The 144,179-nt window shown below is 40.9% G+C and overlaps 3 protein-coding genes, 1 long non-coding RNA gene, 1 other non-coding gene and 2 pseudogenes across 5 annotated transcripts; 5 read left to right on the top strand and 2 right to left on the bottom strand.

The window, feature by feature from the left end:
* Nucleotides 1-46,637: 46,637 nt before the first annotated feature.
* Nucleotides 46,638-125,377, bottom strand: LOC103351785 (uncharacterized). Its single transcript, XR_016228243.1, has 6 exons — nucleotides 124,891-125,377; nucleotides 119,975-120,048; nucleotides 96,122-97,596; nucleotides 75,711-75,872; nucleotides 48,678-48,801; nucleotides 46,638-47,210 (listed from the first exon to the last, which is right to left on the bottom strand). It is a non-coding gene; the product is annotated as an uncharacterized LOC103351785 (long non-coding RNA).
* On the top strand, nucleotides 55,824-59,827 carry LOC100358462 (protein FAM47E). The gene has a single exon (XM_008272631.5). It carries the CDS (start codon nucleotides 56,296-56,298, stop codon nucleotides 57,556-57,558), a length of 1,263 nt encoding a protein of 420 aa, XP_008270853.2. The 5' UTR covers nucleotides 55,824-56,295; the 3' UTR covers nucleotides 57,559-59,827.
* Nucleotides 69,618-69,727, bottom strand: LOC127485003 (U6 spliceosomal RNA). Its single transcript, XR_007912211.1, has one exon. It is a non-coding gene; the product is annotated as a U6 spliceosomal RNA (small nuclear RNA).
* LOC100358983 (ferritin heavy chain) lies at nucleotides 84,915-85,820 on the top strand. The gene has a single exon (XM_051827008.3). The coding sequence runs from the start codon at nucleotides 85,126-85,128 to the stop codon at nucleotides 85,672-85,674; it is 549 nt and encodes a 182-aa protein (XP_051682968.1). The 5' UTR covers nucleotides 84,915-85,125; the 3' UTR covers nucleotides 85,675-85,820.
* Nucleotides 85,987-88,053, top strand: LOC149119574 (ral guanine nucleotide dissociation stimulator pseudogene; annotated as a pseudogene).
* Nucleotides 88,284-89,258, top strand: LOC100358199 (ral guanine nucleotide dissociation stimulator pseudogene; annotated as a pseudogene).
* LOC100357939 (ferritin heavy chain) lies at nucleotides 89,729-91,193 on the top strand. Its single transcript, XM_051827006.3, has one exon. It carries the CDS (start codon nucleotides 90,511-90,513, stop codon nucleotides 91,066-91,068), a length of 558 nt encoding a protein of 185 aa, XP_051682966.3. The 5' UTR covers nucleotides 89,729-90,510; the 3' UTR covers nucleotides 91,069-91,193.
* Nucleotides 125,378-144,179: the final 18,802 nt, after the last annotated feature.

The raw sequence follows: 144,179 nt of genomic DNA, 5'->3' as shown, positions 1-144,179 counted from the left end.
ATGGCTAACACTTAGATCGAAAACCTGCAGTAATCCTGGCCTGAAGACTTAGAGGACAGAGTCCAAAGGAACTGCAAGAGTGGAACATAAGGAGTGACACTGAAAAGGAGTGTGAAATTTCTAGCAAGAATTCCTTCAATTCTGTGGTTGCTCCCTAACACACAGATTGCCAGGTTGGCTCAAATTAGCACACCTAATTCTAAAAGAAGTAAAACTTGAAATATTACCACCTCAGAATATTCACACTGTTCAGTTGGAGATCTAGCAACCGATTGACCTGGCTAACCAACAAGGAAACAACACTCAAAACTCAAAATGGACTCTTTTAGAAAACATAAAAGAATCCCGAGTCCCCACAACATAATGAATTCTCTTTTACAATATTCAGGTTAAAATAGAAAATTCCTCAAGAACATAGGAAAATATGGGCCTCTCTTGAGGTAAAAACACAATCAACAGAGATCAGCCCTAAGATGATACAATTGCCTACATTATTAAGCAGAGTTATTGAAGGAGCTATTTTGTCTAAGCTCAGGGGAGTAAATAAAACTGCCCTCACAATGAGTATAAGGAGAGGGAATCTCAGTGAAGAAATGGGGACTATACAAAAGAAACAATGGAAATTCCAGCATTGAAAATACAGTGTAGTAGACTACCTTTCAACTTTTAATTAAAAAGTAAAATATCATGATGTAGCTACATAATTTCTACTTTAATGAAAGATTGTATTGTTGGGGGATATACTTGTTAGACTTACAATAAAAATGGAAAATACAACACATTCCCTTGGAATTGAGTGAAGGTATTGTTATAAATTAATGTTAGCTGTCGCAAAACACAGCGAACACCGGAGTAAGGGAAAGGGTTTATTGGGGAACACCCAACAGACCGGAGTGAAGGGGCGGCGAAGGGAAAGAGAGAGAAAGAGAATATAAGAGAGAAACAGAGAGGAGAGGAGCTAGTGAGGAGAGAAGATAGAGCAGAGAAGAGAGGAGGAGAGGAGAGGAGAGCAGAGAGCAGGAGGGGAGAGCTAAGAAAGCCAAGAGAGAAGAACCAAGGGAGAAGGGCCAAGAGAGCACCTGTGCAGGGACAGGCCCTTTTAAAACTTTGCCTGAGGGCAGGCAGGGAAGCAGGAGCAGCGAATCCCTTTAGGATGGGGGTGGAGCCTAGCTCAGGTAGCTGGGCCATGCAGCCACCTGGCTAAAACTGCCCCAGTTTCCTAACAGGTACTTTTATAACATTTCAAATTATTAGAAGAATCTCAGGTTATACAAAAAAAGTAAAAGTAAGGAGTGATTGATTCAGTTATCTTCCCTAAAGAAGTTAAAGTTTTAGAATGAATTTTGTGGTACCAAACCCACCCATTTTTATTATGAGGAGTGAAGCAGAAAAGAAAATATCTGTGTTATAAGTGATTTATATATTCTAAAGGGACTGAGAATATAAGAAAAAATCATTTTATGACAATGCTAAAATTATTTGGTACACATAATTATCCACTAGATAACTTTTGCTCTAATGAAATATTTTGGTGAGCTTACCATTACAATTACAGTAACATTATGCTAGTGGTAAAAATCTATAGTCCTTAAACCATTCATTCTTCTCAGTATTTTTCTTCTTTGAATCCTATCTTCTTGCAACATTCTTTCAAAACCCAGTACCCCTTAAGGTCAATCTTTTCTATTTAGAACCATTTCGCTTGTAGGGAAAAAAATTAAGATTAAGAGGCAGGTGTTTGGTGCAAAGATTGATACAGCCTTGAATGCCCACATCATATTTATCTACGTGCCAGAGTTTGAGCCCTAAGTCTGCTACAGACTCCAGCTTCCTGCTAATGGATACTCAGGCAGCAGATGATGGCTCAGATACTTGAGTTCCAGTCAGCCACTTGGGAGACCTGGATGGAGTTCCTGGCTTCTGGTGAGGAGATTAATTAGAGCCTGTCTCAGCCCTAGATGTTGAGAGATCCGGGGAGTGAATCAGTGGATGGGAGATCCCTGTCTTTCTGCTTTTCAAATAAGTAAATAAATAGATACCCAATTTAAAAGAAAAAATAAGGGTAATTATAAAAGAGTGGGTGGTAAATGGAAAGATAAGGGTGACATATGCCAAGGATGCACAAATGCCATGGGAATCTTAGAGAATTTGGAGCAATACTCTCAATCAAATCCCTTTCTTAAAAGTCACTACTAATTTTTTGGAAACACTCTGAAACTACATGAAATGTGTTCAAGAGTGTTACAGCTTTGCATTTTATTCATTATAAAAATAAGTTTGCTTTAAAATGATGAGAAAAAATTGCAATGATGTTTAGAATGATGTACATGATGTTACTGTATTCCAAAACATATTGTGTTACAATAGCTGCTGGTGACATATTTATTATGGAACTGACATTTTAATTCAGTCTGATGGCAGGGATAATTCCTTTTAAGGTGATGATCTCTATAAATAACCTACTTTTTTCTTTTCTGTTGTTTTCAATTCCATTTCAAAACACATGGTGTGAATGTTTTTCCTTCCATTGTCCACAAATATTCAATAGCTCTCCAGCAGCTAAAAATAAGAGCAGACAGAATACACACTGACATGGTAGCAAAGGTAATGTTTTTGTAAGTTTGGAATATGGCATTCATTAATTACAAGGTCCCTCAGTAGCTATGCTCACGTCTTTCCTCAGCTGATATTTTTCAAAGTCCACAGGAGAGCTTTGCACAGCGTTTTAGCATTTTCCCCCTCACAATTCTCATAACAAAGAATAATTGTGCCCTGAGGCTAAAGCAACAATGACACTTGTGCTTATTTTTCTTTAAAAGTGCACTATTGTTTCTGCTGTGTGCATTCACTGCATTCCTGATTTCCTTCCAGAGTTTCTCACTGTGTAAATTGTTTGCTGCAAACTAATGTACTGAAATCACAGGTTGCAAATTTATTTCGAGTTTTATTTATCTTACCAGTACAGGTGCGTCAAGTGTGAACTTGGCCAACTTTCTAATGAAACACAATTAAATCTGCACTGCTTTTTAAATTGAAGTCTGCGGAAGAACTATGCCTAAGGAAAGTGACTTGTTGAGAGTCTCCAGGCCCTCCCCCACATTCAGAGATTCAGGAGGACTCATGGGACATATGGCTAAGATTTATTACAGAGATGTAGTAAGTACAAACAGCCAGATCACAAGGGGGAAAAGACACAGGTAGACTAGAGGAATGCATGTGTAGGTCTCCTTATACGAACTTCCTCCCCTGTGAAGTCATACAGAATGTACTCAAATTGCAGCAACATGTGTGAGGTGTTTCTGCCCATGGAAGCCCATTGGAGACTAAGTACACAAGGTTTTTGTTTGGGGGGCGGGTTACGGGGGAGGTAGGGGGAGGCTGCTCATGTAGGAATCTTCTGCCTACCAAGTACCAAAATTCCATACTCCCAGAAGGAAAACAGGAATTCAACCTAAACCACATGTACATGACAGTTTAGGCACCTTGAGTCACTTCAATCTGTTCTGGGAATGGTAGGAACCTTCCTGAAATCCAATTTCCCAGGCAGCTTTCAGAATAACACTTTCGGGCTTGGTATCTTAACTCTTCTACACAGTGGCTGGCTAACCAAGATTTTGCAAATATAAAGTTCTTGAATGCTCACAGTTTACCTACAAATAAATGACTTTTATACTGTAGGCTACCTACTTCAACAAATTTATTGTGACAACAATTTCTCCTTCTGGTTATGCACATCAATTTTCCCTTGTAATTTATCAGCCTTTCTTTATAAAGTTAACATAACTGAAAGGCCATTGATCTTACATTCCACTGTTAATGGTCTCATCAGCCAGCTTGTCATGGTATTCAATTAACAAGATGTTAGAATTATTTGGAGTTAAAATGTAATTATTCTCTGACTGTAGTGAAAACTAAAAGCTTATTTTGATACTTTGGCTACTGTAAATATTATGACAGGCTCAGAAGTTCACTTTTTAATAGTGGAATTAAAGCTTCTAAATAATCTTTGTTGCTCACCTCTATTTTTAGCAAAGAATCCTTTGATACACATAGTAGTTTAACTTGATTATTCTTTTTCATATTTCTAATTTAACATTAACGATTCAGGGGCTGAAAGGGTATTGAATCTTACAAATACTTTCTCTGCATTTATTGAGATTTCCATTTTTTGTTCTTCATTCTATTGATGTGACTTATGACTTTAATTGATTTGCAAGTGTTAAACCATCCGTGCATTTCTGGAAGAAATCCCACTTGATTGTGATGTATGATTTTTGATGTGGTTTTAGATTTGATTTGCTAGTATTTTGTTGAGAATCTTTGCATCTATGTTCATTAAGGATATAGGTTTGTAAGTTTTTTTTCTTTTTCTTTTTCATGTGTGCCTTTGCTTTTGGTATCAAAGAAATGCTAGCCTCATAAAAAGAGTTTGGCAGAATTTCATCCTGTTCACTATTTTGGAATAGTTTGCAGAATATTGGAGTTAATTCCTCTTTGAATGTTTTGTAGAATTCAGTAGTAAAGCCATCAAGTCCTGGACTTCTACTTGATGGAAGACCTTGGATTACTACTTCAATCGCATTGCTTATTATTTGTCTGTTTAGGTTATCTATACCTTCTGAGTTAATCTCGGTATGCTATATGAATCCAGGAATTTATCCATTTCTTTGAGGTTTTCCAGTTTATTAGCACATAGATCTTCAGAGTAGTTTCTTAGGATTCTTTGTATTTCAGTGGTGTCAGTTGTAATGTCTCCTGGACGGTAAAGAACTTCAATAGACAGTTCTCAAAAGAAGAAATACAAATGGCCAACAAATATATGAAAAAATCACTAGCCATCAGGGATATGCAAATGAAAACCACAATGAGATATCACCTCAACTCTGACAGAATGGCTAAAAAATCCAAACCACAGAGAGTAACAAATTCTGGCGAGGATGTGGACAAAAGGGAATGCTTCTACATTGTTGGTGGGAATATAAATTACTGCAGCCACTATGGAAAATAGTGTAGGGATTTCTTTAAAAAAAACTAGAAATAGACTTGTCATATGATCCAGCAATCCCATTACTGGCTGTATACCCAAAAGACTTGAACATAATGTGTCAAAGAGATATCTTCACCACCATGTTCATAGCAGCACTGTTCATGATAGTCAAAATTTGGAATCAATCAAAGTGTACATCATAAGATGAATGAATGAAGAAAATGTGCCACACACACACACACACACACAAATGGAATATTATTCAGCTATATAAAAGACTGAAATTTACCATTTACATCAAAATGGATGCAACTGGAGGACATCAGTTTGAGAGAAATAAGGCGGACCCAGAAAGATGAATACTGTATGTTCTCCCTTATATGTGGGAGCTAAAATTTAAAACAAAACTGTCGCTCCCCCTCTTCATGGAGGAACGACACTAAACCCTGCCTAGGCTTCATATCCGAGTCACGGCACCATTATGTCGCTCCCCCTCTTCGTGGAGGAGCAACACTGAACCCTGCGCTGTTCTTTCGTCTGCTCGGCCCTCCCCGGGTTTGCTGCTGGTTCTTCCCGGGTTGGCTACTATCCCTTCCACCTCCGTGGAAGGGCAGTTCCCCCTGGCCACATTCCCCACTTCCGCAGGGGAGCGGCACACCGCCGGCCGGCTCGTCTCGGGGGCTGCACAGGTGTTCCTTCAGCTAGATGTTCCCCTTAGATGTTCCTGGTGCATGCCGTCTCTCTCCTCCTTTATAGTCCTCCTCCGCCAATCCTAACTCGGCTGCCCACACGCCGAGTACGCTGCTCTCCAATCAGGAGCAAGTCCTACAGTTTATTGGTTGAACTGGAGGCAGCTGGGTAGAAGCTGTTTTCTCCTCTCCCAGCGCCATATTGTGGGAGAGCAGATGCATAGAATAAGTCTTAATTCCAGTAACTTAGTCTAGTCCGAGCTGCTCCCCACAAAAACTGCAAAAAAGAAAAAAGAAAGAAATGTCTGTGTGTATCAGTATTGAAGCAAATATAGTTCTATAAAACGTTGCTTTGGGGCCAGCGCTGTGGTGTAGCAGGTAAAGCCACCATCTGCAGTGCCAGCATCCCGTATGGGTGCCGGTTCGAGTCCCGGCTGTTCTACTTGTGATCCAGCTCCTTGCTAATGCGCCTGGGAAAGCAGCAGATGACGGCCCAACTGCTTGGGCCCCTGCATCCACATGGGAGACTCAGAGTTGTTCCTGGCTCCTGACTTTGGATTGGCACAGCTGCAGCCATTGTGGCCATCTGGGGAGTGAACCAGCAGATGAAAGAATGCTCTCTCTCTCTGCCTCTGCCTCTCTGTAGCTCTGCCTTTCAAATAAATAAATAAATCTTAAAAAAAAACCAACAAACAAAAAACCTTTGCTTTATAATTCTTTCAGATCAATGGTCAAGAGTATTATACTACTATTGTTTTAATGATGTGTGATTACCTTAAAATTTACTGTATGTGGGTGAAATGGCTATCTTTTCATTTAATTAGTATTTATAGCTGTTGTTTATATTCCCACTAAGTTAGGGTCTTTTTGCTTTTTATTTGTTAAATTTCTTATTTGGTGGAGTATTAAGCCTTTTTATTGTAATGTAATTTTAAAATATGATGGGGCTGGCACTGTGGCATAGCAGATAAAGCCACTGTCTGGGGCATCGGCATCCCATATGGGTGCCAGTTCATGTCCTGGCTGCTCCATTTCTGCTCCAGCTCCCTAATAACGTGCCTTGGGAAACAGCAGAGGATGAGCTAGTGCTTGGGCACATGCACCCATGTGGGAAATCTGAAAAGAAGCTCCTGGTTCCTGGCTTTGGACTGGCCCATCTCTGACTGTCACAGCCATTTGGGGTGTGAACCAGTGGATGGAAGATTCTCTCTCTCTAGCTCAAACAAAAAAGTAAATAAATCTTAAAAAAATTAAAATATCTCAAAAACTAACGAAAATACAAAAGGTAGAAGGAAGCAGGATGGGAGGGAGAGAGAAGGATGGAGGGAGGGGGAGAGGAGGGGAATATCATTATGTTCTTAGAATAGTATCTACAAAGTACATTGACTCCATTAAAAACTAATTGAAAGTAAAAAATTTTAAAGTGCTAGAGGATTGCCACAAAAATAAAAATTACACACAAACACAGACACACACAAAAATAATTCAGCTACTTATAAGATATATAAAAGTGTGGTGAAATAATTGAAATGAAGAAATGAAACTGTATTTGTAGATAATGATTATTTTATTTATTTGGACTATCTAAGAGAAATATATGGGCAAGTTCTTAAAATTTAGTTTTTTGAGGCTAACATCACCTTAATTCCAAAACCAGGGAAAGACACAACAAAGAATGAGAACTATAGACCAATATCCCTGATGAAAATGGATGCAAAATTTCTCAAGAAAATACTAGGTAATTGAGTGGAACAATACATCAAAAAGGTAATTCACTTTGACCAAGAGGGATTCATCCCAGGGATGTAGGGTTGGTTCAATATGTGCAGATCAACAAATGTGATACATCACATTAACAAATTGAAGAATAAAAGCCATATGATTATCTCAATAGATGCAGAGACAGCATTTGTTAAAATACAACATCTTTTAATGACAAACCCTTAAGCAAAATGGTTATAGAAGGAACGTACTTCAATACAATCAAGGCAACATATGACAACCCTACAGCAGCATCATATTGAATGAGAAAAAGCTAGATGCATCCCACTAAACAGAACCAGACAAGGATCCTATTCTCACCATTACTATTCAGTACAGTTCTGAAACTTTAAACCCAAGGCATTAGGCAAGAAAAAGAAATTGAAGGGATATAGATTGGAAAAGAGGAAGTCAAATTATACCTGTTTGAAGATGACATGATCCTATATATAAGCAAACCAAAACTCTCCACTAAGAGACTACTGGAATCCACAAGAGAGTTTGGCAAAGTGGCAGGATATAAAATTACTATACAAGAATCAATAGCATTTGTATACATGTACAATGCCACAGCTGAGGAAGCACCTGTAAGACCAGTCCCATTCACAATAGCTACAAAAAATTCAAGTACCTTAGGATAAATTTAACCAAGGACATGAAAGTTTCTCTACAATGAAAATTTAAAAATATTAAAGAAAAAAAGAAGTCACCAAAAAACAAAAAATGGAAAAGGCTATTATGTTCATGGATTGAGAAGAATTAATATCAAAATGTGCATTTTATCCAAAATAATTTACAGATTCAATGCAATCTCAATGAATATACATGGAGAGTCTTCCCAGATCTAGAAAAAATGACCCAAAATTTCATATGGAAACACAAGAGACCATAAATAGCTAAAGCAATCTTAAGCAATAAAAACAAAGTTGGAGGCATCACAATACCAGATATTACAGGGCATTTATAATCAAAACAGCCTGGTATTGGCACAAAAATAGACATGTAGAACAAAGGAACAGATTAGAAACCCTCAAAATTAATCCATGCATCTACAACCAACTAATCTTTGATAAACAATTTAAAAATTACTCCCTGGAGAAAGAACAGTCTTTTCAACAATCTGTGTTGGGAAAATTGGATCTCTGCATGCAGACATATGAAACAAGACCCCTACCTGACACTCCATACAAAAATCAACTTACAAGGGATCAAGGATCTAAACCTATGACCTGAAGCTATTCAGTTACTAGATGAAAACATGGGAAAACACTACAAGATATTGTCCGAGGCAATGATTTCTTGGATAAGATCCCAGGAACTCAGGCAAAAAAAAGCAAAAACAGACAAATGGGATTACATCAAGCTAAGAAGATTCTGCACAGCAAAGGAGACACTCAACAAAGTGAAGAGGAAATCAATAGAATGTGAGAACATATGAAAAACTGCTCAGGATCACTATCTGTCAGAGAAATGCACATCAAACCCACAATGAGGTTTTACCTCATTCCTGTTAGAGTGGTTATCATCCAAAAATCAAAACATAACAAATGCTGGTGAAGATGTGGAGAAAGGTACCCCACCACACTGTTGGTGGAAATGTAAACTGGTACAATCAATATGGAAGGCAGTATGGAGACACCTCAGAAATCTGAAACTAGATATACCATATGACTCAGCCATACCACTCCTGGGAATTTACCCAAAGGAAATGAAACCATCATATGAAAAAGTATCTATACCCTCCATGTTTACAGCAGCTCAATTCACAACAGCTAAGATACAGAATCAACCCAGATGTCATCACCTGATGACTGGATAATGAAAATGTGGTACAGATACACAATGGAAAATTACTCAGCCATAAAAAGAATGAAATCCTTTTTCTTTTGCAACAAAATGGAGGCAACTGGAGACCATTATGCTTACTGAAATAAGCCAGTCCTCAAAATAAATATAATCTGTTTTCTTTGATTTGTAGCTAATACATAGAGTACAAAAAAGGTAACATATGAGTGAAATTGACATTTTGATATTTGATTATTGTTTGCAGCCCCTGTCTATATTCCTGTGGAACAGTGTTCTTTCTACCTTCGATTTGTTGAATTCTGTATTTAGTGGAAAATTAAGCCTATGATGATTATAAAGTAAATTGAGGGCCGGCGCCGCAGCTCACTAGTCTAATCCTCCGCCTGTGGCGGCAGCACCCCGGGTTCTAGTCCCAGTTGGGGCATCAGATTCTGTCCTGGTTACCCCTCTTCCAGTCCAGCTCTCTGCTGTGGCCCCAGAAGGTAGTGAAGGATGACCCAAGTGCTTGGGCCCTGCACCCGCATGGGAGACCAGGAGGAAGCACCTGGCTCCTGGCTTCGGATCGGTGCAGTGTGTCAGCCACAGCGGCCATTTGGGGGGTGAACCAATGGAAAAAGGAAGACCTTTCTCTCTGTCTCTCTCTCTCACTGTCTAACTCTGCCTGTCAAAAAAAAAAAGTAAATTGAAAGTATGTTAAAAAAATTAAAAGGAAAAAAAGAAAGAAAGGAGGGGAGGAGGAAGGAGGGAGAGTGGATGGAAGTATAGTTATGGGCTTAAAATTATATAAATCCAATACATGAAATCTGTTATTTATATAAATAAATATATAAAATTGTTTAAAAGTTGCTAGTATCAAATCAACTTTTAAAAGGTAATGTATTTTGATTCCCCATAAAAAATCCAATATAAGAGAGGAAAAATAAGGATTCCATACATAGTTACATCTAGGAATATATCTGTGCAGAAAAGAATTAATACAGTAGGCCCGAGTCTACTATTCTTAGTGAGAATTATATCTGGTAACTTGGCTGGTTGCCTACATTGGTATAAAACTTTCCACAAATGATAAGAGTGGCTTTACTATACTTAAAAGCTTTGCACAAATGGTATTTTTGCTGAATACCTACTTCTGGGAATCTGGAACTGTGGTACGTGACAGGTGGAGGGTGTCTATATGACCAACCCCAACAGTAACCTTGGATACTGAGTTACTAATGAGTTTTCCTAGTAGAACGCTTGAGTTGTCACAATTTGTTGCTGAATGACTCTTCGATGCCTGTATCTAATTTCCTTTGAACTTTGCCCCATGAGCCTTTTTCCTTTACTAATTTTGCATCCCATCCTTTTGCTCTAGTAAATGTTAACTGCTAGTAAAAAAAAAAAAATTAAAAAAACTAAGCAATTTATCTTTAAACACAGCCATTCCTCATTCTTTTAAACTATGAAAGCCTGTTACTCACTACTTAAATGCTGTCAGTGAAGTTATTTAAAGTATTCCTCTTGGGGGCTGGTGCTATGGCCAAGTGGGTAAAGCTGTCGGCTGCAGTGCTGGCATCCCATGTGGGCGCCAGTTTGAGTTCCAGCTGCTCCACTTCTGAGCCAGCTCTCTGCTGTGGCCTGGGAAAGTAGTGGAGGATGGCCCAAGTCCTTGGGCCCCTGCACCCACATGGGAGACCCAGAAGAAGCTCCTGGCTTCGGATTGGCCCAGCTCTGGCCGTTGCAGACATCTGGGGAGTGAACAATCAGATGGAAGACCTCTCTCGCTCTCTCTCTCTCTCTGCTTCTCTGTAACTCTCCCTTTCAAATAAATAAATAAATAAATTTTTTTTTTTTTTTTTTTTGACAGGCAGAGTGGACAGTGAGAGAGAGAGACAGAGAGAAAGGTCTTCCTTTGCCGTTGGTTCACCCTCCAATGGCTGCCGCGGCTGGCGCGCTGCGGCCGGCGCACCGCGCTGATCCAATGGCAGGAGCCAGGAGCCAGGTGCTTTTCCTGGTCTCCCATGGGGTGCAGGGCCCAAGCACCTGGGCCATCCTCCACTGCACTCCCGGGCCACAGCAGAGAGCTGGCCTGGAAGAGGGGCAACCGGGACAGAATCCGGCACCCCAACCAGGACTAGAACCCGGTGTGCCGGCGCCGCTAGGCGGAGGATTAGCCTAGTGAGCCGCGGCGCCGGCTAAATCTTTTTTCTTTTTTTTAAAGTATTGCTCTTTCTCCTACCTCTCTAATAGCTGAACATAAAGAAATCAAGACCCTTATTAGAGGAGGAAAATGCTACAACCAAGGAGTCAAAATGAATCTGGACAGGCCTCATTCTACTAGTGAGTAAATGATAAGTGACCCTTTTAGGCAAGTTATACCTACTCTTACTTCATTGGGATGTATTTTTACGGCCCTAAGTAGCCCTCCTTCGTTTCATTTATTTAAGGTTTCCATGTGGATGAGTTCAGTTGGATAAGGAAAATTGTCCTATTTCACCCTGTGGGGCTTGATCAGAGACTGGGCACATTGTAGTATCAGGAAGCACATATCTTGGTGCCAGGGAAACTGAGTGCTCCCCAAGCCTCTTTGTACCTGTCACCCTGGATGTCAGTTAACCCATTCTCAACCTCCAAGTATGTAAAATGAAGGGAAACAGTAGCTCTCCCTTCTGAACATTGCAAGCATTATGAAATTAGATAAAGTGCACAGTGCAGCCTCTGCACGGTGAATTTGAGGTAATATTACTTTAATGATCATTTTTTATGAAGAACTCATGTTACAGCTCATGACACAAACAAGTGTTTACATTTTGTCTTTTACTAGACTCTAGTAAATTTACTAAATCCAAGTGCCTTTTTTTAAAAAAGATGTATTTATTTATTTGAAAATCAGAGTTACACAGAGAGAGGAGAGACAGAGAGAGAGAGAGAGAGAGAGAGAGAGAAAGAGAGAGAGAGAGTCTTCCATCCGCTGGTTCACTCCCCAATTGGCTGCAATGGCCAGAGCTGGACCAATCCAAAGCCAGGAGCCAGGAGCTTCTTTCAAGTCTCCCACATGGGTGCAGGGACCCAAGGACTTGGGCCATCTTCTACTGCTTTCCCAGGCCATAGCAGAGAGCTGGATGGGAAGTGGAGCAGCCGGGTCTCGAACCAGTGCCCATATGGGATGCCAGTGCTTCAGGCCAGTGCGTTAACCCACTGTACTATAGCGCCAGCCCCTGGTCATTGTTTTTTCATATGAACGTACACGATTCAGAGTTGGCTTTAAATGCAAACATTGTATTGTTTAGCTGGTATTGGTGATGTTAATTTTTTTAAAAAAACCTATAGTTTACAACCTAGTAATCTTGATATGCTTTCTCAAAAATAGTCTTTCTAGTGAAAGTACATTTCTGAGTAGTTATTTTTGATTAAAGCAATATTGCACACATTGAACACCAGAGACAAAGACATTATAGAAAAATATACTTTAGGAAGTATGTGTTTATGAATTTAAGATAACACAAATAACTCAGAACAAAATTCTCTTTATCTTTCTAATGTCCGAAAGAGGGAACGAGCTAGATCTTTTTATGCAGCTCTCTCTTAGACAACTGAAATATCTAAGTATTAGATCATTCTCTTGTGATTATGGTTTTGGTAAACTATATTAGTCATAAATAATAAAGACTGAAAAATGTGAAGTTATATAATACATAAAGTGGAACTCCCCCCCCCCCCCGCCCCCCGTAACAGTAGGCCATAAGAAATTGAGACCCTTATTCCAAAGGGGTTTTGTCTCATAGGCTGGAGAAAAATGCTACAACAAAGGAAGCAAGAAGATTCTGAATCAACAGGCCGTGCTGGATTTTCCCCCAGTCTGCTATTAGATCATACAGTTTTTGTCCAATTGTATTTCCACATGGCTGTCCCTGCTTCATTAAACCTAAATATAAAAATAGATATTGCATCCTGAATGTTTGTGCCTTCAATACTGTGTCAAGTAAAACCATATCAGATAAATCTGTCACACTTTTCTCTTTATGTAGCTTTCATTACAAGGGGGTCAGCAGTGATCTTTTGTGATGGGCAGGAAAGTGATATTTCCCTTTTCTGCCTGTGCAACAGGCACACTGTAGTTTAATCATATCTAATTTATGAATTGCTTTTTTCCAAAATATAAATTAAGTAGACTATAGATAGCATTAATATTTTTCACTGGATTTCTTTTAAAAGCAAACTTATTGGCCAGCGCCGCGGCTCAATAGGCTAATCCTCCACCTGGGGCACCAGCACACTGGGTTCTAGTCCCAGTCAGGGCGCCGGTTCTGTCCGGTTGCTCCTCTTCCTGTCCAGCTCTCTGCTGTGGCCCAGGAATGCAGTGGAGGATGGCCCAAGTGCTTGGGCCCTGCACCCGCATGGGAGACCAGGAGAAGCACCTGTCTCCTGGCTTCAGATCAGCGCAGTGCGAGGGCCATGACGCGCCGGCCATAGCAGCTACTTGGGGGGGTGAACCAACGGCAAAGGAAGACCTTTCTCTCTGTCTCTCTCACTGTCTACTCTGCCTGTCAATAAATAGATAAATAAATAAAAAAGCCAACTTATTAAATGAAAATATCATTTGCATTTACAAAAAAATTGGTACATAAAGTAAATGTGAGAAGATTGGTGTTGCTTTCCATTTTGTCCCCACAGTAGGGCCCAGGCTGAATGTATAATATTGAGATAAAAGGACACTGCATAATCAAGAACTTAATTTTCACCATGAATATTTTCTTGTCTTTTTAAAAAAATTCATTTATTTACTTGAGAAGCAGAGTTACAGACAGAGAGAGGGAAAGACAGAAAAAGGTCTTCCAGCCACTGGTTCACTCCCCAAATGGCCGCAACAGCCCAAACTGGGCCAATCCGAAGCCAGGAGTCAGGAGCCAGGAGCCAAGAGCTTCTTCTGGGTCTCCAAAGTGAGTGCAGGGGCCCAAGCACTTGGGCCATATTCTACTGCTTTCCCAGGCCATAAGCAGAGAGCTGGACATAAGAGGTGCAGCCAGGACATGAACTGGTGCTCATATGGGATGCCAGCACCTCAGGCAGAGGCCTACAGTACCATTCCCACCACAAATATTTTCTACCACCAAAACACAAAATTAAGTTAGGATAACATAGCACTGATGTAATTTACTTATCTTAATTATTTCAACTTGCAACAGTTTTAATTAAAGGCATGAAACAAAGTTTACTAACTATATAGGCAAGAATACTGGGATGTTTTTACACAGAAAAAGGCCATTTTCAAGGCTTAAGGAGGGGCTGGCATTGTGGCATGGAGGGTAAAGCTGCTGCCTGTGATGCAAGCATCCCATGTGGATGCTGGTTTGAGTCCCAGCTGCTCCAATTCCAATCCAGCTCCCTGATAGTGGCCTGGGAAAAGCAGCAGAAGATGGCCCATGTGTTTGGGCCACTGCCACCCATGTGGGAGACCCAGAGCTCCTGGCTCTTGGCTCCTGGCTTCGGCTTGATCATTGTGGCCATCTGGGGAGTGAACCAGCAGATGGAGGATCCTCTTTCTCTGTCTCTCCCTCTCTCTCTATAACCTTGCCTTCCCAAATAAATAAACATATCTTTAACTTAAAAAAAGATATAAGGAAATATTTTTCTTCTGGATTTAAGATGTAAAAAAAAATGCCCTCCCCCTCTATATTTCCATCAACTAGTTCACTCCGCAAATGGCCACAATAGCCAGGGCTAGGCCAGGCCAAAGCCAGGAGCCTGGAATTCCATCTGGGTCTCCAGCTGTTCAATCACTTGGGCCATCATCCAATGCCTTTAGCCAGGGAGCTGTGTTGGAAGTGGAGCAGCCGGGACTCGAACTGGCACTCATCTTGGCTTTTGCTGTGCTGTGTCTCTGATCTCTTCTCAGTTTTCCTCTGTTCATGAACTTGCAGGCAATAAAAAAGGCCTCAAAGTCATATGATAAAAGAATTTAATCTCACCATGAGCAAATTGTCCATAGCACAATTAACAGAAATTGTGGCGATAATTGCATGACTCTAAAGGACAAGGATGCATGAAATTATCCAAACCTTATAGTTATTTCCTTGTGAGTACTGACCATTAATATCAAGAACACACTCAATAGCACATAACAAACACACAGTAGTGACAAGCACTGCACAAATGAAGAAAGATCAACTGTCGCTCCCCGTCTTCGTGGAGGAACGACACAGGATTCTGCGTTGTTCTTTCGTCTGCTCGGCCCTCCCCGGGTTTGCTGCTGGTTCTTCCCGGGTTGGCTACCGTCCCTTCCACCTCCGTGGAAGGGCGGTTCCCCCTGCCACTTTCCCCACTTCCGCGGGGGAGCGGCACACCGCCGGTCGGCTCTCTCGGGGGCTGCCCAGGTGTTCCTCTTAGATGTTCCTGGTGCATGTTGTCTCTCTCCTCCTTTATAGTCCTCTTCCACCAATCCCAATTCTGCTACCCACACGCTGAGTACGCTGCTCTCCTCCAATCAGGAGCAGGTCCTGCTGCTTATTGGTTGAACTGGAGGCAGCTGTGTAGAAGCTGTTTCCTCCTCTCCCAGCGCCATATTGTGGGAGAGCAGATGCATAGAATAAGTCTTAATTCCAGTAACTTAGTCTAGTCCGAGTTGCTCCCCACAATCAACTAAGAAATTTTAAAGCTAGATGTCATTGAGTCACTTCTCTATTCGTGACAGTAGGTGTTTGCCCACTGGTGGTACCTTTCCCTGCCAGAATACAAACAGGAGTAATATAAATCCATCCATGTAGTTGTTAGAATAGTTTATAAATATTCCAGTGCTTTATGTCTTTCTTTTCAATATGAATACTTTTATTTCTCTTAATTGCCATATTGCACTGATTCGCATTTGCAGCATAACATTGAATAAAACCGGTGAGAGAGGATATTCTTGCTTTGTTCTTAAACTTAGGAGGGAAGCATTTAGACTTTCATCCTTAAGTATGATATTGGCTTTAGGTTTTTCAAAGATGCCTTTTATCATATTGAGAAATTTTCCATTTGTTCATAGTTTTCTGAGAGTTGCTATTATGAATGGTCATTGTATATTGTCAAATAATTTTGTTTGTCTATATTGAGATAATATTTGTGGTTTTCCATTTGCTCTTTGTTTCGTTAATTTGTTTTTAAGCTTTTTTTTAAAATCTTACAATGCTTAATCGAAAATACAAATTGCATATAAGGAAGGAAAGCAAGGAAGCTCAGTGGCTGGTGTTGTAGTGCAGCAGGTTGGGCTGCCACCTATGACATCAGCATCATGTATGGGTACTGCTTTAAGTTCCGGCTGGCCCACTTCTGATCTAGTTCCATGCTGATGCACCTAGGAGAGCAGTAGAAGATAGCTTCAGGGCTTGGGCTCCTGCCACCCGCATGGGAGACCCGATTGGAATTCCTGGACCCTAGCTTTGGCCTGGTCCAGTCCTGACTGGACTGTTGTGGCCACTTGGGGAGTATACCAGTAGATGGAAGATCTCTTTCTCTCTCTCTCTTCCTCTCTCGGTAACTCTGCTTTTAAATAAGTAAATACGTATTTTTAAAAAAGACAGACGTTCTTTTTATTAAATGCTGTTACAATGCTGGGCATATTACTGCACAAGAATTTTCCCATTTTGACTGATACCATCTGTACCTTATTTTGCAATGACTTAAAATATGTTTTTGTTAGTTTTTACCATTTGTGTTTCTAAATGAGACCAAGGGAAAATTTCCAGATCAGTAAAGTAACTTTTAAGATGCCTTCACTTTCCTACAATTTCATTAATGAGCTTATGGTGTGCAAGAGAAGACAGGAGGTGATGTGCATGCAGACGGGGTGCAGCATTCCGAGGCATCTCAGGATTTATTTCACCATCAATCAAAAGCCTCTGCATTCTCCTCTGGTCAAGCTTCACCAGGCATGTGGTATGTATGGGTGAGGGGTGGAAAATGTAGCAAGTGGAAGATCCAGGCAAGGAAAACAATCACAACAGCAACACTAATTTCTTTTTTAATTTTATAGGCCTATACTATACAGAGCAAGGTTCTAAGAGCTTGACATTAGTGAACTAATTTAATCCTTAAGATAACCCTGTGAGGTAAGAACTACTATATTTACATTTTCAGATGAGGAACTGAGATGTTAAGTGACTTATCGAAGCTTACAGAGCTTGGAAATGGCAGAGTTTGGGTGCTAGCAGCTCTCAAAGAGTTGCTACTTCAGCAAATCAAAAGTTACATGTAAAAACATGAAGGAAAGCCAATTCATGCGGTCTTAGAACTTCCAGACTAACTTAAAAAAAAAAAAACCCAAACCCTTAGCCCCCTATAAACAAACATAAAAACCCACAAAAGCATAGTCTCAGTGAAAAAGGAATGGATCGTTATTTAACAAGTAAGGGTGAAGAGAACAAAACCTCAATTCCTTCAGACATGTTACATTCGTCTTTTTAGAGGCCTGGCTGACATATGAGTTGACCCCTTTTACTCCTTCTGTTTGCTGCACTCACAATAAATCCGTTCACTCTCTGATGGGCTGGAGGGCAGCTTGCCAGCCTCACATCCAAATTTAGTCAAAGGAGAAGTTCACTGTTTCGAGGAACAGGGTTCGCTGTTGCTCTTTGGAGCCTCAATTTGATTATGCATTTGTCATTTAGCACCCAAACACTGACGAATCTGAAGGGCTTCAGTTAAATGTTTTAGGGATACATTCAAATCAATTTGGAAGTTTGGGTGCAATGCTGAAGTTAACATTTGTTCCTCAGTGGCATTCAGCAAGGTAATAGAAATGATGAAATCAATCAGAACGTCTTCAGAGATATTTTTCAAGATATAAATACTCCTGCCTAAGGGCACTAAGTATAAACCTAAATTGTTGTAGTTTAAAAATGTCCCCAGAGATTCCAGGCTGTAAGATTTTCTATTCTAGGAGAAATGGTCAAATTTAGTGTTGGGGAACTGTGTCTCTTTTTTTTCCTTCTTTTTATTGTTTTTACTGTGTCTTTAAAATTCTGTGCTCAGCTCTTAGAAAATCATTAACATGGTGTTACAGATTCAGAATCTACACCATTCCCTCATTCAGATACAGTGTCTCTTTTAGTTTATTGTGTAATGTGGTGGCCTAACAGAGGGTACCCCACCAGAGATCAAACTTGTGTTTCCTTTCTCTTCACTATCTTGAGGGTAGCTTTTTTTAAAAAGGGAAATTACTTTGAATTCACTTTTTGTATCCCTTTAGCCTGCATTAGACTCATCTAGAGGGCAGATAAAATGCACACTGTATGGCAGGGGTGGGGGTGGGGTTATCCCCGGGGTTTCTCATTCAACAGGTCTGGGATAGTGCCTTAGAAGTTCTAACAAGTTCCCAGGTGATGCTGGTAATGGTGGTTCAGCCACCACAGTTGGAGAACCAGAACTGCTGCCTTTGACCTAGCCTAGCTCCAGGCAAGAGTTACTGTACCAGTTTCAGCATCATCACCCATATGTATCTTGTTGTAGTTCACATTCATTAGGTCTGTTTTTTAGAATCTTCCCACTTCCATTTCCAAGGTACACCATTTTGATATTATGCTCTTGCCTGGGATTTCCTGAGTATGGTGTGTATCTTCATATGTATCCACCCTGCCTTGGAAATAAGAAACTTGGACATTTATTTTTACTTGTATGATTTTACTGTTTACTAATATCCTGCTAATAGGAAGGAATGATGGAAGTGATAACCAGCCAAAAGCTGGGAACTCTCACACCTCAGTTCTATCATATGGATCTTACTGGTTCTTTTTATTCTTTAGTTGTAACTCAAGATTCTCTCCATCCATTTTACCACCTTTGCAGGCATAATCTGAGAGCTACAAGCAGGGAAGCCTGCATACTCACAAGCAAAGAAATTTCAAGTGGCTAATAATAAACATTCTGAAAATCATATACTTTCAAAACCAGGGTAAGTGTGGTACACAGAATTTCGAATGTTTCCTCCTCTGCAGATCCCTTTTTCTGATTATTCAATCAAACACGAATCAAGGTAACTTTAAAATAGGGAGCATATTCTGGATTAACTGTGTGGGTTCCAGGTAATTAAATGCACCTGGAAAAGCCAAAGAGGCGGCAGAAAATTAAAGAAATGCAGTAGAAAGGGAGAGCTGAGGAGAGATGTGACAGAAGAGGGCCCGGGAGAGTCAAAACCTTAGGAGGTACATGACTCCTTGTTGCCGGTTTGAAGACGAAGGGGGTCAGGAGCCCAGGAATGTGGGCAGTTACTTGAAGCTGGGAGCCAGTCCCTGAGAACAGGACCCTCAGTCCTACAACAACACGGAACTGAATTCTGCTGACAGGCTGAATGACCCAGCAGGAGAATAAATCCCAGAGCCTCCAGGTAAGCATCCAAACTGCCAATACCTTGATTTCAGCCTTCTGGGACCCAGAGCAGAAAAATAGGCTTATCCAAGCCATACTTAAAAAAAAAAAAAAAGATCTATTGATTTGTTTGAAAGGCAAAGCAACGGAGAAGAGAGGGAGAAAGGAGACAGGGGAGCCGGCGTTGTGGTGCAGCAGGTTAAAGCCCTGGCCTGCAACGCTGGCATCCCACATGGGTGCTAGCTCCACTTCTGATCCCGCACTCTGCTAATGCACCTGGGAAAACAGCAGAGAATGGCCCAAGTGCTTGAGACCCTGCACCCGTGTGGGAGACTCAGAAGAAGCTCCTGGCTCCTGGCTTCAGATCGGCTCGGCTCCGGCTGTTGCAGTCATCTGGAGAGTGAACCAGCAGATGGAAGACCGACCTCTCTCTCTACCTCTCTCTGTGAGTCTGTCTTTCAAATAAAAGTAAATACATAAATAGATCTTTTAAAAAGAGAGGGGGAACAGAGGAAGATGGGGGGGGTGCGGAGCGGGGAGAGAGAGAGAGAGAGAGAGAGAGAGAGAGAGAGAGAGAGAGAGAAACTATTCCTTCTGCTGATTCACTCCCCAAATGACCACAAGGCTGAGACTGGGCCAGGCCAAAGCCAGGAACTCCATCTGGGTTTCCTGCTTGAGTGGCAGGGACCAGGCACATCAGCAGGGAGCTGGATCAGAACCCAGAGCTGTCCTCAAACTGGCACTGAAATGGGATGGCAGCATTGCAAGTGGTGGCTTAACCTACTACACCACAGTGTCGGTCTCCAACCCATACTTTTGACTTAAAGAACTGTGAGATGGGGCTGGTGCCGTGGCACAGTAGGTTAATTCTCCTCCTGCGGCGCCGGCATCCCATATGGGCTCTGGGTTCTAGTCCCGGCTGCTCCTCTTCCAGTCCAGCTCTCTGCTGTGGCCTGGGAAAGCAGTAGAAGATGGCCCAAGTGCTTGGGCCCCTGAACCCGCGTGGAAAACCAGGAAGAGGCTCCTGGCTTCCGATGGGTGCAGCTCTGGCAGTATTGGCCATTTGGGGGTGAACAAACGGAAGGAAGACCTTTCTCTCTGTCTCCCCTCTCGCTGTCTGTAACTCTACCTCCCAAGTAAATAAATAAATAAATCTTAAAAAAAAAAAAAGAACTGTGAGATGGCAAATTTGTGTTGTATAAACCTGCCATGTTTGTGGTAATTTGCTAGGTTAGCAGAAGAAAACTGACAGAGGGGTGAACAGAAACCAAAGTAGGGGCTGGTGTTGTGGCGTACGTAGCAGGTTAAACTGCCGCCTGCAGCACTGGCATCCCATATGGGCACCGGTTCGAGACTCTCAGTCACTCTACTTCCAATCCAGCTCCCTGCTAGTGGCATTGGAAAGCAGCAGAGGATAGCCCAAGTGCTTGGGCCCCTGTACCCACATAGCAGACTCAAAAGAAGCTCCTGGCTTTGGCCTGGCCCAGCCCTAGCCATTGTGGCCATCTGGGGAGTCAACCAGCAGATAGAAGGTCTCTCTCTGTGTCTCTCCCTCTCTCTTTCTGTAACTCTGCCTTTCAAGTAAATAAATAAATAAATCTTAAAAAACGTAATATGTGTGAGTGAAATTGACATTTTGAGATGTGATAATTTTCTACAGCCCTTGTCTCTATTGTTGAGGAACAGTGTTTTCTTTTTTCTTATTATTTGTTGAATTCTTTACTTAGTGAAGCGTTAAGCTTATGATTTTAAACTAAACTGAAAGTATATCACTGTAAAAATTAAAAGAAAGAATAAGAAAGGAAGGAGGAGGGGGGATGTGAGCATAGGTGGGAGAGAGGGTAAGATGGAAATTATCACTATGTTCCTAAATCTGTATATATTAAATACATGAAATTTGTTCCCCTTATATAAATAAGAATTATTCAAAAAACTGGGTGTGTATGTTGTGGTTGGGGGACAAGCTAGCAAAACCTGTTTGTTCAGATTTTTTTTTTTTTTTGGCATTCCTATGTGATATTCCTTTCCTCTTAGTATAGGACAAGGCCTCTCTGGAATGAGCCATATGACTTATTTTCTGGGAACAGTCCGCCAGGTCTTATGGCCCAATCCAGAGGACAAGGGCGAAGAAAATTCTTTCAGGTTTTTGTGACCTGCTTCTGCTGTTTCCTCATATGCCAGGGTGATTTACTTTGGGGTGACATATCTTGAACCTCACCAAGAGCCACAATATTTGTTAATAAGAGGATGATTTTGAGTATATAAAGAGTTTGGAGTGTTTGTTCAAGATAATAAAGCACTAAGAATCCCTTTTGTATTGGGCATTTAACTGAACTTGTGATTATCTGTCTGCTGCCCTCTTTAGCCCCAGTTTTATAATTTGGATTTCTGATTTGGATGCTATCTTTATTTCTGCTCTGGGCAACCTTCTAGTTCTCAAGTCTTTTTTAGGAACAGTGTGACTCTACTGTGCTCTTTGTTGAGAATTGGAACTCTGATCCTGAATATTAGAGAGTGATGGACCTTCCAGACATCTACTGCTTTTTCTTACTATCATCTCTTACCTTTGTCTGTTTCATATAGGTGAGTTTTCTGTCTCTGTCCCAGGACTAACTCTTATCTTGACCCATGCTGGAGAAGATTCTACCCCTGAAGGAATAGCTTCTCAAGTTAAAAATATTTGCAGAGCATTCCTTTTGTGTACAGTGTCTATAAATTATCATCCAGCACCGTGGATAGTGAAAGGTGTGCCATTAATAAGCATGCCAGGACAACAGGAATAACTGGAATTGTCCTGGCATACCAGTAAGAGTTCTTACCTTGGCTATATTCTATATTGATAATCCAGGGGCTTGGGTTTGACCAGTGGACAGCACAGATAAGGCAAAAATCAGTGCTCTGCTGGTAGTTACATTCTACTCGGGAAGAAAAGCAATACCCAACTAATGAAAAAAAAAAACAGTATATAATGTTATACAGTTATATAATTATGAAGGGGAAAAAAGAATATAACTATATTTATGAGGGGCTGCAAATCAAAATGTGGTCGTCAGGGGAAGGCTCAGTGAGATGATCACTTTTGAGCAGAGGCTTGTAGAGAATGAGGGGGAACAACCTAAAGAAATCTGGAGGAAGAGAGTTACAGGCTGAGGTAGAGCAAATTCAAAAGACCTGAGGAGGGAATGTGTCTGGTGTGTTATAGGTAAGAGGAAGGTGTGAGTTAGATCAAGGGTGGCTTTGTAGGCCACTGTGAAGGCTTTTTCCTTTGCTCTGAGTGAAATGAGAACCCAAGAGAAGGTGTGAATCAATGGAGTGATAATGTCTGATAATGGTTTCACCAGGATCCCTGTGGCTCTTGTATTGAGACTAGACTGTGGGGGCCAGGGTGGAAGCAGTGAGACCAGTGTCTTGTGCACATGGATAAAACAGAGGTACTAGCCTCACCGGCCCTGACACATGTGTCTCCTCTTTTATCCCATATGTGAAGGTCCCCTGTTGTCCACTGTGCCATGCTGTGAATAGACAGCTAAAGCTCACTGACAATTGTCAAGAGTCAAGATGAAACATGAATCAAAGCTAAAAATAGGTTGGTATTATAAATGAAGAGTAAAATAGCTTACCATGCTGACTCCCACATTCTCGACTACAAGTGATCCTTGCAGGGATTTTGTGATGTTGTGATATAATAAGAAATATATATTTTGTCTGTGTCCCAGTTCCTGGCACAAAGCTCATAAAAACCCTTGTAATTTCCTGACTGAAAAGAGTGATAGGTACATTTTTTTCTTCTGATATTTAGTCTTGGACCCTAGTTCCTAGCCCAGAGGTTCTAATACCTTTGAATTTCCTGGCTTTATTGGAGTATCTTTCATTCTAATAAGGTGACTTTTGGTGGGTTCCTGGATGAGGGCTGGTTACCAGAAATATCAAGTCATAATTAGACACTTGGAATTTTCACCCCAACTTTTGGTCCTCTAGGAAGGGGAGAAGGACTGGAGATTGAGTTCATAATTGATTATGCTGATGGGATGAAGCTTACCACAAATCCCTGAGCTATTAGGTTTGGAGAGCTTCCAGGTTGATGAATACAATGAAGGTGCTAGGAGGGTGATGACGGCATGGCTACTCCATGCCCTGTTCCCAAAACCCGGCTGTATTTACCACTTCATCCGGACGTTCATGTGTGTTCTTTATAATATCCTTTATGATGAACCAGTAAATGTAAATAAAAGTGTTTTCTTGATTTCTGTAAACAAATCTAGCAAATGATTGAACTTGAGACGAGGGTTGTGGGAATAATTTGTAGCCAAGGTAACCTGGCAATTGGTGTGTGAAGTAGAAAGCAAAATTGTGGGATTGAGCCCTTAATCTGTGAGATCTGAATACTATCCAAGTACATAGTGTCAGAATTGAGTTAAAATGTGCTACCCAATACTGTTAGAGAATTGGGTAGTATGGAGGAAAACTAACACATTGGGGGTCTCAGAAATGTTGTCTGTTGAGTACGGTGTCAGTGGTGAAGTGTTCTAGAACTATTAATGTCACTGACTGTGGCCAGCTTGCCTTAGTTCCTTTTTGCCAATGGAGTAATAAATTATAGTTCAGAGAGACAAATGTAGGAATAGTAAGGCCAAAGTTTGTTGAAATATGTCCCAAGGCAGGAATGGGCCAGCGGAGAGAGCACATGGCTCCCTATAAGGATAATAAAACAAAGTTTATTAAAGTATATTCCAATGGAGAGGGGCCGGTAGAGAGCACATGACACCCTTTCTTCCTAGTTTGGGACTTTTATCCCTAAAGTACAAGGGGCATTGACTGGTGACGTGGTATGAGGCTCAAATGTTTATTAAGGTACAGTATGTTCACATTGTGCCTGAATATTTCATTTCAACAAAAAGAAAAACATGACCTCTCAACCAGCCTTTCACATAATGACAGAAGTTGCTTGAAGCACCAGGAAGCCAAGTGAAAGCACAAGAGGCATAGATTTTAACTGTAGCTTACTTTGTTGAAGACAAGGAATAAAACTTTTTCTGAAGTGTGAACATCTGAGACATAAGCCAAATGTCCCTGAGGATCATGATTCTGTCCTTCCCACATAGAGATGGAAATGTAGCCCCTAAGGCTACCATATAACGAAAACATAGAAAATGATCCTCACTCTCAGTCAGGGAAAAAAGAAAAAAATTTTGCTGGTGCCGCGGCTCAACAGGCTAATCCTCCGCCTAGCGGCGCCGGCACACCGGGTTCTAATCCCGGTCGGGGCGCCGGATTCTGTCCTGGTTGCCCTTCTTCCAGGCCAGCTCTCTGCTATGGCCAGGGAGTGCAGTGGAGGATGGCCCAAGTGCTTGGGCGCTGCACCCCATGGGAGACCAGGATAAACACCTGGCTCCTGGATTCGGATCAGCGTGATGCGCCGGCCGCAGTGCACCAGCCGTGGCGGCCATTGGAGGGTGAACCAACGGCAAAGGAAGACCTTTCTCTCTGTCTCTCTCTCACTGTCCACTCTGCCTGTCAAAAAAATTTTTTTTAAAAGTCCAGGCAAGAAAGAAGTTAATAAATAACTATTGCCTGTATCTGGCTGTGTCCAATGCTCATGCATTCAACCTTTTCTGCCGTACTCATTTTCCTCATTGTCCTAAATAATGAGCAGGATTGTAGACCCTGGTTTCTTGAACTAAGAGCTATGCTTATGAGAAGCTTCATTTGAAAGGCAGCTTCTGCCCTTTGTTCTGTAGTCATTCAATTGCACAAGTCGAGCTGCCATTTTTCTGCAGTAGGAATCTGCACCCACTGACCACAGCCAAATAGTACAGTGTTACCCTGGAGCTTTCTCAGTGGAGAGTCACATCTTCATCGCACTGTCAGATTCTTGAGCTTAGATTCTTCATTTGACCATAAATTTATTCAAGGCATAGCAGAGTTCCCTTTAGGGCCTAGAATAGATTGCTTTCACTTTGCTTTAAAAGATATACATATATGTGTATATCTGTCTATAGATAACTATGTGTATATATACATTTATTTATATAATTATGTGTATATATCTACATATATACATTTATATAACTATGTATACATAAATATATGCATGCTATAAATTCATTTATATATAAATATATGCATAATATATATAAGTAAACAAATCAATGATTTCAAAATAAAGACAGCTTCATTCATTTAACAGATATTTCTGGCACACATTCTAGTGGAGGGATAGGTAATAAACTGTAAACACAATAACATGGTTACATATTGACAGCATCTATGAATGTATGTATCTATCTATGGATCAATCTGTCTACCTATTTACCCAAGAATGTGGAAAATGATATAGTAAACAGGAAATTACAGCAGACTACGAAGTTCTAGGAGCATGTATAGAAATCGCATATGTAAAAGGAATGGACAAGGAAGGACTTCTGAGGAAAGTAAATTTTGAAAGAAGTCTTTCTAAATGGGAGGTAGTAAGCCAGATGTATGTCTGAAGAACAAGAGCTCCAAACAGATATACTCACCAGTCCAGAAGCCAGGGTATGCTGAGATTTTCTGAATAAATTCAGGGAGGCCATTGTATTCAGAGCTAAGGGTATGTGTGTGTGGTGGTGCTGGTGGTGCTGGTGGTGCCGGGGTGGGGGTGGAAGGCTTGGACTTGGGCTTGGTGAAGATGTCAGAGTGGAGCCTATTCACGTGTTGTGGGGTCTAATGCTTGTGCAATTTCAGGTCATCTTAATTTTTAAAAATTTGAGAGGTAGGGAGAGAAGGGAGCTCCCATTCAGATAGAGAGACTCCCATTCACTGGTTCACTCCCCAAATTCCTACAATGGCTGAGGCTGGGCTGGGCCAGGGACTCAACCCAGGTCTCCAAAGTGAGTGGCACGGTCCCATTAACTTGACCTATCACTTGTCGCTTCCCATGGTGCACATTAATAGGAAGTTAAAGTTAGGAGCCAGAGCCAGGAATGAAACCCGGGTACTGTGATGTGGGGCATCAGTTTCCTAACTAGCATCAGGCTTCTCTTTAAGGGAAACAATTACAATTTACAATATAAAATTAGGTACAAATTAGAATATATATAAGTATAATGACAAAATAAATGGTAACAAATTGTTCAGGCAACTCGCCACTCAAAAGCTAATATTTGAGAGATAAGAGTTCAATGCAAGGAAATCATCTTTCTTCAACAGGCCAACAATGTGACGGCATGGTGAACTTTCCTGTCACAAAGACCATCCCTGATTCTCAAGTTAACAGGAGGCATTTTTCAAGGAGAAAAAGGGGAGTTGAGGGAGTTTGGGAGGATAATTGGCTTAGCTGACGATGGGCAGATTCCTATCTTGAAACCGGCTGGGTGGTTTCCTGTTTGACTCTGGGCTCGGCTATTTACAGCTGGTGGTCTTAACTTCTGAATCTGAGGTTTCACAATTCCAGCCAGCTTTCCTGATGTCTGTCTCTGGACATTTTTTTTAGAGATTTATTTTATTTACTTGAAAGGCAGAGTGAGAGAGAAAGAAGGAGACAGAGAAAGATCTTTCATCTGCTGATTCACTCCCCTAGATGGCTGCAATGGCCAGGGTTGTGCCAGGCCAAAGCCAGCAGCCTGCAACTCCATCTGGGACCCCCACATGACTGGCAAGGGCCCAAATATTTAGGTCATCTTTCACTGCTTGCCCAGGCATACTATCATAACACTGATCCAGGCAATGGCTTAACCCACTGTGCCACAACGCTGGCCCCAGTCCTTGGAAATCTTAAGCAAGCATAATTTATCTGTTAAGTTAAACATAAGTCTGATTAGTTGCAAAGCTAGTAGTTATCTTTTCTTAAGCAGAAAATGGAATCACTTTAGTGCTGGCTCCAAAAGTACAAACTTTAAGAAACTAACAAATATCATAAAAACCAAAAGCCCTGACATAATGATGCAGCATTTAATTGAATTTGCAATAAGTTCTTGATATGAAAAAACTTCTGTTTAGATAAGCATTTAGGGGGCCGGCACTGTGGCGTAGTGGAAGAGCCACTGCCTGCAGTGCCAGCATCCCATATGGGTGCTGGTTTGAGTCCCAGCTGCTCCACTTCCGATCCAGCTCTCTGCTGTGGCCTGGGAGGGCAGTGGAGGATGACCCAAGTCCTTGGGCCCCTGCACTTGCATGGGAGACCCAGAAGAAGCTCCTGGCTCCTGGCTTCAGATCAGCTCACCTCCGGCCATTGCAGCCATCTAGGGGAATGAACCAGCAGATGGAAGACCTCTCTCTCTCTCTGCCTCTACCTCTTTGTAGCTCTGCCTTTCAAATAATAAATAAATAAATCAAAAAAGCAGACATGGCCTTTGAGTATTAGCTAAGCATTTAGAGAAGAATTTCTTGTGTGTTTTGTTTATTACTAATATACATATGAAAGAATTGCCTATCATTGCATCAAACAATGAAGCTGGACACAGTAGAAAGTGTCAAGTATACTGTATTGCTGAAAGTATTTTCAAAACAGACAGATTTTGGTGTGCCTTACTGATGTTTTTCACAAGATTGTTGTTAAGGTAAAGTGTCTTCTAGTTCATGGTAATGTCACTTACAATATATAATAAGGCTGTTTCTTACATCTGGTGGAATCTTAGATTCACTAACATCTGACACATTTAACAGGATTGCTTTCCTAAGAGGGCAAGGACACAAAAGGGAGGTTATTTAGCATGTGATTCTGGTGATCTAGGTGACTTGGAGTAGGTGGTAACAGTGGAGGTGGTGAGAAATCGTCAGAATGTGGATCTATCTTAAAGCTAAGGACACAGGGTATAAAGAAACATGTAAAGGATTACTTCAAGGCTTTTGCCTTGAATAACTGGAAGAATCACAGTGCCATCAGCTGGGACAGGTGCATAGGACACGGAAGAGGTTTTTGGCAGTAAAATCAGAAGCTGACTTTTAGGCAAGTTATATTTGAATGTTTATTAACAGATGGGAGATAGGCAGAAAATATGGATCCAGGTGGTGGTGGCAGGTGTGTAGATGAGATGGTGCAGCCTGTGACAAAGTCCTCTTAAGATTCCTAAGGTTTTCTCAATGCAATCAGAAGCAAGACACCAGCTGGAAGTAGGGAAGGGGAGGAGGTGTTAGAAGTTTGAAGACTGATGATAAGTAATGAAACAGTCATCCAGGAACTTGCTACTCAAGGGCCAGCAGGATATGCATCATCTGGAAACTTGCTGGAAATGCAGGTTCTCAGGCTGCACAGAAACTGTACTTATCAAGATTCTCAGGTGATTTTCAGCACACTAAAGTTTGAGGTACACTTTCGGGAGAATAAATAGATCAGGGAAGAATAGTCTGATGGGACGGCTGCATAAGGGGCCCATTTGAGTTTACAGCATAAATTTAATGAGAGCTGTATTGGTTGTGGTCTTTTTTCTTAATCAAATACAATAGTAGGGCACAGCTGCACAGTAGACCGAGGGCTGGTTGTCACTAGGGTTCCAGTTATTTTAAGTAATTAATTTTTAAAAGATTTATTTATCTATTTGAAAGGCAGAGTTACAGAGAGAGGGATAGACAGACAGACAGACACACACACACATACACACACACACACACACACAGAGAAATTTTCCATCTGCTGGTTCACTCCTCAAATGGCTGAGATAGTCGAGGCTGGGCCAGGCTGAAGCTAGGAGCCTGGAACTCCATCCTGGTCTCCCACATGGACAGCAGGGGCCCAAGTACTTGGGTCATCTTCTGCTGCCTTCTCAGGCACATTAGCAGGGAGCTGGATCAGAAATGGAGCACCTGAGACTCAAACCAGCGCTCATATGAGATGCCAGCATTGCATGGGGTGCCTTAACCCACTGTATCACAACGCTAGTCCCTTAAGCAATCAATTTTGCATGAGAATGTATCAAGGATGTTGAGGACATATGTAAATAAATGCATTTATGTATACTGTGGATGCACAATAACTTTTCTTTTTTTACTGAGGTTGTACATGACACAAAAAATTTAGAGACCTCTTGTTTGCATATTAGCTAAAATATCACTTCCTCTAGACACATTTGTTTATAACAGGTTATTCTGAAAGTCACTGTATTTCTAAGATGCAGAGGATTCTTTTTTGATGGTTTGGTCTGAGGAGTTCTGGTCAACTGAAACTAAGGAACCTCCTGGCGTCCTCTGAAATCACATCTAAAATTTAACAGGGTCCTTTATTGAGGCACCATATTGATTTTTGACCCATAATCCTTAAAGATTAATCCTGGGGCTAGAAATTTCAAGCATAAATATTACCAGTATAAAATATTTTTGTTTTCAAATCCCCTGTATGAGGAAATGTTAAGAAATGATCCCACAGTGTTTGTGAGTATTCCTGTAGTACCTGATGCAACCTTCAAAATAAAATCCAGAGATGTTAGGCTAAGGTTGCTGTTGTACTACTTTGACTATTCATTCAGAAAGTCTGAACCATAGCACAATGGAAAATGTCTAAATTAATAAGAGCATTTTAAGTGTATTTTAAGTATGAGCTAAGCATTTCTTGATTATACAGAGAATCTACAGATCTTTAGGTTCACCGTCTCATGTGGTCTAGAAATAAACGTTCATTCAGCAATGTGAATACTTTTAGCATTGAAGAATGCATTCCTTCTCAGGTCAGCTAATTCCATAGCAGGGCCATCCAATTTGTTTTTCATATTGACTCTGTATCTATCTCCCTAAAGATGCCATTGTTAGTCCCAAATCTGCCAAATGGAAGAAATAATCAATTCATTTAAAATTTTACAAAACCTCATTTTTAAAATGTTGAGACTTCTTATATTATCAGTTTAGCATCCTGCACTTTTCATTGTATTTTCTTATTTATTCATCTCTGTATTAGAATAAAGACCTTAGGATTACATACATTGGTTCAATTGATATTTGACCATTTCAGAATACTTGGGGAGTTCAAACTCCATTGATCTGGGCATGACACCACCATTAATTTAGAATAAGATTCCATTAGTTTTCCAATGGCTCAGTTAACACTGTTAATTGTTATTGAGCAAAAAAGCCCTGAGGATTTTTCACAAAAATTGCTGTCAAGCTGGTTCTCCTCCATCAAGTACTAGTGATCAATCATTTGGACTTTAAAGCAAGGAGCTTATTTTCCCTTAATAGGTTTCACCTTGTTGGTTTCACCTTCTCATTCTATCCCATCTGGTTCCTTAATAATTCTGATTCCATTTTCTGAGATTTCAGCCACCTGTTCTGTGCAAAAAAAAAAAAAAAAAAAAAAAGAGTTAACACAGCAAGCCTAGATTGCTATCCTTAGAAAGGCCTGCTTTTAAACTTGACCCTTAGTTGGTGTCTGGGAACTTAGATTTAGGGAGGGTTATTAACATTCCTTAATTGGTGAGTGTTCGCTGTACCCAGACTGTTTATACAAACAATGTGTTTATGCTGAGAATTTGCTTTTTTTCATTGAGTCTTGTCAGACAGAGGGTCCCTATTCTACCAACTCTTCAACTACATACATATCAAATGGCTTTCCTGGGGCAGAAACATTGCAAACATGTTGCTGCATTGTTGTTGCTGGGGGAAAAGGATGCTCTATGTGACCCATCATGGAAAGGAGAGAACATGAGGAGGTCTGCACAAGGATTCCTCCTTTGTGTGTTTTTATCTTATGATTTGGCTATGTGCCCTCACTACATGGCTGTAATAAATCTTGGCTCTGAGTACAACTGCATGCTGACTCCCAAGAGTCTTTTCGGCTGAATCATTTAGTGAATCTCTGAAAGATGGCACAGTATTGAGCACCCTAAACATACCTCCTGACAGGAACTACCTGCTGATCTAAATTGCCTGACCTCAACTATCGAGCAAGGGTGGGAGCTGAAGGAGGACTGTGACAGTCCGCACATTGTAAGCTGAAGACTTCGTCTTCACTTGGGTCATGTGACTAATAATGACTTCAAATGTCCAACAATAATTTCCACAAACCATTAAAGCAGTGTTTCACAAATCTGTTCTGAGGGCCCTCATCTCCCAGACTCTCCTTGAAACAAAGGGAGGGCCCCAGGTCAAGTATCTTGAACTCCCAACACACATTCTCAGTATCCCCACAGCAGGGTCCCTAACTGACATACCTCCTGAGCAAAGGAAAGCTAGCTTCTCTTTTCTTTATATGGACTGTTTCAAATATATAAAACAATGTAGAGAATAATATAAAGATCATCCATCTCTCCCCCAGCTGTATTCAATGTTAACATTTTGCCATACTTGCACCCTTGCACCAGTTCACTTTATTTTTTAAAGAAATTAATATTTGTGGGACGAATCTTTTTTTGTATGCCTCCTAAATGACATAATCCAAACCCCTCTTCTCAAGAGATAACTAAAACCTTTGGGTGTATGTAGGTTATGTTTTTTGTTCATATTTTCACATTTTTACCATCCATGTGTGGAGAGTTGTTTTGGTTATGTTTAATCTTTATAGATATGTTATTGTTGTGTTATAATGTGGGAATTTTTTGTACTTTGTCTTTTTGGGAGTATAACATTTTTACATGTAGGCCATGTAGCCTTGACATATTTTTTCACTGATCTATACCATGTAATGTTATAACTATACTAATAACTTATTTAAATGCCTATTCCCAAGATAACTCTATACAAACATACCATTAACTTATTTAAAGTGCCTATTCCTAAGCTAACCTTATATGTAATAAATCAAAATCTCTGGAGTTTGAGATTAGTCATCATTATTTTTTTAAGTCTCCCAGGTGATTCTAGTGTGCTGTGGAGTTGAATAACAGTGTCCAAACCTAGAATTTTCAGTTTATTGAGAATTGCTGTATCTTTCTATATTCATGAGATACTGACCTGTAATTTTTTTCCCTGTGGGATAACGTTTGCCTCAGAAAACAAGCTTGGAAGTATTCCTTTCTCTTCAATGTTTTTAAGCAGAGTTTGAATATTGGCATTAATTCTTCTTTAGATGTTTATTTTTAAAAAATATTTTGAAAATCAGAAAGAGAGAGAGAGAGAGAGAGAGATCTTCCATCTGCTGCTTCACTCCCTAGATGACCACAATAGCAGCCAAGAGCTTCATCTGGGTCTCCCATGTGGGTGGCAGGGGCCCAAGCACTTGGGCCATCTTCTGCTTTTCCCAGGCCTTAGTTGGGACCTGGATCAGAAGTGGAGCAGCCAGGACTTGAATCAGTTCACATATCCTATAATGTGTCATAATTAAGTTATTTTATACTTAATCTCTTTGGGATTATTTGAACTTAATGGATCTGCATGCTCATTTCTGTCTACAAATTTGGAAAGTTTTCTGTCGTCATTTCTTTAAATAAAGTCTCTGCCTTTTCTTGTTCTCTGCTCCTTCTGAAAGTTCCATGTTGCATGTGTTGATTCACTTGATGGTGTTCCATATTTCCCATAAACTTTCTGCACTTCTCTCATTCTATTTTTGCTTTGATACTTTGGGCAATCTCAAATGAGAGCTTACTCTCTTTGAGCTCATTGATTCTTCTCCTGCTTGATCAAGTCCAGTATTGAATCCCTGTATGGAATTTTGCAATATAGCTATTACATTCTTTAGTTCCAGATTTCCTGTTTGGTTCTTTTTTATGTATTCTCTCATTGCTCACTGAGCTTAAGATGATTATTTTGAATTCTTGTCAAGCAGTTCATAATCCTCCAGTTCTTTAGAGTTGGTTGGAGATTTATTTTGTTTCTATGGTGGTGACATATTTCTCTGATTATTCATGATCCTTCTGGCCATGCATTGGTGTCTGTGCATTTGAAAAGGTGGGGATGTTTTCTAGTGTTTACAGGCTGGCGCAGAAGGCGAAGTTCTTCATCAGTCAGCCAGTAAAGTGATACTTAGTAGATTTTCCAGCTGGATTCACGGATGGATTTGCTGTTGGAATCTTCAGATACTGGCTTGGTATCTGGATCTGTAGAAATAAGAAAAGATGCATTGAAGAAGTGGGTGTCTTGACTCCACTGGGGCCAGCCTCCTGAGTTCATGGGACTGGGACTGAATCCTGGGTCCAGGGATACACTAGCCTGGCACCAGGGTATACTAGCGTGGGAGCTGTCTGCCCCTTGGTGTAGGAAATATTAAGGTTCATCACTGTAGACAATTTAAACACAATAAAGCAGAATAAAAATGATCTTTTTATTATCAGTATGTACAACAAAACAATGGAAGTAATAAATCTTCCTACGGAGGTAGACACTCCCACTGCTAGGCTGGCCTGAGGTTTAATACTGCCTTTTTATCCAAAATAACTTAAGGATATTCTGTAAGATTTGGATAGTAAATTGAGCTCACTTTAAAGCTTAGAAATAAGATCTATATTAATTTATTAATATTGACTGAGCATCAAAGATTTTGGTAACTATCAATGGTTTTATCTATTTTTTTAAATTAGTGCTCAAGATTTTTATTTGAAAATATCACAAAGTTCATAGTCAGACATTTGTGTCCATAAAGTTTCATTGAACACAAACACACCCATTTTTTTACGTATCATCTGAGGCTACCACAGATGAGTTTATTAATTGTGACAGAGACCATATGCCCTGTAAAACCTGAAATACTTACTATCTGAACCTTTACAGAAAAAAATTTCCAAACTTTATTCCACAGTAAAATATATATTAAACTAACAATGTTTTTCTTCATTATAAATATTCATATGTAGTATAAATTTTAAAGTAAAAACATTTATTTAGACCTTTTTTTAAATTTATTTGACAGAGTTATAGACAGTGAGAGAGAGACAGAAAGAAAGGTCTTCCTTCCATTGGTTCACTCCCCAAATGGCTGCTATGGCCGGCACTGTGCCGATCCAAAGCCAGGAGCCAGGTGCCTCCTCCTGGTCTCACATGCGGGTGCAGGGCCCAAGCACCTGGGCCATCCTCCACTTCCCTCCCGGGCCACAGCAGAGAGCTGGACTGGAAAAGGGGCAACCGGGGCTAGAACCGGGCGCCCATGTGGGATGCCGGCGCCACAGGGGGAGGATTAACCAAGTGAGCCATGGCACCGGTCCCTTATTTAGACCTTTGACACTCTGATTTTTTTTTCCTGTGTATTAATTCTATGGGCCAAAGACTTCTTGAGACGTACCATTATGTCACTGATTATTGCAGTATCTCCCCATGTGATGATTTGGTAAGTGACAATTTCATTTCTTTACATGAAGTAAAGCAGGCTAAATAAGATAAAGACAAGTAGTTTTCATTCTCATTGAAACAAATTAATGAAATCAAAGGTCCCATAAAAGTGGCTTGGCCAAGAGACATACTTTATTTGTTCTTCACATGTTTTTTGTAATAATATTTTGATTTGAATATCTTTATATTGAGGCACATACCTGCTACTTTGCCATACTCTTCACCACTCCTTATAAATTACTGACCAACTTTATACAATGAAATTACCTTCTTGGCTCATGTGAACCTTTGAGTTTGTAATCATTGAACTAAAAGCAAAGTGTTTTCTTTTTTAAAATTCCCTCCCTCTCCCTTCTTCCTCTCCCTCCTTCTCCCTTTCTTCCCTTTTTTTTAGTTTTTGAGATAATATATTTTAAAATTAAATTACAGTAAAAAGGCTTAATACTTCACCAAATAAGAAGTTTAACAAGTAAAAAGAAAAAATACCCTAGTTTAGTGGGACTATATAATGGCTATAAACAATAATGAAAGGAAAAATGACCATTTCACCCATATACAGTAAATTTTAAAGTAATTATAGATCATTAAAACTATAGTAGTATAACATTTTAACCATTGGTCTCATGAATGTATAAAACAAGGTTTTACAAAACTATATTTACAGCAATACTGATACACAGACATTTTTTTTCTCTTTCCACTGTTTTTGTTTGTTTTTTAATTTTTAGCTCCCACATATAGGGAAGAACATGCAGTATTTGTCTTTCTAGGTCTGGATTATTTCACTCAACATGATGTCCTCCAGTTGTGTCCATTTTGCTGCAAATGGTAGAATTTCATTCTTTTTATTATAGCTGAATAATATTCTATTGTGTATTTATAGAACATTTTCTTTATCCATTCATCTGATGAAGGGCATCTTGGTTGGTTCCAAATTTTGGCTATTGTCAACAGTGCTGCTATGAACACGATGGTGCAGGTATCTCTTTGATTCATTGTGCTCAAATCTTTTGGGTATATACTCAGTAGTAGGATTGCTGGGTCATATGGCAAGTCAATTTTTAGTATTTTAAGAAATCTCCACACTGTTTTCCACCGTGTCTACACATATTTACATTCCCTCCAACAGTTCATTAGTGTTCCCCTTTGTCTACATCCTTGCCAGCATTTGTCACTCTCTGTGTTTTGGATTTTAGCCATTCTGACAGAGGTGAGGTGATATCTCATCATGGCTTTCATTTGCATTTCCCTGATGGCTAGTGATGTTGAGCATTTTTTCATATATTTGTTAGCCATTTGTATTTCTTCTTTTGAGAACTGTCTGTTGAAGTCCTTTGCCCATTTCTCAACTGGATTGGCTTTTTTTTTGTTACTGGATTTTTAAAGTGGGTGATATATTTGGGATATTAATCCTTTCTCAGATAGGTGGTTTGCAAATACTTTTACCCATTGTGTTGGATGTTTCTTCACTCTGTTGACCCTTTTCCTTGATGTGCAAAAGCTTCTGAGTTTGATGTAGTCCCATTTGTTTAGCTGCTTTTGTTGCCTGTGCTTTAGGGGTCCTATCCAGGAAGTCATCATCTACACCAATGTCTTGGAGTGTTTTCCTCAACATTTTCTCCCAGTAACTTCATAATAACAGGTTTTAAATTTAGGTCTTTGATCGATGGATGAGTTGATTTTTGTGTATGGTGAGAGATATGGATATAATTTCATTATTCCACATATATACATACAGTTTTGCCAGCACCATTTGTTGAAGGGATTATCTTTACTTTTAAAATTTTTATTTATTTATTTGAGAGGCAGTGAGAGAGAGAGAGAAAACAAGAGCTCCCATCCATTGATTCATTCCCCAAAACCTGGTAGGAGCCAAGGCTGGGCAAAGCTAAAGCCAGCAGCTGAGAACTCAATCCAGGTCTCCCACATGAGTGGCAGGGACACAATTATTTGAGTCATCACCACTACCTCCCAGATTCTGTATTAGCAGGAATGTGGAGTCAGGAGCCAAACCTATGAATTGAGTCCAGCCACTCTGATGTGGGACATGGGTGTATTTTTTTTAAGATTTACTTATTAGATCTTATTGGAGAATGGGACTAGGAATGGGAGAAGGAGGAGGAGGAGGGGTGGAAGAGTAGGTGGGAGGGTGGGTATGGTGGGAAGAATCACTAGGTTCCTAAAGTTGTACTTATGAAATGCATGAAGTCTGTATTCCTTAATAAAAGGTTTCTTTGGGGGAAAATGAATTTTAAAAAGATTTATTTATTTATTTGAGAGGTTGAGTTACGGGGGAGGGGGAGGTCTTCCATCAACTGGTTCACTCTCCAAATGGTCACAATGGCTAGAGCTGGGCCGATCTGAAGCCAGGAGCCAGGAGCCAGGAGCCAGGAGCCAGGAGCCAGGAGCTTCTTCTGGATCTCCCACATGGGTGCAGGGGTCATTGCTTTCCCAGGTCATTAGCAGAGAGATGGATCAGAAGCGGAGCAACCAGGACACAAACCGGTGCCCATATGGGATGCCGGCACTTCAGGTGGAAGCTTAACTGACTATGCCACAGTGCCAGCCCCATGGAAATGGGTGTCTTTAACCACCAGGCCAAATGCTTGCCCCTGATACTTTTAATACCACACTGTTCTGCTTTATATTGCCCAAGTGGCAGGACTGCTCTTCCTCATCCTTCCTTGATGTATTTTCTGGACTGAGAGGCCTGTGCATTATTTTCAAGCGATTGGGGAGAACTAGTCCTTAAGAGGAGCAATGGGCCACTTCTGCAGGCTTAGAGGGTTTCAAGTGATCAGAAGTTTCAAGGTTTTTGAGTTCATCAACCCAAACTCTTAAGCCTCGGGATTTCACTTCTTCCTAGTTAGGGTGCCGATCTTGATATAGCAGATTTGCCACAGCTGAGAGTGTAAATTGCTCTGGGGTTCTGCTACTCTTCTACTAAATGCACAGCCCAACTTAAAGCTTTCTCTGCCCTTTGGTTGCTAAGGATAAACTGCCAGGGAGGCCTTCTGTTTTTCACACTTGGCCTTCAATTGATGATTAATCTCACTGCATGTGTATGTTTTAAGATTTATCTTATTTATTTGAAAGACATGGCTGGTGCCGTGGCTCAATAGGCTAATCCTCCGCCTTGCTGTGCTGGCACACCGGGTTCTAGTTCTGGTCGGGGCGCCGGATTCTGTCCCGGTTGCCCCTCTTCCAAACCAGCTCTCTGCTGTGGCCCGAGAGTGCAGTGGAGGATGGCCCAAGTCCTTGGGCCCTGCACCCACATGGGAGACCAGGAGAAGCACCTGGCTCCTGGCTTCAGATCAGTGCAATGCGCCGGCCGCAGCGGCCATTGGAGGGTGAACCAACGGCAAAAGGAAAACCTTTCTCTCTGTCTCTTTCACTGTCCATTCTGCCTGTAAAAAAAAAAAAAAAAAAAAGAAAGACAAAGTTACAAAGCAAGAGGGACACGTGTGTGTGCTTGCGCACATGCACACACACAGAGAATCAATTTTCTATTCTCAGATTCACTCTCCAAATGGCTACAATGGCCAGGGCTGGGCCAAGCCAAACCCAGGAGCCAGGAATGCCATCCGGGTTTCCCATGTGGGTGGTGAGTGGCAGTGGCTCAAGCACTCGGGCCATCTTCTGCTGCCTTCCCAGGAGCATTAGTAGGGAGCTGGATCAGAAGTGGAGCAGCCAGTAGGGCTGGCACTGTGGCGCAGCGGGTTAACGCCCTGGCCTGAAGTGCCGGCATCCCATACAGGCTCCGGTTTGAGTCCTGCCTGCTCCATTCCAATCCTGCTCTCTGCTATGGACTGGAAAAGCAGTAGAATATAGCCCAAGTCCTTGGGCTCCTGCACCTGCATGGGAGATCTGGGAGAAGCTCCTGGCTCCTGGCTTCCGATCGGCACAGTTCCAGCCATTGCGGTTAACTGGGGAGTGAACCATCGGATGGAAGACCTCTCTCTCCCTCTACTTCTCCTCTCTGTTAACTCTGACTTTCAAATAAATAAATAAACCTTTAAAAAAAAAAAAAGAAGTGGAGCAGCCAGGACTTGAATTGGCACTCACATGGGATGCCAGTGTCTCAGGCAGTGGCCTAACCTGCTGCACCACAATGCTGGCCCCACATTGTGTCTTTTGATGTCTTCCTTCAGTGCATCCATGATAATCAGAAAGATTCATCTAATTCCATCATCCTTATGGTTGGTACTTTTCCCAAACTCTCAACAATCTTAACTACTGCACTGGTTGGGCATTCCCTTCCAGTGAGTGGTATTCCATTCAAGTTCCCATCCACCAGAAGTTTTACATAGCTGCACTGCATGCCAGGAGTTGTAGCTCTCTTATTACCAGTGATGGAGTCTTCATTGCCATTTAGAGACAGGTGAGCCTGTTCCAAAATTCCCTTTTAGTCTGCTTCCCCAAACCTATGCTGGCACCATTGGTTGAGTTCTCCAGGAAAAAAGACTCTGAGCTCAAGATTTGGGGGCAGGTAGTTTGTGGATATGTGTTCTCAGGGTCAACCCTGATGAGAGAGGTCAACCTATCTTGTGTCTACTGAATGGTGATTATTCTAGAACAAAAGTTCCCTTCTGCTGCCTTTTTTCAGGTCTCTCAGGATCCCATCTACAGGCTCTGGAGTGAGTGGGGATATCCTAGCCTTTTAGGATCCCCTCCTTGATATCAAAAACTAAACTGAGAAAAAGTTCACCTCCACCCTCTTGGGGTCTTGCTTTGTCTGAGAATTAAATGGTTATAGCACAGATTATCAGGAGAAAAGCATAGTACCAATTCTACAGGATGCAGAAGCCCTCATTAAGATGTGAAAACCCTCCAATATTTATGTTTTTAAAATTGTATTTTTATTTATTTATTTGAGAGAGAGAGAGAGAGAGAGAGAGAAAATATCTGCTGGTTCACTCCTCAAATGCCTGCAGATTAGAGAACCAAGAAAGAAGGTATTATAGCTCAATCCAATTCCACAGCCCAAGAACCAGGGGTTTTGATGTCCAAGGGCTGGAGAGGATGGGCATCCCAGCCCAATAAAAGAGAGCAAGTTTACCCTTTTGTCAACCTTTTTATTCTATTCAGACCCTCAATGGATTGGAGGATGCTTGTCCACATTGGTAAAGCCAGATCTTACTTATTCTACTGATTCAAATGTTAATCTCTTCCAGAAACCCTCTCTTAGGCACACTCAGAAATAATGCTTTATCAGCTATCTGAGCATTTGTTAGCACATAAAATTAACCATCATGACATATATGAGCTATTTTGATGTTATATTTTTAGTAATTCTAAGCTTTGCATATCTTTTGTATTTTATAGTGATAGACTCTTCTTAGGAATTTGTAGTCTTTTTAAATTTTTTTTGACAGGCAGAGTGGACAGTGAGAGAGAGAGAGAGATAGAGAGAAAGGTCTTCCTTTTTCATTGGTTCACCCCACAATGGCCGCTGCAGCCGGTGCACTGCGGCCAGCACACCGTGCTGATCCGAAGCTAGGAGCCAGGCGCTTCTCCTGGTCTCCCATGCGGGCGCAGGGCCCAAGGACTTGGGCCATCCTCCACTGCACTCCCTGGCCACAGCAGAGAGCTGGCCTGGAAGAGGAGCAACCGGGACAGAATCCGGCGCCCCGACCAGAACTAGAACCCGGTGTGCCGGCGCCGCAGGCAGAGGATTAGCCTATTTAGCCCCGGTGCCGGCCTGTAGTCTTTTTTTAAAAAAAGATTTTCTTTACTTATTCGAAAGATAGAGTTACAGAGAGAGAGAGCGAGACAGAGAGAGAGAAGCCTTCCATCAATTGGTTCACTTCCCAAATGGCTGAAATGGCCAGAGCTGGGCCAATCTGAAGCCAGGAGCCAGAAGCTTCTTCCAGGTCTCTCATGTGGGTGCAGGACCCAAGCACTTGGGCCATTCTCCACTGCTTTCTCAGGCACACAACCAGGGAGCTGGATCACAAGTAGAACAGCCAGGACTTGAACCCTTGTCTATATGAGATTCCAGCACCACAGGTGGAGGCTTAGCCCACTGTGGGGAGCAACTCGGACTAGACTAAGTTACTGGAATTAAGACTTATTCTATGCATCTGCTCTCCCACAATATGGCGCTGGGAGAGGAGAAAACAGCTTCTACGCAGCTGCCTCTTGCCAACTTGAGTGATGACCTCCAGGAGCTGATCCTGCTCCTGATTGGAGGAGAGCAGCGTACTCGGCGTGTGGGCAGCCGAGTTGGGATTGGCGGAGGAGGACTATAAAGGAGGAGAGAGACGGCATGCACGAGGAACATCTAACGGGAACATCTGAGGGAACACCTGTGCAGCCCCCGAGAGAGAGCCGGCCGGCGGTGTGCCGCTCCCCCGCGGAAGTGGGGAATGTGGCAGGGGGAACCGCAGACAAAAGAACAGCGCAGGGTCCTGTGTCGTTCCTCCACGAAGAGGGGGAGCGACATAATGGTGCCGTGACTCGGATATGAAGCCTAGGCAGGGCTTAGTGTCGTTCCTCCACGAAGAGGGGGAGCGACAGCCCACTATGCCACAGTGCCAGCCCCTATAGTCTTTTTTAACAATAGCATTTTCTGGGGCCAGTGTGCTGGTGTAGTAGCACAGGCATCCAAATATGGGTGCCGGTTGGAGTCTGATCAAGCTCCCTGCTAATTCCCCTGGGAAAGCAGCAGCAGATGGCTCAAGTCCTTGGGAGCCTGCACCCATGTGGGAGACCTGAAAGTAGCTCCTGGCTCTTGGCTTCCACCTGGCCCACTCCCAGTTGTTGTGGCCATTTGAGGAGCGAACCATCAGATGGAAGACCTTTCTCTTTGTCTCTCTCCCCCAACCCCCACCTCTCTAACTCTAGCTTTCAAATAAATAAAATAAATATTTTCTAAAAAAGAAAATATTTTCTCTCCATCTGCGACTTTTAATTCTTCTGATATTGTCTTTTGAAAAACAAGTGTTATTTTGGGGGCCTGCCCTGTGGTATGGTGGGCTAAACCTCCACCTGTGGTACCGGCATCCCATATGGGTGCCAGTCGAGTCTCAGCTGCTTCACTTCAGATCCAGCTCTCTGCTATGGACTAGGAAAGCAATGGAAGATGGTCCAAGTCCTTGGGCCCCTGCACCCAAGTGGGAGACTTGGAAGAAGCTCCTGGCTTCTGGCTTTGGATCAGCCCAATGCTGCCATTGCGGCTGTTTGGGGAGTGAACAGGTGGATGGAAAATTATCTGTCTCTCTGTCTTTCTCTCTCTCTGTAACTCTTTCAAATAAATACATACATCTTTAAAAAAAATAGCATTTTCTTCCCTCACAAGAAATTACCTCTTGCAAAGGTAATTACAGGACTGAGGAATGCACCAGGAGGTAGGGTACAGTTAGGCAGCTTCTATGCTATCCCTATAGCATCTCTGTGTGACTGAGAGGGACTAGTGTGTCTCTCTGAGGAGAAAAGGATGAAGACCCCTCCAGTGTGAGACACAGGGTTAACCTTGGTTTTGTGCTGTGCCGTGTCTCTGATCTCTTCTCAGTTTTCCTCTCTTCATGAACTTACAGGCAATAAAAGTCTCAAAGTCACAGATAGAATTTAAAGCTTGCAGGAGCTTCACAGTCCACCTGTCAACCTCTCAAAACAACTTGGATCACCTCCATTGTATCTTTTTATCAAGTGACCATGCAAATGCATCTTTCTCCTTAAAAGAGTTCTCACCCTACGGACTCGAAGAGAATTTTATGAGAAATTTCAGGCACTGCTTTTTTTTTTTAAATAAACTTATCTTTCAGTTACACTTTTTTTTTAAAAAAAGATTTATTTTATTTATTTGGAAGACAGAGTTACAGAGAGAGGTAGATCCAGAGAGAGAGAGAGAGGTCTTCCATCCACTAATTCTTTCTCCAAATGACCGAAATGGCCAGAGCTGAACTGATCTGAAGCCAGGAGCCAAGAGCTTACTCCGGGTCTCCCATGTGGGTGTAGGGGCCCAAGGACTTGGACCATGCTCCACTGCCTTCCCAGGCCATAGCAGAGAGCTGAATCGGAAGTGGAGCAGCCAGGACTCAAACTGGCACCCATATGGGATGCTGGCAATGCAGGCCGGGTCTTTAACCCATTGCACCACAGTGCCAGCTCCAGGCACTGCTTTAATTACATGGAATCAACATATACTTGTAAGAACTTTATAAACTGAGAAGTAGAATTCCAATTTAGGCAAAGATTTTCTTATCCTGTCATAAAACTGAAGATGAGACTGTGTCTCCTTAGGGAATAAGAACAATAATAGCTAAATTTATTACATCTTTAATAAATTGGTAAAAAAAACACTTTTCCTACTGACTCATGCAATTGCAAGCATCCACTCACGTGTGACGGACCATTATTTCCATATTCAGAGGAGCAAACCCAAACTGAGAAGTTGCAAATACTGTCTAAGAGCCTCTGCTAGCAGCCACATGCTCACGGTTTTTCTTTCTAAAAATGGGGCTGTCTGTATGCGTACTTCTTCAGCCTTCACAAACTCCTTTGAGACGCGTATTTCCATGAGATCTTCCCGCCAGGTGCTTGTGAGAGTCTGCGCCCAGTGCATCTTGCCTGCCATCTATTGTTGCCCCGTTCACTAGGGAAAGCCCATGGAAAGCATATCCAAAGCTGGCCAGCGTTAGCTGCAGAACATCACCCACATCTTACAAAGAAGGGACTCGAATTTGGGCCCAAGGCTGCCTTCAGATTTGCTCTGGACCAAGGTAATTTCGTGTCTGCGTTTCGGTAAAGCAGCAGAGAGTTTGCTTTGCCCGTTTCCTCAAGGAGCCTTTAAAGTGTGAGAAAAACACAGGGCCACTGCTCTGCTCGCTTCTTCTCCCTCCATGAAGCCAGGCAGCACCAGGAGCCAGCAGGTTCCCGTCAGGCCACTAGGGGCCAGCAAGCCTCAGCCCAGAACCTCGGAGCGGAAGCAGGCTTCTCCCACACCGTGTGTGTGCAGGCTCAGCATGGGGAGAGTCACGCGGGAACCTATTGAGGAGAACAGATCCATGATTCCAAGGCGTGCGGCTGCGATGTCTCTGTTTTTTTTTTTTTTTTTTTAGACTTCCCAACGGTTCCCTGGAAGTCAGTCAGAGTAAACAACTAAGGAAAGTGTGTCTCTGGGGTGCCACTCCATGTTTTCTGAAAGCCCTGTGTTCTTTCTCCTTTCCACCCTGTTGCTTTATTTCCTTCCCTTCCCTGTTGGAAACAAACAAAAACAACAACTTTAAGTTTTCTCTTTTTTCTTTTAGTAATTTAATTTCCTGGAAGCAATAATGTCTCCTCCCTTCCTCACTTCTTTTTGGGCTATGCACCCTGTCACTTCTCGTTTTTTTTTTTTTCCTCTTTTTAAGAATTTTTATTTATTGCACGAATAATACTTAGTATGAGATCTATCCTTTTAACGAAAATTTCAGTGCATAATGCAGCATGCTAACTACAGGTTCAATGCTCACCCCTGTCTTCACTCCTAGAGTTTCAGTTACCACTTATGAGCTGGTGATTCACCGACTTAATATCTCTGGGCCACTCCTCTCTTACCAGCTTCAAAGTTGTATTTCTCACAGTGTCAGGGGGCTGTCATCGGGACCTCAATCCAACCTCTCCCACACCCTAGTCATCATCTTCCAGCTACGCGGTATTGAGAAAGGACCACCATAGATTCCCCCTGGAAATCAGTCCTTCCCTTCCCGGGTCCTTTGAACCACCAAATCAAACAGTTCTACCCCGCCCCTCTCTGAAATTTTGCTCAAGGGGCTGGCTTATGGTGCAGCGTGTTACACTGCCACCTGTGACACTGGCATCCCATTTCGGAGTCCTGGTTCGAGTCCTGGCTACTACGCTTCTGATCCAAGCTCCCTTTTAATGCACTTGGAAAGGCAGGAGAAGACTGTCCAAGATACTTGGGCCCCTGCTACCCGTATGGGAGGCCTGGATGGAGTTCCAGGTTTTTGGCTTTGACCTGGCTGTTGTTGTCATTTGGGGAGTGAACCAGAAGATGGAAGATCTTGCTGTCTCTCTGTAACTCTGCTTTTCAAATAAATAAATAAATAAATCTTTTAAAAAAATTAAATGACATGCTTTTTAAAATTTTATTCTCATAACTAACATCTAAAATTCTGAAGCACACATAACAAATCAGATACCACCATCAACACTGATTATTTTCACACATAACTATAAACAATTATACTACTGAATTTATTTTCTCCTTTTGGAATAAAAAAAGAACCTGTAAATATATGTAAACTTTAAAAGCAATAAGACATATAAAGGCTCTCAGTTATTATCTGTCAATTAAAAATAAAACATTTAAAAAGGACTCTAAGTGAAGATGCTTGACAATTTTCTGTATGTGCAAACGCATGCACTTGGTTTACCAATGACAAAAATAGAAAGCTAGCTCACTTGTTTTCTTCCTCGGGATCTGCTAGGATCTTCTCTAACTCTTTTTCCTATTTCTGTGAGGAAATCAAGATCTGGGCAGGACAATCAGGCTGAATTGGGAGGAGGTGGTGCGTGGGGATTTCTGATTCAAAGTTTGTAAGTAATGCTGGGTTAACAAATATTATCCATAGAAAATAAAATCAAAGGTTTTGTATGCTTTCCACATTCTTACACATACACTTATTTTGCTTTGGCGATAAAGAACCTAAGAATGTATTTAAAAATAGAAACGTATTTTTAGCTTGGGATAAAGATCTTTTTTTTCTTGCTTTTAAACATATTTCGATACTGTTAAATTGTAGTTCACCATGCTACTGGCCACAATCCAGTGTTTCCTGCTCAGATTTCTTCTTGAATTTGTTTAGCCTATTTACATGGGTAAATCAAAGACAGGATGACAGAGGCACTGGGACAGTGTTGACATACAAGTAATAGTTTATAGAAATAAAAATACATGTTAAGGGCTCTATAATGTTTTGGCTACTAAGACCATCAAACTTCACCAACCTTTGCTATTCCTAGTATTGACTAGGAAAACTGCAGCCAGTCCTTTACATGAAAGAGTAATAATCTTTTTTTAGTGGGATGGGGCAGGCAATGTAACCTTTTTCAAAACAGAAAGTATTGCTTCAGTAACCTATTTGAACTTTCAAAAGTCATAGAGGCAGGATGGTAACAAAAACTGAACTGAAGATACAGGACTGCCTCATTCAGCACTATTCAGATAAAAAAAACCAAAAAAATTGAAAAGAAATATTAAGGTAAAATGAATAAAATGATAACTTAAAAAAAAGAAAAGAAATATTAAGGTGATTAGTTAAAATATGATAAGACGATTCAGAATGGGGGAAAATGGCTGATATTATGGGCGGTAATTCCTCTTCTTTTATTTAAGGTAAACGAATTACATGCATTTCATATATACAGATTTAGGAACATAGTGATACTTCCTACCCTACCCCTGCTCCTGCCCATGCTCCCACCCTCCCTCCTCCTCCCTCTCTTATTAACTCTCTTAATTTTTTACAAAGATCTACTTTCAGTTTACTTTATACTCATAAGATTAACTCTACTCTAATTAAAGAGTTCAACAAGTAGAAGAAAAAAAAAAAACAACCACTGTTCCTCAATAGTAGAGATAAGGGCTGTAAACAACCATCCAGAGTTTAGCGTGTCTTAGCCTCCATGTAGGTCCAAGGTGTCCCTCCAAGTTGTGTGGAGCTTCCTCTACTGTTTTCTTTCTAACTCTTCCCTGAGACTGCACTCTCTACTTTTTAAAAACTATCTTCTCCTAGACTAGAGCAGCAAGCTCCCTCCCTACTCCTCCATCTTCCACACCTAGGCATTTCTTATGGGAATATAAAATCTGATTCAGTGTCTTTTTTTTTTCATATTTAACTTGTTTGTGAGTAGAAGGTCTGATATTTAAGTAATCATGTCTTTCATGATACTGCACAAGTACAAAACTTTTTAAAAAAAGATTTATTTATTTTTTGAAAGTAGAGTTACAGAGAGAGAGGGAGAGACACACAGAGAGATCTTCCATCTGTAGGTTCACTCCGCAGATGGCTGTAATGGCCAGGGCTGGCCCAGGCCAAAGCCATGAGCCAGGAGGCACAAGGCAGGGGTTTCCTCCAGGTTGCCCATGTGAGTGGCAGGGGCCCAAGTACTTGGGCCATCTTCAGTTGCTTTCCCCAGGCCATTAGCAGGGAGATGGATCAGAAGTGGAGCGGCTGTGACATGATCTGGCACACATATGGGATTTCGGCATTGCAGGTGGCAGCATAACCCACTATATCACAACATCGGCCCCAAGTACAGAACTTTGAACTAAATTATATGCTATTTTGAGCCACAAGGAGGTGCAAGTGAGTATCCCAAAATACAGTGATAAGCAGCATACACTCTTCTGATCACTTTCTTCCTTTTCAATTTTATTCATTCATTTGTTTGTTTCAGTACTTCATGTCTTTCCTACCATTAGATTCTTCAGCATAAATAAACCATATTGATCGAGACGGAGGTCAACTTATGTATCACTAAAATAGCAAAATACAAAAAAAAAAGTTTATCAGCTTCTCAAACCTGAGTAGCCCAAAGCACATGTAGTAAGTTTTGGTCATTTCAACTTATTGTTTCCAATAAGTATGGATACATACTTTTGATATGTTTATGTTGCTACAGAACACAAATGACATTTAATTCTATAAACTGGCATTAAAAAGAAATGCCTGGCTGGGGCCAGGTGGATCATTGTGGGTGCTTGGAGAGCGCCAGGCTTCTATCAGTGACCCCAGAGGAATAGCACCACAGGTAGTTTTCTTCTGTGGCCAGGGAGTGCAGTGGAGGATGGCCCAAGTCCTTGGGCCCTGCACCCCATGGGAGACCAGGATAAGTACCTGGCTCCTGCCATAGGATCAGCGTGGTACGCAGGCCGCAGTGTGCTGGCCGCGGTGGCCATTGGAGGGTGAACCAACAGCAAAGGAAGACCTTTCTCTCTATCTCTCTCTCACTGTCCACTCTGCCTGTCAAAAAAAAAAAAAAAAAAAAAAAAAAAAAAGAAGTGATATTGCAAGGTGGGCCCCCAAAAGAAAAGGATGCTCTTGAGCTAACTGCAGGCCTGCCCCACTCACTCCCCCAAGCCTGTCTTGGCCATTGCCATGGCCTTGCCGTTCCCACTAACAGCTACCTATGTGTCCCTCCACTGTGGCAACAACCATGATGTGTCCTGCTGCCCCAAACTAGTTAGTGGACAACACCTCGCTGCCCAACACCACCAACTCCTAACTATGGTTCCAAGAGCATGGTGCTGCTTCATTCGACTCCCTCCTTCCTGCTGAGAATACTCCATGTGGCTGCTGATTCTAGGGCAGGGTTTTGTGCAGATGGTTCCATCAAGCTTGCAGCCCAGGGCCAGAAGCAAGGACCACAAAAAGACCTTGCCAACACCTCATTCATACTTGGCGTTCATTGCCACAGACATTCAAACAGTGCCCAAAGTATAAGCTTGCACTGCTGCCAATTAGTTGCCAGAAGCTTCCCTGTCTACCAACACTGCAAAGCAGGAGAGCTGAACTCCATCTGCCAGGAAATGGAATGTTTTATGTTTGGCAACAGTAACGAACCACAGAGAAACAATTACTGGATGCTGGATACAAACTATGAGAAACTGTTTGGCAACAGGCACTTCAATCAGAAGCAAAATTACTCTTTTGAGGCTGGCAGCAGCTCCTATGTGACTGTCAGCTCTTGTGAATCACAAGGGCTTTTTTCAATACTGGGGTCTGGATATAGTGTGTATGTCCCACAAAGGTTCACATATCAGAGGCTTGATTCCAAGTGTGGCTTAGTAGGAGGTGCTATGGCATGGAATCTTTAAGAGATGGTGGCCTAGTGGGAAGTCCTAGGTTAACTGGGAGCATGCTCTCAAAAGGGATTAAGGTACTTATTGTGGTACCCTGGTTAGTTCTCAGAAGATTGTTATAAAAGCCAGAGCTTAGACTCACCCACATCTCTCTGGTTTTCCATATTGAGACGTGATTACTTCTTCCCACACACTCAGTGGCCATTGCAATGTGCCATGATGTCACATAGTCGAGAGGGTCCTCTCTAGAGTTGAGTGATGTGAGCCTGTAAAATGAAAAAAAGTGATGTATTTCCAAAAAACAACGATGGGGTAGACATAGGATAGACATTCCCATTCCAAAAGGGAGAAATAGGCAGGAAAAAGGGGTAAATGGTCCCAAGTAAGTTCAGAATCTAACAGGGAAAACAAGATCAGGCCTTAAAGCTGGAGAATAATCTCCTTTGATCCCATGTCCGGCATTCTGGGCACACTGGAGCATGAGTTGAGCACCCAAGGCTTCAGAAATCCCTTACTCTGGATTTTGTGGCCTCAGTCCACAAAGCAGCTCTCATGGATTGTAGTCACATGCCTACAGTTTTCCCAGCTGGACTGGCATACTAGTGGTCCCACAGTTCTGTAAGTCTCAGGGGTTGCCCCATTCCCATGACTCTATAAGCATTGTCATTGTCTTAATGAACAGAACATAGCTTCCTTCTATCCATATTAATCTCTTTAGCAAATTGTCCTGGATGGTCCATTCATGGCAATCTAGGTTTCTTCTAGTCTGACCCCTGAAATTCTTCCAGCTTCTACCCACCAACCAGTTTTAAAGTTGCTTCAACATTTTAAGGTATTTGTTATAGCAACAGATCCACTTCTTAATGCCAATTACCTTCGTATGTTCTGTAGTGCTATAACAGAATACATGAGACTGGGTAATTGATAAAAAACAGAGATTTATTTGTGTAGTTCTGGAGGCTGAACAATCCAAGGTTAAATGGCGTGCATCTGGTGAGGACCTCTGTGTCATACCATAGCAGGAAGCAGAATGTCTATTGAACATGCACACATAAGAGAGAAGGGAAAGGTGAAATTCATCCCTTCATCAGGAATCCACTCCAGTGATAACTAACCCACTCCTGTGACATTGCCATTCATCTGATCATTAATCTGTATACTGAAAACTATAGAATATTTAAGAGAGAAAATGAAGAAAACAGAAAGAAATGAAAAGATATCATGCACTCATGTATTAGAAGAATAAATATTGTTAAAACATCTATTCTATTTAAGGCAATCTACAGATTTTATGTAATCCCTTTCAAAAATCTAATGGAGTTTTTCACAGAGTAGAAAACAATTACCCTACAAAAAATACTGAATAGACAATACAACCTTGTGTAAAAATAACAAAGATGGAGGCATCACACTTCTTATTTCAAACTGTAAGAGGGTACTTCAAAAGGTCATGGAAACAGAATAAAAAGTGAAATGGTTTTTTCAGAATACATATTTTCTAAAACTTTTTGAAGATTCCTTGTATGTATGGATTTAGAAAAGTTTTTCCAACAAAATAAGCTTGTTTTAATTCCCTATTCAATGAATTTCATAGTGTTCTCATATCATAAAGCTATAATCAAAATAGTATGCTACTGATACAAAACAATAATAGTGTTTGATTAAAATGTTACTGGCATAAAGGCTGACATACAAACCAATCAAACAGAATAGAGGGTCCAGAAACAAACGCATGCAGTCAACTAATCTGAAAAAGCTACAAATAATACACAATGAAGAAACTGTAGTATTACATAATGGAATATTATTTCAGTTTACTAAAGGAAACCCTGCCATGTGTAGTATCATGAATAAATTTAGGGAACACTGTTAGGTGAAATAAGCCAGACACAGACAAACATGTAGTATACCATCTCACTTGTATGTGGGATTTAAAAAAAATAGTTGAATGAATAGAAGTAGAAAACTGAGTGATGGTTGCAGGAGCTGGAGGAGATGGTGGTGGAGGAATGGAGAGATGTTGGTGAAGGGATACATATGTTCAATGATAAGATGAAGTTCTGGGGATCTAACATTCAGTATAGTGACTAGAGTTAATTATACTCTATATTTGAAATTTGTTAAAAGAGTACATCTTAAGTGTTTAAGGCATTAAGTGTTTTCAACACACACACACACACACACACACACACAGAGACACATGGTAACTTGGTTGTGGTTATCTTTTCAAGTGTGTCCATATAACAAATCATTGTGTTGTATACCCTGAAAATAGACAATTTTTTGAAAAATTATTTTTTTATTTATTTGAAAGGCAGAGTTAGAGAGAGAGGGGAAAGACAGAGGAGATATTCCATGCACTGATTCACTCTCCAAACATTAGCAGGGATCTGGCTCTGAAGTGGAGCAGCAGGAACTTGAAAAGGCACTCACAGGGCATGCAAGTGTTGCAGGCAGCAGCTGTTATCTGGCTGTACCAAAACAATGGCCAAGATATAGACAATTTTTATTTTTCAATTAAAAATTAAGCTGGAAAAAGAAAATAATTAGAAATAATTTTAACAAAGAAAGTCCAAACTTACACTCTAAAAGAATTGCACTATTTAAATAAAGACCTAAATAAATAGAAAGACAGCTCAAGTGTTTGCATTGGAAGACTTAACACTGTTAAGATTGCAATGCTCCCTAAATGGATCTACCTATTTAAATGCAATAGTAATCAAAACCTCTGGCAGCTATTTTGCTGAAAGTGGCAAACTGATCCTAACATTCATATAGACGTTTATGGGACCTAGAATAGTCAAAACAATTTTCAAAAAGAATAAATATGAAGGACTTATACTTCCCAATTTAAAATCTTACAACAAAGCTGCAGTAAACAAGACAGTGTGATACTGGTATCAGTAGAATAGAATTGAACATTCCAGAAATGAACACTTACTTGTATAGTAAACTGAATTTTGACAAGGGTGCTATGATAATCCAATGGGGAACTGTCTTTTCAAAAAATTGTTTTGGGACAACTGAACATCCACAGGCGAAAAGTGAAGTTGTACCTACACCTCACAGAACATACAAAAAAAAAAAAGTAAAATAAAATAAAACTCAAAATGGATCATGATTACCCAAAGAGCAGAAGCTATTAAACTCCAATAAGGTGGCCAGCGCTGTGGCTCACTTGGCTAATCCTCTGCCTGTGGCGCCATCATCCCATATGGGCACTGGGTTCTAGTCCCGGTTGCTTCTCTTCCAATCCAGCTCTCTGCTGTGGCCCAGGAGGGCAGTGGAAGATGGCCCAAGTACTTGGGCCCCTGCACCTGTGTGGGAGACCAGGAGGAACAGCCTGGCTCCTGGCTTCGGATCAGTGCTGCACAGTCCGTAGCGGCCATTTGGGGAGTGAACCAAGAGGGAAGACTTGTCTCTCTCTCTCTCACCTTCTCTCTGTCAAATAAATAAATAAAAAAAAAGATTTAAAAAAAAAAAAACTCCATTAAGAAAACATGAGTCAGTCTTAGTGATTATGTTTTCTTAAATATATATAGCATCAAAATAAAAAAAACAAAATTTGAATTTTAATTATTAAAAGACAAACATTTTGCATTTGAAAGGACACCACCAAGAAAGGGAAAAGGCAACTCACAAAATGGGAAAAAATATTTGCAAATCACATCTTATTAGGGAATTGTAGCTTGAATATATAAAGAACAGTTATAGATCATAATGCAAAAATGATCCAATTAAAAATGTGCAAAGAATGTGAACAGATAGACATTAAACACCTGAAAAATTCTTGATATGATTCTCCATCCAGAAAATACAAGGTGAAGACACAATGAAATGCCATTTCACACATCTGAGAATTTTAAGTGTTCGTGAGGATGTAAACAAACAAATCAGAGCCCTTATACACTGCTGGTGGGAATGTAAGATGATACAGCTACTGTGGAGAACAGTCTGGCAGCTCTCTCTCTCCCTGTCTCTACTCAGTCTATAGCTCTTTCAAATAATTAAATCTTTTTTTAAAAGGTGAAATGCAGAGTTATCATATGAACCAGAAAATTCACTCCTATGTACACACTCAAAAGAAATGAAAGCATATGTCACACAAGAATTTGTACATGAATGTTTATAGCAACATTATTCATAAGAGCAAGAAACTGGGAACAACTAAATGTTCATTCACTGCTGAGTAGATAAACGAAATATGGTATATCCACACAATGGATTAAAATTGGCAACAAAGTGAAATGAATTACTGATATATGATACAACACAGATGACACTTGAAAATAGTATGCTAAATGAAGGAAGTCAGTCAAAAAACCCACATATTCTCTTTTTCCACATATATTAACTGTTCACAATAGGCAAATCTATAAAGAGTAGATTAGTTTTTGACAAAAGTTAAAGAAGTGGAGTATGGGGTGAATGAGTAGTGACTGCTAATATGTACTATATTTATTTATGGGTTGATAATATTTGTAAATCGTGGTGATGGTTGAAAAACTGGGGGCCGGTGCTGTGGCGTAGCAGTTTAGGCGACTGCCTGCAGCGCCGGCATCCCATATGGGCCGCAGTTCAAGACCCAGCTGCTCTACTTCCAATCCAGCTCTCTGCTATGGTCTGGAAAGCAGTAGAAGATGGTCCAAGTCCTTGGGCCCCTCCACTCATGTGGGAAACCCAGAGGAAGCTCCTGGCTCCTGGCTTTGGATCAGCACAGCTCCGGCTGTTGTGGCCAACTGCGAAGTGAACCAGTGGATGGAAGATGTCTCTCTCTCTGCCTCTCCTTCTCTCTTTGTGTTAACTCTGACTTTCAAATAAATAAATAAATGCTTTTTTTTTTAAAAAAGAAAAACTCTTAGAATATGCTTTATACCATAGTATACTTTAAATGGGTGAGTTGCATAATCTAAAAAGTATATCTCACTAACGCTACAGTTTTTAAAGGAAGACCTTTCTCTCTGTCTCTCTCTCTCTCACTGGACAGTAAAAAAAAAAAAGAAGAGGTTTTTTACAATAGTACTGGCAGCTGAGAAGACAAGCCGGAAATAAAAGTGCACAAGAAAAAAAAATTTTTTTTCTGATGAAGCATATTGAAAACTCTCATGTAGAAAATTAAGAAAAGCAGGCCGGCGCTGCGGCTCAATAGGCTAGTCCTCCACCTGCGGTGCTGGCACACCAGGTTCTAGTCCCGGTCGGGGCGCCAGATTCTGTCCCGCTTGCTCCTTTTCCAGTTCAGCTCTCTGCTGTGGCCCAGGATGGCAGTGGAGGATGGCCCAGGTGCTTGGGCCCTGCACCCCATGGGAGACCAGGAGAAGCACCTGGCTCCTGGCTTCGGATCAGCGTGGTGCGCAGGCCGCAGTGGCCCTTGGGGAGTGAACCAATGGCAAAGGAAGACTTTTCTCTCTCTCTCTCTCTCACTGTCCACTCTGCCTGTCAAAAACAAATGCATATGCTAGATTTAAAATATATATGTAAATAGATGTAAGATGCTTCCTCTTTGAAATATCAGGAATGAAAGGTTATTCTAATTTATATTTTTTCCCTAACTCAAATATTACATTAGTACAAGAAACACATTTCTTTTGATGACAGTTTAAAGCTCAATTTCAGCTATTTAATTCTTCATTTCCTAAAACTCATAAAGGTGAGGTTTTGGTCTATGATTATTCCATTAAACTTGCAATGAATGTTACAGTGAATTTTTTTTTTCTCTTATAAAGTGCTTCACACAAAACAGCATCTTGGTTATATTTAGTTTTGCAAGTCTGGAAATACAACGTTTTACTGTCATGCTATTTTCATTTGACTAGTTGAGTAATAAAACATGAGTTTTCTTGATCTTACAATATGGTCAAACTGCATTTTTACATAGTGAAAGAGAAAATGTAGATGAACTTGAAATTTAGAGAAGATAAACAAAAATGATGCAAGATGGAAATAATCTGTAGAGAAAAACTTTTAATTTACCTTTATTTAAAAGACAGAGGGACATCTTCTATTTGCTGGTTCATTCTCCAAATGTGTCTCCTGTATGGCTGGGACACCAGAAGTCGGAAATTCAGTCTGGGTTTCCCACGTGGGTGGCAGGGCCCCAAATACTTGGGTCATCATCTGCTGACTCCCTGGCTACGCAGTAGCAGGAAGCTGGAATTGGGAGCAGAGCCAGGACTTGAACCTAGGTACTTGGATCTAGGATGCTGGTTTCTCAAGCAGCATCCTTTTAGCTACACCAAATACTGGGCCCTGATCTGTGGGGATACATTCAACAAGGGGAAACAAATTTGGAAAACTTGATAAGGTAAACGATTACGTGGGAATGTACTTACATAAGCATTTCTGATCGATCCCAAAAAAGGAGGAACACAAAGAAGCTAAGAACAGAGAAATAACTAACCATGTTATGTTACTAAAGATGAGAACTGAAAAGGGAAAGTGATTGATATTGTAAACTCCAGTAGAATAATCCAAGATTGAAAATTATCACTAGATAAGAGGATACGTATCATATATGGTGATTATATCTTGAATTGTAATAGTTTGAGGACACAGCACACTGCCACAAATGGGATCTTAGCCAATATGTGAAGAATGAAAGAGTGAGAAAATGGATTTTTTAAAAATTTTATTTAACAAATATAAATTTCCAAAGTACAGCTTATGGATTACAGTGGCTTCCCCCACCCCCATAACTTCCCTCCTACCCGCAACACTCCCATCTCCCGCTCCCTCTCCCATTCACATCAAGATTCATGAGAAAATGGATTTTAGGCCGGTGCCGCGGCTCACTAGGCTAATCCTCTGCCTTGCGGCGCCGGCACACCAGGTTCTAGTCCCGGTTGCCCCTCTTCCAGGCCAGCTCTCTGCTGTGGCCAGGGAGTGCAGTGGAGGATGGCCCAAGTGCTTGGGCCCTGAACCCCATGGGAGACCAGGAGAAGCACCTGGCTCCTGCCATCGGATCGGCGCGGTGCGCCAGCCGCAGGGTGCGGGCCGCGGCGGCCATTGGAGGGTGAACCAACAGCAAAGGAAGACCTTTCTCTCTGTCTCTCTCTCTCACTGTCCACTCTGCCTGGCAAAAAAAAAAAAAAAAAAAAAAAAAAAAAAAAGATTTTAAAATAGACATCAGTTCAGGCCATAGTGAGGAACAATACCAAATTTGTAATTTGTATTATACAAAGGTTTTGGTGCTAACGAAAGAAAAATTGTGCTAGACCAATATTGTTTTTTTTTTTTTTTTTTTTTGACAGGCAGAGTGGACAGTGAGAGAGAGAGAGAAAGGTCTTCCTTTGCCGTTGGTTCACCTTCCAATGGCCGCCGCGGCCAGCGCACTGCGGCCAGCGCACTGCGGCCGGCGCACCGCGCTGATCCGATGGCAGGAGCCAGGTGCTTCTCCTGGTCTCCCATGGGGTGCAGAGCCCAAGGACTTGGGCCATCCTCCACTGCACTCCCTGGCCACAGCAGAGAGCTGGACAGGAAGAGGAGCGACTGGAACAGAATCCGGCGCCCCGACCGGGACTAGAACCCGGTGTGCCGGCGCCGCAAGGCAGAGGATTAGCCTAGTGAGCCGCAGGGCTGGATCGCTAGACCAATATTGTAAGATGCCCCTCCCCAGGAATCTGGCTGTGCCGGCGCGCCAGTGCCACCATGCATGAAACAATCCAGGCTCCTGGAGGTTCCAGGTCTCCTAGCGACCGAGTGATCAGCAGTCAACAAAAAGCTGAAGCTTCAGCACTGGCCCCGAAGGTGGGGCCAGGGGCACCATGGCGGACCGGAGGCTGTCACAGTGGCCCTTTGTACTGGAGCCGATGCCTCCAGGCATGACTTGCAAGCCCTGTTACAAGGCCAAACTACCTTCCAAGTGTTTGACAAACCACAAGAGCAAGTTTCTGAAGTTGTCCACATCCTTGGACAGCAGGCGCTGGGTATTCGTGAAAGAGGGGCTCGACGACTTCAGGAAAGGCTGTCCGCCTTGCGATGGTATGGTCACTCGCGGCCCGAAGGAGGCCTTTCTCCCCGTGATTTCTCACCGAGTTCCCCGACCTGCCCCTGCGAAGAGAAAGCTGCCCTCGAAAGCAGGCCTGTTTCCCATGCTCTCGCAGGCCCAGCTGGCACGCAAGGCTTTTGTAGAGGACATGGAAGCGCAACTGACGAAGCATCCCTTGGCTACCTACCCAAATCTGGAGGAAGATCTGCCTGCAGATCTCTTATTGAAGGTGCTGGAAGAGCTGGACCCTGAGAGGAAGCTGGAGGACACCTGGGCTTATTGTAAGGGCAACAGGGAAAAATCCAAGATGCCCACGAAGGTTTCTAAGCGTCGCACTGCAAAAGCCTTCTTGGAGCCTCTCAAGGCGTCTGCTTCACATCCAGACAAGTTATGTCAAAGGTCAAGCATACATGAATTGCACGAGGGCACTGTTCGTTCAGCTGTACCGAGAATAGTCTGTGACTTTTGCAAATGGGCGGCTGCTTCGGGGTACCAAGACATTGATGAAGACTACGTGATCCAACAGTTTACCATCAGCCATAAGTGGAAACCAGGCTTTGAAAGCTACTGCATGGTGAATGTACACGACGTTCATCCAGAACTAAAGCACATCACAGAGCTCCATGAAAGAGATGAAATGAAAAGCTCCATGGACGAGCTAGGCTGGGAAACTGAACTCCAGGAAACGCCAGAGATTTGGAAGACGACCAGGGTGAAGATGAAATATGGAGCATGGTACCTGAAGACCAAGTTGTGGAAAAAGCTAATGAGTAATGAACCTTTGATTGATCCTAAGATCATCCTTGAAGCTGAACGAGAGAGGATGAAACCAGACATTATTGACGATCTTTATGGAACAATTGCCTTTAAGGATTTCATTCTAAGCAGGGGCTACAACATGCCCCACATCCTGGAGAAGTTGTTCACTAGGAAGGGATGGGATTATGAATCTGTCAAGACCCCTATATCTAAAGTTACCAGAATCCACTTAAAACTAGGAGAACATACAGAGGAAGATGATATGACAATTCTCCAGTGACTACTTACTTGGCTATTTCTCTTTCATTGTAAATACCAATCAGAATTATGAGTGTCCCACTTGGAATGTACAACTCTGGCAATTTGTGTAAACTCAACACCTAATGCTTATAAAGATTTCTCAGTGACCTCCTATTTTGGGCTCATCATTTTAAAAATATTTTACCAACTATGAGAACAACATTCATATATACTTTATCACATTTTGTGGAATTGTATTACATTGCGATATCAATATTAGTAAAAACATAAAGCAGAATTACTTAAGAAAAGAAATGCCCTATTGGTTATTTCTAGGTAGCTAAAACATGGGATCAATCTTATAATAAGTAAAAGGAGACTTATATATCTCCATGTACATTAAAATTGTAGTGAAGTAATTATGACAAATGTTTTGTTAGTCAAAACTTGAAATCTATAGCAAAAATATTAACCTCTTTTAATAATGAAATTATCTTCCACTTTAGAATCCCATCAAACCCCCAAGAGCAGTTTGAAAACTACTTATCAAAATTAAAGGTGAAATATAAGCTGTGTCATTTTATCATATTTCTCAACTGAATATATAAACATTTTCACCATTTTCTTAAAACTTCACAACAAAAAGTGTCCTTCATGAAGGACCTCTGTGGGTCCTTGTGATAGTTTTAATAAAATCTTATCTTTTCAATCAAGAACCCAGTGGAAAGAAGTGGTCATCAAAGAAGGATGTACTTTTCTCTGAAAGGATGAGAAAACTACTTTGTTTATGGCCTTGTCTATATAATGAAGGAGTTTGTGGATTCCAAAGGCTTCCATAGTCTAGGGAGCTCATGTCAAGAGCCTTGGGTGATCATTGATGTCATACATAAGAGTATTAATTGTTTTTATTTTTTATTTTTTGATAGGCAGAGGGGACAGTGAGAGAGACAGAGAGAAAGGTCTTCCTTTTTTCCGTTGGTTCACCCCACAATGGCCGCTGTGGCTGGCGCGCTGTGGCCGGCACACTGCTCTGATCCGAAGCCAGGGGCCAGGTGCTCCCTCCTGGTCTCCCATGCGGGTACAGGGCCCAAGCACTTGGGCCATCCTCCACTGCCCTCCCGGGCCATAGCAGAGAGCTGGACAGGAAGAGGAGCGACTGGAACAGAATCCGGCGCCCTGACCAGGACTAGAACCCAGTGTGCCGACACCGCAGGTGGAGGATTAGCCTATTGAGCCACGGTGCCGGCCATTAATTGTTAAATTAACAACAGGAGTGCACTAACTTCCCATGCAAGATCTCTGTCCTCAAAGAGCTGTATTATGAGACTTAATTGTAAAACTTGTTCTCAAAGATTTGCTTCATTTTAGTGTATTAAATGGAGGATATTCATATGACACGTAAGTTTTAGTTATGCCTAAATGCTCACAAAAGATGTCTCATTCTTGGGTTTTTCTTTAAAGTTAATTAAGTTTCTCAAAAAGAGTACTTTAAAAAAAAGAAGTGAAATCAACTTCAAGATGCAATGACTTTGAAAAGCCCTTGTCTCAACTGTTGAGGAACAGTTTTTTTTATACAATTTGTTGAAATAAATAGTTAATCTATTTAACTCTGTTTGTTGAAATAGGTGGGAAGAATCACTATGCTCCTGAAGTTGCATGAAGTTTGTATTCCTTAAATAAAAGGTTTCTTTGGGGAAAAAAAAAACTTCACCACAAAACACTATTTCCAAATCATACAAACAAGTGCAAAATGTAGGTAGATTTAAGTTTGTGGCAGATCTGTTGTGCAAAATATATCTGTGTCAGCAAAGCTACACAGTAGCATCAAATATATACACATATCTATTCAAATACAACTAGTGTTTTCATTTCATGAATAGCAATTTAAAATTCACTCAGAGTTTAATTTATAGGTGCAAAGATTTGTAGTGCAAATCTGAAGTGCATTTCTGCTTCCAATTTTTTAGTAATCCAACTGCAGATGGAAATATATATATATATATATACACACACATTTCATCCTCATAAGAAGAGATAGCTGTTTACATGAAAATTCTCTGCAGTATAGTCTATCTGTGGGTATTTTGTGCTTAAAGAATCAGATCTACATAGTTGTGTAAGTCAAGGCCTAGAATTTCCATCACCATAATCCTTGGGTCATGTCACTACTGTATTTTACTGTATTTCTCCAGTGGTTTCTAATCCAGTCTCCTCCTTGAATATAGTTTTGTAAAATGCAAACCTGGTCAAATTCACACCCTTGAAAATTCTTCAGGCTCATGTGCACTGAGCTACACACACAAATATGCATACTCACATGACCCCACCCCACCACAGGGAGTACTCCCTTCTACCGCCCCAGCCCCCACCCCCAAGCTCCTGTTTTCCGGATTTCAGGCGTTACGTCTTTTCTTATATCAGTATCTTTGTCCATGATCTTTATTGTTAGGGCTTCACTGAGACAATGTGATCCTGTTTCAATATTTCCCCACCAAGGTCAATTTTGTGATAGTTTTAATAAGATCTTATCTTTTCCATCAATGATATTTGTTTTCCAGTTGCCTTCTCCTAAAGAATTTGAGTATATTAGAGAAATGAGACACCACTACTGCCTTCAAAATATGTGAAATTCCTATACCTGTTTATTCAGATCTCACGGAGGCTAACAGCATGCTGTTGGCTTAGTGTTAACCTGGCTCTGTGGTTCTGCATTGAAGTCTTGTACTTCCTGAAGAACTGTTCATTCTCACAGTTCAACGTTCAGTTCTTCTGAGCAGGAGATGGACATGCTTTTCCACATTTTCTTATGTAACTTCACACTTTACAAGGCATTTTATTTTTACCTACAAAATGGATACCATTATCATCAAACTCAAAGTCTACTGAGCATTAAAATATTGCTTAATGTAAGAACCCAAGGTTGCAAGTATCATAGAATTGATGCATTGGCACAAAATATATATGTTTGTATCAGAGGGTGGAGTGTGCTGAAAAGACAACACAAAGAAACCAAGGGAAAAAAAACCTTTTTGATGGCATTTACCCAGGGATAGCCTTCAACTAAATCTTACTCAATCTTAGCTGCTGCTTAACATGTGAAAAATGTATTTGCAAAAAAGACTCTAATCCTGCCATCTGTGGCAACATGGATGGAACTGGAAGACATTATGTCAACTGAAATAATTCAACACAGAAAAAGAAATATTGCATACTCTCACTCATGTGGGAGCCAAAAACACTGACTGAATAGAAGTAGAGTAGAACAGTGGTCACTAGAAGCAAAAACTGCAAGTAGCAAAGGAAAAGAGTAAGGCTGGATAACAGGTGCCAAAAAACAATCAGATAGGAGGAATATGTTCTAATGTTCTTTAGCAGAGTAGAGTGACTATAGTTCACCACAGTTTATATTTCATAAAGCACTAGAAGAGAGAAGTCTGGAGCTTCTAAACAAATTAATGATACATGTTAAAGGAGGAGGAAAGGCTATTTACTCTGATTTGATCATGAAACATTAATACATGTATTGAAATATAACACTGTGCCTCGTACATATGCACAATTAATATGTTAATTAAAAAAGAAGAGTTGCCAGTAAGAGCTCCTATTTCTTACTGGCAATGGGTACTTCCATGCAATAAACTTTCCACAGAGAAATTACATGAACTTCTTCATGCTAAAATTACCCACATTGGTATTAATTGTCAAACAGAACCAGTGTTTGAATTTTAGATTTGGTACGCCAGTGAGAATTCAAAACACAACCTGACTCCAAATCCATAGTTTTCAGAAGCAGAGAGAATATAGAAGAGAGCCTGATACATAATTGTGTTAGTGTAGCCTCCAAATTTTTTTCAAATATCACTCACATTCTTTGATTTATTCATTTTTCTTTTTAGTATTTACAACATAGAGTAACCCAAAAGTATCATTATCTTCATTCTTTAAATGAGAAATCCCAGAGAATTTAGTTATTTAGGGTCAAGTGTGAAGTATAGAGTGGAAGTCTTCTAATTTATTATCTTATTTCCACACTAAAGTTCAGAAATTTCATGGACAATTAACTGTTCACCTTGAAAACTTGGGCCCTAATAATTGAAACCGGGGTAAGAATAATGTGCCTCGGGGCTCTAATAAGGGAGAAACAAAGATATACTCTCATTTTCTCGTTGATATCTTTCTCTTCATCTTGCTAGGTAGAACAATCATAGCTTTGTTCATTGTGTGGCAGGAGTGAGGACAGATTTAGCTCTGGAAGGATGCAAAAGCCACAAACCGAATGAAATTGGATTGCATGACCAGTGTCTTTTTATCTTAGTTATTCAAGTAGAGGTTAGACATATTGCTTTCTTTTCATTCTACCATAAGATTAAACAAGGAATATTCAATGTGTCTAATTTTAAAACTATGCATTTCAAGAAGAAAATATTTATAAAATTATTTATTCAGCAAATATTTGTATTATGAGGAGTTTGAAAACACATTGAATATTGAAGATAATAAAATAGCCACTCTTCTTTTTTTTCTTTTCTTTTTTAATTATTTAATAAATGTGAATTTACAAAGTGCAACTTTTGTATTGTTGTGGCTTCCCCCCAACCTCCCCCACTCCCGCGGCCCTCCCCTCTCCCATCCCCTCTCCCATCCCGCCCTTCATCGAGTTTCATTTTCAATTACCTTCATATACAGAAGATCAACTTAGTATACACTAAGCAGGGATTTCAACAGGTTGCACTCACACAACCGCACAAGGTATAGGGTATTGTTCGACTAGTAGTGTTGTCTTTAAGTTTCATAGTAAAACACATTAAGGACAGAGATCCTATGTGGGGAGCCTGTACCCAGTGACTCCCGTTGTAGATTTAATTGCCATTCTTATTTATGGCATCAGCAATCACCTGAGGCTCTTGCCGTGAGCTGTCCAGGCTATGGAAGCCCCTTGAGTTCACCAACTCTGAACTTGTTTAGTCAAGGCCGTATCACAGTGGAGGTTCCTTCCTCCCTTCGGAGAAAGGCGCCTCCCTCCTTGATGGCCTGTTCCTTCCGCTGGGGTCTTGTTCACCAGGATCTTTCATTTCGATTGTTTTCTGCCACCGTGTTGTGGCTTTCCATGCCTGTGAGACTCTCATGGGCCTTTTAGTCAGATCTGAATGCCCCAAGGGTTGATTCTGAGGCCGGAGTGCTGTTTTGGGCGTTTGCCATTCTATGAGTCTGCTGTGTGTCCTGCTTCCCCCACAGGATCATTCTCTCCCTTTTAATTCTATCCTTCATTATTTAATAGCCACTCTTCTTATTCAATATTTTACAAAAATAGAAGCTTAATTATTTCCTAATTTTTCTTCTTTCACTGTTTTTCCTTTGCTGAATAGCATAGCACTTAAAATTTTTAATTAAGCTATATCCTGCTAAAAAAGTAAATTATGATATTCCATTCTATTTATTTTTTGGAAAAAATTTGTTTGCAACTGCCTTGATGAAAACAAGCACTGCATAATTATTAAACATTGCAAACCAGGTTCGTATTAATTTTTTAAATACATATTTTCTTTGGCTAGAAAAAAAGGTTACGTAGACTGTACCCAATTTTCCCTCTGTTAAATTTTTTCTGTAGTGACTTTTATGTCCATGCAACCCTCTACTTTAAGTAGACACACTCTTTTCTATTTATTTATTCATTTTGACAGGCAGAGTTAGTGTGAGAGAGAGAGACAGAGAGAAAGGTCTTCCTTTTTCCATTGGTTCACCCCCCAAGTGGCCGCTACGGCCGGTGCTATGCTGATCCGAAGCTAACTCCTGGTCTCCCATGCGGGTGCAGGGCCCAAGGACCTGGGCCATCCTCCACTACACTCCTGGGCCACAGCAGAGAGCTGGACTGGAAGAGGAGCAACCGGGACAAAATCTGGCTCCCTGACCGGGACTAGAACCCGGGGTGCCAGTACCACAGGTGGAGGATTAGCCTAGTGAGCCGCAGCGCTGGCCGTAGACATACTCTTAACATCAGTGGTAAGTGGATACTATAATAATCAACCAGATTATAGTATGCCCCAGAGTAATAAGTCCTTTGGAGAATATAGCTGCAGGAACATGGAGTTTACCAAAGATGAAATAATTTTTCACTCTGAGAGTCTGCAGTAAATAATATTAGAAGTGTGGCTTTTAGAGCATTGACTCCTTATCCTACCACTGCTATGTGCTGATCCTGTGACTACAGGCAAATGAGTTGCTTCACAGAACCTATTTCTTCATCTCAAACTTGGAATAACAATAATTTTCCACTTGGATTTTTAAAGGCTAAATGAAATATGAACAATTGCATAAGTCTTGGTTGTCTAGTAAGTTTTTCTCCCCCCTCTACATCACTTGTCATGAGTGTTTTGTGCTGCTAAACATGAAATATCTTTTTGCCTTACATTCCCTAAGTATAATATTAAATAACATTTTCAGGCAGTGGCCTGAGGACTAAAAAATTTGATCATATTCTTATGCTATTGCAATCCAGCAGTCACTTGAGGAGTAATTTCCTTATAATGTTGAGGAAAGAGGAAAATAATGATATGCTATGAATATCATAATTTATACAACATTTATGAATTCCTGAGTGTCATCAAAATACAGATATTAGCCTAATGGCCTGGGAAAAGCAGTGGAAGATGGCTCAAGTGTTTAGGCCCCTGCCACCCACATGTGAGACCCTGATGAAGATTTTGGCTCCTGGCTTAGGCCTGGCCCAGTGCTGGCTGTTATGGCCATCTGGGGATTGAACCAGTGGGTGTAAGATCTCTCTCTTTCTCTCTGTGTCTCTCTCCCTCTCTCTGTAATACTGCCCTTCAAATAACTAAATCTTAAACACACAGATTAAAATCACCCATGTTAAGGGCAACTGTGATCTGTACATATACAGAAACACATTCTATAGCATTCGATAGCATATAGTCCATTCTATAGCACTATGCAACCTGACTTCTTTCAACCTAAAATATTCTTAGCTATAAAGAGTTGGATCATTTAACACAGTAAAAAACAGTTGAATTTTGATGCACTTTCAGGAGTGAGTATATGCAAACTGAAGAGGTCCTTATGATGACAGAGTATCTATATCAAAAGCAGCAGTAAATAGGTTTAATTTCTCAACAAAATGCTGGAAGCAAGAGGCAATCTCATGTAATTAACAAGTTTGATATGTGAGGGCAGAGTGAACATTATTGCAGGCATGGTGAGGGGGCAGGTAAGGATGGGAAGGTGACAGAACAATTTCCTAAACCCCAGAGGAAAACAAATTAGTGTTTACTAGCTTCTAATTAATAATTAAGGTATGGTTCCTTGCTGGCTCTAGCTAGCATACTGCTTAAATATTTGTTTTAAAAGAATCATTCTGAGTCCTTAATCTCTAATCTTGTTATGTGAGTGGTTGACATATATATATGATTGGGAGCTAAAATTTAAAAAAAAAGGCAACCAAAAACAAAAAAAGAAATGCCTGTGTGTATCAATACTGCTGCAAATATAGGTTTAATTGTAATGCTATACTTCTATAGATGTATAAATTTCTATATACTTCTATAGATGTAATGTGATTTTAATGCTTTAAAATTTACTGTTTATTAGTTTTTCACTTGATTATTGCTTATAATCCTTGTCTATATTCCCACTGAACTAGAGTCTTTTTACTTTTTAGTTGTTGAACTCTGTTGACTGTAATGTAAATTACAAATATGTTACCTGACATTTTGAGATTTGATAGTTTATAACCCTTGTCTATACTCTTGAGGAACAGTAGTTTTTCTACTAAAAAACGAAAGGAAGGAAGGGAGGGAGGAAGGAAGGGAGGGAGGGAGAGGGAGCTGTGAACTACATAGAATCTGTTCTCTTTGTATTAATATCATACTAATATGAAAAAGTAAAAATTAAGTTAAAAAATAAAAATTGAAGTATGAACACTTAACATTAGATCTACCCACTTGATAAATTTTCAAAATTCCCAATACTGTTAACAATAGGCACAATGGTATATCTTTATAGAACATATTCATTATCTATAACTGAATCTCTATAACTCTGGGACAGCAACTCCTCATTTCCCACTCCTCCCCCAGCCCATTACAACCACCATTCTATTTTGTTTCTATGAGCTTTACTGTTTATGATAGCTTATCATCATTTAAGTAACTCCATTCATAGTGGAATCATGCAGTATTTTTCCTCAACTATATATATATATATATATATATATATAGAGAGAGAGAGAGAGAGAGAGAGAGAGAAAGGATTTCCTTCTTTTAAAAGGTTGAATACTACCACATTGTATGTTTATACAATGTTTACTTTACCAATTCATTTGATGAATAGTTTGTTTCCATATTGTGACTGTTATGAATAATGCCATATTGAGCATGGGATTGCATGTATCTTCAAGATTCTAATTTCAATACTTTTGCATGTATACTAGGGGTGGGAAGACTGATCATACTGTAATTCTATTTAATATTTTACAGAACTTCCATACTATTTTAAATAACTGTTGCATCATTTCACTTTCTCATTAACAGTGTATAAAGCTTCCAAGTTCTCAACAGCCTTGCAAATACTTCATATATCAAGTGTGGATAGATATTTAGTTTTCTCAAGCACACTCAATGAAAGGACTATCCTTTCCTTGTGTATTTCTGTCACCTTTGTCAAAGATCACTTACAGCTTATGCCCCAAAATTTCTTTCTGAGGTCTGGAGGAAGTAATTAACTTCTCAAAATCAAATATACCACATATTGCATATTTGTAATCATTCCTTCATTTTGTTTTCTTTTAAAGGACACAAACCAAAATTGAACATTAGTGGTCTCCAAAATCAAAAAGAAATGTTTTCAATTTATCTGAAAGTCAGAGAAACATAGCAAGAAGGGAGAGGGAGAAGGAGGGGGAGGGGGAGGGGGAGATCTTCCATTCACTGATTCACTCCCTAATGGAGAGTTGGGAACTTTCTCTGTCAAGGGCCATTTGGATATTTATAACATCATCATCCACGTGCCATACAAAATTAACAACTTAACAATTAGCCTGATACAGATTTACTGAATTTGGAGTCCTGCTTCAGGTTGCCTTGGCAGGGCCAGATCAAATGATTCCACAGGCCTTATAGGGCCCACAAGCCAGACATTCCCAACCCCTGCTATAACAGTTAGGGGCTAGGCCATGCTGAAGCCTGGGGTCCAGAACTCAATTCATATCTACTTCCAGAGTGGTAGGGACCCAAGTAGTTAAGCTATCACCTGCTGCCTCCTAAGGAGTGCATTTAACAGGAAGCTGGATCAAAAGAGGATCTGGGAATCCTATTCAGGCATTCTGATATAGGATGAGGGTATTCCAAGCTACATCATAACCACTAAGCCAAATTCCTGACCCCTCATTTTGGTTTTTACATGAGCAAACTCAGAATTACTAATTATCATTTTTTTCTCACAAGATGATATAGAATGAATACCTTATCAGTAGATCATTGGAAAGGTAGCTTTTTATATAGTGAATTGACTGCTTTCAGGGGCAAACTATACTTTTGCAAGCAAAGAATTTAATCTTTTTGCAAACAAAGAGTTTATCTTAAATGTACCACAAAATTTAATTCTTACAGCATATCATCTTATTAATCACATTTTTCTGATGAGTAAAATGCTATTTACAAGTTCATAAAACTTGGAAGGGTTAGAGTCCACTTTTAATTGAGCAGCATTTGACACAGGATTCCATGTCCCTCACTGCTTCCTAAACAGAGAATGAAGAATACTTATTATATTCATTTTCTATCTATGTACATTGAATTAAAGAACAGTACAATGAGAATATAGATCATGAATTATCTCACTTCCAAAGGCTGCTACCAAATCATATAGCTATTATTTATAATGATTTGCCAACTGCCAGAATAGTCACTGTTATAACTAATATTAAAGTGAAATAAGAACTTCAATTTACAGAAATATGAGATCATACCATGTGGATATATGGCTACTTCTCAAATTCAGGGATTGGTCTTTACCTTTTTAGTGTAATGGTTTATAAAATGACACCATGCTGTTCAAAACTTTTTTTAAAAGATTATTTATTTGAGAGGTAGAGTTACAGAGAGAGGTAGAGACAGAGAGAGAGGTCTTCTATCTGCTGGTTCACTTCCCAAATGGCTGCAACGGCTGGACCTGGGACAATCTGAAGCCAGGACCTTCTTCCGTGTCTCCCACATGGGTGCGGGGGCCCAAATACTTGGGCCATCTTCTACAGCTTTTCAAGGTCATAGCAGAGAGCTGGATTGCAAGAGGAGCAGCCGGGACCAGAACCAGCACCCATATGGGATGCTGGCACTGCAGGCAGAGTATTAACCTACTGTGTCATAATGCTGGCCCCCGAAAGCTTTTTATTATCAGTTGTTTTCAAGAGGCAAAAGTCTTGGGGATATGTCTCATTTAACTCTTCTTTACCATGATGTATCCATTTTGGCTAATTTTCTTAGTCAAAAAAATGATAAAAAATGTTCACAACATATTTTTTCAATGTTAATATAAATTTGTGTTCGGCAAGATGGTGATGCAGAAGGGAGCAGTAAGCTTTTCATTTGTTTCTTTATTTCTGCTTACCTTTTAAAAAGTACAGCCATCTTATCAATGGTTTACAAAATTTACTACTTAAAATAAGAATTTTATTTATTTACTCCAGGGTAAGAAGAGGAAAAATTAGTAAGGTTGATAAAATTCCATCATCTCTTGAAATGCAGTTCAATAATGCACCTAAACTGTACATATAAGGGGGCTTGCAAGCATTCACCCATATGATTTAATTAAATTAAATATAGCTGCAATCCTAATATCAACTAAATCAAAATGTTTCAAATACTTCTGAGAATTTTTTTTAGTCTTGTAAGGTAAAAACTACTTCTATAAACAAATGCTTCTATATAATTTGGCCAATAAACCCCAGGCAATATCCAATACAATTCAATTCATTACAAAGATAGAGACAGTTGAAATGTATGTTGGCTTATTGATTTTACTTTCACTAAGCTATTCTATGGCTTCTTATTGATGTGATTATAATAAATTTATTTTATTTTATTTTAATTTTTTGACAGGTAGAGTGGACAGTGAGAGAGAGAGACAGAGAGATAGGTCTTCCTTTATCATTGGTTCACCCTCCAATGGCCACTGTGGCCGGCGCAATGCAGCCGGCACACCGCGCTGATCTGAAGCTGGGAGCCATGTGCTTCTGCTGGTCTCCCATGGGGTGCAGACCTAAGCACTTGGGCCATCCTGCACTGCACTCCCGGGCCACAGCAGAGAGCTGGCCTGGAAGAGGGGCAACCGGGACAGAATCCGGCGCCCCGACCGGGACTAGAACCTGGGGTGCCGGCGCCGCAAGGTGGAGGATTAGCCTAGTGAGCTGCGGTGCCGGCCTTATAATAAATTTTATGCAGAGCCGGCGCCGTGGCTCAATAGGCTAATCCTCCACCTTGCGGCGCCGGCACACCGGGTTCTAGTCCCGGTTGGGGCGCCGGATTCTGTCCCGGTTGCCCCTCTTCCAGGCCAGCTCTCTTCTATGGCCAGGGAGTGCAGTGGAGGATGGCCCAGGTGCTTGGGCCCTGCACCCCATGGGAGACCAGGAAAAGCACCTGGCTCCTGGCTCCTGCCAGGATCAGCGCGGTGCGCCGGCTGCAGCGGCGGCCATTGGAGGGTGAACCAGCGGCAAAAGGAAGACCTTTCTCTCTCTGTCTCTCTCTCTCACTGTCCACTCTGCCTGTCAAAAAAAAAAAAAAAAAAAAAAAAAAAAAATAAATTTTATGCAAGAAATAATCTTACATAGTGTTATTCTCAGAGTCTGTCAACAGTTACGAACCATATAGGCAGATCTTGATTGAATGCTTTTTTCCTGGTGGTGGTAAGGAGGAAAGTGGAAATAAACTTGGTCAAGCCTTTCAGCAGATACTGTCTTTCAATTTACCTCCTTTAAATCTTCCCAATCACCAGCTGAAATAGACATAAAGGTTTGAAAACAATCACCTAAGCAAAGATACAGAAAATTCTTGAGGAGTATATGATTTTACATTTCTCGCTCTCTTTTTTTGTATAAATATGGAATGCCTCATGAATTTGCATGTCATCCATGTTGCACAGAGGCCATGCTAATCTTCTTTGTATTGTTCCAATTTTAGTATATGTGCTGCTGAAGCAAGCGCTCATTTCCTTGAATTCAGGAGGTATTTCTCAATGTATTTATTTAACACAAAGATATTAGAAATTTCTATAAACATACCACAGTAAATTTAATAAAACAGCATTGTAAAAAGTATGTACCCAGTGCAGCATATTCTAGAGTGGACTTGGGGGTGAGTAGGTGGCCTAGCAGTTAAGATGACCACATGGCAGGCTATACTCCTGACTCCAGTTTCCTGCTAATGCAGATCCTGAGAAACAGTAGTGATGGCTCAAGTAAATGAGTTTCTGACACCCAAGTAGAAGACCTGAATTTTATTTCTGGTTGCCAGCCCAGCCCCAGCTGTTGTGGGCTTTTAAGAAGTGAACCAGTGGATGGAGGATCTAAGTTTCTCTGTCAGCCTCTATATCTGTTTCTGTCTCTCTTCTGCTCAAATACATAAATAAAACTTAAAAATATTAGAGTGAATTTGTTGCATTTCTTATATTCTCTATACTTTGACATGATCTTTAATTTATAAGTATTTCAGTAAAAATGTTTAAACAATGAAATTCCTCGTATAAAACTGATTAGAGTTTCGCCGGCACCGCGGCTCACTAGGCTAATCCTCCGCCTTGCGGCACCGGCACACCGGGTTCTAGTCCCGGTTGGGGCACCGAATTCTGTTCTGGTTGCCCCTCTTCCAGGCCAGCTCTCTGCTGTGGCCAGGGAGCGCAGTGGAGGATGGCCCAAGTCCTTGGGCCCTGCACCCCATGGGAGACCAGCAGAAGTACGTGGCTCCTGCCTTCGGATCAGCGCGGTGCGCTGGCTGCAGCGTGCTGGCCGCAGCGCGCTGGCCGCAGCAGCCATTGGAGGGTGAACCAACGGCAAAGGAAGACCTTTCTCTCTGTCTCTCTCTCTCACTGTCCACTCTGCCTGTAAAAAATAAAAGAAAAACTGATTAGAGTTTCAAAGAGTCCATTGATTTTTTTAAATACTATTTGCAATTGTGGGTTCAAGAAATATATTTAGATTTTGTCAAATACAGATTTTCAGAATTCCCTCAATTGGTTTTGATTTACAACTAAGGATTGAAATGCCCTGGCACAAAATAATTTGTAACAGAAACTTAGGCAAGATATAGCTCAGGTCTCCTAACAAAGAACTTGAGGCTAAGGGAGAACAAATGGTTTACATAAATTCCCAAAAAGGTAAAAAATGAACAATATCAGGTTGATAATTGTAATATTTCTAAAAAATCATTTTATTTTCTTATGAATTCAAGAAAAGTATAGGAAATGTTGCTGCCTCCTTTTATGCACATTTTAATGTTATTCATTCTTTCAATTCATTACTATAAAGAAGTTATAATATTTAGAAAGCAATTAAGTAGACACAGTTACACTTTATAAGGTAGTTCATGCCAGGTTATTATAAGGTGGTTCAGGTACACATGAAAGAGGACTTTGCAAATGGTTACAATCTTGGCAATTCAGTGTGCTATAATACAATTTTGACAACATGTAAATTTTACCACACTGTTCAGAAGGTGGCTGACTTCACTGTCCTATTGATATAACTTTGGTTGATGTATTCAGGAATACATCTGTGAAAAGGCTTAGACTATTTTTTAGTAGCCAGCAAAAATTTCCAGAATCACTTTGTTTTATGGATATGAACAAAGAATACTAAATAATCTCAGCTACCCATTAGTGCTAACTTAATCTTACTTCTTGGCTTCTAACACAACATTTGTATATTTTATACAGAATTAGTAACTAGCTTTATTTTTGCGGATATTTAAATAGCATTTTTATAAGCTTTTTAAAAGATTTTTTATTTCTTTATTTGAGAGGTAGAGTTACAGACAGTGAGAGGGGGAGACAGAGAGAAAGGTCTTCATCTGCTGGTTCACTCTCAAAATGGCCACAATGGCCAAAGCTGGGCTGATCCGAAGCTATGAACCAGGAGCTTCTTCTGGGTCTCCCACGTGGGTGCAGGGGCCTAAATACTTGGGCCATCCTCTAATGCTTTCCCAGGCCATAACAGAGAGCTAGATTGGAAGAGGAGCAGCTGGGACACAAACTGGTGCCCACATGGGATGCCGACACTGTAGGCGGAGGCTTAGCCTACTACGCCACAGCACTGGCCCCTTTAAATAGAATTTCAATGATGATTTTTCACTATTAGATATCATTGATATTTTTCCCTTCAAAAGGAAATACTGTCTAAATATATATTCCACATCAATTCTTATTATTTTTATTTGAATAAAGAGACTAAAACTTTTAACAAGCTACTGCAAGGTGTCCAGCGTGTAACAAATCTTCCCAGGCAGACAAATCAGTTAATTCACAGGCTTTTATTTGGGTTCCACCCCCCGGGCATGGTTCCCCGCTCCCAACAGAGCAACAGAGCGGGGGCAGGGGAAGTCGCGCATCAGAGATTGGGAGAGCTCCTTTTATAGATTCAGGGCATGGGGGTTAAAGGTTGAGGCGGGTCTGATCCTCACTGGTTGACCTTTAGGCACCCGCAGGGACCTTGACAAGGACTTTTCTTCCCTGGAAGTACAGGTAGGAACTTTCCATTCCCAGAAGTATAGGCCTTCCTTCCTTGTGGATCCCAAAGCTACCAGCTACCGAATTATTTTATTTGCGGTTTTGAACCCTTTCAATGTGGAATTTATTATTGAAGAAATCAGTCTATGTCTCATGGTCCTGCCAAACTTCCCAAACTACCTAGTAAAGAATCTAAGGAGAGTATCAATCTCTGCTAATTACAGGTGATGTGCTTGAAATATGTGGAAACAATGTAAATATCCATCAACAGATGAATGGACCAAGCAAATGTGGTATGCACGTTCGAAAGAATAGTATTCAATCTTAAAAAGAAAGAGGATCATTCAATATGTGACAATGTAGATGAACTTTGCAGACATTAAGCTGTATGAAGTAAGCTAGCCACAGAATGATAAATACTTCAGGATTTCATGAACACAAGGTTATCTAAAATATTCAAACTCATAAAATTAAGAATGGATGGTGGTTTCCAGGGATTATGGGAGGCAGCAATATGGAGTTGTTGACCAGAGATATAAAGTTTAATTTAACCAAGATGAATAAACTCTAGAGCTCTATTGCATGACAATGTATCTAAAGTCAATAATAATGTTGGGGATGGTAAAGTTAAAAATGTACTGAAAGTATAGATCTCTTGTGAAGTGTTCTCAATAAAATAATAAAAAAAACAGATATATGCTTGAACATACCACAAACTATCTAAATCGCAATTTGTTATCAGTAAAACATGGATGATAATAAAGACATGTAATCAGGGAGTTTTTGAGATAAGGTACCATGAACAGAGACAGGCAATATTGATTTTGAATCAGTACATCACTTCTCTAATTAGAGAATGATTTTGTGTACTCATATGCATGTATGCATAATTATCTATATAATCTTCAAACACATACACACATAGACACACACACAGATAAGCCACCAGCTACCACTACTTGTGGGCCACTTCCTTACGAATAATCATTGACTCTACTGCAAGTATTACTTTTTATTTACCTCTTTTTAAATTTTCATCCACTTGAAATAAGTCTTTATTGTATTTTATTTTTATTTTATTTATTTTTTGACAGGCAGAGTGGACAGTGAGAGAGAGAGACAGAGAAAGGTCTTCCTTTTGCCATTGGTTCACCCTCCAATGGCCGCCACAGCTGGTGCACTGCGGCCGGCGCACCGCGCTGATCCAAAGGCAGGAGCCAGGTACTTCTCCTGGTCTCCCATGGGGTGCAGGGCCCAAGGACTTGGGCCATCCTCCACTGCCTTCCCGGGCCACAGCAGAGAGCTGGCCTGGAAGAGGGGCAACCGGGACAGAATCTGGCACCCCGACCGGGACTAGAACCCGGTGTGCCAGCGCTGCTAGGTGGAGGATTAGCCTAGTAAGCCGCGGCGCCAGCCTGAAATAAGTCTTTAAAAATATAAATTTTCATTTACAAGAAAGAAAGAAAGAGAGAAAGAAAGAGAGAGAGAAAGAGAGAAGAGAGAAAGAGAAAGAGAAATAAATAAAGAAAGAAAAAGACAGAGAAAGAAAAAGAAAAAGGAAGAAAGAAAAAGGAAGGAAGGAAGGAAGGAAGGAAGGAAGGAAGGAAGGAAGGAAGGAAGACAGGTTGAAACCAAGAGCCAGAAACTTCATCCAGGTCTCCCACATGATGGCAGGGGTCCAATCACTTGAACCATCATGCTTCACAGGATGCAGTACAGAAAGCTAGATCAGAAGCCAGGACTGGAACCAGCACTCTGATATGGGATGTGGGAGTAGCAAGCAGCAGCTTAAGCTTAACCCAATGCACCACAATGTCATTCCCTTCTCTTTGGCAGCCAGTTAGTTTACTTTTTAAAGAATGGATTATATAGCACATTAACTAGCTATTAACTTCAAAAGACACAAATGTGAAGAGTTCATAAAACGAGTTTTTGTGTTCATACCTATAAAAATATCTGACATATAGCCGGCGCCGCGGCTCACTAGGCTAATCCTCCGCCTTGCGGCGCCGGCACACCGGGTTCTAGTCCCGGTCGGGGCGCCGGATTCTGTCCCGGTTGCCCCTCTTCCAGGCCAGCTCTCTGCTGTGGCCAGGGAGTGCAGTGGAGGATGGCCCAAGTCCCTGGGCCCTGCACCCCATGGGAGACCAGGATAAGTACCTGGCTCCTGCCATCGGATCAGCGCGGTGCGCAGGCCACAGCACGCTGGCCGCAGCAGCCATTGGAGGGTGAACCAACGGCAAAAGGAAGACCTTTCTCTCTGTCTCTCTCACTGTCCACTCTGCCTGTCAAAAATAAAATTAAATTAAAAAAAAATCTGACATATGCTCAATAGTATTGTGTTGAACAAATCAGAGCTAATAATTGAAATTAAATTTGAATTTACTGTTTATTAATTTTGGTAACATTTTTAAATGATGAAGGCAACTAAAAGGCAAAATAATGGATTTTCACAGATTATAGCACTAGAATTTTTATTTGTTAATTCAGCACTATTATTATAATGGTTATCTTATGTGTCAAATTGACTAGGTCACAGGGTGCCGAAATATTTGGTCAAACATTCTGAGTATATTTGTGCAGGTAATTTTAGGTGAGGTTAGCATCTGAATCTGTAGACTAAATAAAAAAGACTGTCCTCCCTAAAATGAGAAGGTTCCATCCAATCTGTCCAAAACAGGAAGGGTTAACCTGGTCTCAAGTAAGAGAGAAATCTTCCTACCTGAAGGTCATCAATTGTTTCTGGTATTCACATTCAAAGTGGAGCATCAGCATTTCCTGGGTCTCAAGTCTGACAGCCAATTGACTCCAACTACACCATCAGCTTTCCTGGGTCTCCAGCTTGCCAACTGCAGCTATTGGGACATGGAAACTTGTCATCTTCCATAATCATGTGAGTCAAGTCATTATAATAAAGTAATCTCTCTATATTCACATCCTTGGCAGGATGAAGATACTTCAAAAAGTTCAGTGAAAATGGAATTCAAAGTAAATTTATTTTGATGTAGATTTTGAGATCATAGATACAAGTCACACACACACACACACACACACACACTTGGTTTTACTTCTTTGGAGAAGCCTAATACAAAGCTGATCACAAACATTTCAAAGATGACTTTATTTTATACTACTATGGATACATACATACATACATATATTTAAAATATTATCTAGCCTGAAATTTACTCATTCAGTCTATATTTAGTTTCATAGCCTTTATTAAAGCAAAACAGGATGACATGCTTTTGTTTATACATCTGTCATTATTTTCTTGGAAATTTGGTCTTCCAGTCCATGCTTGTTTATTGCTTTCCCTTGGAAAAGTACATTCTTTTAATTGTTAAGTTTCCTTCAGTTATAATATATATTTAAAATATTTACCTATTTATTTGAAGGGGAGAGACACAGAAGAACAGAAGAGAGTGACAGAGAGAGACACACACACACATACACACACACACCAACCTTCTATCTGGTAGTTCACTTCCCAAATGCCACGACAACTGGGGATGGGCCAGGCAGAAGCCAGGAGCAAGGAACCTCTTCATCCAGGTCTCCAATGTAGGTAGCAGGAACCCAAGGACTGGGGTCATCATATTACTGCTTCCCAGGTGCATTAGCAGGGAGCTGGATCAGAAATGTGGATTAGTCAGGACTTGAACAAGACATTCTAATATCAGATGCAGGCATCCTAAGTAGGAGCTTAATCCAATGTGCCACATCACCCACTGCATAACGTATGTTTTATACCTCCCTAGAAGTTAATGATGAAGGATGAAATATTAGAGAAAATCGTTATCACCCCTTAGTATACCTATAACTACAAAATAGTAATATTTTAAATATTTGAATAGTAAAATCACAGGGATCAATTAATTACTGATTAAACTTGGTAATATGATGAGAGAATGTTCCGAAAGTCAAGATATTTTTCTTTCTAAATAGAAATTTTCACTAAAATCTATAATGGCATCTCGGAAATTTTTGAAAGTCTACAATTATTTTGTGACTAAGCACTTATGTTAAGCAAGTACAGAACAGAATTTTATCTCAATGATAAATTGATCAAGTGGAAGTTTTTCATTTCTAGTGTATGATTCTATCACTGAACTCAATCACATGGACATTGTTATTCCTCTTTTTTAAGGGATCAATGATTAAATGCCTCTAAAACTGCCAAGATAAGTTTGCACTGTGACATTTTCATTTGCAATCTTTCAATTTTTTCATAACACTGATTACAAAATAGCATGTGCTTCAAAAAGACAATGAAAGACCAAAAAAGAAAGAAAAATTGTTTTAGTCAGTCATGTGAATAAGTCTCTAGATGAAAATAGACACTTTATCCATAACTTTAGAACTATCATAGAACATATATAATATTCTGTCATTCTGCCTTGTTCCTTGAGAACAGATATTACATTTGATTCTTTTTTTTTTTTTAACAGGCAGAGTGGACAGTGAGAGAGAGAGACAGAGAGAAAGGTCTGCCTTTGCCGTTGGTTCACCCTCCAATGGCTGCGTGGCTGGCGTGCTGTGGCTGGTGCACCGCGCTGATCTGAAGGCAGGAGCCAGGTGCTTCTCCTGGTCTCCCATGGGGTGCAGGGCCCAAGCACTTGGGCCATCCTCCACTGCACTCTTGGGCCACAGCAGAGAGCTGGCCTGGAAGAGAGGCAACCGGGACAGAATCTGGCGCCCCGACCGGGACTAGAACCTGGTGTGCCGGTGCCGCTAGGTGGAGGATTAGCCTATTGAGCCATGGCGCCAGCCTACATTTGATTCTTCTGTCTCCAGAATCAAACACAGTGACACATATTTAGAGTATATAAATGTTCACTGAATTAATGCACCAATAAATTATAAATACCTAGATTGACTGTATTCATGACTTTCACTATAAATTTCTTGAATTCTAAGAATACATTTTGTCTTTTTGTATTTCTAAACACATGTGTTTTATATATATATATATATATATATATATATTTACTGAGTTAAATAAAGGGAAATGGATGGCCTGTTTTTGACTGATTTCTTTTGGTCTGCTTCTATATTAGAATATAAACTGTAAGGGAAAGGACAATATGTCTCTTTTGCTATGAATATATCCTCAAATCATATATCATTTTCTAGATCATATTAGGAAATCAATAACTATTTGTTGAATCAATGAGTAAATGAAAAGAGGTTTGAGATACATGATGGGAAAGTTGAGTGAAACAATGATTTACGGAACATTGGAGAAATGATATTTTATATAGCTTATGTGGTTCCTTTCATATATCACAACAGATAATTATTTTAAAGTCATGCTGAGTGGCTATTAAAATACAAATAAGGTTAACAGTCCTTTCTCTATGAATCCAACTAAACACTTTGTTTTATTAGAGAAAACAGAAGTCTGCACATACCCAAGATGAGAAAATTCACAACCTAGGAGAAGAGAGTGAGCAAATCTAGGATTTTAGGAAAGATATTGAAATTGTCCAGAGGACTGTGTTAAGCCTAGCAGTTAAGAACCTGGTTATCATGCCTGCATCCCACACTAAACTACCTGAGTTTGGTCATCTATTCCAGCTCCTGATTCCACCTTACTTGTATTTCACACAGTGGGAGGCAGCAGGTGATGGCTCAAGTGGTCATATCTTTGCAACCCACATGACAGACTCAGATGGAGTTAAAGGCTCTTGTCTTAAAGTCTGGCTCAGCTGTAGCCACTCCAAGCATTTGTAGGTGAACCAGAGAAAGGGAGCTCTCTTTCAGAAAACCTTTTTTTAAAACTGTGCATTTTGGGATTCAAACATGACAGAAAGTGTTTTTGGGATTATGCTGAAAGGTTAAAGAGGATAAAGGAAGTGAAAAATATGTTCAAAACAAGCGGAAGAAGGGAAGGTGGAAAGAGTCACTGAGATTTTGGAGTTGGGGCTCTGTTGTCAGAGAAATGTGTACTTGATCATGAAAAAGAGAAAAGTGCAGGTCACTGGGATTAATACAGTTCAGGAACTAAGTGAAAAAAATCATCAAAGTGTCATGATATAGATTTTGATATAGATATTGAAGTCACTGAGGAAAACAGCTATTCCAATAAAACTTTGATATTAAACTCATATAACTAATGATATTGAAGTGACACCTTGATAGTAGGGACTCCATTTTCAAGCACCCCCTCCCACCATGACACTTTGGTCTGAAACTAATTATTGTGTTGTATAAAACAGACAAAAACAGTTTGCTGCATCCCACTTGGCAGAGCACAGACACTCTATAGCAGGATCACTCAAGCTTAAAAACAGATAGGCTGCACCTGGATTAATGGTAAGATTGTAATTTGTCTATGTCCCATGTATGATTTAGGCTGATAACTGGATTAATGTCAAGATTATAGCCAGAAATGTTAAGATTGCAATTGGTGTTGTCAAAATTGTAGTTGATATTAGTTTCACATATGCTTTAGGTTAAGATTACAATTGGTACTGTCAAGATTATAATTTATGTTAGTTTTGCATAGGCCTTAGGTCAGCTTGACTCTAGTAACCAGGTATTCCCCCCCGTCCTAGCAATCATGTATTCTCTATCCTGTCCTTGTGTTTTTTGCCTTTATAAACCCTGTTGCTTTGGGCTTCAGAGTTGAGGGTCCTTTAGGGTATGAGGTCACTCTCCACTGCCAGGAATAAAGGATTGTCAAATTTTACCAGTGTGTTGTGCTTCTCTGTTTGCAACTGCTCAGAAACAACAACATCATGTAAAGCACTACCTCAAGTAAGGTGCTCAAAATAATCATCCAGATGATTAATTCCAAAATATGTGGTTGCACTAATATTCATAAATAACTTTACAAAGTATTATACAGTTCAAATGACACACAATGTCAAACCAGTTGCTGATGAAACTCAGCTCTTACACCTTCCTGGCTCCCAACTCTGGTTCCAGAACCTATGAACCTGGACATCTTTACTAGACTCCTACCCTCCCACTCTTCACTTCCAGTCTCACAAGCACCATGCCAGAAGCCAGATGCTTCATACCCGAGCCCAGACAGTTAATTAAGAGTCCAGTAAGAGCGCTCAAGTGATAGATCTTAAGACATCTACAGAACTGCAACAAGAGAGAAGTGCATCAAAGGGAAAGTATACATCTAGTTGGAAGAGAAAACATACTATAGTATTAGAAATGCCATGATTTTGGCATCCAGGATGGTTGCTAACCAACCTGAAAACTCCAAAACATAAGACCACTCTCTAATTTACACATGGATCCTCCATTAATAACAAAAGCTTATTAGTAAAAGGGATATCATCTCTGTAGATGACACTCCTGCTGATAACTCAGGCTGATCTAATCAGTCCTTTATTCCAAACAGGATGGAAAGAAGTTCACCTCATAAGTCAGGCAAGTGAAGAAAAGATAGTGATAGGCAAAAAGAAGTAACTATGGAGGCAAAATAGATATGATACAGGGCAGAGGAATTTACCACAAGACTTTTATTCTCAGATTGTAAGAATGACACTAGGAGGGTCCAAGTTCGCAGATTAGCGACAGGGTGCTCTGACTCAGATGAGGTGTGATTAATATTTTAAAAAGGTATAAAATACACTAGTAGGACAAAGCTTTGGAGAAACCCCAGCAGGAGACCCAGTGAAAGCACCAGGAACGAACCAGACTTGTACCGAATGAGCACACACCACAAAAAAGAACAAAAGCTTGGATCTGAGGAGAAAGATATCTAAAATAAGCCATGAACATAGAAAACCTAAACAGATCAATAAACAAGACAGAAATTGAATCAGTAATAAATACCCTCCCAACAAAGAAAAGCCCAGTACCAGATGGTTTCACTGCTGAAATCTTTCAGACACTTAAAGAAGAACTAACTCCAATTCTTAAGCTATTCAAAACAACTGAAAGGGAAGGAAACCTCCCAAATTCTTTCTATGAAGCCAGCATAAGCTAAAGTACTAAACCCAAAAAAGACACACTAGAGAAAGAAAACTACAGATCAATTTTCCTGATGAACATAGACTCAAAAATCCTCAATAAAATTCAAGCCAATCAAATCCAACGATACATCAGAAAGATCATTCACCCGAATCCAGTGGGATTTATCCATGGTATGCACGGTTGGTTCAACATTCGCAAATCAATCAATGTGATTCATCACATTAACAAATTGAGGGGCTGGTGCTGTGGCACAGTGGGTTAAAGCCCTGGCCTGAAGCACCAGCATCCCATATGGATGCTAGTTCTAGTCCTGGCTGCTCCTCTTCTGATCCAGCTCTCTGCTATGGCCTGAGAAAGCAGTGGAGGATGGCCCAAGTCCTTGGGCCCCTGCACCCATGTGAGAGACCCAGAAGAAGCTCCTGGCTCTGGCACAGCTCTGGCCATTGTGGCCATCTGGGGAGTGAACCAGCAGATAGAAGACCTCTCTCTCTCTCTCTCTTTCTCTCTCTCTGCATCTCTCTGTAACTCTTTCAAATAAATAAAATAAATCTTTAAAAAAAACAAATTGAAGAACAAAAACTATATGATTATCTCAAAAGATGCGGAGAAAGCATTTGGCAAAATACAACACACTTTCATGATAAAAACTCTACGCAAATTTGGAATAGAAGGAACATTTCTCAACACAATCAAGGCAATTTATGACAAACCCATGGCCAGCATCCTATTCAATGGGGAAAAGTTGGAAGCATTTCCACTGAGATCTAGAAACAGACAGGGATGCCCATTCTCACCATTGCCATTCAATATAGTACTGCAAGTTTTAGCCAGAGACATTAGACAAGAAAAAGAAATCAAAGGGATACAAATTTGGAAGGAGGAAGTCAAATTATCCCTATTTGCAGATGACATGATTTGATATTTGATATATTTAGTCTAAAAGACTCCACTAAAAGACTATTGGAACTCATAGAAGAGTTTGGAAGACTAGCAGGATAAAAAAATCAACACACAAAAATCAACAGCCTTTGTATACACAGACAATGGCTGAGAAAGAGTTACTAAGATCAATCCCATGCACAATAGCTACTAAAACTCAAATAACTTTTTTTTTTTGACAGGCAGAGTTAGACAGTGAGAGAGAGAGACAGAGAGAAAGGTCTTCCTTCCGTTGGTCCACCCCTGAAATGGCTTCCATGGCTGCACCATCCGAAGACAGGAGCCAGGTGCTTCTCCTGGTCTCCCATGCGGGTGTAGGGCCCAAGGAATTAGGCCATCCTCCACTGCCTTCCCGGGCCACAGCAGAGAGCTGGACTGGAAGAGGAGCAACAGGGACAGAATCTGGTGCCCCAACCGGGACTAGAACCCAGGGTGCCGGTGCTGTAGGCGGAGGATTAGCCAAATGAGCCACAGCGCCAGCCAACTCAAATACCTTGTAATAAATTTAACCAAGGATGTCAAAGATCTGTATGATGAGAATTATAAAACAATAAAGAAATAGAACATACAAAAAAATGGGAAAATCTTCCATGTTCATAGATTGGAAGAATCAATTCTATCAAAATGTCTATTCCTCTGAAATCCATTTACAGATTCAATGTGATACAAATCAAAATACCAAGACATTCTTATCAAGATATAGAAAAAAATGATGCTGAAATTCAAATGAAAACACCGGAGACTATGAATAGTAAAGCAAATTTATTTATTTATTTATTTATTTTTATTTTATTTATTTGAGAGGTAGAGTTACAGACAGTGAGAGGGAGAGACAGAAAGGTCTTCCTTCTGTTGGTTCACACCCCTCAGATGGCCGCAGCGGCTGGAGCTGTGCCAATCTGAAGCCAGGAGCCAGGTGCTTCTTCCCAGTCTCCCATGCGGGTGCAGGGCCCAAGGAGTTGAGCCGTCTTCCACTGCTTTCCCAGGCCACAGCTGAGAGCAGGACTGGCAGAGGAGCAGGCGGGACTACAACTGGCATCCATATGTGATGCTGGCACCACGGGTGGAGGAATAATCTACTGCACCACAGCACCAGCCCCAGCTAAAGCAATTTTATACAACAAAAACAAATCCAGAGGTATCACAATACCAGTCTTCAAGAAATAATACAGAGCAATTATAATCAAAACAGCCTGGTACTGGTACAAAAACAGATGGCTAGATCAATGGAACAAATAGAAATGCCAGAAATCAATTCAAGCATCTATATCCAAAGTATCTTTGACAAAGGAGATAAATCAAGGCCTAGAGCAGTCATAGTCTCTTCAACAAATGGTGTTGGGAAAACTGGATCTCCACATGCAGAAGTATGAAGCAAGACGCCTGCCTTACATATTATACAAAAATCCACTCAAAACAGACTAAAGACCTAAATCTATGACAAGATAACATCAAATTATTACAGAACACTGGGGAAACCTTACAAGACATTGCCACAGGCAAAGAGTTCTTGGAAAAGAACCCAGATGCACAGGCAATCAAAGACAAAATCGACAAATGGAATTACATCAAATCAAGAAGCTTCTGCACTGCAAAAGAAGCAATCAAAAAGTGAAGAGACAACTGACCGAATAGGAGAAAATATTTACAAACTATACAACTCATAAAGGATTCATAACCAAAATATACAAGATCAAGAAACTCCACAGCAACAAAAAAACAACCCAGTTAAGAAATGGACAAAGGACTTAAACAGACATTTTTCAAAAGAGGAAATCCAAAAGGCCAACAGATACATGAAAAAATGCTCAGAAACGCTAGCCGTCAGTGAATTGCAAATCAAAACCACAATGAGGATTCATCTCATCGCAGTTACAACGGCTTTCATATAGAAATCACTAAGCAAATTCTGGAGAGGATGTGGGGAAAAAGGGACACTAACCCACTGTTGGTGGGAATGCAAACTGGTAAAGCCACTATGGAAGTCAGTCTGGAGATTCCTCAGAAACCTGAAGATAACCCTACCATTCAACCCAGCCATCCCACTCCTTGGAATTTACCCAAAGGAAATTAAATAGGCAAACAAAAAAGCGGTCTGCACCCTAATGTTTATTGCAGCACAATTCACAATAGCTAAGACCTGGAATCAACCCAAATGCCCATCAGGAATAGACTGGATAAAGAAACTATGGGACATGTACTCTATAGAATACTATACAGCAGTAAAAACAATGAAATCTGGTCATTTGCAACAAAATGGAGGAATCTGGAACACATTATGCTGAGTGAAATAAGCCAGTCCCAGAGGGACAAATAACATATGTTCTCCCTGATTGGTGACAACTAACCGAGCACCAAAAAGGAAACCTGTTGAAGTGAAATGGACACTATGAGAAACAGTGATTTATCGGCCCTTGTCCTGACTGTTGAGGAACAACTTACTATTTTATCTCTTTTAGTATTTTTTGTTCTACTTAGTACTACTGCTTGAACTCTGTAATTAACACACAATTATTCTTAGGTGTTTAGATTTAACTGAAAAGTGATCCCTGTTAAATAAAAGAGTGGGAATAAGAGAAGGAGGAGATGTACAGTTCGGCACAGGCTCACTCAGACTTACCCCTAATGGTAGAGTTAGAAATGTGCCAGGGGATTCCAATTCAAGCCCACTGGAGGGTGAACCAACGACAAAGGAAGACCTTTCTCTCTCTGTCTCTCTCTCTTACTGTCCACTCTGTCAAAAAAAAATGTGTTGTTCAATGTGAATTAATGCTATAACTAGTACTCAAAAAGTATTTTATACTTTATGTTCTGTGTGGGTGCAAACTGTTGAAATCTTTACTTATTATATACTTAATTGATCTTCTGTATATAAAGATAATTGAAAATGAATCTTGATGTGAATGGAATGGGAGAGGGAGGGGGAGTTGGGAGGGTTGCGGGTGGGAGGGAAGTTATGGGGGGGAAGCCATTATAATCCATAAGCTGTACTTTGGAAATTTATATTTGCTAAATAAAAGTTAAAAAAAATGAAAGATAATTAAGTCCCCCACCCCCAAGAAAGTGAAATTATCTTCCACACATAATGACTCTGAATAGCCCTTGTCTGGATATTTGAGGAACAGTTTTTGTTTTTGTATTTGCTTTCTTTTCCTTCCTCCTGCAAACTGTTGAACTCTACCTAGAATATACAGTTCATCTACGTGTATAAAGTTAAATGAAAATAGATCTTAGTAAAAAAAAATACTGGGAACAGGAGAGGGAGGTGGAAGAAAGGTGGGAGTGTGGGTAGGAGGGTGAGGACGATGGGAAGGATTACAATGTACCTAAAATTGTATTTATGAAATTCATGCAAATAAATTAAAACGACTATTAAAAAAGACACGGTGTATACAGAGAACTCTCTGTTCCTGGGGAGGGGGGGATGGATGTTATAAAATATTTTATAGTTCTATTATGTAACCACATTATATAATTCCAATATATAACTATATATTATATAGTTACATATATAGTATTAGACATGCAACATTCTAATATGTAACTATATTATATAGTTGTATTAAATAGTTACATACATAGTATTATATATGTAAAGTTCCTCAGAGCACCTGAGAAAGTCTTTGGGCACTAGACATGTTCATGGCAAAACTTGGGTTCTTCCTGAAAGATAATTAAGTCCCCCCCCCCCACAGAAAAACATGAACCAGTCCAGTGTTGGCCCGTGTGCAAAACCGGAGGGGTGACACTTCCGGTGTATCCAACGGCCAACTCCTGACCTTTTGACCTCCCCGTCCTATCCTGTTCTTCCGGTAGAGCCCCCACCCACTTCTAACGGCTCTCTCACAAGCCGGCCAACTGACGCCAGACTCCTGGTGCGAAGCGCAGTCTCCACAGGCCGCCAGCTCGCTCCTGGTTTGTCCTGAGGACCAAGGCGCCTGGCTGCTCTGCTTTCACCATCTTTTTCGCCACGCCCCTGCCGCCTGCTCTGCCTGTGCCCGCCATGGCCACCGCATCCTCAAGAGTGCGCCACAACTACCACCCCGAATGCGAGGCTGCCGTCAACAGCCATATCCAGATGCTGCTCTACGCCTCCTACGTGGCCTTGTCCATGGCCTTCTACTTCGACCAAGACGACGTGGCGCTGAAGGGCTTCGCCTGCTACTTCCTGAAGCGCTCGTGGATCGAGAGGGAGCGCTCGGAGAAGCTGCTGAAGATGCAGAACCAGCGCGGAGGCCGCATCGTCTTCCAGGACATCGAGAAGCCTGAGCGCAACGACTGGGAGGGCGGCCTGCAGGCCATGGAAGCTGCCTTCGACCTGGCCAAGAGCATCAACCAGAGCCTGCTGGATGTGCACGACGTGGCCACCAACAGGGGCGACGCCCACCTCTGCCACTTCTTGGAGACCAACTACCTGGACCAGCAGGTCCAGGACATCAAGGAGCTGGGGAGCTACCTGACCAGCCTGCGTAAGATGGGGACTCAGAACAGGGGTATGACAGAGTACCTCTTTGACAGGCTCACCCTGGGTCCGGACAAAAAGGAGAACTGAGCCGAGACTGCCCCCATTGACAGGGGTGATGTCCTGGACCTGATGGGTGCACTGCTCATTCCACATGCTCACCTCAGTTTCTTCCCTTCAGTTTCAGCACTGTTTACAATAAAGTTATATGGTTCTTGAAGCAATACAGGTGTTTGTTTGATTCTGTGGGTGTAAAACTCTCACCTAGAGGAATAGGGCCAATCCTCAGGCAGGTTGAAGATGGGTGTCCAAGAGTCTCTGCCAACCCCCTGTCCAATCCACAGGTACCTCAGGATATCCATGGGTGGAGGGGAAGATGTTCCATGGGCTCCTGGAAAATGCAACATTCATCTCCCCTTATAAAGTGTACTAGTTTGTTAGCTGGTCTGGGACCCTGGTGTCTGTGTAGCTAGCACAATCAACTTGGTGCCCATGGGGAAGACATACATGGAATGGGATTGGAAAGGTGTTAAAATTAAGTGTCTGCCATTTCACCTAGAACTTTAATTTCTTTGAATTTTTAAAATGACTTATTTATTTGAAAGGCAGACTGAGAGGGAGAGACAGAGAAAGAGATCTTCTATCCAGTGGCTCACTCCCCAGATGGCCACAATGGCTGGGGCTTGGCTAGGCCAAAGCCAGAAGCCTGGAACCATGTCTCCCACGTGGGTGGCAGGGGCCCAGGCACTTCGGTCATCCTCCACTGTCATCCCAGGAGCACCAGCAGCAGGCTGGATTGGCAGTGGAGCAGCCGGGACTGGAACTGGTGCTCGTGGTGGCTTAACCTGCTTCACCACTGTGCTAGCTCCTCACTTGAGAAATCTGAGCTCACTAAAAATAAGTAAATGTTGCGAGAGTGCAGGTAGCGTTCAGGTGCGTGGGCTGCCCCCATGCTCATACTGGGTCTGTGGCCTGGCCAGCCTCCCCCACTCTGCAAAGAGCTGTCCATGGTGCAGCACATGTGGACCTAGGCAGCTGGGCCCGCGGGCAGCACTGAGCCGTTATTTTCAGGACAACACGGACCCCGACAGCTGCCCAGTAGTCCTGCACAACTTTGTGCAGCTCCATCCAGACCTGGCACACCTGGAGATCTCTACACACCTGGAGATGGGCAAGGAGCTGATCAATGGGGGCATCTACTCCATATCCCGGCACAAAGTCCAGCTGAGAGCCAGCAAAGAGCCAGTGCTGGCTCGGGTGTGAGAACAAGTTGGACTGGAACCTGTATGACACCTGCAAAGTATGTACCGTGAAGGCAGGCAGACTGAAATAGCTGGTGGGGTGTCTGGTGCCCACATTCCAGGGTAGTGAGCTCTCCTAACGCACAGTCTTTCTGTGTACCTGCAGAGATCTCACCATTATCCAGCAGGTCTTGAACCTGCTTTCAAAAACGTATGCTCGATGTGATGCCCTCATGGCCTCTCTAGATATGGAGGCATCCTCTGTACTCCACTGATGATGGCAGATTCCAGGACCAACTCAAAAATGCCACCTCCTCCATCTTAGGCACTGGCTGGACCAGTACTCAGGGGACTTTTGTCAGCCCCCGGCATTTCGCTGCCTCACAGAGATGGTGGCCTGTGAGCAGTTCTACATGCCTGGCTCAGACCTGGAGCCTTGTGCTCACCTGCTACCGTCCAAACTGGAAGACCAGATCACAGTGAATCCGAACCCCGGGCCCTATCAACTGCAATGCTGGCTTTAAAACCAATACCAGAGCCAGCCCCCAGCACCAGCTATTGCAGCCAGTCCACAGCCAGCTCCAGAGCTAGAGCCCGGATGTGCATCAGAGCCAGAAGCAGCTCTAGTACCAGTTCTGGAACTACAGCCAGCTTCTAGCACTAGCTTCAGAGCTAGAGGCAGCTCTGTCACAAACTCTGGAGCTGGACAGAGCTCCAGTGCCAGTTCCATCCTCAGAGCCTTTCTGGCCTTCCTCTGTGGCTGCAGCAGACAGGCTGAATGAAGGGGAACCTCATCTCTTCGTCTTCCCTGCAGAGCTGATGGCAGAGCAGTTTACACTGATAGATGTGGAGCTGTTCAAGAACGTGGTGCCCTGCCACAGCCTGGGCTCCGGCTGGTAGCAGTGGAACAAGATGGGCAAGAGGCACCTTGTGCCCACCATGCCTACCACCATCACCCAGCTCAATAGTGTGGCCAACTGCATTATCACTACCTGCCTCAGGGAAGACCCAGGACAGGGCCTGGCTTGTGGAGCTCTGGTTCAAGGTGGCCAGGGAATGTCTGTTCTTTAAGAACTACCTATTCCTTGGCCAGCGCCGTGGCTCAGTTGGTTAATCCTCCGCTTGCTGCGCCAGCACCCTGGGTTCTAGTCCCGGTTGGGGCACCGGATTCTGTCCCAGTTGCTCCTCTTCCAGTCCAGCTCTCTGCTGTGGCCCAGGAGGGCAGTGGAGGATGGCCCAAGTGCTTGGGCCCTGCACCCCATGGGAGACCAGGAGGAAGCACCTGGCTCCAGGCTTCGGATAGGTGCAGTACGCCGGCCGTAGTGGCCACTTGGGGGGTGAACCAACGGAGAGGAAGACCTTTCTCTCTGTTTCTCTCTCTCTCACTGTCTAATATCTGCCTGTCAAAAATAATATTAATAAAAAAAAGTAAAAAAAAAAAAAACAACTACCTGTTCCTCTACACCTCCACCTTGTCTGCAGAGCAATGCTATCTTGAGGAAGACCCTGGAAGCAGTGTCCAGGGATAGCTTGCTGGAGATTTTCTCAAATGAAAACAACCACTCACTAAGCAGAGAGCTATTCATCAAGGAGGTGACCTCTAAGTTTGCTACTATGGAGATGAACCCTTAGAAAGCCCATGGGCAGCAGAAGGAGATGGGTGTCATGTAGGGCACTATCCCCTGCCTTGGCATACTCTGAACTTAACCTGGTGATGCATGATATGGCCATGAAGGGTTATCTTTCTCAGTAGCTGATTAACTTCAATAAGAGAAAGGAGTTTGATTTGATCCTGCACATCAAGCTCCTGCAGTTGGCTTGCAACAACTATAGCATCACATTGTATGAGCATTTCCTGGTTCTGGGCCATGGCACGTCTCAGTGCGGCTGAGAGCCACAACTTGTCGGGCATGCTGGAGCTCCTGCCTTAGTCAGCCAGCAACCCCCTAAAGGCCAAGAAGAGCCCTGGCATCATTAAGCGCTGAAGTCACTGACTGGTGAACAGCATAGAGCTCAGCACATGTGGCAGCTGCCACTCCAGCTCTCGTGGCCAGCTCAGATGCAGGCCCTATGTCAGCAGCAGCAACATGGCTGATGCTCTCAGCATGCACACAGCAAGTCTCCAGCTCTGATGTGGAGGAGATCAACACGAGCTTTCTCTTGGACACCCAAGAGAAGCAGTTCTGGGAGTCAACCGCCCAGTCATCCCCAGAGACCTGTGGCTTCAGCCCAGCCTCCAGTAGCACCTCTGCCTTGTCAGCCTCCAGCCAGCCTGTGCACAACACATGCCTAATATCCCTTCATTACAGCTTTTGAACTGCAGGAAAGTGTTGCTTATTCAGGAAAGTATTATTTTCACTTTTAAGAAGTAAAAAAAAGAAAAGGTGTACTAGACACAGAAATTGACACCCCCCCCCCCACATAGATTGCCTTTAACAAATCAGAAATTGTTGGGAATTCTTGGAGGATAGGAAAAGACGACGCTATCAGATTGGTTAATTCTTAAAAATATCTGCCATAGAAAACTAGAGCACATTCAGAGAAATTTCAGGGTTAGAGTCAAGAAATTCCAAGCAAAGCAGAAAGGGCAACTCTGAGATAGCAAATCTACCTGCCTCTGCTCCTGCGCTGACACTTTTTGACTCTTGCTTACGTTGGGCAGTAAGCACAGGTGGTATTTCACCTCCTTTTATCTCCTAAAGCTACACTTGATGACAGTAAATTATGTGACTAGGAAGAGCAGCCAAATGAGAACAAATGTTGAAAAAACTGGAGAACTCTCCCACAGATCTGGCAGTGTATCAAAGTGGACAGTGAGAGAGAGAGACAGAGAGAAAGGTCTTCCTTTTGCCGTTGGTTCACCCTCCAATGGCCGCCAACAGCCGGCGCACCGCGCTGATCCGATGGCAGCAGCCAGGTGCTTCTCCTGGTCTCCCATGGGGTGCAGGGCCCAAGCACCTGGGCCATCCTCCACTGCACTCCCTGGCCACAGCAGAGGGCTGGCCTGGAAGAGGGGCAACCGGGACAGAATCCGGCGCCCCGACCGGGACTAGAACCCGGTGTGCCGGCGCCGCTAGGCGGAGGATTAGCCTACTGAGCCGCGGCGGCGGCCTCCACCAAGTGCTTTACTCCAAATAGGAATCAGCAAATGTTTGACCGGTATTTTAGGAAAGCAGGGATTGTGATGAACAGAACTAATTCTGGAGGGCAAAATAGATACAACACCGGAAAACAGCAGAGAAATTGACTATAAAATTCACATTCCCAGAATGTTAAAAAAGAAGAGGTTTATAAATCGTGAAAAGGCTGTTTCTTGGTAGGACCTTGGACACGGGTAATTTTACTGCAAAATTAAAAACTGAGTGGATGCCAAACAGTACGGTGTTACCCGGATGGGACGCAACAGGGGTGACACTTCCTGTCTTGGCCGGCCAACTAGTGACCTTTGACCTCCAAACCGGTTCCCCGCCCTCCCTGAAGAGCCGTTAACAGTCACTTTTGAACGGCCTTTCTTCTGAACAGCCTGCTTTGTGGCTCCCTCAGAAATCCTATAACCAACGCCAGGCCCAGGGAGCAGCCTCTGTCCGTTGCCCCTCTTGCCCAAGTTGGGGACACACCCGAATACACCAACACCGTTGACGTCTCTGCTTTCTGCTTCACAGCACTGTCGCCGCCCGCGCCCGCCATGGCCGACGCCACGCCCTCACAAGTGCGCCAGAACTACCACCCTGAATGCGAGGCCGCTGTCAACGACCACATCCACGTGCAGCTCTACGCCTCCTACGTGGCCCTGTCCTTGGCCTTCTTCTTCGACCGCGATGACGTGGCGCTGAAGGACTTTGCTAGCTACTTCCTGAAGCGCTCACAGATCGAGAGGGAGCGCGCGGAGAAGATGATGAGGATGCAGAACAAGCGCGGAGGCCGAAACGTCTTCCCCAGAATCCACAAGCCCGACCACTACGACAAGGAGAGCGCCCTCGAGGCCATGGAGAGCGCCATCTTCCTGGCCAAGTGCGTCAACCAGAGCCTCCTGGATCTGCACGAGCTGGCCACCAGCATGGGTGATGTCCACCTCTGCTACTTCCTGGAGACCCACTATATGCAGCAGCAAGTCCAGGACATTGAGGAGCTGGGGGGCTACTTGACCAACCTACGCAAAATGGGGGCGCCAAACGTCAGCACGGTGGAGGTGGAGTACCTCTTTGAAAAGCTCATGCTGGGCCAGGGCGGCAAGGAGAACTGAGCCAAAGGTGTTCCCACTACCTCGCAGAGATGCTCCAGGGCCCAATGAGTGCACTGCACTGCCCACAGGTTCACCTGTTTCTTCCCTTCAGTTTGAACATTGTTTACAATAAAGTTACATGGTTCTTGAAGAAATACAGGTTTTTGGTTGATGAGTGTGTGCAAAACTCTTACCCTTAAGAACAGGGCCAATTCCCAGGAAGGTTTACCAAGGGTGGCCAGGATCTGACCCTTGGCCCTGCCCCGCCCCCCCCCCCCCACCTTGCCCAATCCATAAGCAGGTCAAGATCTCCACCGGTGGAGGGGAAAGAAAGGAATTCATGGGCTTCTGGAGAACACAACTTGGGTGGGGGGGAGGGGAATGATGGAGGAGGGGGAAGGGAGAAGTGGGGCAGGGGAAGGAGGTGGGAGGGAGAGGAGGAGCAGGAGTAGGGTGAGGAGAAGGGGTAGGAGTGGGAGGAAGAGGAGAAGGAGAGGGAGAAGAAGGAGGAGGGGAGAAGGAAGAGGGAGGGAGAGGAGGAGGAGGGGTAGGAGGGACAGAGGGGGAAAGGGGGAGGAGAAGGTGGGGAGGAGGAGAGGGAAGACGAGAAGGGAGGGGAGGGGGGAGGAGAAGGAAGAGGAAGTATGGAGGAAGAGAGGAGGAGGAGGGAGGGAGGAGGAATGCAGGAAGGGAGGGAGGGAGGCAGAGAGGCAAGAAGGAAGGAAGGAATAAAAGACCTTTCATCTGCTGCTTCAATTCCAAATTTTGCTGCTGCATCAGCCAGGCTGTTCCAGGCCGAAGCCTGGGTTTCCCACGTTGGTACAGGGACCCAAGTACTCAGATCATCCTCTACTTCCTTCCAGGAATATAGGCAGGGAGCTGGATTAGAAGCTGAGCAGCATGTGCCAAATATCACCCCCTGCAAGCGCCTGCATTTGTAGAAAGCTGGAGTCAGAAGCTGGAACTGGGACTCACACCCAGGTACTCTGATGTGGGATACTGGCATATTAATCACTGGGTTGAACCCCTGCTCTAAAATTATAAACTATAAAATAAAACCGTGCAGTGTCTATAATGTAAGTGAAATTCTTTTTTTTTTTTTTTTTTTTTTTTTTTTTTGACAGGCAGAGTGGACAGTGAGAGAGAGAGACAGAGAGAGAAAGGTCTTCCTTTTTGCCGTTGGTTCACCCTCCAATGGCCGCCGCTGCAGCCGGCGCACCGCGCTGATCCTGGCAGGAGCCAGGAGCCAGGTGCTTTTTCCTGGTCTCCCATGGGGTGCAGGGCCCAAGCACCTGGGCCATCCTCCACTGCACTCCCTGGCCATAGCAGAGAGCTGGCCTGGAAGAGGGGCAACCGGGACAGAATCCGGCACCCCAACCGGGACTAGAACCCGGTGTGCCGGCGCCGCAAGGTGGAGGATTAGCCTATTGAGCCACGGCGCCGGCCGTAAGTGAAATTCTTATATTGAGGTTTATAAGACTAAGAAATTGTATAACCCTCTTATATTAATAGAGATTAAATTCTGGTAGCATTATATTTATACATCCAAACAAGTCAGACTTTTCTTTCAGAAATATGTAACTGAAATACAGCTTAAATTTATTACAAAGTGAAAAGAATTTCCCAGAATACATATAGTTACTGCCTTATTTATCACACAAGGTAACTCAGGCATGTATTTTGATGGTTTATGTGCAATATCTCTATCACACAGAAAAATTTTTTCTTTTTGTGAACAGTGGAATGGTTTGGGGTATGTTAAAGTGTGACATAGCCAATGCATAATGCATAACAAAACTGCATTTAGAACAAAATTATTATTTCTTCCTTGGAATGCATTTGGACCAACTTTTCCTTAACTACTCACTCTTCTTTTGTCACCTCTTCTTTTCATGTAAGTAAGTGTCCTAAGTTTGTATTAAACTATTAGATCAATTGACATTTTATTTATTCTTAGGTAGAAGGACAAAAGCTGACATTCTAGAGACTGTGCTGCCCCACAGTAGAATGCCTTCAGGTAGCCACTTACAGACATGACTATAACTAGTGCAATCATTATGGCTATATGCAAACACTGATGGTTTACATGAAGGTGCTAAATCTGAATATGACATAGTTAATTATCTCCATGTCCCTGCCCAAGGCATCTGTTATTGAAAAGGCATACTCAAGTGATGAGGAAGATAGAAGATGCAGGAGTTTGGAGCTAAGTGCTACTTCACTGCTGACTGAATTTGGCTATGTTTTCTAAAGAGTACCTACTAGTTTTCATCTTGTATATTAATTTCTCACATGAGTTTTTTTATTACACTTTGAGGATTACACTCATCTCTCAGTTTTCCTCACCACAGAAAAGAGCCACACCGTGTTAAAACACTACCCAAGAGCTCCGGACTTTCTGAAGAAATAAGACAGGGCAACACTGAGTGTGAGTGTGAAGTCTGCACAATCAAGGAACCCATAGATGCTTTTGAAAATAAAGTAAAACTGTAATTATTTTAGAAAAATTAAACTGTCACAGATTTGCTTACTTTTTTGATATATATTTGAAATCATCATTCCCTAAGTTTGAATATTGCTATCAATTAAAATTACTTTTATGATGAACTGTGAGAGCGGTATCTGGCTAATTATATTCTGTGGGTAGGAGAGGTAGGTTCATTTCATGTGTGCTGGTCTGTCTTGGGACAGCCCTGCTGCCCTAGGACTCTGCTGAGCTAAAATTTCTCATTCTGGCAAAGATGAAGTATTTATATTGCACAAGGCTATGTCCATTACCTTATCATGCCTGATCAGAGTGAAAGAGTGGAGGCTAATGCTGTTTTAAATGTTTTGCTTTTCATATAGAAGGCACAGCTAGACTTCCCTCCTGCTCCATGAAAATCCTTCTTTTCAGCTCTTTTCCTACAGGGATGGAGAACGTCAGGCTAGCAAGCTGATTAAGGCCCTCAAAATCATTAGGTCTGGCCCTGCTGAAGCTTTCACAGGCAGGACTTGAAACCCAATAAATCCATAGCAGGCTAACTTTTAAGTTGATAATTTTGTATGGCCTGAGAATAATTTCATAAAATATCCAAGTGGCCCTTCTCAGAAAAAAAGCTTCCCCACTCCTTCAGGACAGGAAAGTACAAGGCAGAGGTGTCAGTTCTAAGAACTTCACAGTTGGAAATTACAATACCAGAGGCAGCAACTGTAGAAAGATCCAGTCCTGTAGGTAATGGAAATAACACTAGATGCTAAACACATGATGTCAGATGTGTGCGATTCCTTCCAGAAGTTCGTAGGAAATGAAATGTATGAAAAGATAGGCTTATTTTGTTGTAAATTGTTTTTGAAATCCACACAGTTGTTTCATAATGCAAATTTCTATACTTTTTAGAATGTTCCTTATACTGGAAGACAAACAAACATGTCTATGTCTCAACCTAATAATGCTTCTTATAACTTTGTGGTGAATGTGTGTGATTTAACATAATTGGCTATCTTTTTTTTAAAGGTTTTATTTATTTATTTGAGAGGCAGAGTTACAGACAGTGAGAGGGAGAAACAGAGAGAAAGGTCTTCCTTCTGTTGGTTCACTCTCCAAATGGCCACAATGGTCAGAGCTGTGAAGATCTGAAGCCAGGAGCCAGGAGCTTCTTCCAGGTCTCCCATGCGGGTGCAGGGGCCCAAGGACTTGGGCCATCTTGTTACTTAAATCCCTCTCTACCTATACCACGCATCACAGAATGCTTAGATACAACACATCTCATATATTGAAAATACAGACAAAATCTGGTTCTTCACACTGTATTTTTGAAGGAAAATAAACATGAGGTACTCCATGGTTTTCACAAAGCTAGTAACTTTTCATCAGACTTTATCAATCACTTTGGAAAGACAGACAACTACCTAGTTGAATGTATGGTGGTAAAAGTACTTTAAATCTGTGAACAATATTTTCCAATTTAAAGATGTAAATAATGTAAAGCTTACCGAAAGCTTGCAAGAACAGTACAAATACAGAAAAGTCCTTTACCCATATTTACTAATTTGTCACATTCATTTTATCATTTTTCTCTCCCCCTACACATGTTTTGACCATCTGAAAATTGCCTGTTATGACCCTTTACCCAATACATGCCCTTTCAGTGTACTGAAAACAAAAAGGAAAAGATTTTCCTTACCCACTATCAATGATTAAAATCAAGTCATTTAATACTAATACATCATCCAGTTAGATAATATTATCTAATCCCTATTAAATCTGGACAATCATAGCAATAATGTCCTTGATAGCATTTTGTTTCCACTCTAAGATCTATTTCAGGAGTCAATTCTGTCCTGGGATTTCTGGCAGTGGGGGGGGTCCACTTTTAGCTTTTGAGTAAGCCTGCTGGCTGAATAACCTATGAAGTTCCAGGCATTTGGGAGCTGCTCTTGGAAAAGTGAAAGGTGTGGTGAGAGAGGAAAGGGCAGTTAGGTTTGGAGAGAATGAAGGGCAAATCACAGATAACCACAAGGGAAAGTAAGCCTCTCTCCCAACTCGCCAAATCCCTCAAACATTTAGGGAACTAAAACCCAAATCAGAACTCACTGGGGAAAGCCCAGCTGGGGTGGAGTAAAGCAGGCAGGAACGTGGGCTCTAAGGGGTAAACTCAGGCAAACGCCTCCTGGAGAGAGGAGGAACGGAGCGAGGAGGACCGAGCAGGGGACGCACGCGTCCTGGTGGAGTTGGGGCGGTTCTGCCCGGTCTATCTTACTTTAAAAAGCCCGACACCCGCGGCGTGGAAGGCGCAGCACTTCTGCACAACCACATGGCTCTGGCCTGCAAAGACAACAGTCGCCCGAAGTAGCATACGTGTTACTCCAGAGCGGGCGCAATGGCCACGGGAGCAGGCGGAGGGCGGGGGCCGGCGCCCCGGGGTGGGCGACCAGGAGCCCGCTCGGAGACCCGCAGGGCCGAGGCCGGGATGCGGGGTCCGCAGCAGGGCGGGGACCGGGAGCGCAGGGAGAGGCGGCGGCGGCCGTCCCGGCACAGGGCGCGGGGCTGCGCCGGGCGGGCGGCGGGGGTCGCGGCGCGCGGGGCCCTCACCGCTGCTGAGCGTGGACTCGCAGTGCCAGATGTCCAGGCTGGCGGGCTTCCGGCAGGACTCCCACAGGGACAGGTAGTACTGGTGGTCGGCCGTGACCCAGGCCGGGCTCAGCACGGCGCCCAGGTCCAGACACAGCGCCAGGAAGATGCACACCAGCCCGACCAGCTTCAGCGGGGTCAGCACCGACACGCGCACCTCCTCCATGCCGCTGCCCGCCGAAGCCATGCCCGGGCGCCGCTGCCGCCCGCCCCGCCGAAGACCAGGTCGCGGCCGCGTGCGGAGAGCCGGGAGCCGACCGCCCGAGGAGGGACGCGGGCGAGCCGCTGCGCAGCGCCGCGGGTCTGCCCAGGCGGCGGCCGGGTGCGGTCGTCGGCAGCCGCGGCGACGCCAATCCCGCCCCGGACCCTCCCGTCCGGCCCGCGCCGCGCTCTGCCAGCGCCCGCGCCCGCGCCCGCTCCGCCCCGGCGCGGCCCGGCTCGCTCCGCCCCGGCCCCTCCCCGGGCTGCGGGAGGCGGTGCCGGGCGGGAGGGGCGGGGTCGGGCTGCGCTCCCGGCGCCGAGGCTGGGGCCCGCCCCCGCCGCCCCGCCCCCCGCTGCCCTGCCCCGCGCAGAGCCGGGCGCGAGCGCTCCCCGCCTCTCCCCGCCTCTCCCCGCCTCTCCCCGCGGCCGGGGCCTGGCCGCCCTTCCCTGGCCGCGCTCGCTCCGGGGTCTCCTGGCCGCCCTTCCTTGGCCGCGCTCGCTCCGGGGTCTCCTGGCCGCCCTTCCTTGGCCGCCCCCTCCCCGTGACGTGGGCCCCCTTCCTTAGGGAGCAGGGGCAGGTGCCTTTCTAGACGGCGTCGCAGGTGGAGGCCGGGGTGCCTAGGCTTGGCTCCCGCAGCAAGGTGAGGTGCCCTCAGTCGTGTAACGCGCTCCCACCCCGGGGCACTTTCCCGTCCTGAGAGGAGAAAAGTGACGGACGGCACGCCGCCCCCTTCCCGTCCCGGAACGGGCCCGGGAGCCCCGGTTTCGTGTCGCCTCGCTTCGCCCCGCGCTGCCGGCGCTGCGGAGCCCTGGGCGCGCCGGCCTCGGGCCCCCGCTGCAGGGCGTTTGTGGAGCGCCGGCGCCAGCGCGGGCTGAGCGTGCGCCCAGATGCCGGGCGGACCGTGTCTTCGCCGCCGCTCGGCGCCCTGCGGGCTGGCGGAGTCCTCGGTGCGCTGGGCTTCGCCCCGGGCCAAGCCGGACTCCAGCCTGGGCGCCGGGCCGCCCTTGGCCCCCGAAAGACCCGGCCCGGGCCCGCAGCGAGTAGGCGGCAAATCCCCGGTGCGTGGGAAACGAGTGGGGCTGTGAGGAGCGCCCTCGGGCCAGGCACGCGGCCCCGGCGCCCACGCACGCGCCCCTTGCAGTCCGCGCTCCGTGCGGCCACCCCGCGCCCCTGGAATTGGGATGGCGCTCTGCGGGAGCGAGTCCAGCGTGGGCCAGGCGGCTTTCCAGCCTCGCTAGGAAAGAAACGACGTGAAATTGATCAGTGGCGGCCGCGAAGGTGTTTTCAGACCTTCGCCTTCTCAACAGTGGTTAAGATCTGGAATTTGGAAGACGACCCTCGCCCCTTTAGGAAACACCGTCATGGACCGAGGGTTTCCTGCTCTGCCCCAGGAGCGTTGCTTTCCCGCCGAGCCGCAGGTTTCCATCGCTGACCGCATTTTGATGCAAGTAGCAGCAGCTGGAGAATGAGACTCAGCGGCAGGGCTACTTGCCCCTACCTGAGGGCCTCGCCCGCCGGCTCCCTGCTGGCCTCTTGGCCTCCCAGCCAGAAAGAAGCCAAGTGCTCCTCCTGGAACACAGCTCCTCCTGCAGCACTAGCAGGTGTTAACACCAGGGCCATGGACTGGGGTAACAGGACTCCTTTGTTGTTTTTTCCATCTGGACTTAGGTTGTGCATTTAGAATGCACATTCAAAAACAGTTTTTAAGAAAGTTTCTTCACTGTTCTGTCAAAGTTATAAAGAAATGTTTTTCCAAGTTCTGTCACTTTCTCTTTAATAAATTCTTTTTCTAGGCAGTCAATATTTATCTTTTTTGCCTCTCATTCTGCCATTAAGTCCCTCAACCTGCTGTTCCATCTGTCACCTGTTTTACTTAAATTTTCTATTTTGTTCTCAGCCATTGTTTAATTTAGCTTTCTTTGTGCTTCATACAATTGTCTATATACTAGAAAATCAAATTCTCTTATTATACTCAACCCCTCTATCAATCATTTGTAGAATGGTACAACACGGTACTAATCCACCACCCTTAGTCTTCAGTCTCAACATACAGTTTTCAAAACAAAAGCCCTTTTCTTGTTTTGTTTTTCTAAGTCTGTAACAAACTAATTTGATGGGGAAATGTGACGTGAGAATATTGATGGTTTTGATTTATCCAACTGTAGAGTGAATAAATATGCAGCCACTAATGCTTTTGGATGTTGCCAAATGTATAGTATATGCACTTCAGTATCCTTATAAATCTGAGAAATTTGGAATCCTTTAACATAGCTAGCTCCAAAATTGCATATGTAATTAATAATGAACCTGCATTTACCGTAAATGTGGAAAAAGTAGAACAGGGAATTCCAACAGTTAGCTAACATTGAATGAAAACCTCCATTTAAAATTTTCCTAAGATGACAAGAAAGATATATGTAAATGTGTGACAAAATTAAGGAATGAGATGGATTCAGACCTGAGAGATAAAATGCGCCTTCATTGAACTGTGAAAGAAATTAGAGCTCCTAGCCAGGAAGGATTGACTGGAGAATCTTTAGACTGACTTTGTTGTCCCTACCTTGTCATGTCATACAAAGGCCAAGGCATGGTTATCACCATGATCACCTCTGTCTCAGGGGCCTTAGGGGGGCAAAGGCTATCAGCTAGGGTCCCTAACTCTGGCCTGCCTCTTTCATATAGGATCTCCGAAAAACTAGATACATTAGTTGTGTAGGCAGAAAAAGACAAGAAGACATCTCTCTAGCTAAAAATAAAGGAAGTAGCAACCCCAAGCTTGAATCAGGACAGAAAAATGGGTCAGCAGTGTAAGAGGTAAGGTCCATGGAAAAGTTTAGGAGCGCCTCACGGAAGTACATAATGTCACAAATGGAGATACAGGGTGTGGAATAGAATGGAACAGGTGTGGGGTTGGGATGGGGAGGCATGCTCCATTCTTTGAAGTGTCTGAAAAGAATAAAGAGTTAATGCACTGTTAGTTTACCATCTGTCAGGAAAGGTATCATCTCTATGTTTGCTTGTAGTTGAAATTTGCAAGTGCTAAGGCTGGTTTGATCAGATAAGGTGGGAAAAATAATGTTTCTGGAATGTGCCAGTAAATTCTATGAATTGTTCAATCACCAAATTACCACTGTCAGGGGGCTGCTGGCCATTGTCAATTTTAAGTCTTCTTTCAGTGAGCGGAAGTGGAGATGTCCTCTGGTATTTTCGTAAGTTTGTAACAAATTTGATAGAAAAACCTGATATGAGGCTATTTATGGTTTGGATTTGCTCCGCTTTAGTGTGACTATCCACCATCCATATAGAATAGGCTCTGTCTGTGAGGAACAGAGCTGCTTGGCTGAGGTCTTTCAGTTGAGCTTGTCTTCCCAGATCCTGGAGAGATCTTCCTACGTGAGGACGTTCGGCACTGGGATTACTTCAGACATGGACTGGGCTGGTTAGACCAATTTGCTGGCAGAGAGGAAGAAACTGAATGGAGGAGCGAAAAAATTGCCTGGAAGATTGCCTGGAAGTAAAAACAATAAAGCAGTCATTTGAAAGATTAGAAAAACCTGCTGACTTCTTGCAGTGAGCAGATAATAACTGTTGGTAAAATTCTCTAGAAATAGGACTTTAGAAAGAGGACTTTGGAGGTCTATTGTTTGCTGTAGTTCTGACCTTGTGGTCTACTCCAGAAAGATTCTGATATAAGTGATATGATATAATGAGACCTGCCTACCATTTATAATAAGATCAAGAGAGTTCCAGATTATGGTGCATTGTATTGTTCACATTTCTTTTTGCATTATGTCAAACTCTTGGGCATAGGATATTACAAATAATTGTGATGAATTGATACTGTTTCTACTTTTCAAAAAAAGGACATTTACAAAAATAATACTACATCTCAAAAATTCAAAAAATGAAACGGTATCATTTCTAAATAGTATTTATATTTTTAAAGTATATTACATTATTGAATCAGGTTGATTTTAGTCAATAATGGCAAATTTACTCCCATTCCATGCATTTCAAGTTAATTGCTAATTTATAGCTGTACCTAGTATTATAATTATATCACCCACAAAGAAAGGAAATAATTTGAGAAAGTAAAAATGACAAAGAATTCCAGAGGAGAAAGATGATTAGTTTCAAATGCATATATTATATTCATTGGAGGAAAAGGACCTGTCAAATTCTCATAAGGAAGGAATATGTAAAATAATGTAATAGTCTCACTGAGACTAATTTTTTTTTTTGACAGGCAGAGTAGATAGAGACACAGAAAGATCTTCCTTTTGCCGTTGGTTCACCCTCCAATGGCCGCCACGGCTGGCCGCGCTGATCCGATGGCAGGAGCCAGGTACTTCTCCTGGTCTCCCATGGGGTGCAGGGCCCAAGCACTTGGGCCATCCTCCACTGCCTTCCCGGGCCACAGCAGAGAGCTGGCCTGGAAGAGGGGCAACCGGGACAGAATCCGGCGCCCCCACCAGGACTAGAACCCGGTGTGCCGGTGCTGCTAGGTGGAGGATTAGCCTATTGAGCCGCGTCGCCGGCCAGACTAATTTTCAATGTCTTTCCCATCAATTTCAAGTGTCTTCTTCCTTAAGAGCAAGCAGCTATAGGCACAAATCTTCCTCTATGTGTATATATAATTTTAGTCATTTATAGGTATGTGAAGAAATGACCAGGTACATGGGCTTCAAGCATCCCATGACTGCATTTATAATATTGTTATTTCTTTGTTTTTACAACTACAAGTCAAACATTTTGGTTACTCTAAAGCAAGTGCATACCTACCAACATATTCTCATCCTGGAGGAATTTCAGTTGTCCTTGAACACCATCAGCAAGACATGTCATTTCTATATCTGTTGTGGAGTGCCCTGTGCTTGGGAACTAAATTGAAAATGGAATTTGCAAGTCTCCAAAATGGTTACCCTGAATAGTTGAACTTTGGGAGGAGGTGCAGGTAGAACATGGAAGCACTTAGTATTTAACCATAAATTAGGTGCTGACTTGGGCAGACCATGGATGTTTGTGTAGAGGTGTAAGAGAGCAACAGATGTCATTCTAGGGAGTTATTCACACCACCTGTCTGCTCTCCTTGCAGCTGATTAGCTAAACTTCCTCCAGGATTCTAAATTTTAGCCTAAGTCATCTTTGCCTGTTTCTTAGTGAGTTTTCTTAGAGATTTTTACCCTTTGGTGTTTGAATAGGGGCATTTGTGACAAGATAGGAGAAGTTCATGAAAAGTCTACTGAGATACTGCCTTCCCAAATTAGAGTGCTGTACAGTTTCTCACCTTAACAGTGGGGTTGTTGATTGACAATTGTGCTTGGCACTGTTGAATTCTCTGCCATTTATTTATTTATTTATTTATTGGTAACATGAACTGTCTCAAAGCTGTTGTAGCTTGGAGCCCTTCTCTAGTGTTCTCCTGTTAGGGACTGTATCTGTTGTGTCAGAAAATTCTCTTTCACTAGATACTGGGGTGTTTAATTTCCCTTCCTTTGTGGCCCAAAGGACTGGCATGTGCAATGAGGAAAAAAATGGACCAAAATCAAACGTGTTAAGTATAGTGATGATTCAACCTTAGTTGAAGGGAAGGCTCAAGTTAAAAAGGATTAAGTAGAAAGGGTACCTGGAGCCATTTTTCTCACACTTTCAACTAGAAGAATGCACTTTAGGTCGTTCTCTCTGTGGTTTTCAAAAGGTGGTCTTAAATGTCAGCAGTGCAAGGGGAGTTAGCTAGTGGATAAATGATCCTCTGAGAAATTTTATTTCAGTGTAGCTCTCACCTCTAGATTCCACTTTTTACAATTAGTCTGTAGGGCACCCCTGTTTATGGTGCTGTGGGATAGGCCCCAGCTTGTGACTGTGGCATGCCATATTGGAGCACAGGTTTAAGTCCCCGGTACTGCACTTTGATGCAGAATTCCTGCTAATGTTCCTGAGAAAGTAGAGGAAGATGGCTCAAGTACTTAGGCCCCTGTTAACATGGGAGACTGAGATGGTGTTTTGGCCTCCTACCTTTGGTCTGGCCCTGCCCTGGCTGTTGCAGGCATTTGTGGAGTGAACCAGTGGATGGAAGATAGACCTCTTTCTCTCTCTCTCTCTCTCTCTCTCTCTCTCTCTCAGCCTAGCTTTCTCTTTCTTTCTGTCACTCTGCCTTTCAAATAAATTCAATTTTGTTTTTAAAATTAGTCTGTAAATAAGTAGGTAGTACTTATGCTATGTCTACAGCATGTCAGAATTCAAAATGTCAGCTTGTTCAGATCCAAAAGAAAGGTGAAAAAATATTAGAAAAATATAAAAATCAATGCATTATCTCATTCTGATGTCTTCTATGAATAATTCAGTTTTTCCTTAGCTTATCTGTTTCACTCTTCTTTAAAGTTTAGCTGGTGTTTGGTAAACAAAAGTGGGATATCTTCTAGGAGAATGAAAGTTATTTTCAGATTCAAATAGACTAACATTGAAATACTTTTTATAGAACTTACTATTTACCTTTGGTACCTCATTAACGTCAGTTTCTAGTAAAAAACGATGATACCTAGTCATTGTGTTATAGTGAAGATTAAAGAAACAATTTATATGATGCATAATGCCTGGCATTTGTAGTGATAATTTTACAGGTTTTGTGAGTGTTTAGCATCTGTTCTGGTATATCAGGACTAGCAGAGTAATAGAACAGATTTTATAAAATTATCCTGTCTTCATTTGCTAAGCAGAGACACTACAATTAGAACAAGAGAGACTTGTTCTAATTATATTGCATACCAAACAACGTAAGGAATGTCAGTTTGTGATTTTGTGTGGAAATGCCAAGTTATTTTGCTGCCTACTGATTTGAATAGTCCTAGTTTGAGGGACCATATCCATCAATATGCTAATAAGTAGGAAAGTGAATAATTATTTAGAGCCACTTCCCTAGTTAAGGAGTACAGAGAATGCTTAAAAAATATAGTGCAAAATCCAATTTCAGTTTGTTACCTCACTTTTAGTTTGAGAGAGCTCTTTAATACTGTAAAGGCTGGTTGTCTTATAAAGTGCAAACATGTTCTTTTCATCCACATTACTGCAAAAAAATAGAATTTTAAAAGGTAAATATTGAACCATTTCAGTCTATAGTAAAGAATCTGAAAAATAAATATACTTATTTCACTTGAACTTTTTCAGTATTAAATACCTGTTATTTGCCACTTTAAAGGAAGTAAACATCAATAAATATCATTACATAATGAGTAATAACACTGGCTTTTCTGTAACAATGTGGTATAAGAAGTGTTTTATCACTTCAAGAGACATGTAAAGAATTGTATGCATTGCTGTCTATAAATACTTTATAACAGGTTGAAACAATTTTTTTTTAGATTTTTAAAAAATATTTTTATTTGAGAGATAGAAAGAGGGAAAGACAGGGGGAAAGATCTTCCATTTGCTGGATCACTCCCCAAACAGCTGCAGCAGCTGGACCTGGACTGATCTGAAGCCAGGAGCCAGGAGTTTCTTCTGGGTCTCACACACAGGTGCAGCGGCCCAAACACTTGGACCATCTTCCGCTGCTTCCCAAGCTATTAGCAGAGGGTTAGATTGGAAGAGGAGCAGCCAGACATGAACTGACACCCATATGTGATGCTGGTGCCTCAGGCAGAGGCTTAGCCTACTACACCACAGCACTGGTGTGATACAATATTATCTAAAACCTGCTTTCAAACACGAAAGAGGAAAAAGTAAGCCTCTTAATGACTGTATCTTAAAAATCTGTGTTCTTATTAATCAGGTTATGAAATCCATATGGAGGCACAGGAGACCTCGAATAGCTAAAGCAATCTTGTACAACAAAAAGAAAGACGGAGGCATCACAATACCAGATTTCAGGACATACTACAGGGCAGTTGTAATCAAAACAGCATGATACTGGTACAGAAACAGATGGATAGACCAATGGAACAGAATAGAAACACCAGAAATCAATCCAAACATCTGCAGCCAACTTATATTTGATCAAGGATCTAAAACCAATTCCTGGAGCAAGGACAGTCTATTCAACAAATGGAGCTGGGAAAACTGGATTTCCATGTGCAGAAGCATGAAGCAAGACCCCTACCTTACACCTTAACACAAAAATCCAGTCAACATGGATTAAAGATCTAAATCCACGCCCTGACACCATCAAATTATTAGAGAACATCGGAGAAATCCTGCCAGCTATTGGCATAGGCAAAGACTTCTTGGAAAAGACCCCAGAGGCACAGGCAGTGAAAGCCAAAATTAACATTTGGGATTGCATCAAATTGAGAAGTTTCTGTATGGCAAAAGAAACAGTCAGGAAAGTGAAAAGGCAACCAACAGAATGGGAAAAAATATTCGCAAACTATGCAATTGATAATGGATTAATAAGCAGAATCTACAAAGAGATCAAGAAACTCCACAACAACAAAACAAACAACCCACTTAAGAGATGGGCCAAGGACCTCAATAGACATTTCTCAAAAGAGGAAATCCAAATGGCCAACAGATACATGAAAAAATGTTCAGGATCATTAGCCATCAGGGAAATGCAAATCAAAACCACAATGAGGTTTCACCTCACCCCAGTTAGAATGGCTCACATACAGAAATCTACCAACAACAGATGCTGGCAAGGATATGGGGGAAAAGGGACACTAACCCACTGTTGGTGGGAATGCAAACTGGTAAAGCCACTATGGAAGTCAGTCTGGAGATTCCTCAGAAACCTGAATATAACCTTACCATACAACCCAGCTGGAATTTACCCAAAGGAAACTAAATTGGCAAATAAAAGAGCTGCCTGCACCTCAATGTTTATTGCAGCTCAATTCACAATAGCTAAGACCTGGAATTAACATAAATGCCCATCAACAGAAGACTGGATAAAGAAATTATGGGATATGTACTCTATAGAATACTATACAGCAGTAAAAACGAAACCCGGTCATTTGCAACAAAATGGAGGAATCTGGAAAACATCATGCTGAGTGAAATAAGCCAGTCCCAAAGGGACAAATAACATATGTTCTCCCTGATTGGCGACAACTAACTGAGCACCAAAGGGGAAACTTGTTGAAGTGAAATGAACACTGTGAGAAACAGTGACTTGATCAGCCCTTGCCCTGACTGTTGAGGAACAACTTACTACTTTATTCCTTTTGGAAGTTTGTTGTTGTTGTTGTTGTTCTACTTAATACCATTGGTTGAACTCTTTAATTAACACGCAATTATTCTTAGGTGTTTAACTGAAAAGTGATCCCTGTTAAATAAAAGAGTGGGAATAAGAGAGGGAGGAGATGTACAGTTCGGCACAGGCTCACTCGGACTTACCCCTAATGGTAGAGTTAGAAAGGTGCCAGGGGATTCCAATTCAAGCCCATCAAGGTGGCATGTACCAATGCCATCTCACTAGTCGAAGTGATCAGTTCCAGTTCATAATTGATCATAATGATAGGATTAAGTGTAAAAGGGATCACATGAACAAGACTAGTGTCTGCTAATACTAACTGATAGAATTAAAAAGGAGAGAAGGATCCAACATGGGAAGCGGGATACACAGCAGACTCATAGAATGGCAGATGTCCTAAATAGCACTCTGGCCTCAGAATCAGCCCTTAAGGCATTTGGATCTGGCTAAAAAGCCCATGAGAGCATTTCAGGCATGGAAAGCCAAGACACTGTGGAAAAAAAATAAAACGAGCTAAATGAAAGATCTCTGTGAGTGAGATACCAGTGGAAAGAACGGGCCATCAAAGAAGGAGGTGCCTTTCTCTGAAGGGAGGAAAGAACTTCCACTTTGACTATGGCCTTGTGTAAATAAGATCAGGGTTGGCGAACTCAAGAGGCTTCCATAGCCTTGACAGCTCATGACAAGAGCCTTGGGTGATTACTGACGTCATAAATAAGATTGTCAATTGTTAAATCAACAACAGGAGTCACCGTGCACTTACTCCCCATGTAGGATCTCTGTCCTTAATGTGTTGTACTATGTGAATTAACGGTATAACTAGTACTCAAACAGTACTTTATACTTTCTGTTTCAGTGTGTGTACAAACTGTTGAAATCTTTACTTAGTATATACTAAATTGATCTTCTATATATAAAGATAATTGAAAATGAATCTTGATGTGAATGGGATGGGAGAGGGAGAGGGAGATGGGATGGTTGCGGGTGGGAGGGAGGTTATGGGGGGAAAAGCCACTATAATCCAAAAGTCATACTTTCAAAATTTGTATTTATTAAATAAAAGTTAAAAAAATCACTATCTTAAAATCTGTGTTCTTATTAATCAGTTTTTTTAAATCATTTCCAAATATTACCCCAATTTAAAATGTTACTGCCACTTTGTATTCAATTTTGTCCTCAAGTAGGAATTGAACAAATCTGTAGCACTCAATTGGAATAAATATAAAGATATAGACTTGTTAGGTGAAATGGTAGCAGAATTTCCCAAGAATTAATTGTTATGGAAGCCTAGAATAGTCTATTATTCATTTTTTTTTGACAGGCAGAGTGGACAGTGAGAGAGAGAGAGAGAGAGAAAGGTCTTCCTTTGCCATTGGTTCACCCTCCAATGGCCGCCGCGGCCGGCGCGCTGCGGCCGGCGCACCGCGCTGATCCAATGGCAGGAGCCAGGATCCAGGTGCTTTTCCTGGTCTCCCATGGGGTGCAGGGCCCAAGCACCTGGGCCATCCTCCACTGCACTCCCTGGCCACAGCAGAGAGCTGGCCTGGAAGAGGGGCAACCGGGACAGAATCCGGCGCCCCAACCGGGACTAGAACCCGGTGTGCCGGCACCGCTAGGTGGAGGATTAGCCTAGTGAGCCGCGGCGCCGGCCTTATTATTCATTTTATACAGGTTCTAAGGGACGTTATAGGGAAGACCTTATGGCACATGTTTTTGGATAACCTGTCACACTCATTTACTGATGCTTAAATCTGACTTAGCAAAGAGTGGCATTTAGCACCTAAAATGAAATTTTCAACCTCAGGCAGCATTTTTCTCCTCTGTGGCCTCTTGGTGGAAACTTGATCAAATTCTGCCTTGACAAGTTCATGGACTGGAACAACCACTTCTAAGAGAGAGAAAAATTCTTACCGGCTTCTCTCAGAGGTAAGCATATAGCAGGCCTAGCTCACTTTAAGGAGTGATATGATACAGATGAGCATGGGTAATTTCTTAGATGCTGATATCTTCTTAGCCATTGATCAGATATTAGATTTAAGGAATGTAAGAGCATATTTTCACTACAGATCCTCTAAACCTTCCAGACCTTCATTTGCTTTTGCTTTAGGGGACCAAAATTTGGCTAAATTCTTGAGCAGGTACAACCTGAAATACTACATCTAAACAAAACAGAAAAAATACATTTTTGTATACATTCAGAGAAAAGACGCAAATAAAAAATAAGGAACTCCTACAGTGCTATAGTGAATGGAATTATTGTATAAAATCAGTTTCACATGTGAAAAGATCTACTTTATACTGAAGTCTATGTTTTCTAGATAGAAGAATTTTGTAGTCCATATCATATTTTGTGAGATCTTCCTTGGTTATCTGTTTACCATCAAACTCTTCCTCCACTACTGTCCTCCCTGTACATATTTGGTCTCCCTAACTTCCTTATCTATCTTTAGTACTTCTGCAGGATGTTCTTTCTTCTGAATGCTTGCTGTACCTTTTCTGCTCAGAAGGAAGAATGCATGGGGAGGTGACATGATATCAAATTAATAAATTTGAGGTCCATATATTGTAGATTAAAATCTATAGTATACCTTCTTTATAGATGTATGGCTCTGAACAAGCCAATTATTAGGTCTTTACCTCAATTTCCTCATCTGTAAAATGGGCACAGTATTACTTTGTCAGGATTAGAAATATTGTGTACAGGGCCGGCGCTGTGGCTCACTTGGCTAATCCTCCACCTTCGGCGCCGGAATCCCATATGGGCGCCGGGTTCTTGTCCCGGTTGCTTCTCTTCCAGTCCAGCTCTCTGCTGTGGCCCGGGAAGGCAGTGGAGGATGGCCCAAGTGCTTGGGTGCCTGCACCCGCATGGGAGACCAGGAGGAGGCGCCTGGCTCCTGGCTCCTGGCTCCTGGCTTCGGATCCGCATAGCTATGGCTGTAGCGGCCATTTGGGGAGTGAACCAACGGAAGGAAGACCTTTCTCTTTGTCTCTCCCTCTCACTGTCTGTAACTCTACCTCCCAAATAAATAAATAAATAAGAAATATTGTATACAAAAAACCTAGGTCATAGTAGGTTTTTGATATATGATAGCAATGTTATTACCTTTGCATCTATGATGTAAGCATCTATCATGTAGAAGTCTAATAACAGCTCACAATCATAAGTTGAAACTATACTTTCCTACTCTCAACTGGAGGTAAGAGTGGTAGAGTATCCTCATTTAAACATTTAACTCAGACATAATTGTAATTTATATATATGGGTAAACCACCAGATGTCCCAGATACACTGTTGCTTTGGTAAACAATAATCAAGCTTCCTCCATGGTCTGAAAGTTTGTGTACCCTTATAGTTCATATGCTAAATCCTGATCCCCATTGTAGGTGTTGGTATTGGGAAGCAGGGCTTTTGGTAAGTGATTAGGTCATGATTGTGGAACCCTCATGAATAGAATTAGTTGCTTTATGGAGAGGCCCCAGAGAGTTGTGTTGCTGCTTCTACTGTGAGGTCCACAGGGAGGACGCCATATATGTAAAAAAGTAGATCCTTACCACACACCAAATCTGTTGGCACTTTGATCTTTGACTTCCCAAACTGTGAAAAACAAATTTTCATTGTTTATAAGTTACCCAGTCTTTATTATTTTTTTATAGTAGCTGGAACCAACTATGACATCATCCTAAACCAATTAGAGAGATGTTTATAAATTCTAAACTTTAGTCTCTAAAGAGATGGTTATGGATGTTTACACTTTTAAAAATCAATGCAATTTAACAATATCACATATCAAAGTCTTTCCTTTCCCTCTACTGAAGTGCTTCTAAACTCCCAGAGTCTCCAGCCCATATTGTCTCTTTCAGATAAATACAGTCCAGTCACTTATATCTTCATGACTTTCTGCTGTTTCCAAAGTAAACCAAATCTGCCCATCCTCTGTGATCCTTTATCTTGCTTTATTTCTCCACTTCTGTACAACAAATGGTCTCAACCCTCAAAAGAACTGTCAGTACTGTTGATTCAACTCTCATCCCTGAATCACCCCTGTTCTCCACTCACCTTTACATGTTTAATATGAATTAAATTTATGGGGGGTTCCTTTGTTTTCTGTTATTCAGGATACTACTGAAGAAGATTCTTTAGGCCATCTTTTATTTATAGTTTGCATCATTGTGATGGCAGAGAGCAGAAACTAAATTTTCTATATTACAGAGAAACAAAAACTAGGATTATAGGAATTCTTGGTGGCACTCTCTTAAAATAATTTCTGAAAATGGTCTGAGACATTTTCTAAATTGGGATCTGCTTTACTGGTATACCTTATATTTACTTCAATTGCTGATTGACTTTGTTCTGCTAAGTAATACATGAATGAGTATGCATAAGAATGAATCAAACCAATGACTTTTATATTTCACAGGAAGAAAATTATAATGATTTTTTAAAAACTCAGACTAGGAATTAGTGTTATGGAAAACTATAGAGAGTCAAACCAATTGTACTTTATATTCATTTCTTATTTTGGGGTGTATTTTATTTCTGATTTTAACCTTAGGAAAAGAAAGGCCCAATGTGACAGATTAGTTTTCTAAAGTACAAAATAAAACTATATTTCATGTGTCATCACATGTTAATAAGATATTAACAATTCAGGCTCCTTTGAAGGCAAGAGAGTTTCCCCGTTGAATTACCATAACAATTCAGACTTAAAACATTCCACAAAGTTTTGCAAGGGATCAAAGCATATATAGCAAGAGAATTCCAGTATTCAGGGGACACATCAATCTTCTCTGAATATAAACTTTTTTTTCTTTAAAAAATTTATTATTTATTTGAAAGACCTACACACAGAGAGAAGGAGAGGCAGAGAGAGAGAGAGAGAGAAGTCCTCCATCTGCTGGCTTACTCCCCAATTGGCCTCAAGGGCTGGAGCTGCCCCAATCCAAAGCCAGGAGCTTCCCCTGGGTCTCCCACGCAGGTGCAGGGGCCCAAGGACCTGGGCCTTCTTGTACTGCTTTCCCAGGCCACAGAAGAGAGCTGGATTGGAAGTGGAGCAGCCAGAACTCGAACCAGCGCCCATATGGGATGCTGGCACTGCAGGTGGTGGCTTTACCCAGTACGCCACAGCACTGGCTCCTGAATATAAACTTATATGCTCTCATTCTTTACGGAAATGAAAACTGTACAAAAAGGGAAGCAAAGACTGCAGACATTTTCCAGAATATTTCATAATTTTCTGAGGTAAATATATTTTTGCTGATTTGTATAAAGCTAAATTTAGCAAAGAGTGGTTCTTTATTCTCTTAATTATAATCTCTGTGTAACGAATTATGTTATTAAAATCATACAATTGAAAAAGCATCTATTGGACCTATGACATAGTTATTCATATTCACTGAACACTTGACACTAACAGTATATCACATGCTAAGTGCTGAATATATTGTTTCTCAGACATAGTGACACCTGAACATGAGATGTACATAATTAACAGAGCAATTAGGACAACTGTTGATGATAAGTATTCTGGGTGATATAGTTTGAAATATAAGAGTACCATTTTTCACTGTGATAGTCACACAAGACAGCTATGTGGAAATATATTAATACATGGGCAATATAAATTAGTTTTCAAGTTTTTAGCTTCACCCAGTGAAATTGCATCTAGATAACTCTGTGTGGCTTTGCTATATGAGAATATTAGGTGAACAAGTGGGAAAAGACATTTTAAGTAATTGAACCTTTACCTAAATGAAGAAGTTCTTGAATGCAGTATCTTCTAGGAAATTTGTTCTAGAATTCTAATGCTTCTAATATATAATTACTGTCATTAACTAAATGGATATATTTCCAGCCACTGGTGTCTTTCCCAAAATTCTATTCTATATCTAATTTGTGTGGTAATATTCCCAATTTCATGACCTCTTCTAGTTTTATAGAAATACATGCCGTTCATTTTTGTTTGTGGATCTATTTTTCATAAACTGTAGAGTGATTTCCTTAAAATGTCAACTGGATTGTGCCGTTTCCTCCCCAAAACTTTCTAGGAAATTCCCATTGTACCATTTAAAATAGCATCTGAAATCCTAAACATGTTTAAAAAGTCCTTTGAGAGCTGATCGCTGCCTTCCTCTACAGACTCTTTGTACTCCATTTCCCTGATAACACCCTCCCTTTCTGACCCTCTGACACTTCTGATCTTTTCATTCCCTCAAACACCCAAAGTTCTTTATCTTCCCTTCAAAAGAGTACATTTTATTTTACAATGGAAATCATATTCCCCACTTCTTATCAGTTTTGACATAAAGATCACTTTAGACTACTTTTTGGTGGTCACCCATGCTGAGCAAGGATTTTTGATTTTCAAACAGTAAAGACTCAACAGAGATTATGATTTCATATGATTCACAAGTCCAAATACCTTCCATTTATCTTAGCATTTTGGCATTTATATAGAATGACAGAGATGAAATCATTTCCTTTAAAAATGGATTTATTCACAACTTCATTTATGTAATAAAGTAGATGTTCCTATTGTTTAATCAGTAGTTGAAAATATGCCAGAAATTAAGCTCAAAGATGGAGCATGTTGCTGGCTGGTACTTCTCAAAAGGCTGGCACGTTTGTGCATTTCTTGTATAATATTCTTCTCAGTTCCCTGGAGCATCTCTTCATATTTTCTTTAGATAGCCTGCCACTTTTTTTCCCCAATAATTTTCCTCTTCTCATGAACCTAGGGCTTCTGACATTAAAAGGGAGGACTAACATATAGTATCACCTATGGGTGCCTACTCTTGAGTGGAATAACAAAAGTTAGGATAGAGATTGACTTGATTTTTGGTATCTCTCTCAAGTAGAATAGACTTATTGAAAAATTGATTTACAAATCACTAAAACCTTAACAGATGTTTAAAAACTGTGATGAAAACTGGATCAAGACTGGTCCATGAATAATACTGTCAATCTAAGGATATGTTTCTTTATTACTTCTATCTCAAAAGAAGCAGGCTTCTTGGAAATAAGCTAACTGGAAGGAGAAAACTGGAAATGTCTGAGTTGAGCATATAATAAAAGAGAAAAGAGCTTGGATTTAAGGTTATTAAAATTTCTTTCTTGGGCTTTCTATTCCTACTGGATTCTGGGTCATAGGCCTCCAGCTTCCAATCTTTGGTCTGTTTTAAAAGATTTATTTTATTTATTTGAAAGGCAGAGTAACAGAAAGGGAGATACAGAGAGAGAGAGAGAAAGAGAGAGAGATAGAGATCTTCCATCTGCTGATTCACTCCCTGTTATGGCCAGGGCTAGGCCAAGCCGAAGCCTGGAGCCAGAAGCTTCATCCGGGTCTCCCACGTGGATACAGGGGCCCAAGCACTTGGTCATCTTCCACTGCTTTCCCAGGCTTATTAGCAGGGAGCTCGTTCAGAAGTGGGGCAGCTGAAACTCGAACTGGTGCCCATATGGGATGGTTGTGTTGCAGGTAGCAGCTTTACCTGCTATACCACAATGATGGCCCTAGAGTCTAGTCTTGAGATGTCTGTTTCTCTTCGGCCATCCGTCTACCTAAAGAGGCTTGAGTGATGGGTGTTGCTTGTGTTTAGGGCCTTCTTTCCCTGTATGTTAGGTCTTCAGATTATGACCTTGGGCTTATCTCAGGTGTTGAGCCTTGTCAAACATCCAAAGTTCTTACTTCAGGGCCTTTGTAATAATCTTCCTGTCCTTTACATGCTTGGCTTGCTTTCATCTTTTGAAGACATAGTATACATGAATACTTCCCACAGAGGTCTTCCTTGAGGTTTTCTTAAAACCTTTTTTTTTTTTGAATTTCTGCATTAGTTTTAGTTTCACAGCAATATTAAAAGGAAAATAGGGGCTTGGTGTTGTGATGCAGGGGGTTAAGCTACTGCCTGTGATTCCTGGTTTGCGTCCCGGCTGCTCTACTTCCAATCCAGCTCCCTGCTAATACTCCTGGAAAAGCTGCACAAAAGGCTTAAGTGTTTGGGCTCCTGCCACCCATGTAGGGGGCCTAGATGAAGTTCTAGGCTCCTGGCTTCTACCTGGCCAAGCCCCAGCTGTTGCAGACATTTGGGGAGAGAACCAGCAGATATAGGATCTGTGTGTGTATAACTCTACCTTTCAAATAAATAAAATAAATCTAAAGAATAATTAAGAGGAAAATAGTTTCCCATATATGCACTATGCTACCTAGGCACAACCTCCCTCACCAGAGTACAGTTGTTACAGTTGATGAACCTACATTGACCCATAATTATCACCTAAAGCCTATTGTTTACATTGGGTACAATCTTGCTGTTGTACATTCTATGGATTTGGATAAATGAGTAATGACATGTATCCACCACTATAGTATCATACAAAATAATTTCACCGCCTTAAGAATCCTCTCTTGTCTGCTTATTTGTTCTACTCCCCCCCCCCCACCAACTTCTGGCAATTACTGATTGTTTACTCTCTCTGTACTGTTGCCGTTTCAGAATGCCACGTATATGGAATCATTCAGTATCTAGCCTTTGCAGGACGGCCTCTTTTACTTGGTAATATGCATTGAAGCTTCTCCCATGTCTTCTTATGACTTAATAACTCATTTCTTTTGAGGGCTAAAAACGATTCCATAATCTGTTTGTACCATAGTTTATCAATTCATTTACTATACCACGTCTTGGCTACTTATAAGTTTTGGCAACTATGAATAAAGCTGATATAAACATGTATCTATAGATTTTTGTGGGAGTATGTTTTCAACAACTTGGATAAATAACAAGGAGTGTGACTACTGGATCATACAATAGGAGTATGTGTATTGAAAAAAAAAATCTGCCAAACTCTCTTCAAATTGGAAATAGTATCTTGCATTCCCATGAGCAATAACAGAGATAACTGTTGTTCCACATCCTTTCCTGTATTTGTTATTGACAGTTTTATAGGTTTTGGCCATTCTATACATATATAATGTGTCTGTTTGCTTTAATTTGCAATTCTCTGATGACATACAATGTTGAGCATATGTTAATGTCTGTTAAGGCTTTGGCCAACTTTTCAGTTGACTTTTTTTGTTTTGTTATTGTTAAGTTCAAGAGTTCTTTTGTATATTTTGGATAACAATCCTTTATGAGATGGATGTTTTGCAAATATTTTCTCCTAGTCTGTGGCTTTTCTTCCCATTCTAATAATTTTGTCTTTCATAGAGCAAATGTTTTTAATTTGAAGTCCAATTTGTTAGTTCTTTTATGGATCATGTCTTCAGTGCAGTATCAAGAAAGCATCACAAATCTCAAGGTTATCTAGACCTTGCCTATATTAGCTTCTACTAGTTTTGTAGTTTTACATTTAGGCTAGTGATTCATTTTGACTTAACTATTCTGAAGAGTGTGAGGTGTTTATCAGGTTTTTTTCTTTCTAAAATTAATTATTCAGGAAGAACAACATACAGAGGGGAAGAGATAGAGATAGATAGAAAGAGAGAGAGAGAGAGAGATGGATGATAGCACTTCCATCTAATGTTCCCCAAATGCCTGCGATAGCCAGGGCTGGCCCAGGCTGAAGCATAGAGTCAACAACTCTATCTGGGTCTCCCACATGGGTGGCAAGGGACCAGGTACTTGACCGATCATCCACTGCCTTCTCAGGCACATTAGCAGAAAGTTAGATTGGAAGCAGAGCAGACAGGACTTGAAATGGCATCTGATATGGGATTCTGAAGCTATACACAGCACCTTTACCCACTGTGGCACAATTCTAACCCCTTGATTTAGTTTTTTTCTCCATTTTTATTTTATTTTAATTTTGAAGAAAGCTTTTATTTAATGAATACAAATTTCATAGGTACAACGATACGGTACAATATAGTGGTTCTTTCCCCCATATCCGCCCCGTATCCCCCATTACTATTGTATCTGAGTCTATATCTCCCTTTAAATCCCTAAACATTTCTTTTAAATAGCAAGGTGCCCTGTGATTAGGTGCATATACATTTGTAATAGTCAAATCTTCCTGTTGAATTGATCCTTTAATCATTGTATAGTGTCCTTCTTTGTCTCTTTTAATAGTTTTTTGTGTTAAAGTGTATTTTGTTTGATATTTGGATGGCCATACCAGCCTTTTTTGGTTTCTGTTAGCATGGATTATCTTTTTCCATCCTTTTACTTTCAGTCTGCGTGCATCTTTGCTGGTAAGATGTGTTTCTTGTAGGTAACAAGTAGATTGGTTTTCTTTTTTAATCCATTCAGCCATTCTGTGTCTTTTAACTGGGGAGTGGAGACTATTTACATTCAGTGTGACTATTGTTAGGTACCAACTTTGCACTGCCATGTTTCCATAAATAGTCCTGTTTATGTATTTTGGATCTCATTTGTGCTTTTGCTGGGTCATTTTCTGTGTTCATCTACTTTTGTTGTGATGTTCCTGTCTCTGTGTTTCTGTGTGTAGCACATCCTTGAGCATCTATTTTAGAGTTGGGTGAGTAGTTATAAAATTCTTTCAATTTCTGCTTATTGTGGAAGATCCTTATTTCTCCTTTATTCATAAATGAGAGTTTTTCAGGGTACAGTATTCTGGTTTGACAGTTTTTTTTTCTCTTAGGACTTGGAGTATGTATTGCCATTGTCTCCTTGCCTGTAGGGTTTGTGATGAGAAGTCCAGAGTGAGTCTAATTGGGTTTCCTCTGAATGTGATTTGTTGTTTCTCTCATGTACATTTGAAAATCTTTTGTTTATGTTCCACTGAGAAGAGTTTTACTTCAATGTGTCGAGGTGAAGATCTTTTCTGGTCGTGTCTATTGGGAGTTCTGTGTACTTCCTGAACTTGGATGTCTTTCTTTCTCTAGATTAAGGCCTTCTAATCATTTCTCTCTTTCCACACCTTGCAGAATTCCTAGGATCCATACATTGGGTCATTTGATAGAATCTTGTAGATCTCCAAATGTGTTTTTTAATTTTCTAATTTCTTCTTCTTGTGTTTGCTCTGTTTTATTTCCAGAAATTTGTGTTCTAGTTCTGATATTCTTTCTTCTGTTTCACCTATTCTATTGTTAAGGTTTCTACTCCATTTTTCATTTGATCTATTGAAGTCTTTACTTCTAGTATTTTTTTCTGACTTCTCTTTAATATCTCAATTTCTTGGGAGCACTTTTCATTTAGATCGTGAATTTTTTTTTTCTGATTGCTTCTAAGTAATCTGATGATTAATTATCTGAATTCCTTTTCTGGCATATCTTCGATCTCTTCTTCAGCTTCTATTACTGAAAAGTTGCAGTGTTCTTTTGGGGGGCTCATAGTGTTTTCCTTTTTCTTATTTAGGGTTTTTCCTTTGTTTTTCAGCATTTCTTGTTGCTTTTCTCTTTAATGTGTCTTTGTGCTTGTGGTGAGATTTCCCTCTGCTATGAGCTGCTATGTGTCTGCATGTTGCAGCTGGAAGCACATAGCCCCACCTCTGGGAGTCCTGCTCGTTTCTTGGTTATGATGGGGGTGGGTACTAGAGCTCTAATGCACTAAGCTCTGCCTAATTGGGCTGGGCTCGCTTCACACTGGTGCATGAAATGAGCTTTAGATTTTGATATTTAGGACTTCTCTTTGTTGTACACCTTGCACAATTGGGGGAAATTACTCTGAAATGTTGTGATCCTCATTCGCCGGTGGTGGGTGTTGTGAAGTGGGCCCCACAATTGATGGGTGTGTGCACGGGAGGCAAATGCGGTAGCCCTCTGCTTACATTAGAAGATTTAAACAAACAATATGGATTCTCCCAGCCAGCTGTAAGTGGTTGTGGGAGGGAGGAGACATAGATGGACAGGTGTGTGCCCTGCCTCTCCATTTGTTCCCCTATACCCTCTCTTTCTTCCTGCTTGGAACTTCAAACATAGTTTGCCAAGCTCCCCATGCGACCTCACATCTCGCCTGGTGTGCTGGAGGGGTGGCATCAGTCTCTCAATTTGGCTTTTCTGCCATGCCTCTGCTGTGCCTCAGCCACTTCCCTTTGTTTTTGATCCCTTAGCATGAAGCTGCCCAGTCTCTGTCGGACTCCTGGTCTTCTCTGTGCGAAATTCTCACGACTCTGTTGATGGCTTGTATCCCCTCTCCTCATTAACTATCTATTTTGCCCTGCATGACTCGGAACATCCTGTTGCTATACCACTATCTTGGCCCCCTTGATTTAGTTTTACATCTGGGTATTTAGTTTTCCAAAAACCCTTTATTGAAAAGACTCTCCTTGTTTCATTTGTTTGCCTTTGCTGCTTTGTAAAAGATTAATTGAGTCTAGTCATGTATGTCTACTTCTGGGCTGTTTATTCTGTCTACTTCTGGTCTATTTCTCTGGTTTTTGGCAATAACACTGTCTTCATTACTGTACCTTTATTGTAAGTTATGAAGTTGGATACTGTCAGTCCTTAATTTGTGTTGGCTATTTTGAGTCTTTTGCCTCTCCATATACACTTTAGAATCAATTTATGAATATAGGTGCTCCTCAACTGACAATGAGGTTACTTTCTGATTTCCCTGTCATCTGAGGTAGACATTTACCCTAGTGGTTATGAAGCTAGTTAAGGTGCCTGCATTCCATGTTGGAGTACCTGGGCTCAATATTCAGCTCCAGCTTCTGACCACAGCTTCCTGAGAATACAGATCCTGGGAGGCAGTGTGATGGCTAAAGTAATTGGTTCCTGCTACCCATGAGGGAGGCCTGGCTTCTGTGAGACCTGGATTGTGGATTTGGCTCATGGCTTTTGCCTAATCCAGCTTAGCTGTTGCAGACATTTGGAAAGTGAACCAGTGGTTGTTAGTTGTGTTTGTTCGTCTGTCTCTTTCATTCTTGCTCTCTCTCAAATAAATAAATAAAAATTTAAGATGAATCCCTAATAAAATGAAAATATCTTAAGTTGGAAATACATTTAACACATCTAGCATAGCCAACATCACAGCTTAGCAACACAGTACACTGTGGGGTGTCAGTAGTTTAGCTTCATTATTACCAAGCTTACTTGTACTGGGATTTCCAGCTCAATGCTGCTGTCGAGCATAATAGGGCATGTTACTAGCCCAGGAAAAGATCAAAATTCAAATTTTGAAATATAATTTCAATTAACTGGGTATCACTGTTAGATAATTATAAAGTTGAAAACTAATAAGCCAAACCCTTATAAGTTGCAAACTATCTGTAACACAAAATACTTGGCTAGGAAATTTATTTGTATTGAATTGAATCTATAGATACATTGCAATGAAAACAGTAGATGTGGCATACAAGGGGTTTATGCAATGGTATTTCCTCACTTGAAAGCCCTAGGTTAAGTTTTTTGTGAAGAATTTCTTAATATTTCATGATTTAAAAAAATTATTTTATTTGACACACACATTCAGAGAGAGAGAGAGAGACAGAAACAGAGAGACAGAGAGACAAAAAGATGTTCCTTCTGCTGATTCACTCTGTAATTGCCTGCAACAGTCAGGAATGGACCAGGCTTAAGCCAGAGCGAGAAACTCAATTTAGATCTCCCACATGGGTGTCAGGGACCCAACTACTTGATCCATCATCTGCTGCCTACCATGGTGTATGTTATCAAGAAGTTCAAATCAAACAGAGCTGAGACTCAAACCCAAACAGTGGCCCTGAGATTTGGCGATTTTTAGGCACCTAAGGTCAGACACATTGTGATGATGTCAAGTTTCTGGGAAGAATTAATGTGGTGGGCTGCTGCGGTCTCAGACCACAACATTTTAAAAACAAAATATTACTATATGGTTAGCAATCCAATGGCCAAATGATCTCTGATAGCCTTCCTCTAATATAGCTTGTAAAATTCACTTGATCTTTGCTGTCTTAAAAGTAGACATTTTCTTAAGTTATAATGCAAGTCCTATATTCCAGTGTCCATTACCCAGATAGATAACTCTAATGCAGCATTTGAACATACCAGCAACACAGGTTAGATGAAGATTAACTTCCTAAAAGTCTGTCTCTGAACTAAACAGTCCCACTCTCCTATTCAACTCAGAATCAGTGCTGTTTTTCAGTCCTTTTAAGCAAAAGAAAATTGTGCTTTTTTATCTTTGCTAAATCAGAAATACCTTGACTTGCCTACCAACTTTCTTTCAAACATGCTGAACTTGCTGAAGATTTATGTAAATGAAAACACATGAATTTGTCCCGGTAGATAATGTTATGCTTGTTTGTCCAGTTGCTTGTTGCAGCTGAATACATCCTGTGCCCACCTTAACGTTGCAGGCAGTAACTGTATCTACTATTTTTCACTCTGTAAATTGTCTAACTGAGATCTTTCTGCAGAATGGCATTGGAGTGTTTCGGTGGATAGTGGCAGGTACTTAAGGAAAAGCACTTTGTCTTCATGTAAGAAATTTGCTCCTAAGAGCATCTTGCAGATGATTCTGCAGCCACTCAATGCTCAAAGCCACTCACCTGCAGAATTTCATCAGGGCAAATTTGAGAGAAGGATCTGGCTGCTGTTAAAGCCTCCATTTCTTCATGAGGCTCTAAAGGGGAAATTTAACTTCAGTGAACAAGTTCACTGTTCAGACTCTGAGTTTTTCAGTGTCCTCAGCTGAGATGGAAAAGTGGTACCCAACTGCTGGTTACAGTTAGAGATTTATTTGTATGAGAGATCCTGACATCTCTCCGAGGCTATGGAGGCCATACACTCTTTGTGAAGCTATTTCAAAGTGTTCATTGGCTACTTTTGTATTTTAGTTCAGGGAAAGATCTTTTTTCCTTCTTTCTTAGAGCTCACTGTACTAGTTCTCAGTCAGATGGTTCCTTTGAAATATATGAATTAGTAAATCCTCATTTTTTATATTTTATATATATATATATATATATATATATCCTCCTCATTGGAGGATTGTCAAAATCCTATTGGAAATGATGTAATCCATTCAACAATGGGCAACTCAGGTTCTAGTTACATCCTGAGAATGCAACAGCCTGAAAAACTCTGTCACTATCTATAGAGAGACCCTTTCAGAGGTTGTAGAGACCATCTCTTCCTTAGTTTGTTATATAAAGGAAAATTGAGTACTATACAGTATGGCCACAGTGTATAAGCCAAGATCAAAGCCGAAATTCTTATGCCAATTTATTGATTCTGTCCTCATAGAGCCCTTTGATTTGAGTCCTGTGAATAAAGTTAAGAAATATTAATGACAGATTAAGGTAGTAGCATGTCTTTCATGTTACCTTTCACATGAAACATGTCTAGGAGACAAGGATTCTCATCTTTAACTGAGTGTTCTCATTAATAATACTGTAAATTTGTCACTTTCTACAAAGCATTCCAATATACATTATCTCTTTTGATCCTCACAACAACATCACATCCAGTAAACTTTATTGGAATTCCACTTGGTCTGGTGGGTTCTGTTCCAGGAGAGGTTCTGTTCAGTGAGGTGGAACTTGAGTTGACCTTTGTAGGAAGAAGCATGAAGTCTGCACGAGTCCTTTTTCTGTAAGAAAATGGCATGTCTCTACATCAAAGTGTAGTATAGGTCTCAGACACTGCTGTTGACACCAACATGATTGCTCTGGTTGTGCCATTCTTATCATGCCCTTTCACCATTTCCCCTTATGGATGTGCCATGACCTTCTCTCGTATTCCCATAGCTGCTATCCCATTGACTCTTCCTAGATGACTCAATAAATAGGCAGAGAAGTAAGATAGGGTACAACCTAGACTGGGAGTTTAGAGATTTAAATTCTAATTAAATTCTAGTCCTATTTGTAAAATTTATTTATTATTTATGTGTGAGATATCTCTCTCTCTCTGTATATATATATATATATATATACAGAGAGAGAGAGAGAGAGAGAGAGAGAGATCTGCTGGATCACTCCCCAGATTCCTGCAACATCCAGCTGTGGGCCAGGCTGGACCAGGAGCCAAGAACTCCATCCAGGTGGGTGATAGGGAATCAAGTACTTGGGCCATCCTCTGCGGCCTTCCTGGGCTGATTAGCAAGGAGCTGGATCAGAAACGGAGTTATCTGGGACCGAAAACAACATTCCCATATGGGATATGGCACTGCAAGCAGGAGCTTAATCCACTGTACCTAATCCTGGCCCCTAACCCTAATTTGAAGATAGCCGACAAATTTCCTATGTTAAAAGACAGGAAGGGCAATTGACAAGCTGATTCTTCTTTGGGCGGCTGATATCAGTGTAGAGCAATTTATAGAGATTTGGACAGGGTTGGGAAAGCCCATGAGGGATGTTGAGATGCCCTACAACAACAGAAACCTTTACTACACCTGAATAGGAGAGAGATTTTGGTAGCAGATTGAGAGTAGGAGCCTTGCAGGAGGGGTCATAGTAAAGAACTGTGTCTCTTGAAGGGTACAGACACTGTCAGAACAGTCTAAGCCAGGAAGAGGGGAGACGAATAAATTCTATGGCCTTGCTTTCCTCTTGTCCCCTCCTCAGGATCCTGCTGGCAACTTCCCTTGACCAAATCTAGCAGAATCCAGAGGATAAAGGAGCCCTATTCATGTGCATTGCATGGCTCATCTTCCCAGGATACAGAGGGGCACAGAGAATTAGATCTGGGCAGATCCCAAATCATTATTTGGTTAATCATTTTGCAAAATGACGGGTTCTAGCTGCCATTTATTTGTTTGGGTATTTACTCATCTAAACAGCCTTTATTGGGGCTGGCATTGTGGTGCAGCAGGTTAAGTGGCCACCTGCAATGCCAGCATTCCATATGAATGCTGGTTCAAGTCCCGGCTGCTCCATTTCTGATCCAACTCCCTGTTAAAGCACCTGAGAAAGCAGCAGAAGATGGCCCAAATACATGGGCCCTTGCCACCTATGTGGGAGACATGGAAGAAGTTCCAGGCTCCTGGCTTCAACCTGGCCCAGTCCTGGCTTTTGCAAACGTTTTTGCAACCATTTCTCTCTCTGTCTCCCTTTCTGTCCACAACTCTGCCTTTAAAATAAATAAATGTATAAATAAGTAAATCTTTTAGAAAAGCAGCCTTTATTTCCATCTGTATTCACAGATGCTCTCTGAAAATTCACTGATGGAAGGCCGGCGCCGTGGCTCAATAGGCTAATCCTCCACCTTGCGGCGCCGGCACACCGGGTTCTAGTCCCGGTTGGGGCGCCGGATTCTGTCCCGGTTGCCCCTCTTCCAGGCCAGCTCTCTGCTATGGCCAGGGAGTGCAGTGGAGGATGGCCCAAGTGCTTGGGCCCTGCACCCCATGGGAGACCAGGAAAAGCACCTGGATCCTGGCTCCTGCCATCGGATCAGCGCGGTGCGCCGGCTGCAGCGGCGGCCATTGGAGGGTGAACCAACGGCAAAGGAAGACCTCTCTCTCTCTGTCTCTCTCACTGTCCACTCTGCCTGTCAAAAAAAAAAAAATTCACTGATGGAGTGGCCCATTTCACCTGTCAATTTCTCTACCCTAGCTGGAAAATACTCTATTTAGTGGCTTGTTGAACTTTATAAACTCTTGGTTACAAAGTAGGATCATGTTTTTCTTGAGAGAGAATAAAATTATTATCAACAACATAGCTTTATTAGTCCTCTTAAAATAGACAATATTGGAAAAATTTAATTTGGGTAATGTATTTAATGATGATGAACTTGGAGGAAAAATTCAACTGCTTTAATTTTTTTAAGTTGTTTACAAATTTACAAGTGACATTATTCTAGCTAGAACTGCAAATGAAAGCATGAGAAGTAAAAATTACTGGTTCACCTTGCTCTGATTTTCTATTTTGTTGCTACCTCAATAATTTTTTGACATGCCCAGGTCTCCTAAGTTCCAAGTAGGATGCAAAAGCATACCATGGCTCTGAAATGACAAATAAGATCTATCTTCAGATCTGCTGTTAAACAAAACTGAAAATAAATCTTAAGTGAAGAAATAATGTTGCTATAAACCCCAGGTTTTAGGATCTGTGCTGTTTTATTTCATCCAATTAATTTCTAAAATGAATTTGTTTTATAACATTGTAACAAAAAATTCCTCAAATGGCAAAGTATACTGTCGCTCCCTGTCTTCGTGGAGGAACGACACAGGACCCTGCGCTGTTCTTTTGTCTGCTCGGCCCTCCCTGGGTTTGCTGCTGGTTCTTCCCGGGTTGGCTACCATCCCTTCCACCTCCGTGGCGGTTCCCCCTGCCACTTTCCCCACTTCCGCGGGGGAGCGGCACACCGCGGCTCTCTCGGGGGCTGCACAGGTGTTCCTTCAGATAGATGTTCCTGGTGCATGTTGTCTCTCTCCTTTATAGTCTTCTTCCACCAATCCCAACTCTGCTACCCACACGCTGAGTACGCTGCTCTCCTCTAATCAGGAGCAGGTCCTGCTGCTTATTGGTTGAACTGGAGGCAGCTGCGTAGAAGCTGTTTACTCCTCTCCCAGCGCCATATTGTGGGAGAGCAGATGCATAGAATAAGTCTTAATTCCAGTAACAGTCTAGTCCGAGTTGCTCCCCACAGTATACTGTGTCTTTAAGCCTGTATTACTAATATTTGCCATGTAATATTAAGTGGCCTCTATGTGCAGACCCTCCCAAGGGACCTGCACGTTATCCTAGGTCAAGGGGTTCTAGCTGTAGTCGGAGATGAGGACCCAAGTGACATTTAGAGCTTCACGTGGTTTCCCCAAAGAACATCCTGCTGTGAAGAGCAGCATGGATGCCAAACTGGAGGCAGGGAATCAATGCAGGTGTTCAGTCCATAAACGCAAATTTGGGGAAGGTGTGCAGTGAGGTCCGTTGAAGTGACGGAGAACAAGGGACATGCCATGAAGTCACGGTGCAGAATGAGTCCACAAGATAAGACGTGGGCTCTTCTTTGTCTTGCTCCTCCCAGGAGACCGTGTCTACTTTCAGATCGATGATTCCAGCTCTCTTGCAGGAGGCACGTGGGGGAGTCCAAGGTGTCCCTATCCATGAGTCAGAAAATACAGAGGAGGAAGACAGGCAGATGCTTTCTATTCAAGTCCTTATTGATTACCGTGCATTGGGCTGCTATGATCTTATTTAACCCCGGTCTAGTCAGGGCAGGAAGCAGTGACCTGTGAGGTATCATGAAGGTGATTCCAGGACCGATGTCCCTGTTCCCAAATACCTGCCACTTAAATTGCCCCCAGCCTACCCTTAGCTTATTAACCCCCCACCTCCTGGATAAAGTCCCACGTGGTTATCTCCCTAAAGGGAGAGTACCTGAAGGCCCCTACTAACATTTAAGGATCCTGACATGTGCATGGGTGACAAGTTGGCACCTGTTCAGGTCTGGAGCATGAGGGACTGTCACTCAGAGAAGATGACCTAAGGCAGGAATGCTGCAGCTGAAATGGGGAGGCAGGGCGTCTCACTCGGCCCCAGAGTAGCCAGGAGAGAATCAGTGTGCTTGATTCCCGAGCACTGGGTGGGGTGCGGTGGGGGGCTTTCGTAGCCTGGGTCTCCCCAAAGCCTCATTTGAGCCCAGCCCTTCCACAGCGAGAGTTCCCAGGAACATGACATGACGTAACCATGGTGTCTATTTCTGAAGTGGAGGCAGGGAAAGGCAGACAAGCCACATTTAACCTGCTCTGAGTCAGTCACCTGCTGGGATTTGTTAGCTCTACGCTTGTTAATTTCTTGTAATTCCTCTGTGTCAGTCACCTCTTGGGACATGTTAGCCCTTCGCTTTTTAATTTCTTTTAGTTCTACTTGAGTTCTCTTGTGCTGCAAGTCTCCCCGTCCATTCAGGAGAGATTTGGGGAAACCAAACAGGAGGTCAAGTGAGGGTCCCTCCAGCCCATCATCTCCACCAGTGTCAGGCTGTGGCGTGAGTGAGATGACCACATGGGGCTTACACATGCTGCTCCTGAAATGGCGAGGGCTTGCCTTGGGTCCCGTTGTGGGAATGGAGCAGCAAGGTGGCCCACCCCGGAATTGTCCTCACACGGGACCTTTCAGGGAGGAGGCTTTTATGTATCCTGAGGGAAAGGGACCATCTTCGAACTTCATGTCTGTGACTAGATGGAGTCTTTTCAGATTGTCATTTGCTGTAAGGCCCTTTTATGGGTGAGCCAAAAACTGTGCTGTAAATGCTGTATTTAAATAGATTATTCCTCATTAAAAGTAACTGAATAAGAACGAGCTAATTTGTTCCCTGAAGATGCTAAGTGCAGGCCTTCTGCTTGGCACATCTCTGTTATGGTCTTATAAAATGCAGAATTGTAGAATTGGCTAAGTCGGTACTGGTAGGTAGTGTAAACATGCGATCTTTTTAGTTCCAACTGTGATTTGCACATACCAGTCTTCAGGTGATTTTGGATGCGCTCTATTGTTATGTTCAGTGATACATGCAATTCTGAATTTGTAAATCAGAAGTTACAGGCTTCTAATTTACTGCCTGGATTTACAGACCCCTGACTCTTCATTAACTTCTTGATTTATAAACAATGGACCAAAGGTCCCAGCTGATAGATGTAAAATCTTCTGCTGGATTTACACACTCTCACCAAGAGCCCTATGGTAAATCATTCTTGAGTTTACAAATGTTCCCATTAGTTAGTGCTTTGGCGGTCTGATTTGAAAACACCTTCTCTCTTTCCTATTCAATTCTGATTTATCTTTTTAATATACAGCACATTCTGATAATTTGCTACTAGCAAGTGCTGATTTATTAGGACACTACAATAAATTTTATAACATAAATTTTAAAGGTTTTGAATTAGGTACATGAGGTTTTAGAAAGCTTTATGGCTGAAAAACCGTTCTCAGAAGGAAAAAGTAAATTTTACCTTAAATATTCTACAAAACAATACATGGAGTGCTGGCCCACAAGAATGTGTTTTTTCTAACTATATTGCTTCCCTGCCCCCTTCATTAAGATTTTCTTTTTTATGATAGTGTGTAAATTGTTGACTGAGCCTAAGCAGACTTCCAAGGGCAGGGACATATTGGTGCTTGATATCTGAACAGATTAGTATTAAGACTGTGCATTAAGCCCCTTGTTAAATTTTTAGACCCTACATGGTTATATCTTGATTCTCTCTTCCATTTGTGCTTTTCATACACTTGTGCATATTTGGGCTTAAATTCCTGCTTGGAGTACTCAGAGCATTTGTTGCACTGCTCGTTAATTACATAAGTGTTGAAGCTGTTTAGTTTTTCCCTGGGTAAGGGCTGAGGGATTCAAGTTTATCAGGTTTATGCTCTTGCTTTCTGGTGACTGAATTACTACACACTACCAGAGAAGAGTCACTCCTATAGAGAATCACAGCAAAGATCTGAGGGCATTGGGTAAGGATTAGCATTTTAGAATGATCATATTCTCAAAGTGTTCTAATAGTAAAAGGAAATATGTGATGTTCCTCTTTATTTTATCAATTTTAGCAGATTTATATACTTCGCTTTGTTCTGCAGGTTCATGTGGTTCAGGTTTGTACTTTTATTCTTCTCATGGTGATGGACATTGTCACATGCTGATATTTACTGGAAATCTTTTTAACTGAATTTTCAAGAGCTGAAAGCTCTCTAAAATAGGAATTTAAAAGCATAAATATTCATATGTGTTAATGTTAACCAGTAAAACAGTATTCTAGATGTATAACACATACATAGTCTGTGTGCTCAAGGGCAAGGAAAGCTAGGAAGGCAAGATAAAAATCAAAACTAGTAAATAAACAACACAATATATTTCCTGGGAGTTCTGGGTCTTCAGCTAGGTTTTCCTGCTGAGTAACAGGATAAATGACTAAATAACATCAATCTTTTTTTTTTTAGTTTTTTTTTGACTTTTATTTAATGAATATAAATTTCTAAAGTACAGCTTATGGATTACAATGGCTCCCCCCCCATAACTTCCCTCCCACCCGCAACCCTCCCCTTTCCCTCTCCCTCCCCCCTTTCATTCACATCGATTCATTTTCAATTCTCTTTATATACAGAAGATCAGTTTAGCATATACTAAGTAAAAATTTCAACAGTTTGCACCCACATAGAAACACAAAGTGAAAAATACTGTTTGAGTACTAGTTATAGCATTAAATCACAATGTACAGTACATTAAGGACAGATATCCTACATGAGGAGTAAGTGCACAGTGACTCCTGTTGTTGACTTAACAAATTGACACTCTTGTTTATGGCATCAGTAATCACCCTAGGCTCTTGTCATGAGCTGCCAAGGCTATGGAAGCCCCCTGAGTTCACCAACTCTGATCATATTTAGACAAGGCCATGGTCAAAGTGGAAGTTCTCTCCTCCCTTCAGAGAAATATACCTCCTTCTTTGATGACCTGTTCTTTTCACTGGGATCTCACTCGCGGAGATCTTTCATTTAGGTTTGGGTTGTTTTTTTTTTTTTTTTTCCAGAATGTTTTGGCTTTCCATGCCTGAAATACTCTCATGGGCTTTTCAGCCAGATCTGTGTGCCTTAAGGGCTGATTCTGAGGCTAGAGTGCTGTTTAGGACATCTGCCATTCTATGGGTCTGCTGTGTATCTCACTTCCCGTGTTGGATCATTCTCTCCCTTTTTGATTCTGTCAGCTAGTATTTGCAGACACTATTCTTGTTTATGTGCTCCCTTTGGTTCTTAGTCCTATCATTATGATCAATTGTGAACAGAAATTGATCACCGGGACTAGTGAGATGGCATTGGTACATGCCACCTTGATGGGATTGAATTGGAATCCCCTGGTATGTTTCTAACTCTACCGTTTGAGGTAAGTCAGCTTGAGCAATAACATCAATCTTTTTGAATCTTCATTCCTCCACATTAGAGATGGATTGATTAATAAAAGTTTATTATGCTGTTATTATTTTCCAGGTACTATTGAAACTATTGAGGAATGACTGGTTATTTAAAACAGTAGTCCAAGTTCATGGAATTAAAGTCCAGAAGGGAAGGCAGACAGCTAGCAAGATCACATATATATTTAAAAGTTCAAAAAATATGATAGAAGAGGAAGAAAAATTCCCAAGGTACTTTTCTTTCCTACAGTAGTAGTGAATTTGAGTGTGACTTTCAGGTGACAGAGGGGGCAATGTAAACCTTATTGTTAAAGAATTGCTACTTTGTCTTTTCATGGTTCTTAGAGGATTCAATTCAGGAGCTTGCTATTGTTTTATCCACCATGGAATTGTCTTAGGGCTGAATTAGCTTCATAGTAGACATTTATCAAAAGCCTTAAAGGCCCTAGCCCCATGAGATGAGAGATGACATATGGAACAAACAGCAGATAGAGCAAAAATTCCAGAAAGGAAGAGGCTGGTACAGGTAATTTATGGGAAAAGAATAGCTTTGGAAAATTCCTGCCTGTAGTACGGAATATAAAAGGTTATACATAGGCTCAGACCTGGATGTTCAGAAAAGACTTGAAAACAACCTAAACTGGCACTTCTGGCTGACATTTAGGCTCCATGAAAACAAAGCAGAGACTAACCAAGAGATGTAAATGGTCCAGCTAAGCATTGAAGTAGCTATCGATAAATAGAGTCAGATTATACAGACTTGGAGAGTATCATTTTGGATACATTTTTTAAACTCGGGTGAGGTGATAACTCATTGTGTTTTTTATTGGCATTTCCCTGATGGCTAGTGATCCTGAACAGTTTTTTTTTTTTTTTAATGGCCATTTGTATTTCATCCTTTGAAAAATGCCATTCATGTCCTTTGCCCATTTCTTATTTGGATTTTTATGTTTTTATTGTTGAGTTTCTTGAGCTTATTATATATTTTGATTATTAATCCTTTATGGGATTCACAGTTTGCAAGTAATTTCTCCCATTTTGTCAGCTGCCTTTTCACTTGTTAATTGTTTGCTTTGCTGTGCCGAAGTTCCGTAGCTGGTTGTAATCCCATTTGTCAGTTTTTGCTTTCAATGCCTATGCTTCTGGGGTCTTTTCCAAGAAGTCTTTGCCTAAGTCAATGTCTTGCAGTGTTCCTTCCAAGTTTTCCTCTAGTAATTTGGTGGTTTCAGGACTTAGGTTTAGATTCTTGATACACTGAGTTGATTTTTGTGTAGGGTATAAGGTAGGGGTCTTGTTTTAAACTTTTAAATGTGGAAATCCAGTTTTCCCAATACCATTTGTTGAAGAGACTGTCCTTTATCCAGGAAATTATTTTAGTTTACTTGTCAAAGATTAGTTTGTTTTAGATATGTGGATTAATTTCCGTAGTTTTTATGCTGTTCAATTGGTCTAGATGTCTATTTATTTATATAAAGGAAATATTTTATTTATTTAATATATTTTTATAAAGATTTATTTATTTATTTGAAAGGCAGAGTTACCCAGAGAGAGGAGAGGCAGTGAGAGAGAGAGAGAGGTCTTCCATCCGCTGGTTCACTCCCCAATTGGCTGCAACGGCCAGTGCTGCACCGATCCGAAGCCAGGAGCCAGGAGCTTCTTCCAGGTCTCCCATGTGGGTGCTAGGGCCCAAGGACTTGAGCCATCTTGTACTGCTTTCCCAGGCCACAGCAGAGAGCTGGATAGGAAGTGGAACAGCTGGTTCTCAAACCGGCGCCCATATGGGATGCCAGCGCTTCAGGCCAGGGCGTTAACCCACTGTGCCACAGCGCTGGCCCCTCATATATATGTTTTAAGAACATAACGATACCTGCCTCTCTCTCTCTCTGTCCCTTTCCCTCCCTCCCTCCCTCTTATTCTTCCTCCTGCTTCCTTCCTTATTATTCTTTTAATTTTTTACAATGGAATACTATCAGTTTACTTAATAATCATAAGCTTTAATTTCCACTAAATAAAGAATTCAACAATTAGTAAGTAGAAACACCACTGTTCCTCAGGAGTATAGACAAGGGCTGCAAACAATAATCAAATCTCAAAATGTTAATTTTACTCATGTTACATTTTTTATACTTTATATATTAGTTACTACAAATCAGAGTAGACATACGATATTTGCTTTTTTGGGACTGGCTTATTTCACTAAGCATAATGGTCCCCAGTTGCATCCATTTTGTTGTGAAAGACAGGACTTCATTTTTTTAATAACTGAGCAGTAGTCCATTCTGTATATTTACCACATTTTCTATATCCAATCATCAGTTGATGGGCATTTGTCTTGATTCCATATCTTAACTATTGTGAATGGAGCTGCAATAAACATGGAAGTGCAGATAACACTTTTGTTGACTGATTTCATTTCCCTTGGTTAAATTTCCAGGAGAGGGATGGCTGGGTCATATGGTGAGTCTATATTCAGATTTCTGAGGAATCTCCATACTGTCTTCCATAATGGTTGTACTAGTTTACATTCCCACCAACAGTGGATTAGGGCACTTTTATCTCCATATCCTCACCAGCATTTATTTATTTTTTTTAATTTTTGGTGATAGTCATTCTAACTGGAGTGAGGTGAAACCTCACTGTGGCTTTTATTAGTGTTTCCCTGATGGCTAGTGATCCTGAGGATCTTTTCATGAGTTTATTGGCTAGTTGTATTTTGTTCTTTGAAAAATGCCTGTTCACATCCTTAGTCCATTTCTTAACTGCATTATTTGTTTTGTTATTGTTGAGTTTCTTGAGCTCCTTATATATTCTGGATATTAATCCTTTATCAAGTGTATACTTGGCAAATATTTCCTCCTCTTGGTTGCCTCTTCACTTTGTTGAGTGTTTCCTTTTCTATGTAAAACCTTCTTAGCTTGACATAATGCAATTTGTCTGTTTTTGTTTTAAATGCCTATGCTTCTGGGGTCTTATCCAAGAAGTTTTTGCCCAAACCAATGTCTTGCAGTGTTTCTCCTATGTTATCCTCTAGTAATTGATGCTTTCAGGTCTTAGGTTTACAATCCTTGATCCATCATGAATTGATTTTTGTATAGGATACAAAAATTATTTTTAAATACAAATCTGTGCTAATGAGTACATTATGTATAAAGATGAAATTTGTGACAGTAAGGCATAATGGGAGGGCAGAATTATATAAATTCAGATACTTCTTATACTATTGAGAATTTTGATATACTATGGAAGTTAATTTGATATTAAATTAAGATACAATGTTATACATTTGGGATGTTAATTGTACTCCTCAGTGTAGTCACTAAGAAAATAATTTCAATATATAAAGAAGATGAAATGAGAAGAGAATCAAATCAATACAGTAGAAAGATATCAATTAAATACAAAAGAAGGCAGTAATCAAGAATCTAAGAATCCAGAAAGAAAGATATAGATTGGAGAAAGAAAATGATAGAACTAAATTATTCCTTATCAGTAATTACTCAAAATGTAGATGCATTAAACTGTCTACTTAAGAGAGATTGGCACAATGGTTTAAAAACTATTAGGCTCTACACTATCTGCAACAGACATGTCAGATTAAAAGACATAAATAGATTGAAAGTGAAAAAAGTAATAAATATTTTAAAGCAAATAATTATAAAAGAGGGCTTGAGTGGCTATAATACTATAAAATAAAATAGATTTTAAGTTATTTTTGTATAAGACAAAAATTACACTGTATATTGATGAAATGTCAGTATTTCAAGAAGATATAACAATTAGGAACATATGCTCATCTAACAACAGAGCCTCTAATATATGAAGGAAAAATGACATAATTGACGGGCAAAATGCACAGTTCACCAATAATAGTATAACTGTACTTTCATTAATTGCTAGAACAACTACATAAAAGATCAGTAAGTAGAGTATTTGAACAACATCATAAAAACTAGACCCAATACAATCATGTGCTGCATAACAATGTTTTGGTCAACAATGAATCACACATACCATGGTGATTTCACAAGATTATATTTCCTAGTGGTATCATAGGCTCTTATAATTGTACAAAGACAAAATCACCTAGCAACACATTTCTCAGAAAATATCCCTGTCATTAAGTAATGCATGAATGTATATGGAAAAATGCACATTCTTCTCAGATACCTGTGGAATATTTCTCAGGACGGACTACAGCTAGGTGATGAAGCATACATCAATAATTGCAAAACAACAGAAATAATACAAAGTGTTTTCTCAGATGGCAGTGGAATTAAATTAGAAATTATTAACAGAGGAAAATTTGTAAAATTTGCAAATGTAAGTCAAACAATATAGTCCTAAAAAATCAACAGGTCAAAGAAGTCAATAGGAAAATTACTGACTTTGAGATGAACAACAGAGCAAAAAGAAAGAATGCACCTAAACCTATTGGGTTCAAAAGGAAATTAATAGATATAAATGTTTAAATAAAATAAGGATAAAATTTGAAGTTACCACCTTTAGAAACTAGAAAAAGAAAACCAAATTAAACCCAAAACAAGAATGAAAGATAATATTAATTAGGATGGAAATGAGGAGATAGGGGGATGAAATAGAGACTATAGAACAATAGGGAAAATTAACAAAACCAAAGGTTGATTCTTTGTAAATATAAAAAAATACAACCCATTAGCTTGATTGACAAAGGAAAAAGAAGAGAAAATGTGTGTTTCTAATATCAAGAATTAAAGAGGGACATTATCATACTATTACAGAAATAAAAATGATTACAAGAGAATATTGTTAACTATTTTTGCCAATAAATTATATAATCTAAGTGGAAAGGACACATTTCCATAAACACACAAATTACCAAATCTGACTTATGAAGGAATAGAAAATCTGAATAAACTTTTTTTTAACTTTTAATTAATGAATATAAATTTCCAAAGTACAGAATATGGATTACAATGGCTTCCCCCCCATAACGTCCCTCCAACCCGCAACCCTCCCCTTATCCACTCCCTCTCCCCTTCCATTCACATCAAGATTCGTTTTCTATTCTCTTTATATACAGAAGATCAGTTTAGCATACATTAAGTACAGATTTCAACAGTTTTCTCCCACACAGAAACATCAAGTGAAAAATACTGTTTGAGTACTAGTTATAGCATTAAATCTCAATGTACAGCACACTAAGGACAAAGATCCTACATGAGGAGTAAGTGCACAGTGGAAAATCTGAATAAACTTTTAACAAGAAATTGAACCAGTAATGATAAACTCATAATAAAGAAGAGCCCAGAACCAGATAAATTTACAAGTGAATTATAGCAGATATTTAAAAGTTCACAATTCTTTACTGAATCTTTCAACAGTAGAAAATACTCCATAACTTATCCTTTAAGGCCAGTGTTACCTGACAACAAGGCCAGATAATGACATCATAAGGAAAAAAACTAAATAACATCCCTTATACATATAGATATATAAAAGCTCTCAACAAAATACTAGCAAACTGAATCCAACTCCATATTAAAAATATTGCACACCTTGATTAAGTGACATTCATCTTGGGAATCCAGAGTGGTTATCCATATGAAAATTAATCTATATAATGCACTGTATTAACAGAAAGTGCAAAAAAACCCTCAGAATTATTCAATTCATTCATAAAAAGATTTGACAAAATCCACCATCCTCTGTGACAAAAATACTCCACAAACTATGAATAGAAGGAAACTTCTTCAACCTGACAAAGGGCATCTATGAGAAATCCACATCTAGCATCACTTTGAGTTCTATGATCTGAAGTTTGTGCCCCCCCAACATTGTATATTGCAATTATAATCCCAAAGGTGATGGTATTAGAAGGTGAGGTCTTTGGCCGGTGCCGCAGCTCACTAGGCTAATCCTCCGCCTGTGGTGCCGGCACCCCAGGTTCTAGTGCTGGTGGGGCGCCGGATTCTGTCCCTGTTGCCCCTCTTCCAGTCCAGCTCTGTGCTGTGTCCCGGGACTGCAGTGGAGGATGGCCCAAGTGCTTGGGCCCTGCACCCCATAGGAGACCAGCAGAAGCACCTGGCTCCTGGCTTCGGATAGGCACAGCGCCGGCCGTAGCGGCCATTTGGGGGGTGAACCAACAGAAAGAAGACTCTCTCTCTCTCTCTCTCTCTCTCTTCTCTCTCACTGTCTAACTCTGCCTGTCCAAAAAAAAAAAAAGAAGGTCAGGTCTTTGGGAGATGAATAGGTCTCTTATTAGTGATTAGTGTTCTTACAAAAGAGGCTGCAGAGAGACTCCTACCCCTTCTGCCAGGCAGGGACACAGTGAAAAGTGCTGTGTAAACCAGAAAAGAGTCTCTCACCAGAAACTGAATCTGATGACACCTTGATCTTGGACTACCCAGCTTTCAGAACTGTGTCAAATACAATTTTGTTGTGTATAAATCACTCAGTTTCTGGTATTTTGTTCTGCAGCCTGATGAGACTAAGAAAATGAGAAAACACTGATTGATTCACCCACCAAATCAGCAACAAGAAAAAGATGCCTCCTTTCATCACTTCCATTTGACATTGTGCTGAGAGTTTCAGCTGAGTCAATTGGGGGATATAAGAAATAAAATTCATCCAAATATTTTTTAAAAAGAATAAAGCTACTTGCATTTGCAGGTGATGTGATCTTATGTATAGAAATCTTAAATAATCCACAAAAATGATAAGAGCTAATAAAAGAGTTCAGTAATGTTGCAAGATTCAACATCAAAATATAAGTATCATAGTATTTCTTTACATGTACAATGAACAGTCCAAAATGAAAGAATACAATTCCACTGAAAATACCAAGCAGAATAAAAAGTAATAAATATAACAAATGCAGCTTAAGAGTATATAATGAAATTTTTATCATAGTGTTGTAAAAACTTAAGGCCTAAATAAATAGTAAGACATCCTATGTTTATGGGTTGGAAAATTTTAAATATGATGACAATACTCTCTGAATTTATCCATAGATTCAATACCATTAGTTTAATAATTCCAAATGTACTTTTACAGAAGTGGATGAGTTGATCCCCAAATGCATGTGAAAATACTAGCCAGCCAGAATAGCCAAAACAATCTGGGAAAGAAGAACGAAGTTGGAAGACTCATGCTTTCCAATTCCAAAACTTTCCACAAACTATTGTAATCAGACTGTAGTGGAATAAAGATAGATATATAGGTCAATGTAATAGAATTGGGAGTCTAAAAATATTACATTTGTAGCTAATTGATTTTTTAATAAGAATGCCAAGACTAGTCTTAATAGTTCTTGGACAACTAGATATGCACATGCAAAGTAATGAATTTGGACTTCTACTTTACATTGTATACAAAAATTATTGCCATATGGATTGAAGATTTAAGTGTAAAAGCTACAAGTGTAAAACTTTTAGAAAGAAACATAACTGTAAACTTTGTTTTTTTTGACAGAACTTTCTTATGACACCAAAACAAAGTGCTCAAATAGAAAATAGTTAACTTGAACTTCATTAACTTCATTTAACTTCACTGGAGTTAAATACTTTGTCCTTTAAAGGATGCTATCAAAACTGAAAAGATAATTCACAGAATGAGTTAAAATATTGACAAATTATGGAAGAGTACAGAATCCAGAATATACAGAAGACTTATCACTCAACTACAAAATGATAACCCAACTGAAATATGGACAAAGGACATGGACATATATTTCTCCAAAAAAGACATACAAATGACCAGTAAGCACAGGCAAAGATGTTCAACATCATTAATCATTAAGGCAATGCAAATGAAAACCACAATGAGGTACCACTTCATATCCACTAGAATGACTATGATTTTTTAAAAAAGAAAGCAAACGTTGTCAAGTAGTTGGAGAAATATTAGATCTCTCATACATTGTCAGTGTGAATGTAAAGTGGTATGATGTCTGTAGAAAATATTTTCTCAGCTTCTCAACAAAATTTAATTATAGTTATCATATAGCCCAGTAATTTCAGTCCTAGGTGTATACCCAAGGGAATTGAAAACTTGTTTACATAAAAACTTGTACATGGATGTTCACAGGAACATTATTCATGATAGCCAAAGCTGGAAACAACCCAAATGTCCATCAACTGTCAAAAGGGTAAACAAAATGATACATTCACGCAGATTATTATTAAATTTTAATAAGAATGAAGGACTGATATATATATATACACGTATATGTATAATATTTGCTACATTGAAAACTGTAGCAAAATGAAGGAAGGCAGATTCAAAAGGCTACATACTGTATGATCTAATTCATGTGAATAGACACAAAAAGCAAATTAATGGCTGCTGGGAGTTAGAGAAGTGTTAGGACTAATTGCTTAATGAGTACAGGGCTTCCTTTTGAGAAGATGAAAATGTTCTTATATTAGTATTGCTGGTTTTATAACAGTGTGAACTCATTAAAAGTCACTGAATTGTGGCCAGCACTGTGGTGCAGCGGGTTAAAGCCCGACCTGCAGCGTCAGCGTCCTGTATAGGCACCCGTTCGAGTCTCGGCTGCTGCACTTCCGATCCAGCTCTCTGCTATGGCCTGGGAAAGGAGTAGAAGATGGCTCAAGTGCTTAGACCCCTGACACGTGGGAGACCCAGAAGAAGCTCCCGGCTTCAGATAAGCCCAGCTCCGGCCATTATGGCCATCTGGGGAGTAAACCAGCAGATATCTCCACCTCTCTCTGTAACTGTATTTCAAATAAAGTAAAAATAAATCTTTTATAAAAGTCCCTGAATTACATGCTCTAAAATGCTTAAAATGATGAATTTTGTTATATATTTTTATCTCAAAAAATCTAATTGCCAAAATTATAAAAATACAACATGCAGATGAACTCTTTGGGGAAAAATGAATAATAATAGTTAATACATCAGCCAAACGAACATAAAAAATTAACTACTTTCTGAAATTTGAGGATGGGGATTTAAAATTATACCTTGTACCAAAGCTCAGGAAAAATTAAATTGAAAGCATTTGATTTTGTGATAATTGAACTCAATTTGCATGCACTCCTCTATTACCTGTTCCATAGGGCAAGTATAACTATAGGTCTGTGTGCAAAGTAGAAGCTTTCTCACTTCCACTAGCATTTCATGCTGCCACAATTATCATTTGTAGCCTGTATCTGGTCCAGTGACATCACACTTAGTTCAGGACCATGGCTTTATTGATGGAAAGAAAACCAAGATAATGTCCACCTTCTGATAATACTCTGGTGGCACAAACATATACTTGGGCTTGGATATATCCTGCTCAGTGATTTAATAAGTGAGTTGAATGAATCATGGAAAGATGTTTTTATGAACTGGATAGTGGAGACAGGGAAGAATCAGATAATATAGATGATGGAGCTGAATATCAAAAGAGCTTGACAAGCTGAAAATATGAGCTAACGTGAGCAAGGTGGTGCATTTAGGATATAATGAAGTTCTTCATTCAGGGTTAAATAAAACCAAATATACACACATGTGCATGCTTTGAGGGAACTCAAGTAACTGGTAGTCTATGTTAAAAATATAATAGAGGCAGCAGCTGTAAAAACAAACAAAAGCACACAGAAACGAACAAGCTGGAATTTTAGTTCACTTCAAGTTCAATATGCTTCCCTGGTTGCAGGTCCATTGCCATGAAACCTAATCTTCAAAGTTGTGATGAAGCTATATAGTAAAGCTGCCTTTGGATGATGGAAAGCATTCCTTAAGTGTTCCAGTAGTACTTTTTTAAAATGAAGTTTTGCTTTCTGCAGCAAATTTATCTCTACAAAATGCTGGAATTTTACTATTATTAGGCTCATTTTTATCCTGCCAACAGTGTACAAGGGTAGCCTTTTCTTCACATCCTCCCACTACTTGCTTTTCATAATTTTTGTAATAGCCACTATAATAATTGTAGTTTTGATTTGAATTTCTGTTATTGTTAGTGAGGTTGAGCACTTTCTCATATGCCTCTTGGAAGTTTCTGTTTTCTTTTGAGACATATCTATTCAGTTCCTTTGCCCATTTAAAATATCAGTTTACTTGATTTCTTGTTACTGAGTTGCATGAGTTGTTTATATTTTGGATATTAATGCCTTATCAAATGAATGATTTGGAAATATTTTCTCCTAATGTTTATATTGTATCTTTACTCAATTGATGGTTTTCTTTTCTGTGCAAAGCTTTTTAATTTGATGTATTTTCACATTTGCTGCCTATACTTTGGGGATTATATCCATAAAGTCAGGATTCTTCATTCACTGATACGCTACATTTTGCTGCCTCAGTGTGTATGTCTGTGGAAGAGGAGCAGTGTTCACATTTTCAATCTGAGATGATAAAAGATAAATTTTGTAACACTATTAACAACTGAAGCATTGACTTTACCCATATACTTACAGAAGACAGAGATAGAAGTAGTCATTGAGAAAAATTTTAAGGGAAGTAGAGGTAGATTTTGAACCAATAAAAGTAGACAGAGGCCCAACCTACTACACCACAGCACCTGCATACCATATGGGCACTCATTTGTGTCCCGGCTGCTCCTCTTCTGATCCATCTCTCTTCTTATGGTCTGTGAAAGCAGTAGATCTGCCTAGTGCTTGGGCCTGCACCCAAGTAGGAGACCCAGAGAAGGTTCCTGGCTCTTGGCTACAGATCCCCCAGCTCCAGCCATTTTGGCCATTTGGGGAGTGAACCAGCAAATGGAAGATCTTTGTCTCTGTCTCTCCCTCTGAAACTCTACCTCTCAAATAAATAAATAAAAATTCTAAAAAAAGAACTCCAAATTTTAAAACAAATAAGATATTTCCTCATAACTAAATAACTATTGATCTATTATGAAACACTCAGTGTTTCATTTCCTTGTTATTCATTCTTCAATAAAAAGTTGTGATCAAGGCACAATTATGTGTGTACCCAGTGTGAAAGAGTTTTCATCTATTGAGTTAATTCTTGTTTGTACTGAGTTTTCTAAGTGCCTGAGGAACTTGTTCTTTCTCTCTTTTTCTCATGCTCTTTGCTTCCCAACCCATATGTGATTTGGCTTCATCTGGGTGGTTCTAACTTGTTTTTTTCTCTATTCGTGTGTGTGTGTGTGTGTGTGTGTGTGTGTTTATCTTGTTCAAGAAGTGGCTCCTAAGGGCCAGGGTTTAAGATGGAATTTGGGTGCAACCTTTTGTCTTATTGGTATAGTAAAGAACTATACTTTTTTTTTTTTGAAAAATAATAGATGATTTTTTTTAATGATGATGAAATCAGATCAGACCTATTGTCATGTTTAATCCCAGTGAGAGTCAAGTTGGGAATTGATAATTTCTTTTTTTTTTTTTACAGAAGATCAGTTTAGTATACATTAAGTAAAGATTTCAACAGTTTGCACCCCCATAGAAACACAAAGTGAAATATATTGTTTGAGTACTCGTTATAGCATTAAATCTCAATGCACAGCACACTAAGGACAAAGATCCTACATGAGGAGTAAGTGCACAGTGACTCCTGTTGTTGACTTTACCAATTGACACTCCTGTCTATGGCATCAGTAATCTCCCTATGCTCCAGTCATGAGTTTCCAAGGCTATGGAAGCCCTCTGAGTTCTCCGACTCTTATCTTGTTTAGACAAGGTCATAGTCAAAGTGGAGGTTCTCTCCTCCCTTCAGAGAAAGGTACCTCCTTCTTTGAATACCTGAAGAACTATACTTTTTATTGTGGGGCTATGAAAGCCAGAAGGCTACTCAGTTTGAATTTGGGCTTTATGCATTCTCTCCTCTGGTCTAAAAGATTAAAGAGTGTTCCAGGTCTTCTAAATTGCCTTATGGTGCTCTACTTTGAGATTTAGAGTCAATTCTCCATTGAATAATAAAGGAGATCTTTTTTATTTCTGTGTCTCTTATACACCTTTCTCGGGAAAGTAATAGAGAATCTTGCTGGGTCATAAAGGTTTGAAGTAATTCTGGGTCGCTGGCTCAGCACCTCTGTAATACCATTCTTAAAAAGAACCCCATTGTTTCATTTTGTTTACAATAATAAGCAGTTGGTTTTATCACATAGTGCAAAAGTAATAATACAAGAGATACATTATCAGGGCCTAAATGGAACTAATCACTGTATTCATCAATTTAAAAGAATGAGCTTGATTCAAAATACAGACTCACCACCTAAAAGCTGTTTTAGGTTAGACAGAAAATTTAATCATTTATAGTTTAATTTCCTAATATAGTTATACGAATACTTGTAATTCACAGATACAGTTTTCAAATTAAAGGCAAAGCATTTTGCATTAATAATTGCAGAAATACAAGTCAAAACCATAATGACATATCACTTCACACTTGTTAAAATTATGAAAAAAGATAAGTGTTACTGAGGATGTGGAGAAATTTGAACCTCAATAATTTCTGTTACCCAACAGATATCAACAAGAACACCGATAAGGAATATCTTCTATTGTGCCAGAGAAGTTGAAAAGAACCTATTCTATTTATGTAGAATAATTTATTTTTGTATTTTATTTACACTCTGTGTGTGTGTGCATGTGTGTGTGTAAAGAATTAAGATTGTACAATGAGATTTCAAAGATTCCTGGAAAATTATATTTAAGGATTTATTTATTTATTTGAAAGTCAGGGTTACACAGAGAGAGAAGAAGAGGTAGAGAGGCAGAAAGGCAGAGAGAGAGAGAGAGAGGTCTTCCATCCACTGGTTCACTCCCCAACTGGCCGCAACAGCTGGAGCTTTGCCAATCTGAAGCCAGGAGCCAGGAGCTTCCTCTGGATCTCCTACATGGGTTCAGGGGCCCAAGGACTTGGGCCATCTTCTATTGCCCTCCCAGGCTGTAGCAGAGACCTGGATTGGTATTGGAGCAGCCCGGACTCAAACTGGTGCCCACATGGGATGCTGGCACTGCAGGTGGTGGCTTTACCGACTACTCCACAGCGCCAGCCCTGAAAAATGAAATTTAAAAATTGAAATTTATGAATATTTTTTGCACAATATGAAATTTCAAATTTTCAAGAACATTTTCAAAATTCCCGTAAAACACAAGGATTTTTATAACTTTAAATGATTATTTGCAAAAACAATTCATCTTGAAATGCATTTGTTATAACACAATGTTTCACAAATTATATATGAATTCCAGTTATCACAGAAGTCTGAGAAGATAAGTACTAAAGAAATCTCACAAATATTCAAAAATCATTTTGACACAATCTTAGCGTCCTCATGTCCACAGTAGTAAGTTACATTAATTTATCTCCCTCCTTCTGGCTGAAAATCCCGTGAGAGCATTTCAGACATGGAAATCCAAGATACTGTGGCAATAAATGTTCTACATGAAGGATCTCTGTGAGTGAGATCCCAGCAGAAAGAAGTGGCCATCCAAGAAGGATGTACTTTTCTCTAAAGGGAGAAGAGAACTTCTATTTTGCTCTTGGCCCGATCCAAATACTGACGGAGTTTGTGACCTCAAAAGGCTTCCATAGCCTAGGCAGCTCATGTTAAGAACCTCCGGTGGTTACTGACATCATACATAAGAGTTGTTAAATTAACAGGAGTCACTATGCACTAACTCCCCATGCAGGACCTCTGTCCTCAATGAGTTGTATTATGAGAGTTAACTGTAAAACTAGTTCTCAAACAGTTTGTATGTGTGTGTCTGTGTGTGCAAATTGTTGAAATCTTTACTTAGTATAGGGTTGGCCTTCTGTGTACAAAGTTAATTGAAAATGAATCTTAATGGAGAATAGGACTGGGAATGGGAGAGGGAGGAGGAAGTGGGGAGGGAGTGTGGGTATGGTGGAAGCATAACTATATTCCTAAAGTTGTACTTATGAAATTTGTATTCCTAAATAAATAAATAAGAACTAAAAAAAAAATTATCTCCCTCCTTCCCTTTTCACATGTAAAGGTGAGCCATCACACCTCCATTCTTCTTAGAGTAATTTTATTGAACCTTTCTAACCTTTACCATTGGCATCTTTATCTTCCTTTTGGGCCTGCTTGCATTTTATAGAGACATTATGTTTTCAGTATCTCCAGCCAGGGAAGACAGGGACTGGCTTCTCCTGAAATGCCAAGCAGTGATTTACACTCTTCACCCCTGCAGAGCCTTTATAAAGAAATCACCCAGATGGTGTGATGCACACTTGGACAGTGCAGTGCAGGGCTGTGGATCACAAGAATGCCTTGTGCACACAGGCATGAAACATCAATGAACAAAGGGATAAAGGAAAAACTAGTGGAGCCCAAACTTGAATGCTGTACTATAGAATCCTTGAGAATGAAGCTGTGCAAAAATCATATCATGTGTTTGTGAAAAATGATGTTTGATTGGAGTGGAATAAATGATACAAATAATATATTAAACTAGAAATTGGACTATGGATGTGCTCAGATACATAAGCACATATAATACAATACTACATATTACATATATATATGCATTATTTCTTTCTTAGGGTATTTATCAGATTACAACATTTTAGAGTACAAGTCAGAAAATTTTTTCTGTAAAGAGTAAGATAGTAAATATTTTAGATCTTCCAGACCACATAGAGTTGCAACTACTTAGAGCTTTCATTATGGCTCCAAAGGAACTTGCTAAAAAAATGGGTATGACTGTATTATGGTTAAATTTTCTTTGTGGATATAATATTTTAACTTTATAAAATTTTAATTTGTCACAAAATATTGTACTACTCAACCATAAAAAAGAATGAAATCCTGCATTTTGCAACAACAAAATGGGTACAATTGGAGACCATTAAGCTTAATGAAATAGTCCAGACCAAAAAAGACATCACATTTTCTCTGATTTGTGGTAGCTGATATATAAGAATACAAAATATTGTAATATATATGAAGGAAATTGACTTCTTGGGACTTGATTATTGTTTATAGCCATTGTCTCTGTGCTTGTTGAATAGTGGTAGTTCTGCTTTTATTTTGTTGATCTTTTTATTTAGTGGAACATTGTCTGATTATAAAGTAAATTAAAAATGTTACTGCAAAACTTAAAAAAAAGGGAAGGAAGAAGGGATTGAGGGAAGAAGGGAGGGAGGGAAGTATCACTATATTCTTAGAATTGTTATCTATGAAATACTTGTAATCTGTTCTCTTTATATCAATAAAAATTTGAAAAATTTTGATGAGAATGAAAGCTCAAAAATCTCTCTCTTTTGATTTCTTCCTATGTAAAAATATAGCCATCATTGTTAGAGCACACACAATACACAAACAGGTGGCAGGCTACATTTGGCCCTCAGGCCACAGTTTGTTGACTTTTATCTTATAGGGTCAAGATCTATGAGATGAAATAAAATTTGATCCCATCTGAATATGTAAAGTAGTTTAGACTTGTGGAATATCTAATACTTAACACAATTCAGCTATACTAACGTGACTATTGAAGTGCCAAAATAATCACTAGGCGGCTCTGTTCTGTGAATGTTTCTATGTTTCTAACAGAATTTTACCCATCCTTTGCTTTTGCCATAAGTTCAGCACTAGATGGCACCAACTACTGACAACATATTTTTTATCTTTTCAAATTAATATTCCCACATACAGAAACGATTTCTTGTTTTCCCTGTCAAGTGAAAAATACATTATTAATGTGTTTCCTTATTACCATGACTAAATAATTAGTATAACTAACTCACATGCCCTATCACAAGGAGCACTTTTGTGTAATAATAGATGAAAATCATACATTTGGCAAATAAAACTCATACTATTAGGAACTATAGAAAATTAACCTAACACACTAAAATAGTTCCCAAGTATCAAATTCCAAATAATATTTTGTAAAGTAGGTGCACATTAAGTAATTTGTTGATTCAAAACTGAAGTTGATTTCACTGCATATTTAAGCTTATATGTGTGTATGTGTATATATATATGTGTGTGTGTTTATGCA

Source organism: Oryctolagus cuniculus, chromosome X, assembly GCF_051225735.1.
Source record: "Oryctolagus cuniculus isolate XC-2025 breed Fujian yellow rabbit chromosome X, ASM5122573v1, whole genome shotgun sequence".
Lineage (NCBI taxonomy): Eukaryota > Metazoa > Chordata > Mammalia > Lagomorpha > Leporidae > Oryctolagus > Oryctolagus cuniculus.
This window is presented reverse-complemented; position numbering and strand designations above follow the sequence as displayed.

What these genes read in the sequence shown, in the direction of transcription:
- LOC100358462 (XM_008272631.5), top strand. Translation starts at nt 56,296, where the DNA reads ATGGCGGACCGGAGGCTGTCACAGTGGCCCTTTGTACTGGAGCCGATG.
- LOC100357939 (XM_051827006.3), top strand. Translation starts at nt 90,511, where the DNA reads ATGGCCGACGCCACGCCCTCACAAGTGCGCCAGAACTACCACCCTGAA.
- LOC100358983 (XM_051827008.3), top strand. Translation starts at nt 85,126, where the DNA reads ATGGCCACCGCATCCTCAAGAGTGCGCCACAACTACCACCCCGAATGC.